The sequence below is a fragment of the Mixophyes fleayi genome, chromosome 4 (assembly GCF_038048845.1).
Source record: "Mixophyes fleayi isolate aMixFle1 chromosome 4, aMixFle1.hap1, whole genome shotgun sequence".
Taxonomy (NCBI): Eukaryota; Metazoa; Chordata; class Amphibia; order Anura; family Limnodynastidae; genus Mixophyes; species Mixophyes fleayi.
The window spans coordinates 35,316,815-35,460,993 of record NC_134405.1 but is presented as its reverse complement, the minus strand read 5'-3'; the positions used below and the strand labels follow the sequence as shown (position 1 = coordinate 35,460,993).

The 144,179-nt window shown below is 39.8% G+C and overlaps 1 protein-coding gene across 1 annotated transcript; it reads left to right on the top strand.

Moving 5' to 3' along the window:
* The first annotated feature begins 60,639 nt into the window (after positions 1-60,639).
* On the top strand, positions 60,640-138,819 carry C3 (complement C3). Its single transcript, XM_075206551.1, has 41 exons — positions 60,640-60,747; positions 68,384-68,570; positions 68,689-68,851; positions 69,923-69,993; positions 76,719-76,813; positions 83,270-83,352; positions 84,781-84,868; positions 86,509-86,611; positions 86,873-86,993; positions 87,654-87,769; positions 89,526-89,672; positions 90,556-90,759; positions 91,293-91,484; positions 92,984-93,145; positions 93,899-94,028; positions 94,306-94,380; positions 95,267-95,467; positions 98,335-98,446; positions 102,193-102,278; positions 104,743-104,882; positions 104,994-105,206; positions 107,176-107,242; positions 109,464-109,550; positions 110,366-110,569; positions 113,180-113,255; positions 113,390-113,549; positions 116,291-116,389; positions 116,556-116,706; positions 117,209-117,372; positions 118,627-118,785; positions 124,912-124,971; positions 125,417-125,507; positions 129,975-130,026; positions 131,013-131,100; positions 131,191-131,280; positions 132,634-132,739; positions 132,831-132,920; positions 136,885-136,971; positions 137,069-137,152; positions 137,559-137,694; positions 138,527-138,819. Exons 1-41 carry the CDS (start codon positions 60,686-60,688, stop codon positions 138,666-138,668), a joined length of 4,944 nt encoding a protein of 1,647 aa, XP_075062652.1. The 5' UTR covers positions 60,640-60,685; the 3' UTR covers positions 138,669-138,819.
* Positions 138,820-144,179: the final 5,360 nt, after the last annotated feature.

The window sequence follows — 144,179 nt, the reverse complement described above, 5'->3', positions numbered from 1 at the left end:
TTAAAACGTAAAACATTGATAACACTGTTGTAGATAATTGCTGATTGTACATTTATAAAGTTTCAATGAAATGATTCTCTTTTTAACAATAATAAGCTCTGGACCATTTATAATGTTCTTCGTCTGGTTAAAAGAGACAGAATGGAGCAGGAGATTAAACATAACCTTTCACCATATTTAACATTTCCTTTTTATTTGCTTATTACACAGTGACTTGTGAACTTTGTAGCAAGCAAAAATGATGAGTTCTTTTATGTTCATATTCAACCTGGAGAGGGCATTTTAATACATCATGCAGAATTGACCCTAGTTTGTGTGTGTAGTAGGGAATTTAAAATATAAACTCCAATAGGTTAGGGACTGATTACAAATTTTCCATACAACGCTGCATAATATAATTAGCTCTATAGAAATAAACAATAATAGTAATAATAATATTAATGCATATGTAACAACAGGTCCAACCACACTTGACGTGCCGACCTGTGAAGAACCACCAACCTGTTCACCGCAGGTTCCGTTCATAGATTATTTAATCCTGCCAAAGAGAAAACAGGTGGAAATCTGGAATAGCATGGACTTGGTGTTTTGTCCCGGTTGTGCTAGCCTGGGCACACGGACTACACGCGTCCACCAGAGAGATGTTTCCCACATGGGCACCTTGCTTGTAGAAGTGCAAGAGCAATCCACAAGCATATGCTGCATGGGACTATCTTACGAACAGCATTGAGAAGTACCAGAAGTACAGTGAGAAGTGCAATCAAGAATTACCTGAACCTACTTTTAACGGGGGCCTGTATGAGGATCCTATGGAAAGAGGGCACACCAAAAGCCTACATTAAATTGTGGCCTGACTAATGGGTGCTATGCACACGGCACTAGATTTCAGTGGGAAATTGGGGAAAAATGGTGGGAACATGACTAGAAACGGTATCGAAGCCCAGTGCCTGATAAATGTCACCAACTACCTAAGGCCTGAATTACTTGGTGTTCAGGCTCTTGGCCTGTTCTGAAAATGGCCATAGGCTCTAGGTCAGAAAATTCTGGTGCACTTCAGACTTTTGGCCTTTTCTAAATGAGGATGCAGGCTCTGAATTATTATGGCCACAGGGATAGGACTAATTTTGGGCATAGTGCCAAAAAACAAGGTAGAGCAAGATGCTAGGCCTTAATAACTTTCTCCAAAGGCCTTACCTAGATCTGGTAGCTTTCAACATCAGCTGGGGTGGAACTGTGATTGTTAGTTTCTTTACCTTCCACCCAGGCCCGGCGCTCCCATTAGGCAAGGTTAGGCACTTGCCTAGGGCGCCGGGCTCTGGAGGGCGCCTGGAGGGCGCCACAGAAGTGGAAATTAATTTTAAAACTGTGCGGCGACCGCTGACCATACCTGTCACGGCCGCCGCACAGCATTCAGATGCATGGGGAGGGGGGGAAGAGGCTATTGCTCACCACCGCCGCCTCTCTGCTCCGTCTCCTCCCCTCCACTCACTAGTGTCAGTGAGTGGAGGGGAGGAGACGGAGCAGAGAGGTGGTGGTGGTGAGACAAGCTAAGAAAAGACGGGGGGAGGAGGGAGGAGGGCGCCGATTTTTGCGGGGGGGGGGGAGAGGGCGCCGATTTTGCCTAGGGCGCCATGGACCCTAGCACCGGCCCTGCTTCCACCTGCTGTCAACTGAAACGTCTTCTTTCTTGACATGGCATCTTCCTTGTTGACTCCCCAGACTTCTTTGCTGTGCCCTCAGCCTTCTCTCTTTACTGCGCTCTCTGCTGGTCCTGGCTGTCCTTCTGTTTGGAGCTCTTTGACAGTCTCTCTCTGCTGTCAAACTGAGCCACACCACTCGCAATGGCTAAGTACAAGCTATTATGGGTGGGGGGGGGGGGGGGGGCTGAGCAATGATTCAGTGAGCCTGGATTTTCTTGTCACAGTTGGCTCTGATTAGACCATAGCAAATATTCAGAGCTTCACTTGGTCTGCAGCCAGATGTACCTGCTTCCCGATGTTGGCAAACCAGTGAATGAAGATCATCTGCTGGGCAGATCTTCACACATACACAATGCTCTGTATTAAATACTTTCTTCCAGGTAAGTTCATGGGCAAAGTCCTGATTATTAATTTATTTATTTTGTTATAAGATTGTGAACAAAGCTCTATGTAGTAAGTAAATAAAAAGTAAATGTACAACCTGGTTCTCTCTACCTTGTTTAAGTTGGAGGAGTGTAGTGAATGCAGCATCTAAACAAGAGCTGTAGCTTAATAAATCAGATGCCAAGTTTAATCTCTGGCAGATAAGGTAAGGTTGATGTAATTTGTTCTCCAGAACCTGTACATGAGTTTGACGCATGCTAATACCATACCTCACAACATATTATCAAGCAAAATAGTGACAAAATAAGCTCCACCCAATTCACCAAATCATGTTGTGCATGATTTAGGGTGTCAGTGAATTAAGATCATGATAGGGTTTCCTTATTTAGGATGTGTATGATTTTCTCATGTAGAATGTGTATGGTATAGTGTGAGAGGTTCAGAATGTTTTTTTCTCATGTAAAATAATTATTATTACATCATTGATTTGTAAGGTACCACAGTGTTCCACAGCGCTGTATAGTGGGGGAAAACAGGGCATACATAAAATAAGGACATACAAGATAAACAAAATAAATGTAGACAACAAAGGGGTAGAGACAGCCCTGCTTGTGAGAGAGCTTACATACCGATTGTAAGAGGGCACAGCTTAAACAAGAGGAGCAAGTGTGGCTCAGAGTGGAGAATGGGACAGCTGGGAGGGTTAGTGTGCTTAGTATAGGTGGAAGTAGATAGACTCTAATAAAGCGATGGATTTTCATAGAGTGTTTGAAGGCTTGAATGCTGTGGGAAAGTCACATAGGCCATAGTAGAGAATTACATAAGGGGATAGCAGCACAGGAAAAGTCTTGTAGGCAGGTGTCAAAGCCGACGAGGACTATAGCATGTCTCTATGTGCACTGGATGGTCTTGTAAGTAAGACACATTACTGAGTTTCAATGCAGCGCATTGCTTATTTTCTTTTCCACACCACTGTCGAGTCCTCTTACGCCTGATGGCATCTGCTTTCAATCTCGTATTCTAACATGCATACGTGGGTACGCATACACGCTGATGTCTTAAGGACTCCCGATCTATCATGCCCCTAACATTCCCCCTTATCCCTTTCTTCTTTATTAGGGTGCCAGAGCATTTATCTAAGAAACCTGTCTAGTGTAAGTTCCTGGCTCCCTCTATTACTATCCCCAGCAGTCTTTACTGAATCCAGTGCTGCTTCTCCATTTGCAGCTACATTCCTGGTCCTCATCCTGGTGCTGTATCCTGCTGGTATATTCCTGGTGCTGTATCCTGCTGACCATGTACCTGGTGCTGTATCCTGCTGACCATGTACCTGGTGCTGTACCAAGCTGGCTATATTGCTGGTGCCAGTGGCGGATTGGCCATAGGCCTTACAGGGAATTTTCCCGGGAGGCCGATGGCCTAATGAGGCCGTCTGGATACTGCCTCACATCTTTTTTTTTTCTTTTAGTACATTTTTTTTAATTTGTCTCTCGGCAGCGAGGGGGATGGTGGTGGGTGGTAGAGGGATCGGGAGGGGGAATCCGCTTCTCATTTGTTTTGTCCTGAAGAGGCTGACGGCAGTGATGCTGTCCTGGCAGCGAATATGGAGGCTGCCTATCACAGAGAGGGGGCTGCAGAGGCTCTCGCGATACTTCAGCTCCACACAGGTTATGTCCACTACATCACGGAGCTGAGCGGCGCCGGCACAGGTAAGTTTGTAAACTGGCATCACAAAAAACTTGTTTGACACCGCATAATTAACATTAAAACACATTCAAGTAACGCTAATATCGTACATTCATCACGCACTATTTCCAGTTCTAATGTTTATTCTATTCATATTTGCAGACATATTTAAAATGTAGAAGATTCTTTGCTGTTGGGTCAGTGCAGCCTAGTATGTCCTGTACGATGTCTATCGCTGCAATGGTCGTTTCATTTATACTGAATTTGACGAGTAAATGGTAAGAATTGCAGCTAACATGCTGGAAAGGGCATTTTATTGTGTAGTTGGTTGATATAAAAAGTAGGGACATTTCCAAGAGCAAACCTTTGAAAGTTGGTACATTCAAATTAAGGATAGTGTGTCTTCTCTGTCCACCTAAATTTTCAAACATTATCCTTTTTATGGGATAATGACTACTTTTATTATTATTATTATTATTATTATTATTATTATTATAGAGTCTATTAGTATTAGTCACATATGCTAAATGTGCCTAACTTCCAAGGACAGTCCTAGGTACTCACTGTATTTTTTTTTCTGGGTTAAATGAATATTTATTAAAGAGGATTATAACATCACAAAAAAAAATCTCAGACTGGGACTTCCATCATTTTTGTGCTTTGTTAGTACATAACCCCCACTGTCAAAGACAAATACTTCCATAACCATAAGCAGGAAGCTTTACGCAGAGTTAATGTTGGCCATTGAATTTTTTATATATATATATATATATATATATATATATATATATATATATATATATATATATATATACATATACATATGTTTTTGCCTATCAAACATTAACTGCACAATTGGTGTTTTTCCTCTCTATACAACTATATAACCAGGGTGGAGCTACAAAGCAAGACAGTTTGATCATTTAAGGCCCAAACTGAGAGACAGAAGACACTGCCAGGCAGGGGCGGATTGGTCATAGACTTTACCAGGAAAAGTCCCGCCTACTTTTGTGTTGGCCCCACCTAGAGCTGATTTGGTGCCACCCACATGTGGCCACTTCAAGAATTTTTTCCAGGGCCACTTTAGGTTCCCAATCCGCCCCTGGCTGGTGCTTTATCCTGATGGCCATATATCTGGTGCTGTAACTTTCTGGCTATACTCAGGGTGCTGCATTTCACTGGCCACATACCTAGCACTGTACCTGCCTGGCTACATTCATAGTGCTGTCTTCTGCCGACTATATACCTGGTGCTGTTTCCTGCTTATCCAAATATTTTGCAAGTGCAGCATTCTACTGCCTTATCTTGAGTGCAGCTTCCACCTGCTATTATATTTCTTGTATTACTCATCCCCACACACAAACTATGCTCTAGATGCACCCTAGGGGCCACAACCTGCATGGTGCATGCAGCTAAACCCAGTTCTCATTACAGGGGTCCCTGGTGAAGATCGGCGTTATGCTAGACTCCGTGCCCTGGGACTTGTTAGCTCAAACTAGTGCCGGCTCTGAATCAATCCTCTGTGTCTCTTGATAGATAGATACCGACCCCACATTCCTTGGTTAAGTTGCAGAACATAATAATGACCAATGTATTGTATATGTTGGCAGAAAGGCCAACGTGGCAGCTACTTCTGGATTTCATTTAGGTTTGGTACACACTACTGTGTTTTCAGATGATAATCCGGCCAATCTGACGATAAATGACTGATTGGTCCAATATCACAGTAGTGTCTACCCTGGAACGATGAACTATTATCGTTCCAAAGCACATGAAATCGTTGATCGAGATTTTCAAACTGAAATGAAAAATCTTGTTTAACAATGGAACAATGCCGTTCCAATTCTGCAGTGTATACACTCTACAGAATTGGAACGACAATTTAGTTATTTACCTCAGGCACTGCAAGGGTTCCTGCAGTTCTGGATGATGGAGGCAGATGAAGTTGTTTTGCTGAGCATCGCCATAACAGAACGTCACATTCAAAACAAAAAATTGCTACTGCATATGCACCCTGTATTTACGACTTGGGAAATGTAGCACCCGGCAAACGAAGAATTGATGGGTGTCCCCCTCACACAGTGTCCTCCAAACAATCACTGACAAAGGTGGGAAAGTACCCTACAGCCAATATATTAACCCTGCATCTGCCGGAGAGCACTGATCTTCTAGGGTGACTGGGCAGTGGTGGGATGAATTTTGGGTTTCACTGCAGACCATGTTTCTATGACCTGTACAATATAGAGGAGAATACCCTGGACCGAGGACAGCTGTCACTTGCAGTTATGATGTGTATAGTGTATACACATGAATCGGCATGCTGATTTTTTTTCCTGTTGTTGTAAATCGCTAATCATTAGAATTTCCTGTTGTGTGTACCTCATTTTATCCAGGGATTGTTGATTTAGCCTATATTTGCTTATTTCATTGAAATAATAGAAAATATATAGTGGTAGTTAAATACAGTTAATTGATATTATACTACCAATGGATAAAGTGAGATTAAAATGTAATCAGATGGTGCAAAGGTGTTTTATGTTTTTAATATAATGGATAGCACATAGTTTAAATATGTGATTATGGGTCACATGGGGTGAATAAGTTGTAACTCTTTCAAAAGGAACATTCTAAAAATAATACAATTCTGTACAGACATCCAATGTCTTGTCTGTCTTCAAAATAATGCAAAATAAAGCAAAAGGAAAATGAAGCTTTACCTTCAGTATGTTCTAGTTGCTGATTGTCCTTGGCAGTTGACACAAACTGATTTATATATGACTTTGTCAATAGCAAAATAAGGGTTCAGTCATGTTTTGATACTGTTTTATGTTTTGTTGTCTACAAATTTAACCACCTATCAGTTGTTGTGGAAAGACCAAGATTTCTTATGCTGCATTACACTTAATCTGCTGGTATGCTAGAGTGCCTGGTGGAGGTGGGTATATGAAACATCAACCATATGTCTATAGAAATGTCAAGAGTCAGTTAAATGTGCTGTAACAGAACTCCCTATGTTATTTAGTAATACACAATCTTACACATTAGCCTCCACAGAGACTCCCGTGTTGCTGGTTAATTTCTCTTTTTTAAGTTTGAGATATAGAGATATGTATAAAAAAATAACATATGCAAACCAAGTTACAATTCCCAAGTTATTTAATAGGAAAAGTACATAAATTAAATAAAAATTACAGCTATCTTTTTACCCAAAAAAGGAACACATTACGGCAGAGCCGGATTTAGACCTCATAGGGCCCTAGGCAGGATACTGGTTTTGGGCCCCCTCCCTGAAACAATCCATCGCACTATATTTTTGCAGCCTACCATATACCTCTATAGTTAAGCAGAAGTGAAAGCATGTGCCGCCACTGCCACCAAAGGAGGTGGGGGCGTGGCTTGCATCTTTGGGGGCGTACCTAACATGTGAAAAGAGCAAGGCCACCCTGCTGCAGAAAAAGGCACCCCTAAATAATTACCGAGCAGTCCCGTTTTTTAAGTAGTTGGGTCAAAACAACCTAATAAGTATTCAGTCAGGACAAAAATACTTATTAAGTTGTTTGCAAAAATAATACCATAAATCCAAGGATGTGCCCTTGTTACTTTTGTCCCTCAATCATCACACTATGCCCATTTATTGCTACTTTTGCCCCATCACAATATCAAAGAGAAGAATGCGCAAATTCACTTCTTATTAAACATATAATTAAAGTTTAATAGTAATAAAATATTAGACCATAATGATCTCACATATACACAAGTAAAAAATACACAAATATCCTAGTATATCCTCTTGAGAAATTTGAAATACATAAGTAGCAACCAATGAGTGCTCCTTGAAAAACTGCAATTAGCAGACTTTAAGATCTTGACTTCATATCATGATATGTAGGAAAGCTTTCTCATTTCATATGACCAAGCATGATGAAATTCTGTTGGTATGAATATATATAACATCAGTAGATCTTCTTAGAAAATGAGAGGTTTAAATAACTCAACAGTCATTATATACTTTGTAACCGGCAATGTGACACTCAGTGTGAGTCAATTAATACAAACAGCATTCCTCCGTATAAGAGGTATATGGAGAACCACTTGTTCAGCAGTCCTAGCGGTAATAGCCCACTATATATTTAAGCATAAAAGGCTTACCCGACTCTTGGACAAGAGAAGAATAGTTTGCGCCTCATTACCGCACCAGCGGCTCTTGAAATCAGTTGTTCCTTTGGGTGCGCACCAAACTAATCTGTCCAGACAGAAAATCACTCCCAATGAAGATGGTTCCTCTTGTAAGCAAAGTTAAGCGATAGCTTAGTGCACAGGAGCTATAATTGTCCTCGCGATCCTCTCGTTGAATAGAGATTACAAGCACTTAACAATAAGGAAGTCTCAGGTCCCGGCAGTCTCTCTTCCTCATTTTTTTTTTTAAGTCTGTTTCCGGCCGCAGTATATTTTAGTATGTCGGCGGACAGAGAGGGATGGCAGGCGGAGGGGAGCGCTCCTCCGCCTTGCCTACCCCGCTCACCGCCAGTCCTGACTGGGCCCTCTGGGGACCGCTAGGCCCTAGGCAGTTGCCTAGGTTGCCTAGCGGTAAATCCGGCCCTGCATTACGCCTACATTTGCCATATCACCAACATGAGGCTCTGCCAACATTTTACAGGTAGTAATTTATTAATCTGCTGGCAGTATCGGATGACCCACCTATAAGTTAATTTACAAGGGCCCTAGGGAATATTGTGTATTTTATGTAGCACACACATTCTGTTTTCATTATACATAGTAATCTATAATACAGACACTTGAATGATTTACGCAGATGCAGATGTGCGGTCACATGGCACAAATACTGTTTAGCGACATACCTGGCCTAATCTGGTGCTACTGCACAGTATTGAGTGGGAAAGCACATGGCTTGTTGTGTGAGAGAAGTGTTGACTATTTTAGTACAGAATGTTGCTTCCAGTGATGGGACAAGTTGGGTAGATGTGTGTAGGACCAGGAAAGTTGCTCTGCACCCATTTGCAAAAATAAGATTTAATAAGATATTTGAATGAGATTTAGTAGTGGATGTGGTGCATTTTGGAAGGTGTTCCTACAGTTTCAAGTGATCATGCAGCCTTTTCACCAGCTGAATAGCTGGATATGATAGACCTGAGTGTTTAAATTGTACAGCCGTTTAAAGAGTGTCTCAGCAGCCAAATTGCATATTGTGTTTATCTACCTGACAGATGTGTTCCAATCCCATAGGATTGGATTAGCAAAACTGACTGGGAAAATCTGCATTCTGAGCGCAACTCGTGCTCCATATTCTACGCACGTAACCCTGAGTCCCGGACTCTCGAATTCATCAAGGAACGGATCTCAAGATACGTGTGTCATCATTACTGATCGGGACTTAGACATTTAGCTGGAGCAAGAGATACAGCAAAAACACGATAACTTTGATGTGCGTAGGGCTTGATTAAAACGGGTCTGCATGCGGTCCAGTTTGGCAACCCCCATATTGTACATCGACTATGGGAGAACGCCACTTCCCTGCCCACTTCACTCCCCCAAGTCAGAAGCTGTAGTAAGTGCTCCATGCGCTCACTATTGCACAAACATTGCTTGCGTACACGTTCGTGTCTCTTTGTTTCTCTGCCATATCTCTTTTCTGGGCTTGCGCAGAGTGATTTTTGCATACTATACGCTCAAAATCAGCAGATACGTGCCCTAATGACTCGGGCTCCTTCTGTCACATTCAAGATCTTCGTTTGAGCAATTTATTCCATGACTTATTCAGGCTATTCATAAGGAAAATACAGCTCACTACTACAGTAGGTAAATGGATCTAAAAGGAAGTTCACCTATTGTGTATAATATTAAGTTTTGCTTATTGATACATGACTATGCAGGTCATGATTTTACTTTTCAGGCAGTAGCTGCACAGTATCAGGTGTGATGCTGTTTTGTGCTTACTGTATAAAGTGCTGAGTTTGGTTACTTAAGTGGGTAAATGAAGTTAGACTAGTTTGGAATTGGAATTACTCCCCGTAACTCAGATTACATCTGTTCTTTGATCTTATCATTAGTATGTGCAGGAAGGTGATGAAAAAACATCATGCTTTCTACAAGATCAGTACTTGCTTTAGAAAGTGCCACATTCCATTGCGATTACTTCATATACACGTTCACTGACTGGAGAACAGAAGGATAAAATACAGCTGCTGCCTGTAACACCAGGTACAGACTTTTCAGAGCCTCATACACTAAGCAGACACCTTACTGTTTTGTAGAAAGTAGTAGTTGGAAGGAGGGTTAGCATTTCACCTGTCCTCATGATATTCCTGACCTAGACAGGTTATGAGACATGGGAGAACTCACAGTTCACATTATTTTTACAAGTTTGTTACAGAAAAAAAGTTGCTTAAAAACAGATTGCAGATGAAACAAAATTCTCCTGAAAAGAATACAGGCTACTAATTTTTCTGTGCATTTACCTGGGAAGGCAAGCTGTTATAATAACACAATCACCCTGTTAAAGGAAAGTGGTATTTACCATCAGGCCATAGCTTTTTATGGCAACTCATTTCTCCATTCCCAGAGCCAAAGTGAAACTAAAAAGCAACCCAGGTATAAAAAATACACAGGGGCTGGCTGGCAACTTCTGGCCTGTGGAAAACACAAGCAAGAGACCCAGGTTTTTCTACCAGTGCAACGCAACAGAAAAATGGGTGTGGCAAAAACCATAAGGGCATGTTTTTTTATAATGTGTGTGTGAAATTATATGAAAATATGTCAAGGTGTTATTATGAAGGAGTACATTAAGATGACTGTGTAGATAGTTTATTTTGTTTAAGCACTTATAGTATTGATAGATTATATAGTTTGTTAGTATAAACATTGGTTAGTATTGTTATAATGTTGGTTAAGTTAGTTAGTAAATAGCATAGGACATTAGAATTAATGTCTAATGTTAATTTTAAATTAATAGAGTCTTATATAGATATAGGTTTGTTAAGTTAGATAAGAGTATAGTTTTTAGAAGGGTTAGGGGCACGAACTAGACTGGCAATCAGCTGGTTAATGTTCCCCATGGCCAGTGTTCCAAACTATTGGGGAGTTATATTTAAGTTATGTTTGTCAGTAATTTTAGTCAGTTAAGATCTGGGGTCTAATGCTGTAAAGCTCTCATCTGTTGACCTCAAAATAAAATCAAGTTGTACCATAATCTTGGTGTCAGTTGAAATATCAAAGTACCCATATACACACAATTGGCGGCAATGGTGATATCTCTCACTGACAGGTGAGATGGCATACAAGTCAATGAAGAAAATTATCTGCGTGATGTGTGCCAATTATCCAGACGATGGCAGCTGAGACCCAACCTGCATTGATCAGGAATTTGGTTCGCTGGGACTTAGACAATCCCTGGATCTAGGACGACAATTTGGAGTATGAGTGCCCAGTCAAGGAACAGATTTTAGAATTATTTCGACTGCTGGGGCTGTTTTGGGAAGTCCAGTGAGTTTATTGATGAACTCAGGAGAGGGCACACCTACTTGAGAGAGCAGCACAGTTGCAGGCAGTACTGAGGGTCTGTGTATTTTCCTCAGCTCCCAGATTAGGGTACAAAGATGTGCCCACATTTAATGAGACTACCACTGACAATGACACTTATCTGGTGATTGACTCTGCCTATTGTTTGTGATACCAATTCCCAGGCTCAGATTTGTGGTGCCCGCTGTTTGCTCCATTGGACTCACCTGTGTTCCACCATCCAGATTGACAGCTCGATCTGGCTTCTGCGCCATCCCTTGCACTGTGTTGCTCTCCAGTGCCATCTCCACACACAGACCACAACTGGCATTACATCCATCCTTAAACTCTACACTGCCAAGCTTCCCAGCTTACCTTGACCTCTGTGCTATCTTTGCCCGTAGATCACCTCACCTGCCTGGTAAGCAGAGTCCTCAGCTCCACTATTCTATCTGGCATTCCTGCCATCCTATACTAGCATGTAACCTGTACTACAGTTAACCCTTGTTATCCTGGAACCTTTTGTTGCTATGGACTAAACCTTGCCATTAATCATTGCGTACTTTATTATGTCATTCGTATTACCTGCCATTTCTGATAACTGAAACATTGCATTTCTATGAACTGAGTTGATGCTTACAGCTTGTCTGCACCTATTGACTTTCCATGTTGCTCTGCCTTAATAAACACACTTTGTTTTTTAAGACACTATAGCATCTCCCTGGAGTTCATACTAGGAATCATAACAGGGACCACTAGACTAGTCCGGGAGAGCTGAGAAGGGACCTTTTAGGAACCTCTCAGCATGTGGAGAAGTTACAGGAAGGACTGCAATGATTGGTTGACTGAAGGCCTATCTAACTAGGAAGATATGTATGGTAGCCATCTGCTGCCCACCTATGGATTACCCAGAGACTGACCCTATCCCAAACGTACTGGCCACAACCAAAAAGAGAGTAGTTGTACATTCAGTGTTCATTGGACCTCAGTTGTCTGTCACTCAGCCCCAGCAAATGCAGAGATTGTTGGAGATCCAAAGACTCCACTTTACCACCAGACCTGAATGTACTGATGTGGTCACTCATCATGTTAACACTGGAGAGACCTGGCTATTTAAGCTGCCCTCCTATAGGGTGGATCTCAAAGCGTTAGCCATGACCAACAATGCTTCAATAGCCCATGAACAGCCGGGGTCGAGTTATGTGCTACTGTCCTCATTGAGCATTGCTTCTGTGTGGACTATAGGAAGTTGAATGAAGTTATGTGAAAGATGCTTATTCTATGCCTGGAGTTACTGGACCGGCTGGTAGTGGCTCGTTATGTGTTCACCTTGGACCTTAGTAAGGGATACTACCAGACACCCCCTTACCAAGGATGCACAGGAGTGATCTGCATTAACCACTTCATTTGGGCTGTATTAATTAACTTTTATGTCCTTCAGGATTGAAGAATGCCCTAGTCACATTCCAAAGAGCAGTGGATAATTTGCTGCATGGATTTCAAAACTTCGTCCAGACCTACCTGGATGGCATGGTAATTTTCAGTGAGACACGGGAGGAACATCTGGTACATGTAACTGAGATTCTTCACAGGATTGCAAGGCCTGGGTTGACATTAGACCAGACAAGGGTCAGATGGGTATGGCAGAATTGCTGTGTTTAAGATACAGAGACGAAGGAGAGAAGATTCAGTCAGAACCAACAAAAATTGAGGCTATAGTAATATGGCCTAGACCCACCATCCAAAAGCAGGTGCAGGCTTTTCTGAGCACTGCCCAATATTTCTTAAAGTTCATACCTCACTACAGCATCATTGCCAAACCCTTCACTGATTTACCATTCAAACAGTACAGTAGACAACAAGAATGGACTGTTGACTATGAAAGTAACAGACTAACCTTTTCCACGTTCCAGCGCTGTCACCGTTGGTGCCGAACCTGCACTTCCAGGTAGCATTTGCTATTCAAACTCTGTACTGATACTTATCCTGTGTCAGTGCAACCTTGTTGATGAGCGTCAGACTCTCTATGTTGCTGCTTCTAGTGTTTGTTCCCCTGCTTGCTCCCTGTGAGTATATTCTGCTGAATTTCCTGTCTACTGTTCTCTGCCTGTCTGACCTAGAACTGCTGATCCTCCTGTGTACCCACCATTCTGTGCCTGATCACTCGTGTACCGGATCCTAGCACGTCTGACCATTCTGTGCCTGATCACTCGTGTACTGGATCCTAGCCTGTCTGGCCATTCTGTGCCTGATCACTCGTGTACCGGATCCTAGACTGTCTGACCATTCTGTGCCTGATTACTGTGTACCAGATCCTAGCCTGTCTGACCATTCTGTGCTGTACTCAGTGTTCCTGATCCCAGAGCTATCGCAGTCTGCTACACCTTCTGGTTACTTCCATCCACTCATCTTTGGGCCCAGTGTTATATCCTGAGACAGTCCAGGGGGCTGCGACCTGTGAGTTCTCTTCAACTAAGTCCATCCCACCTTGCGGCGGTTCTTGGTGAGTACCACGGAACTTGTTAAACTTCACACCCCTGGTCTGCAGCGCTAATTGGGATTAGCACAGGTTCCTTTTTTCTGCAGATCGTAACAGAAAGGGCATTTAGGCGACTGAAGGACAAACTTTACTGTCCCTTAGAGTTAGCAGCCCCAGAGACGATTCATCGTGCATACTGATGCCTTGGGTCATGGACTGGGAGCTGTTGTGAGCCAGGTGGGGATGATGGTCAGGATCACTCTGTGGCATATCTCTCCTGCAAACTACATGACTGGAAGATGGCTTATGCCACAATTGAGAAGGAGTACCTGCCTATAGTGTGGATTGTAAAGAAATTGCAGCCCAATCTTTATGGCCAGGAGTTCTCCATTGTGAACGACCATGATCCTCTACGCTGATTACAGCAGACTGCAAGGGAAAATGGGAGGTAGCTGAGGTGGAGCTTAGCATTGCAACTATATAATTGTTATTTCTCATTGAAAAGCAGCACGGTGGCTAAGTGGTTAGCACTTCTGCCTCACAGCACTGGGGTCATGAGTTCAATTCCCGACCAATTCCCTGTGTGGAGTTTGTATGTTCTCCCCGTGTTTGTGTAGGTTTCCTCCTAGTGTTCCGGATTCCTCCCACACTCCAAAAACATACAAGTAGGTTAATTGGCTGCTATCAAGATTGACCCTAGTCTCTCTCTCTGTCTGTGTGTATGTGTATGTTATGGAATTTCTACTGTAAGCTCCAATGGTGCAGGGACTGATGTGAATTAGTTCTCTGTACATTGTTGTGGAATCAGTGACTTATTTATAAATAAATGGTGATGATGATGATAATTGAAATGGGTCTGAGAATGAAAATGCATGCGGTTTGTCAAGAATGGAAGATCAAAGTCCAACAAGTAGAGTCATCAAGAAAACTAACCCTACATTACACAGGGGGAGTAATGTGAAGGAATACCTTGAGACAACTGTGTAGATTTAATTTATTTTAGTTATGCTTGTATAGTATTGATAGATTGGTTAGTTTGTTAGTATAAACATATTGTTATAATGTTGGTTAAGTTAGTTAGCAGTTGGCTGGTTAATGTTAATGAAGGCCAGTGTTGCAAACTACTGGGGAGTTATAATTAAGTTGACATTTGTCTGTTACTTTAGTCTGCTAAGAACCGGGATCTCGTTGTAAAGCTCTGATCTGTTTACCTCAAAATAAAATCATGTTGTGCCATAATCCTGGTGTCAGTCAAGAGATCAAAGTACCCATATACTTACATTTATAGCCAAATACATTTACCAGTCCCATCTGATTGCTATCCAATGCAGAGATTATAGAGAGAGCTCTCAACAATATAATACAGAGAGTATTCTAGTGACCAATATAACAGGAAACATTCTAGTGACATTTATGCAATACAGAGAACATTCTAGTGACTTCTATACAATACAAAGTCCATTCTAGTGAACCATATGTAATACAGACATCATTCTTGTGAACTCTATACAATAGAGTGCATCCTAGTGACCTCTATACAATATAAAGAGCATTCTAGTCTTATTTATACAATACAGAGAGCATTCTAATGACATCTTTACAAAACACAGAACATTCCGGTGACCTATACAATACAGAAACCATTTCTGGTGACGATTACACAAAGCAGAGAACATTCTAGTGACCTTTATAGAATACATAGAGCATTCTAGTGACATACAATTCAGAGTACATGCTAGTGGCCTCTATACATTACTGAGAGAATTCTAGTGATTAAAATGTGTTTGTAAAGGAAAAAGACATACAAAGTCTAAGGGAGTTACAAACGCAGAAACAGGTATGATTTCCCCTTTGTTTTTTATTGTTTTCTTTTTTTCTTTTTTTGTACTTACTTTGGTTTTAAAACATAAAATTTGGCATGTGAGGAGATATCTACATGTCGAATTCTTTCACCTTTCTGGTAGGAGTTTAAACATTGCCAGCTTGGAAGAGTCTGTTAAAATTAGGGATGTGCACCGGCGACTTTTAAGGTCTCGTGTTTTGGATCCGGATTTTCATTATTTTTGGGGTTCGGATTTGTCTCGCAAAACACTTGACAAAAGGTCTCGGTTCGGATTTAAGGTTTTGGATTCGGATTTTTTTTGAAAAAAACATAAAAAGTTTAAAAATCAAGTTTTTGGGCTTATTTTCACTCCTACGCTATTATTAACCTCAATAACATTCAATAACAAGCATTTCCACTAATTTACAGTGTATTCTGAACACCTCAAAATATAGTTATTAGTCCAAAACGTTGCAACGAGGTATCTTTCTGGACTGCGTAGTGGAGTGGTCCCCACAATATAATAAGAAAACCATCAACTGGTATAAATCGCACCGAATAAAATACCTGGACTGCGTAGAGGAGTGGGTCACCACAATATATATTAAAAACCCTGAACTTGTATGATTCGCACCAATAAATGTACCTGGACTGCTTAGAGGAGTGGGTCACCACAATATATATAATAAGAAAACCATCAACTTGTATGATTCGCACCAATAAATGTACCTGGACTGCGTAGAGGAGTGGGTCACCACAATATATATTAAAAACCCTGAACTTGTATGATTCGCAGCAATAAATGTATCTGGACTGCGTAGAGGAGTGGGTCACCACAATATATATAATAAGAAAACCATCAACTTGTATGATTCGCAGCAATAAATGTACCTGGACTGCGTAGAGGAGTGGGTCACCACAATATATATTAAAAACCCTGAACTTTTATGATTCGCACCAATAAATGTATCTGGACTGCGTAGAGGAGTGGGTCACCACAATATATATTAAAAACCCTGAACTTTTATGATTCGCAGCAATAAATGTACCTGGACTGCGTAGAGGAGTGGGTCACCACAATATATATTAAAAACCCTGAACTTTTATGATTCGCACCAATAAATGTACCTGGACTGCGTAGAAGAGTGGGTCTCCACAATATAAATTAAAAACCCTGAACTTGTAGGATTCGCACCAATAATGTACCTGGACTGCGTAGAGGAGTGGGTCACCACAATATAAATTAAAAACCATGAACTTGTATGATTCGCACTAATAATGTACCTGGACTGCGTAGAGGAGTGGGTCACCACAATATTATTAAAAAACCCTACACAGGTCTGAATTCCACCCAAAAAGTTTATGGACTGCGTAGTGTAGTGTTCCCCACAATATTATTTAAAATTTTTGCAGCAACAGTCAACGTTGTTTAATATCTGATACACCTCTATCTGGACTGCATAGTGGAGTGGCCCCGGTACCCAATTTGGTACCGGGGCCACAATACCTCCTCCAAACATGGTACAGACCATTCGTCATTGAGATCCCATCAAGTATGTTAAAGACAGACAGGGTCGAAGTGTTATTGGTTGACTTTGTAAACCAAAAAACTGTCCCTGTTGCACATAGTCGTGCAATGAAGACTGACTTTTTCATTTAAAGGCACCATCTTTCAAGTGTAGTGTTTGTAAGTCTAAGTCATATTATACTTTTGGTAAAATTGGTTTATTTTGTTCCTCTTTATGGTAACTACTAATAGAATTAAAGTATTAAATAGAAGCGGCAGTTCCTCTTTATGGGAATTAGTAATAGAATTAAAGTATTAAATAGAATTAAAGTATTAAATAGAGTGGTATAGAGTTGTAGTGTGGTATAGATAGAGTGGTCCCCTCAATATAATAATAAAACCCTCAACTGGTCTGAATTCCACCAAACAAGTATCTGGACTGCGTAGTGGGGTGGCCCCGGTACCCAATTTGATACCGGGGCCACAATACCTCCTCCAATTTCCAAGTGTAGTGTTTATAACATCTTAACACTACACTAATTCTAGCACGTCAAAACCTCTTGTTTTAAATAATGACAGGGCATTTTACTTTTGATTTAATTTATTGAATTTGTTGGCATTTTCTTTTACTTTTTGAACATGGCAAACGACTGTTGAATGGTCACATAATGCCAAAAAAAAAGTTGCAAGATGGAATTGTCCTTGGGCCCTCCCACCCACCCTTATGTTGTTGAAATAGGACATGCACACTTTAACAAACCAATCATTTCAGCGACAGGGCCTACCAAACAACTGTGGCTGAAATGATTGGTTTGTTTGGGCCCCCACACCAATAAAACAATTCATCTCTCCCTGTACAAACTAAACAGGCTCTACTGAGGAAAGATGTCGTCCTCATCCTCAACCTCTGATTCCTCTCCCCCTACAGTGTGTACTTCCTCCTCCTCACACATTATCAAATCGTCCCCGCTGGACTCCACAACCACAGTCCCTCTGTACTGTCTGGAGGGCAGTGCTGTACTTCATTAAGGAATTGATTATTCATTTTTATAAACATCATTTTTTCAACGTTGTGAGGAAGCAACCTCCTTCGCCGCTCACTGACCAGATTCCCCGCTGCACTAAAAACTCTTTCCGAGTACACACTGGAGGGGGGACAACTCAGTTAAAAAATAGAGCCAGTTTGTACAGGGGCTTCCAAACTGCCTTTTGGAGTTCTACCACGTCACTACCTCTAGTTAATTTAGATTGCAAGGCTTGTAAATATAAATACTTTGAAGATAAAAAAGCAGGCTGCACAGACTGTGGAGCTAGAAAGTGAAATTAAATGGACCACGTTACTTTGGTGGCTATCTATGCCCCCCCCGCCCTACACTTGTAGTTGAATATAAATAAAGCAGCCTGCATAGACTGTAGAACTAGAAATTCAAATATACAAAGAAATGGACAAAGGCAGTTTGGTATCTGTCTGCATCAGATCCCCTCTCCACTAGGAGTAAAACAGAAAACTTTTCAGCCGTTATATAATCTAGAATATAAATAGAAATTGAGAAAGGCAATTTGGTATCTGTCTGCATCATAATCATCAACATCCTCCTCAGCGCCAGCTACATCAATATCCTCCTCCCAGTGTACAACATTCACACCTTCCTTAGCCAAATCTGTAACTGGACTGTGGGTGATCCTTCCAGCATATGCAGAGGGCGTGCTGCAAATGCTGGATGGAGTCACCTCTTCCCGTACAGTGATGGGAAGGTCAGGGTTCACAACCAACAACACCCTTGGACTCGCCTTGGGGATTTGTGATGTCATCTGTTTAGAAGGCAGAGTTCTTTGCTGTTTTGTTGTTGTTGCTGACAGCATAACTCTCTTAAATTTTTTGTAGGGGGGGGAGGAGGGCTTAGATCCTTGGGTGAAGCTGGACCACTAGTCATGAACACGGGCCAGGGCCTAAGCCGTTCCTTGCCACTACGTGTCGTAAATGGCATATTGCCAACTTTACGTTTCTCCTCAGATGATTTTAAGTTTCTCTTTTTGCTATTTTTTGAGAACTTGGGCTTTTTGGATTTTACATGGCCTGTACTAGGAGATTGGGCATCGGGCTTGCCAGACGACGTTGATGGCATTTCATCGTCTATGTCATGTCTAGTGGCAGCAGCTTCAGCATTAGGAGGAAGTGGGTCTTGATCTTTCCCTACTTTATCCTCCAAATTTTGGTTTTCCATTATATGTAGCACAAGAGAGCGTACCCCTAAGCCACACACACTCGGCAAAGCCTTTAAAAATTATATGCGGCACAGGAGAGTAGCACTGGACTTATACTGCTGAATCAGTGAACTTTGTAATAGCAGTACCACTGGACTTATACACTGCTGAATCAGTGAACTTTGTAATAGCAGTACCACTGGACTTTTACTGCTGAATGTGTGAACTTGGTAATATTGCAGTACCAATGGGCTTATATACTGCTGGATTGGCTTTGCAAATTTGGTTATAATTATTATTTTTATTTTTTTTTTATTTATTTTTTTTTTATAACTTTTTTTTTATTTTTTAAAAACTTGGGAATAATGGGGAAATAACTATGCCCTTAGAAGCACAGAGCACAGGACACAGCACCACTGGACTGAACAGGACACAGCGCAGGACCCAGCAGCACTACTGAACTCAGCAGGACAGAGCACAGGACACAGCACCACTGGACTGATACTGCAGAATGTGTGAACTTTGTAATATTGCAGAACCACTGGACTTTTACTGCTGAATGTGTGAACTTGGTAATATTGCAGTACCAATGGGCTTATACTGCAGGATTGGTTGTGCAAATTTTGTTGTAATTAAAAAAAAATGTAATTAGTTTTTTGGATTTTTTTTAAATAACTTTTTTTTTATTTTTTTAAACACTTTGGAATATTGGGGAAATAACTATGCCCTTAGAAGCACAGAGCACAGGACACAGCACCACTGGACTGAGCACAGCACAGCACAGCACAGCACAGCACAGCACAGAACTTAACTGTACAGCACAGAACTTAACTGAACAGCACGAGATATAGCAGGACAGAGGACCACCTAACACACCCTCCCTCTACCCTGATCAATGCCCGAGTGAAGATGGCGGAGACTAACGGGGACTTTATAGGATCCGAGTATCGCGAGATCCGACAACGGGATTTTGAGTCAGAGCCTCAGTTTCAGATTTGAATTTGGCGCCAATACCCGGATCTGTCTCGGATCAGACTCGGATCGGCAACGTTCGGGTGGGCTCGGATTTCATAAATCCGAGTGCGCTCATCTCTAGTTAAAATTGTTATATTTATTAATGTAACATTAAAGATGTTTATGTTTTAAACCAAATATATCAGAGGATTTGTCCATACCTTTTGGGTGTATGCTGCTGAAAACTAAAAGAATGTTCCTAGGATTAATTGGATTTCTATGCAAAAGTTGATTGCTTGATATGCAGATGTATCCCTTTTCATATGTGCGTGCAAATTTGTTATCCAATACACTGTATGAGCTTTAAACCAAACAGAATCACTATTTCAAATGTTTCTCTTACTTTGAGTATATTGTGAAAGATTTATTTAGCAGAACAATATAAAGTGACCTTGCCAAAAACCCATTCAAAACAGCAGTACAAGTGTAAGTAATATTCTGTCTGGCATGCTTACCAAGCGCTAATTGCATAATTCCTAGCCGCGATGGTGTTATCACTGGTTGTTCAGTTGTCACATTATACACTGGTTGTGTTAAATTTGGATTTAAATGTGGTTTAAAACAAACTTTTTACTCATACAATTTTTATTTCCTATTGTTTGGAGATGTATAGGGCCTGATTCATTAAGGATAGCTAAGTAAAAAAATTGAGTAAATAATCTCCTGGACAAGACAATGTTACAATGCAAGGGGTGCAAATTAGTTTTCTATTTTGCACTTAAGTTAAATACTGTCTGTTTTTTCATGTAGCACACAAATATCAACTATAAATTTTAATAAGCTATCAAGTATTTGTGTGGTACATGAAAAACCTAGATGAACCTATGCAAGTGTCAATCTTTGGAAATTATCCAGAGATAGATAAGCATCTCTGAGGAGTTTTTTGGTATGCAGAGGATGTGGACCTGACCAGCCAAGCCGAACGAAAAGAGGTGAGAATTCAGGTCCTGTGAGCATTCCAGATCTCAGGACATCCCTAGCTCACTTCGAAAGCCCTGTGACATTTGAGAGACCAGTCTGTCCTTATTGACAGCTAAACTCCAAAGGTGGGGGGTGAGAGCTATGTGGAAAAGGGTTTAAAATCTTCTGCCTTAGACAATAATGTGTGCATTTTTTATGAGGGGGTCTATTAAGACTGAAATGTCTCATTTTTCTCAATTGTGTTGCCTCACACACACACCAACTCTTAACTAAGTTTTATTTCCTATTTTTTCCCCTGAAACTTATTTGTGCAACATGTTGTATGTCTTGTTATTTTTTTAGTAACTAATCCTTGGAAACATTTTGCAGAATAAATAAATTTAATCTAGTGTGTTCTCCGTCATTCTTTGTGAAGTTATGAAGCCCATGGAGGATCATGCTACATGTGTATGTGATTTAAGTGTGAAACATTAATAAGTGGTTTTGGTGAACGTAAGGACACTATAATAAATTCTTCATGGTAGAAAAAAAGGTGTATTCATTACTTAGTGACTAAGGTGACGCCAGTCACGGTCTGCTGTTCAGATTGCTGTATCTGGGACAGGCTGGGCGTTCGTGACATCCCTGTATAAGGACAAATAGATATGGTGAGCCATTTAGGTGATGTACGCATACAGTGGTTTACGCCACCAATACTGCTTTTTGGTAGGGCCACAGTGGAGACGCTTGGTGCAATCATTTGCTGAATTGTGGACTGTGATTTGACTGTACATGCCAGCAAAAGTAAAAATGTCACAACAAAAATATTACTACTATCACTTTAAGAGCCCCCCTCCCCTTAAGTTATTACAACTTTTCCAATTTTCTCTTTAAATATTCATGGTTGAAGCATTATTTGTGTTTTAATTAATTTGTGAAAGTCACCCATTCTAGCTTAATGTAGAAAAATGATTGCATCGCTACAGAGGGCGCGATCTTGACTCACTAGCCTATGCATGTACCTTTGCTAACAGGTGGAAATGTGTGGAAAGTGCATAATGTCATACTAGAAGAAAAAAACAGCATTTGTGCTGATCTTTCATATATTCCCTGTTTATAATTGGCATGTACAATTCTGCAGGAAGATTATTATTATGCACATATCTGCTTGTACTTACATTAATCAGATGCAAAGGGGACATGAGCAAAGTGCGTCAGTGTGCCTGTGATGAAACATGTCTAGTAAAATATTGCTGCTTATACCGACTAGAGATGTTTACAACTTGCATAAAAATAATTTTGTGGCAGAATAGGGAATTTTGCAGAAGTTCCCGCGATACAATATTTGAGTTCTGCTTTTATTTTCCCGTTCTACAGAATGACTTTTGCGCTGTATTTGTATGTTTGCATCTTGCAGAATTTATAGTGAGTTGGATGCCATTTTAAAGGAAAAGAATATTGAATACCTTTAAAAGCACAGAGAGAGATAAAAGTAATTTATTTTGATTTTGACAGAGAAGAGACAGGATTGATGAGAACCCCTAACCATTATCTTCCAATAAGGCCAATTTGTAATCACTCCAGAGATATCTGTATTCTTCCTGATCAACCTTGTCAGTGCCACCATACAGATAATGAAAATAAGAAGTTAATGAGGCCAGTCCTGCCTGGTGCCATTCCTAAAGTAGAAATGTTCTGATAGAGAGCCATAGATTTTTATTCTTGCTGTAGGCTTTTGGCAGAAAGTTAGGATTCTATGCTAGCAGGAAGGAACCAGTCCAATGTGCTTCAAAAAGTAAACTATCAGTCTACTCTTAGAAAGACCTTCCTGGCATCTGTAGATAACAATAATGCAGGGTTCAATGAGCCAGAGGCCATCTGGAGCAAATCAATTATTTAGTGGTGTTGCCTCGAACTTCCTATCCAAAACCCCCCTGATTCCTGTGTAGTAAACCTGATAGTTATAAAGTTTAAGTGGGTAGCCAGTAAATGAGCAAATAACTTCACATAGGTGTTTAACAGAGAGGTAGGTCTGTAACTGGAGCACTGGAAGTGGTCCTTACCCCCCTTAAGGATGATTGTTATATATGCGTCAAGAAAGGGGCCTTATGTGAAACCTCATGGAAGGCTTGGAGAAGGGGGCAACTCAGCATCTTCCCAAATCCTTTATAATTCATACTAGTGAATATTTTTCTTGGAATGACCCAGAGAGGTCAGTCAGCAGCCAATAGCATTAAAGACCTTATATACTCTTCATCATCATCATCATCATCACCATTTATTTATATAGCGCCACTAATTCCGCAGCGCTGTACAGAGAACTCACTCACATCAGTCCCTGCCCCATTGGGGCTTACAATCTAAATTCCCTAACACACACACACACACACACACACACACAGACACACACAGACACACAGACTAGGGTCAATTTTGAGAGTAGCCAATTAACCTATCAGTATGTCTTTGGTGTGTGGGAGGAAACCGCAGCACCCGGAGGAAACCCACGCAAACACGGGGAGAACATATAAACTCCACACAGATAAGGCCATGGTTGGGAATTAAACTCATGACCCCAGTGCTGTAAGGCAGAAGTGCTATCCACTACGCCACCGTGCTGCCCTTCCAGGACTCTTACTCTTACTCTTCCAGGACTACATTTTGTTTTGATGAAGTAAACAAGATGTTTATGAAACGCATGCAATGAATTTATACAAGGACCAGCTGCTGGGAAAATAATGCTCTTGCTTGGTTATCTATGGACTTTGGATTTATTACAAGGCTTTTGAATGCTAATGGTTACGTAAATGCAACTGATCTTTAAACTGTACATCTCTTATTTGTTTAACACTATTGTGAGTACTTCCAAGTTTTAGAAATAAAATTGGTTTTGAATGAATATTTTAAAAAAGATTTATGAACGTATTGGCTAAATTTTGAATGATGTGGTTAAGTTGAGCATGACATCAACCATTCATGCTTCACCAAGATTTCACACTATACTACACTATATATATATTGCGGCAAAGAGGCATATTTTCCACAGTTCCCCTATAAAGGATCTGATAAAAAGACAGCTAGTCTGTAGCAGCAGGCTTAAAGGTTCCCTGGGATCCTCTTTTAGCACACACACACACACACACACACACACACACACACACACACACACACACACACAGGTGTTCCACATGGGTGTGATTAGTTTTGCTTTACTGTGATTTGTTGTAGTGCTTGTGGTGGAGGATAAAGACACTTTCTGTATGTGTGGGTGGGAGCACGGATGCCAGTAAGTGGCCAGCTTGCAGACAAGGAAGAAATGTCTAGCCAGATGTAGGTGGTGGGGATTTTTGTGTACTGTTTATGGACATGACTGCTGAACCAGTGTTGGAGCTGTTTACCATCCTGACAACTGCTAAATAAACAGTTAAATGGTTCAGCATACCTGTGTCGGATTCCTGTGAATGCTGTACTTTCTCACTATATATATATATATATATATATATATATATATATATATATATATATATATATTCTGTTTGTTTGAGCTGAAGCACATTGACACCAAGAGGATAGAGTCTGGCAATTGAGATCTTTGTTTCACAGTTTGATATCAGGTTAATTGAGGTGAGCAGTTTGAATGATAATTTGGATACTTGTTTTTTTTTTTCTCTCTCTACACTATGTTTGGTTTAAATATTTCCACATGTTCACATCAACTATGAGCAGATAAATTGAGGCCAGTTTTCAAGCAAGCAATAGTAATCACGGAGCGGGATGGAAATATTTTCCATATATTTTGAAGCATTGATTAAACAGATTGAGGGTGAGCATATTCATTGCTCCACTATGCATAATTACACAAAACTAATATAATAGCGAACCTGCAAGGGATCAAGCTTTTGCCTATGTCAGATGAAGAAATTGCATCCTCCAATTCCACCATTGAAAAAGACAGATGTAAAAATTATTTCATTTCCTCTGAAATCTTGGAAAATTAAAATTTTCAAAATAAGGTTCATTTGATTATACTATATTATTTAAGTTGGTGTAATAAAGGTTAAAGGCCTTAGCTATATCTTGGGCAGTTCATGTTCTTTCAGAATTCTTAATCATCTGATTAAAGGAGATGGCACTCACCTAGAGGAGAGCTGGTTTGTTTCCACACTGCTAATATCTATTCCAGCATCTCCGAAACACTAGTTTTGTTTTGTCTAAGGAACTTATTTAGGGCAGTCATAGCTTATTTCACACAGAAATCCTTAAATGGGTTTGGACAAAATTATTGCCATCTTTTAGATAGGTAGGTTGAAATAATTAGTTTTCAAGGAGGTAAGTCTCCTTCACTTTGCAACTGAACTCACTTGCGGTGGGTGGCATGTGCCTGCAATATAAATATCACGCGTTAATCAAGCTTGAATACAGCAAAAGACTCATTGTCCTGCTTTGTGTCACTGTGTGTACCGCAATGAGCATGGAAAAGAAGAAAGAAAGTCCACACCGATAAGGCCATGGTCATGACTCCAGTGCTGTGAGGCAGAAGTGCTAAACACTAAGCCACCGTGCTGCCCCAATATTCATTCATATCATTTCTTGAATATGTACATGGTATCATGAAACCTGGAGACTACCATTCCATTTTGGAGTGCAATGCTGAATCCAGTGTCAGAAAGCTGGGACTTCATCGAAAGTCAGCAGGAAAATGACCCCAATTACACTTCAAAAAACACCCAAGAATGGTTGAAGACAAGATGTGTGATGTTATTGCATCACAAGATGTGGACTTTTTTTTGAAGTGGTCAGCAATGGCCACTTCAAACAATAATAATACACGATAATCTAAAGTTGTCCCAAAGTGCCTATCATCGTTTCATTTGGTTGGTCGTACTGTTTAATATTTTCCGACCAATCACCTTCCGATTCTGCAATATGTATGCACTTACACGACTGTCGGCCAATATTGGATCTCAGTGTGACAGGTCTCATTTCAATATGTGTCCGCTGTCATCTCCCTGCAGCTGTTACATCCCTGTCTGTACTGTTCCTACTCAGAGAGACTCACGTTACAAACTGATTTCCTGAGGGACCGGAGTTAGGATTTAATCCCTTTTTACATCTTCCCACTGTAGCACTTCATAGTCCTTACTGTACAGAAATACTGCTGACAGCACAGTACATCAACCACCTAACAGTGTAATTCTTCTGTTTGCAGCCTCTTGTATCATTTAATACACTGACAACACAGACCCCCTGATAGTTAAAGGAGCAGCAGGCTGAATTACCTCCTTATTTGTGGGGATTGAGATACAACAATCATTTTTCTCTCTGAATTACAATCAGACCTTTAATGAATGAATACTGACATTGCTTAATTTCATTACATTTACATATACTCGGAGGGAGATTTACACACTACAGACTTATTCTTTTGAATGGAAACCACAAACGTGATTGGAATTATTTAATCACACGCTGGGCATGAGTTCAAATAATGAGCTTTAGATTCTTTTTACATTTAATAGTATCTGATAGACCAATATATGGTTACACCCTTACTGATACAGAACAGAGTGCACACGTAATAATATTCCTTATCTCAATTTGGGGATGGCATATGGTACTATTTCCATGCTACTCAGCGCTTACCAATGAGAGCTTTCTGAGGGCTTTTTTAGATAGATTGCTGACTCCATAATAATTTTAGTTTAATAATTTTTGTAATCTAATCTGGCAAGTAAGCTCCGATTGCCATCTTCCCAACCTTTTCAGGTTCTGACCATTTGTTAATTACTCACTCTAGTTTGAGTGACAAGAGACTACCATCAGCCAATAGTGATATTTTCTGCCTTAGCCTTGGGGATACAATTATAAAGGGATAATTTTCCTGATTTACTATAATTTCCCAAGCTGGAATTTTAGAGCAGACACTATATAATTATGACCCTTTGCTCTCCTCCTTAGACATTTTTAATCTAATTTTGGATTAGTGTGCAAAATTTTGTGGCACACATCCACAATTATTATTTTTAATCACTCATATTTCTCTCTTTTTTTAGACCAGGAACCATTATTAATCGTTAATTAATAAAAGTTATGTTTTATATACATAATAATTAATAAAAAATAAATTTATCTATTTCAGACCGGGGTGCATCATATTCTTTTTCTTGTCAGGAGATTTTCTCCTTTCAAGTTTTTCTTCTAATCAATTACTTCATTGGTGCACCCCCAATTTCAAATGTGATATATATAATAATCACACATTTATTTATTGTATGGTCTGTTCATATCTGGTGCAGAGCCAACCTCCTTCTCTTTTCTCTTAAATTACCTCCTGCCAGGATCAGTGTCCAAAACTGTATAAATAGAGCCCTGTTTGACCATACTTTGTATTATGCAATCTGAGCTTCTGGAGTTCGCTGGTACCTCAAACTAGTATGTAACTGTCCTTATTAGGACTTCTTGAGCTAATAAAACATCACTGCTTCAAAATCCTGCTTTGATGCCTACTTACCTTCTGTTATTCCTGTGATTTACAGATTAGACCACTCTAATCCGTTATGCAGCTGTTCAGAGGTTGGGACCTAGCATCTAATACCAACGCTATGCCCACTATCCTGTAGCTCTGGCCAGTGTGATAGGCCAGGGGTAACCATCCACAGCAACCCTGATCTGAAGGAAGAGGTCAGGGATACCAGCCCAGGTCCCCAGCAAGGGGGTACACTAGCAGTGAGAGTTACCCAGAAGGAAGCAGTTCTAGGTGCCGGTGAAGAAGTTGTGGCAGCAGAGCCCCTCCTACTGGGTTTAGAGTGGCACAATTGGAACAAAGAAAGTGGAAGGTGGCAAGACAAGCCCCGCCGGTCCCTAGCAACATGACAGGGTGGCATCCTGTCACAAATAACAAATACTAATCATTTAATGTTATGACATTTGGGGAAGAAAGTATGTATGTTTATTAAATGTGCATACTATTAATTTAGCATCAGGACATCTTGTGGGGAACTAGGACTATTTATTAATTCTGAATGCTATTAATTTAATTATGGGGCTGGTTGCAGGTAGGGAGATCTAATTATTAAACATGGGTGCTATTGATTTAACGTCAGGTTGGTATAATACAGATAAACTGCTGTCGCAACAGCCAGAAGGTGGCTATTAGTTTAATATGGGATCTCTTTTTATTAACTGTGAGGCTATTCATGTTATTCAGGATTGATGAGGGCTATTCATATATGATAGGACTAATAATGCAATGTGGGTTTTCTTCTATTAAACATGGGGACTAATAATTTAAGGATGGGGTTAGTTGCTGGGAAGAAGGCCTACTTATTAAATGTGGGTGCTGTTTATTTAATGTTGGGACAAAGAAGGGCTAGAGTGTTTCCGTGTTATTCAGCTTTCCAGGAGGTGAATAATACCTATACCTTTCCCAAACAGAGTCCCAATATTCCAATATCAGGCCAAGCAGCAACAGATCTACACATCAGCAACAGCAGCAGGCTGTCAAAGCAGCAAGAACCGATATGAGAGAACAGCGTAGTCTGCCATCTGTCCTGATTGTGGGGGACTGTCCTGATTTGAGAGGACTGTGCTGCCATTTTCCGTAAAAAGGACCTTTGTCCCCATTCAGTTGGGAGATATGTTTCGGTAAATGTCTCAAGAAATGATGGTCCTTCAATGCTGTGGGTACCTGTGGTAGGGGTGCATGGCATTGAAGAGGTGTTTTTAGGAGAGGAGAAGTGGACTGAGGCCAGTCCAGCACTTTGAGGGCATTGGGCACTCCCTGAGGGAGCACATCCTCAATGTGACATAGCCCACTCTTGTGTGGCATGGCTATGTTCCCTTCTCTTGCGCTCACTACTTTCTGTCCTGATTCTTCTTTAAAAAATGTTGAGAGGTATGTATATGGGAGTGTGGGAATGGGGTGGGATAAGCACTAATCTTGCACACAGCCCCATTAATTTCTTAAAATGCCCCTAGACCAGGATCGGCTGGCCCACCGGGGTACCTGAGAAATCCCTGGTGGGTCACACTGCCTGAGGTTCCCACCCTCTACCCTACAGGAGAGGGGCCCTGACTGCAATGCTACCTGCCTGTGTGCCTTTAAGACTGACTGCGACAGCGTTGTGATGTCATTAAGTCATGCCAATGGAGAGAATCCTTGAGGATGCGAGAGGAGACTACCAAAGCCTTGTGGAAGAAGAAGCAGAGAGGAGCCTCATGGTAAGGTAAGTTAAGAGGAGGGGAGTTTGTGGAGAATGGCAGAGTGAGTGTATGTATTACCAGAGATGTGAACTAGCATTAAAATGTTTTTATAAACAGAAGAGTGTGACAATAGTATTTGTCTCCTGCTGTTATGATCCATCTAGAGACATTACAATTTTCTAGGCCGTATTTCAGACAGAATAAACAATATGGCATCCATTCTCATAATATTTTGGTTCTCTGTACATATTAGCCTTTCCTTCGCTACGGAATTTGTTGAATTTTCAACTTACACTGGCCATTGTTTTTAAATAGGTTTAAAGGTTCCTGTTAGAAAATTTATGCGCCTATTTTTCACAAAGGTGCTTGAATGTGCCCGTGTCATGCGTCAATACGGCGCAGGTGCAGTTATTCTCATCTCTTGATGGGATGTTCCTTGCTGAATGTGGGCACATTTGTGTGTCTTGTATAGCGCTCACAGGCAGAACTGATGAAGGCAACAGTGAGGTCAATCCACATAATACTATCTAACTTAGTTACAAATGGAGACATGATCTGTGGTAAATAACATCCGAGAGACTTCTGTAACTGCACCTAAATATATTTGTATTATGCCATCTGTTTGATATGTTTTACCAGGGATACAACTCTGTTTAAAATTCTAAGCAAATATTTAACTACTGGTTTATTATATATTGAACCGCACATTTATCAGACAATATGGGGCATATTCAATTGTTCCGTTTCCGCGACGCGTAAAAACTACTATCGTTATTACGGTAGTAGTTAGCTGGATTTCAGCTCGCGGCTCAGGGACCTGCAAGCTGAAATCCAGCGAGAAAATTACCGTAGTAATGGTTTTTCCGCGCATTATTACCGTAATAACGGTAATAATGCGTGGACCGTGAGATATTCGGCGTTTCCGCCGACAATTGAATATGCCCCTATGAGTCTGTAAGAAACTGTCAGTATAATTTTTCCAGCTAATATTTTATGTATGTTATAATAAGCAAGATTTAAGTTACAGCAATATTGTGTGCATTTGTGTAAATATATATATATATATATATATATATATATATAATGATACCACATATAATACTTTCCCACATGCTTATACATGTCCCTTATGAGAGACATTACTTAAAGTATAGTCTTGCCATTTTTTTTCCTTCCAAGTTAAATAATAAAGTCTGCACTCTATCCCTGGTGTACCAAGGCATGCAAGATGTTATAAAATTCTTTATTATGCAGAGGGACATTTTGCTGTATAGAGAAGGTTTTTTGCTAAATTGATAGTATTAAGGCACCAAAGCACTTAACCCTGGCCCTGTACCATTTAAGGATCAAATATTCAAATTCTGGATTTATTCCATGATTTTCTGTAAATGCAGTTAATAAAATGAAACATGTACATGGTTCATTCAATATTATTTTTTTAATATTACCATTTTTCCTTTCATTTTTAAGTAATGTTTTTTAAAAATAATTTTTTTATCTCTTACGTTAAATTGGCTAAGCCCACTTTATATTCTGGTTCTCCAAATAGTTATGGTGCAAAACTGGTGTAATGTATTTTCGGTGGAGAGAACTGGGATCGGGGGCTTGGTGGAGAGAACGGATGGAGGGGTTTATGTAATGTGCGGAGATTAAGGTAAGTGTGGGGGGAAGAAGGCCTCTTTACGTAATGTGGGTGGGGATGAGTGGGCTATTAATTTAATTGTGAGGGTAAGGGCTAGTAATTTAAGAGTGAGTGAGAAATATTTATTTATTGATTGGCATTTTTTTTCTACAAAGTTTAATAGGGGGCTTATGGTAGTTTCTATTAATTAAAAATGGGCTAGTTTTGGGGCTAATAATTGAATATGGTGCCAAGTTTGGGAAGAAAGAGGGCTACTTATTAAATGTCAAGGCTGTTTGGGGTGAAATGGGTTTATTTATTAAATCTGAATGCTATTAATTTAATGGCAGGTCAGGTTGGGGGTAAATAGATCTTGGATTTAACATCGAGCTGGTTTAGGACAAGGAAATCTAGAGGTTCACAATCTGCTGGACTTTCCATACTTTATGTACCTATTACTTTTCTAAACAGGACTCGCAAAGAGTGAAATCTGAAAGGACAGGTAAGGGCTTGCAGACTTTCAACTGTCCTAGTTCTCAAGGGACAGTCACAATTTTGGGTGACTGCCAGCTCAGTCAGGACTTTGTCCCCACTGCAGGGACAGTTGGGAGGTATGTTTAGATTCAAGAAAGCAGAAGGAGAAATGTGTTTATGGGGAACTCTTTGTCTAAACATTAAAATTCCATAGTAAGATAACAAATGAATAGCGAAATATTAAAAATGCAAGTGGTAATGATGTATAAATGGAAAACACTGTTAAATCTGGTAGCTTCACACTACCTTAGTGCATGTGCATGGGATGAGTTCTTAATGCTGATAGTTTGCATTCTATCTATGGGGGCAAATCTTATATACGGCTCCCTTCCTAGTATAAAGTCTCTGCCCTAATATTATACGGAATCACTTCCTAAATGTCAGTACCTCAATTAGATATTTATATAGCCGACTTCCTAATGTGCCAATAAGCTCAGTAATTATTAAGGAGGCTCTGTTATCATAAATGATAATATGTATAATCAAATAGTAGAGGAGTGGCGCGCTACATTGCTGACGCGCGTTTCGCTATTAATCTTTTTCAAGACTTTTTAAAAGTGTTTTCCACTTATACATCATTACCACTTACATTTTATTATTCATTTGTTATCTTAATATGGAATTTACTTTGAATATTACATTTTAATGCATATCCTTCCTGGTGTCCTCCCCTGTTGCGTGCTGCTCAGCTCCCTCCCCCGTTATGCTGTTGCAAGCAATCTGCGATTTTCGTGCGCAAGGGGGGGGGTGTTGCGGAGGTGGCGCGATTTCCGCGGGGGTGCCGAGATTTTCGCATGGGGGGGGGTCACGGGGGTGTGTGTGAGAATGCCAGGGTGGTAGGGGCTGCTGGGAGTGGGGGTGAGAGACCCAGGGTGGTAGGGGCTGCTGGGAGAGGGGGTGAGAGACCCAGGGGGGCAGGGGCTGCCGGGAGAGGGGGTGAGAGAGCCAAAGGGGAAGGGGTTGCTGAGAGAGCTTGTGAGAGAGCCAGGGGGAAGGGGCTGCTGGGAGAGGGGGTGAGAGAGCCAAGGTGGTAGGGGCTGCTGAGAGAGGTGGTGAGAGACCCAGGGGGGTAGGGGCTGCTGGGAGAGGGGGTGAGAGAGCCAAAGAGTAAGGGGGTGCTGGGAGAGGGGGTGAGAGAGCCAAAGGGGAAGGGGGTGCTGGGAGGGGGGGGTGAGAGAGTCAGGGGGTAGGGGCTGCTGGGAGAGGGGGTGTGAGATCCAGGGGAAAGGGGGTGCTGGGAGAGGGGTGAGAGAGCCAAAGGGGAAGGGAGTGCTGGGAGAGGGGGTGAGATTGCCAAAGGGGAAGGGGGTGCTGGGAGAGTGGGTAAGAGAGCCAAAGGGGAAGGGGGTGCTGGGAGAGGGGGTGAGAGAGCCAAAGGGGAAGAGGGTGCTGGGAGAGGGGGTGAGAGAGCCTAAGGGGAAGGGGGTGCTGGGAGAGGGGGTGAGAGAGCCAAAGGGGAAGGGGGTGCTGGGAGAGGGGGTGAGAGAGCCAAAGGGGACGAGGGTGCTGGAAGAGGACGTGAGAGAGCCAGAGGGGAAGGGGGTGCTGGGAGAGGGGGTGAGAGAGCCAAAGGGGAAGGGGGTGCTGGGAGGGGAGGGGGGTGAGAGAGCCAGGGGGTAGGGGGTGCTGGGAGAGGGGTGAGAGAGCCAGGGGAGAAGGTGGTGCAAGGGGTTAAGTGAGAGGGACAAAGGAGAAGATGGTGCAGGGGCATAGGTAAAAGAAAGTGTGGGAGGGAAATCTTAAGAATGGGAATGTCAGGGATGCAGCCATCATAAAACACAAGTAGTAATGAAGAATGGGAATGCACAGAGGGGACAAGTGTTAAAAAAAATCAAAACATCAAGCCTTCATACTCCATTCACTTATATTTTCCATACCCCTCTTCTAAATTTTCGCTTCGACCACTGCCCTCTGTTCCTGCTCCCGACTGCCTGTGTGAGCTGACAGCTGCGGATCCCTCATCGCCCAGCGCGCCCAGTAGGAGAAAAGAACTCAGAATGCCATAATCAGGTAAATTCATATATTTTCTCGTGGCAATGTGTTTTTAACCATCCTTTCATGAACTGGGGGCACTACTGTGTATCCAATGACGTTTAAAACACTATGTATTGTTCATTATTGCGCTGTAATATTTCTTGCATATCTATCTGTACAGAGATTTTAAAGTAGGAAAAAACATTGCTTGTCATAAATTTTATCTGTGATTGTGTCAATATATCTATTTTTGTTTGCATTGTAAATGGTGTATTAAGCTGTTGCTGGGACTCACACTCTCAGTATCTGAAATGTTGTACCAATTTTTATTTGTGAATGAGTTTTTGTCTGGGCACTACTAATGATTTGGGGGCACTACTATGGCATAATGTTAATTGGGGACACTATTGTGGCATAATATGGCCTTGGGGCACTACGATGTGGCATAATATGAACTGGGCGCACTATGGTGTGGCATAATATGAACTTCTGCCAAAGGCAAGTCTTTCATTGTTGAATATGATGGGAGCCCAAAGAAGTTGCTGTATAGTGGCCCAAAATTCCTCCTGTCGGCCCTTCCTGTGAGTCAAGGGGGTAGACGTCTCCAGGTAAATAATCTAAATGTTTCCTATCTGTTTTCCATCAAACTGATGGATCACAACCAATTTTCTCTCACCTGCCTCCAATATCCTCCTTAATTTATATACTGTGTTATTTAAAATGAATAGAAAAGACGCCTATCCAGTTACTAAAAAAAGTTAGTAAAAAAATATTTTATTTTCTCTGACATTTTGCTGCAGATGGAAATACTTTTAATGCGGCCGTGTGGGTTCAAATGATCATTCAATAGTTATGTTTTTTTTAGATATATGTTAGAGTTTTATTTCATGTGGAATGATTCATGAAAATTCTGCCATTACTATTTAATTAAGGGAAAAGGGTACCTGTTACCTATATGTGTGTAAGTACTCTGTTCGTTGTTATTTTGTGGGAGATTTGAAAAAAGCAAAACATTGGTTTCCTACAGTGGTGCCTGTATAATTGGTGGTATTGCTGTAGTATGGGGTGGCGTGGTGGCGGCAATGTTGTAGTGTGTTTGGGGCTTAGGATTGTTAATAAGTAGGAGAGGGTATTGCTATAATGTGGGGGGGGGTGATGCTGGACACTGTAATGTGGGGGGTGATGCCGGTTGCTGTAATGTGGGGGTGATGCTGGATGCTGTAATGTTGGGGGTCATCTCGGATGCTGTAATGTGAGGGGTGATGCCGGACGCTGTAATGTGGGGGTGATGCCGGATGCTGTAATATGGGGGGTGATGCCGGTTGCTGTAATGTGGGGGGTGATGCTGGTTGCTGTAATGTGGGGGGTCATGCCGGATGCTGTAATGTGGGGGTGATGCTGGATGCTGTAATGTTGGGGGTCATCTCGGATGCTGTAATGTGAGGGGTGATGCCGGACGCTGTAATGTGGGGGTGATGCCGGATGCTGTAATATGGGGGGTGATGCCGGTTGCTGTAATGTGGGGGGTGATGCTGGTTGCTGTAATGTGGGGGGTGATGCTGATTGTTGTAATGTGGGGGTGATGCCGGTTGCTGTAATGTGGGGGTGATGCCGGTTGCTGTAATGTGGGTGGATATCGATGTAGTATGAGTGTGTGTGGGGGGTTATTTATTGCTGTAATTTGGGCACTAATAATGTATTGTCATGGTATTTATTGATGCAATTGGGGTGCTAACAATGTAATGTTGAGGGTCATTAGGAGAAATAATTCTCCCTCACACACACACACACTCATACTACATCATATTGTTTAGCACCAGCAACGCGCACTGCGCCAGCATCAGTGTGCAACAATATAGTGCATAGAGCCCACAACACGTGGGCCTGTGTGCTTTAAATGCCAGGGCTGATTTTTAGTCCCAGTCCGGCCCTGGTTGAGAGGTATGTCTCACTTCACACTTATTTGCTCCTGAATGGCGAACAAGCTTTGTGTACCTAACAGTAGTGCACGTAGCAGTGCCAGTGTATTTCAAGTGGGTAGGAAGGGGTTGGAGAGCGGCCTTGCACTGGCTAAAAAAAATAGCCGCACCCAACAGCCACTAGGCCAAAATGAAAGACGAATGACTGCGAAGTTACCGGGGAAATTATTCTTTTTTTCCTTTCACACCCTGGCCACACAACTGCATCGGCACACTATTTTGTGGGCCCTTATTATTGCATTCCCCTGGTGGGCCATTCATACCCAAGTCCGCACTAAAAATAATGTTCCCAACCTCAAATTTAAAAGGTAGTGGGTGGGGTGACATTGGAAACAGTGGTCCCAATGCCACCCCCATTTACAGTTTTAGTTCTGGCTTTATAAAAAGCTGATAAATGCATGAATTTTGATTGGAGTGGAAATGAGGCCTTAATATCAGGAGTGATTCCAAGGGAAACCTTATTTTTTATAAATCCTCAGCCATACTTCCTGACCTTTTAACCAGGAGATCTTAAAAGGGAGGTCCAAGTAACAAGTGCTTGGGGCATGGCAACCCGATGCACGTTATAGCAGCCCCACCACCCACCGCACATTGGTCTGGTTCGCAGTGAATTGCATGATCAAGGCTCTCACCTAGTTCACTAGGGAAGGGTGGCCCTCTCACCTGGGAGTCCGGGAGAGCTTCCCGTAATTTGGAAGTGTTCCGCACATTCTGGGAGACTAGACAAGTATATCCTATTTTCATCCGTGACACTTTCTGTCTACATAATCATCATGATCAACATTTATTTATATAGCGCCAACATATTCCGTAGCGCTTTACAATTGGGCACACACACAGTAATAAACAAACTGGGTAAAACAGACAAAGAGGTGAGAGGGCCCTGTTTGCAAGCTTACAATCAACATAATCAGTGTTGAAAGAATAGCTTTATGGAATTGTCATCGGTAGGGGGATAAATAGCTCAGTGTTTACAGTGATATTCCTGGGATTTAATTAGATAACAACTTTTACAAGGACTATGCCACACAAGTCTATTTAGAATTGTCCACATTTGCAGTCAGATATTTGCATTGAGCAATCCAGTGCAAGTCGTAAAAATCCTACATCCACACAGACTCTTTCCTGCAGTGTGTTTGCCAGTTTTAAGCATAAAAGAGTGTGAACAATGCTTAATTTTCCATGGTCTGAGCACTCTGTGCATAGACAACATCCCAAGGTAAAACATTGCGTAGCCAAAGACCTCAAATACACATTTCTAAGCCAAATTTATATTAAGTAATGCACAAAACTTTAAAGTGTTGTTCTACTGACTTACAGCCATACTCGCAAAAACATGCCGGCCAATGGCTATAAATAATGATGAAATTGATGAAAGAGGATTTTTATTTCATGTACCTTTAATGTGTGTTATATGTAAACAAATATATACTTAATGCAGCACATCAAAACAGTGAATTAGTAAAATAGCACAACATCATAACAGTAATATATATGCGCATTTGGCAATTTGGACCCGATTATCCTAAATATCATACAGACCCATGTCCAGCAAATGTAAACTGATTAAGTGACCAATCAAGGGGCGCCCTTTCCTGCTAAGTGCGCCCCTCTGCTAAAGATTTCTAATGAATAACGCAAATCGGCCAGAGATCTCCATCCCATTTAAGCCTAACGGGCAGTTTTTTTTAATATTTAATTAGGATTTATTTCATCTTTGAAAGGGTAGTGGTAGTGCTATAAACTGCTGTGAGACAATCTCTCCCTAATCTCTTTCATTAAAACACAAACATGGGAGATGGATAGCTTTGTTTTGCAACAACGCCTGTGAATTCTGCAGAAAGCTTATCTCAGGTCCACTGACCTGTAAGTAAACATTGAGAAATTTGGGAAATTATATTGAAGCACTAATCATCCTGGCAAAAATCCAAAATACTTTTCAGCTCAAAGCGATTCCTGTAAACAGCACCTTTAACTTTGAATGGCCGTAGCAAAACTGAAAGATCCTGGACATCTAGTTTTGTGTTCAATAGGTGCTTTTACTGATTGTATAGGATGGGAAGTGACTTCCTTACTGTCATATATGAGGACAGATCTCTAAACTCTGACATGCGAGGACAGATCTCTAAACTCTGACAAGAGAGGACAGATCTCTAAACTCTGACATGCGAGGACAGATCTCTAAACTCTGACATGCGAGGACAGATCTCTAAACTCTGACATGCGAGGACAGATCTCTAAACTCTGACAAGAGAGGACAGATCTCTAAACTCTGACAAGAGAGGACAGATCTCTAAACTCTGACATGAGAGGACAGATCTCTAAACTCTGAAATGAGAGGACAGGGGCCTGATTCATTAAGGTTCTTAAATGAAGAGGATACTCATTTCAGTCTCCTGGACAAAACCATGTTACAATGGAAGGGGTGCAAATAAGTGTTCTGTTTTACACATACGTTAAATACTGACTGTTTTTTCATGTAACACACAAATATCAACTTTAAATTTCAGTGTACAAATAAGCTATCAAGTATTTGTGTGTTACATGAAAAAACAGTCAGTATTTAACTTATGTGTAAAACAGAACACTTATTTGCACCCCTTCCATTGTAACATGGTTTTGTCCAGGAGACTGAAATGAGTATCCTCTTCATTTAAGATCCTTAATGAATCAGGCCCCAGATCTCTAAACTCTGATATGCGAGGACAGAGCTCTAAACTCTGATATGCGAGGACAGATCTCTAAACTCTGTAATGCAAGGACAGATCTCTAAACTCTGACATGAGAGGACAGATCTCTAAACTCTGACATGAAAGGAGAGATCTCTAAACTCTGCCATGCGAGGACAGATCTCTAAACTCTGACATGCGAGGACAGATCTCTAAACTCTGACATGAGAGGACAGATCTCTAAACTCTGACATGAGAGGACAGATCTCTAAACTCTGACATGCGAGGACAGATCTCTAAACTCTGACATGCGAGGACAGATCTCTAAACTCTGACATGAGAGGACAGATCTCTAAACTCTGACATGAGAGGACAGATCTCTAAACTCTGACATGCGAGGACAGATCTCTAAACTCTGACATGAGAGGACAGATCTCTAAACTCTGACATGCGAGGACAGATCTCTAAACTCTGACATGCGAGGACAGATCTCTAAACTCTGACATGAGAGGACAGATCTCTAAACTCTGACATGAGAGGACAGATCTCTAAACTCTGATATGCGAGGACAGATCTCTAAACTCTGATATGCTCGGACAGATCTCTAAACTCTGATATGCGAGGACAGATCTCTAAACTCTGTAATGCGAGGACAGATCTCTAAACTCTGACATGAGAGGACAGATCTCTAAACTCTGACATGAAAGGAGAGATCTCTAAACTCTGACATGCGAGGACAGATCTCTAAACTCTGACATGAGAGGACAGATCTCTAAACTCTGACATGAGAGGACAGATCTCTAAACTCTGACATGAGAGGACAGATCTCTAAACTCTGACATGCGAGGACAGATCTCTCAACTCTGACATGAGAGGACAGATCTTTAAACTCTGACATGCGAGGATAGATCTCTAAACTCTGTCATGCGAGGACAGATCTTTAAACTCTGACATGCAAGGACAAATCTCTAAACTCCAGGGCCAGTTTAAGGATTCAGTCTGTCCTAGGCTCATAAACTTATAACACCCCCTTGGGTTCAACGTCAGGCTAATATGCTGTAGATAAAAACTAACACATTTTTAATTTAAAATCTGGTCTACTTCACCACCCACACAAGTTTATGATCTTGTGTTTGCAAAACTCCGCTCCACTTAGCTTTTTAAAAGTGTAACAGCTATCTTTATCACTCATTTTGTTTTCATTAAATTCAGAAAATTATAGCAGAACGGAGGCGTGAAAGAGCGTTACTGGGTGAAAATGGGAAGGGGAAGTGGGCTGTTACACCTGCATCTGTCGCCATCTTGTCTTCCCTACTCGCTTATCCTCAAGCGGCCGCCCAAGAATGTTTCATTGTCTTCAGCCTTTACCGTGGGGTTATGTCAAGACTAAAACCCTACTATATTTTTATTTTATGTATCCTTTTTACTTTGGAGAACAACTAATCTCTCATATTTAGAAATTAATTTCAGTTTATAACTCACCCTGTCACAATTTTGCACCCTCAAATATTTTGGGCCCCCCCCACCTCTAAAGCAGTGGCCTCCAGCTGTTTCCTTGTCAACCTATTGGATAATCAGGCCCTGCTAAACTCTGGCATGTAAGGACTGATCTCTGATGGGGCTATTTTTAAAAGCGACAATAACAATGATTTCCTAGGACTGCTTATTGCAATAGACTTGAGTCACATAGGTACAGTTTATGGATAGCGAAAACTTTGCATGTCAAGCTTATTAAGAGGTAAAACATGTATGGACCATTGGAAGAAATGCACCATTTGTAATCGTCTTATGCTCATATACATGCTCATATACATTTGTAATTTAGCTCACTGCAATTTGCTACATTTCAATCCATATTTTAAATAAAACATCAGGGGCCTGATTCATTAAGGATCTTAACTTGAGAAACTTCTTATTTCAGTCTCCTGGACAAAACCATGTTACAATGCAAGGGGTACAAATTAGTATTCTGTTTTGCACATAAGTTAAATACTGACTGTTTTTTCATATAGCACACAAATATCAACTTTAAATGTCAGTGTACAAATAAGCTATCAAGTATTTGTGTGCTACATGAAAAAACAGTCAGTATTTAACTTATGTGCAAAGTATTTAACTTATGTGCAAATAGAATACTAATTTGCACCCCTTGCTTTGTAACATGGTTTTGTCCAGGAGACTGAAATAAGAAGTTTCTCAAGTTAAGATCCTTAATGAATCAGGCCCCAGAACTATTAGTCCAACTGCAAAATTATTTTAAGAATGTCATCCGTTATATGACATATAACAATATAAAATGTGGTTGTGATATTTTATGCTTAATAGTAGACTGTGGCTACAAGTCAGGGGACATGGGACAGTGTGGCAAATAAGACCCAACTATCCTGCATATTATACCAAACTTGTCTACTATGCCCGAAAGTTCGGAAACAACCACAGTTTTGGGGAATTCTCTAAATTCCCAGGAGAGTAGACCACCTTCTCTATCCTGCCTCTCCTCTTATAAACCGGGTGGACATCATCACGTTCCCCGCACTAGCTCTTTTGGACCTAAAGTTTGCAAGTATTTATTATATAGATTCATGTTCATTCCATACAGTCCCTTGTCCAGCATGCATAGCCAATCACATGCAGAACGGAGATAAAGCCTCATCAACACAGCAGAATCGTATACAATCTCCAATTGTGACATCCCAGGCTTTTATCATCAGATCAGGTATTAAACCTCTTCACCAGTGCTCAAATCACAAAACAAAAGCAATTTATTTTTGCAATGATCATACTGGCTTATGCCAATAATGAATAGGCACACATAGGCATACATAAGCTCACATTTATGCTGCAAACAGGTTAAACTCAACAGTGTTAACATTGCAATATCTAGTAATGCACTTTGGACAGAACAGAGAACGCCTATAATAATGTTCTGTACCGCATACAAACCATTGCAAAGCTTTAATTTTTTTAAAAACTGTGCTGGAAAAGTAAAATTCTGGTTTCTAGGATCATCGTTTTTTTACACTGCTACCTGAGGAACAGTTTTTATAAATGAACCCATTATTTCTATTCCCGAGAAAAACACTCACTATCTGACGTGTATTAAATGTCTTTTGCCCAGACATGCCATGCATAATCCACCTGCAAACAGCTCCCGTGATTATCATTTCACTCACTCAGAATTACATATGAATGCTTAAACCCTCAGTATATTAAACTATAACAGCATTGTATCTATCATGTATTGTTTATAAAAAGCCTCCTTTCATTTTTATCAGACCTTGATTACTCTTCAATTATCTCTATGAACTCTTGTTGGCAGTTTCCTGGATGAGTAGGATTAGGTACATTGATATGCGGATTGTGGCTACAGCTAAGCACATAGTGACACTGAATATCAGGTTGTATTGAGATGTACAATGTGTTTATAGCCAAGTGCTTGTTATTTCATTTGCGTGCAGGTTATATGAAGCTACAGGTACAGCAAATGTACAATATAGGCCAATGCAATTAAAGAGATCACACACATACGTGGTGTTCAATGATTACCAGGAGTGGTAACAATGGTTGGGGAAGCTTTGAAGGTGAGAATGTTCTGTGAAGGGTTACATTTCACTGGTTGTCACCCTTTGTGGCATTGAATGATTCCTCATCTTAAAAGCTCTCCCTGCCAAACACTGTCAAAAACCGTACTTTGCATATAACACCACGTATGCGTCCAATCACCTTAAAGGTGAACTATGAGCTATGATCAATATACAATTCTAAAATGATCCTTCTTCAGGCACGGTTGATAGCCCATGTGATTGGCCATTCGCCAATCAGAGTAACAGGAGGTTTTCACACTCCCATGGCTGGAACTATCCACCAATCAGAGTGCAGGAGAGGGTGGGGCTCTGCTATATTGATACACTATCTCAAGCTTCAAAGTTACATTAGACATAAAGATAGTGACTCTTTTTGAATTTTTTCAAAAAACCAAAGGTATCCCTGTAAATAACAAAAAGGTAACATGCCTGATAGGCAGCTTTAAAATTGGACTGGCATGTTGGGCATGGGTCCCACTGTCTCACTATTATTTTTACATATGAGGACCAGCTCTGGGAGGTAGACATTGCTTTGGGAAGTGGATTTGACGTTGGCAGCAGGACATAGCTTCTACTTCGTTGTTGCTGCTTAAAGCATAGGGGACAGTAAAGTCATCCAAACAGCACTGAATAAAGAAACAAATGCATCGGCGTACATGGAAAAATCAAAGGTACCTAGAAATGTAAAACAGATACCAGGTAGCTGGGGTGCAGTGTGGTGCAGTGTGTGAGAAAAGCAAGGGAAAGACAGGAAGGAGCTTTAGTAAGGAGAGGAAGGATGTCCAGGTCGGTTCTGCTAACACACTTGGCAAGAAGTGTACCACGCAAAATATAGAAGTAGCAAATTAGATATACATGTGGGGAAAAAGGTAAACAGTGGCCTTGTAAACGGATAGCCACGGGTTCCAGATTGGTCATTGAGTATATATGTGATAATTTTGCGTAAATGGAGGTAATTTCTAAAGTTCAATAACAGCCAAGTTTTGTGTAGTCATCAGGGATGCTCCTGAAAGTGGCGTGGTCACAGGGTAACAGGGCGTGTGGTGGTAGATTATGGCATTGGGCTCCGTATGCATCTCAAGCTGGGCCAAATTAAAGGCTTGGCAAAGTGCTGCGTGGACCAATATCCTGCACGTAGCGATGATGTCACAAGCAAGCACCACATTTCCAGTCCTGGGAGGAGAGGATCCCGTTCCCAACGTGCACCTGCAGTAGCAAGCAGTTAGAGGTGGTCTTCATGCCCCTTTTTTCTCATAGTAAATATATATATATGAAGGAAGTGTTTATGGTGGATATGGACTTTTGATAAGTGACTTACAATCATTATCTGAGTGCCATTGTTTATTTTAGTTTTTTGTTTATTCATACTTTGGTACAATTTATAAACCGGCAGCACAGTCTTATTGTTGAGGTAGTTTCCCACATACTACTATAAGATGTGGAGAAATACAGATAGGATCAAGCAAAGAACAGACCGTTGTCAAGGTATTCAATGAAAATGTGACTAATATTGAATCTTGTACTGATTTAGATAATCTCTTTTGGGATGTAGAGAAACTGTAATCAAGGAAACTAGAATATGGTGGGATATCAAAGGTCTAGAGCAATATATCCTGGTTGATAGAATCCCAAGATGTTTGTGCATTAATAAATGTCCTACATTTGGTATGGATAATTTAGACTGTACCAAGGAATGGGACCATAATCTACATGAATGTTCCATAAAATTGATAAAGTGAATTATACATGAAAAGAAAAAACCATTCAATATAATAGAAGAAGATCTAAGTAATAAGGATAAAGTACAAGAATAAAGAAGACTTTGCCATTAATGAACAAGTCTTAAATAAAAAACTTGACAGAATAGAAACTGAGATTATCAAAGTTAAAGAAAGGAAATTTCTCAGAGATAAACGGGATCATGAGAATAATAATATTAAACAATGGAATAAGACCTCCACTCACCACACTACTAGGAAATAATTAGATCCAAATAAAATATTCACAGCTAGGTGGAAAATGGTACAGTATGGAAAGAATCCAGAGAGGCCACGACATAGCCCACAAGTTAGGAATCCTCGCACTGAAACAATACCTATCAGGAACAGATGTAGGACATTAGAACAAACTGACACTGGTGATAGCGATGTTTTTTTTAGCCCCAGCTCACACACCGTACGAAAGAGGGGCACATCGAAAACATGTAAGGGAAAATATTCGGATTGTCTCACCAATAAAACACAGGCATGGAGAAGGAGAGGCAAACGAGGGGGCAATAAAAGAACAGAGAAGAAATGTCATATAATGAATGATGATATATTAAGAGACAATGGCATATTAAACTTATCTAAGTATACAATGGATAAATCAGAATTTAATCTATTAAGTAAAGGGTTAACTTTTGCTCCAACTCAAAAACCCAATAGATTTCAAATGTACATTGATATCAATACATGCACTAGGAAACTTACCTTAAAAAGACACGTTGCAAGGAAAGAGACTGCTCTTATCTCTAATTATGTTGATTCTTCCAAATCAGGCCTGAAACCCATATCTAAATTTTACTGTCTCGAAAAAAGAAGTAGTCACATAGTTTTATTCCAAGAATTGGTGGTTAAACACTTATGCCAACCTAAGTATGAAAATTCCTATAACAGTAACCTTTCTAAACAGGAATTGGCAGCCATTAAAAAATTTAAGGATATTAAAGAATTAGTCATTAAACAAGCCAAAAAAGATGGTGGAGTGGTGATATTGGATAGGACTGATTATATAGTAGAAGCCTTAAGACTTCTTAATGATGCAAACTTCTATATGAGACTATATAAAGACACCACGGTGGAATATATTTCCACTTTAAGAACAACCCTTATTAGGTTTGCATAACCATATAATTACCAAGTATGAATATCAATATTTTCTAGTTTCATATCCAATTATTCCAATCTTTTATTATCTTTCAAAGATACATAAGAATTTAGAAAAGCCGCCGGGTAGACCCATAGTGGCATGCATCGATACCCTTACTTTGCACATTTCTGAATATGTGGATGTATTCTTAAATAAATATGTAATAGAATTAGAGTCTTATTTGAAGGACACAACTAGTGTTTCGAGAATTTTGTATGGTGTCCAAATTTTTTATGGTTAACTATAGATGTTCAATCCCTGTATACGGCTATAGAACATCAAACAGGAATTAATGCATGTAGATGCTTCTTAGATACAGATTTTTTTGTTACCTTAGAACATAAAAACTTTATATGTGATTTGATTTGATTTTTTTTAACCCATAATTATTTAAAATTTCTGGATACATTTTAGCTTCAGGTGTGTGGGACAGCCATGGGAACTATTTTCGCACCAAGTTTTGCGAATTTGGTTATGGGAGTTTGGAAGAAAGAGTTTTTCCAAAACCACAACCCTAACTCTAAACACAATAAGTTATATAAAAGATAAATTGATGATATACTAATAGTATGGGAAGGTGATGAAGAGTCTATAAAAGATTTCTTAGTGTATATTGGTTCTAATAATTACAATTTAAAATTTACAGCGAACTACAATGCTACTAGTATAGAATACCTTGATTTGGTTCTTTCAGGCACAAACACTAGAGTAGAATCTAAGAACTACATAAAACGGTGGATACAAACAGTTACCTCCAATATAATAGTGACCATGTTAAAAAAATGGAAGAACGACATTCCCTATTCACAGTTCTACAGGATAAAAAGAAACTGCAGCAATGCACCACAATGTAACGAACAACTATCTATTTATGTCGATCAGTTCAAAAATAGAGGCTATCCCGATACACCGATCAGCGATGCCATGACTAAAATGAATTAGGTGGATAGATCCAGTCTGTTACACTATACGACTAAATAAAAAAAGATTGACAGAGTTCCTTTCATTACTAACTATAATTGTGTTGAACATAAAATCAGAGCATCAATCGGGAAACATTGGGAGATTTTAAAGATGGACCCAATATTGATTAATATTCTAACCGAGAAACCTGAAATCTTTTTCAGAAAAAGTAAAAATCTCAAGGATACCCTAGCTGCCAGCATGTTTAAAGATACCAAAGAGACTATTAGGACAACAATTCTGGATCTGAATGGATTTAATAGATGTAACCCTTGCAATGTTTGTAAATATGTCAATGGTGAAAAGAAGGTTTTCTATAACTACGATAATAGTACGAAATTTAACATCAAACAGTTTATGAATTGCCAGACAACATCTGTGATATATTTATTAGAATGCCCTTGCAGTCTGAAATATGTGGGTAAGACTAAACACCCACTTAAATTAAGGATTCAAGAACACATTTGCAATATAAAAAACAAAATTGAAAGTAATTTGGCTCTTAAACATTTTATCAACAAACATAACTCAGACCCTAGCCTCATTACGTTCAAAGCGATTTAACACATACAGTTAGGACCTAGAGGTGGGGACATTCAAATAAAACTGTCCCAAAGAGAAATGCTTTGGACTTTTCAACTTAATATCTTGATTTGGTTTCAATGAGGGTTATTGACTACTACAGCACTTAATTGTAGTACTAGGTAGCCTGTTATGTTGCATTATCAGCCTATGTTATTTTATGATGCGTTGTATACCTCCTGGACTGTATAGATTTTTGTTATGATTGCTATTCATATTTATGATTTCAGTTTTATGTCATATATAAATATGATTATTATATATGTGTGTGTGTGTGTGTGTGATATATATATAAGTGTGTGTGTATATATGTGTGTGTATTTTTATATATATATATATATATAGGAGGATATATATGGTAAAGGGCGGCGCCTTCAGGTGTATAGAGTGTATATAAACATATAAGCACAGATGTACACAAAATAGTCCAGAGGAGTTAAACAGAATGGTGTCTGAATAGATGCACCGCAGGTAACTCATAAACACTGTAAAACAGGATAAAGATGATCTATAATTGATTGTGCAGATTAGTAGAAATGGTGTGCGTACCAGATATATAAAATCAAACCGCTTATCTGTATAGTAGCTCCTTAGGAATCCCGGAGTATGATCTGCAGCCAATTCTCCTTAACGATGGATAAAATGTATGTTCTAAAACAACCGTGACACCAAACTTATCCGCTCATCATATAAGGAAGTATATAAAAAGCCATATGGTGTAGTATTTTATATAAACATTTTATTCAAGTATAGCATTTAGAGTGCAAACTCACAATATATATGCTTAAAATAGGCTTATCTGTAAGTGACTGGTCTGCAGTCTCATCCCTTTAGGTGATAGAAGTCTCTCAGCAGGCTCCACACAGAAGCTCAGTGCAGGATATTCTAATGGTATGTGTCTCAGGGTGCAGCAGTATAACCAGTAGTCTTCCAGATATGGTGTAGGGGCTCAACGCGTTTCGTTCATTCAAAGAACTTCATCAGGAGTAGTAGAATAGCTTGTATGAAAGTTTTGGTCTGTTATATGCGATGCGCGGCGCCATTTTGGGACCGCGTCATCGATGACGTCATCGCGCATGCGCGAAACGTCATTCTAACCCGCGATGCAGCGGCTATACATATGTATTCATTTTTTGATGAGGTAGTAAGAATCTTTATGGTGGCATCAATCCTGTACCCTTTAGGGGTTTACAAGGTGAAAGATAGTTATGCGACAGGAGGTTATAGAATGTGGGCAGTATCCCTATAAGGGGATACAGCGGTGGCCATATTGGATAAGGGCAAACTGTGTGGAGCCCACGTTAATGTCAGAGTGACATTTAAATAATGTCATAAACGCAAGTCCCTTTACATCTATATGAAAACATATAATGCCAAAGGGGACATAGATATAAAAGTATAAAATATACAGTACATAAAATAATAATAACATATATAACCAATAAAAACATATAAATGAAACATATAAACAAATAAACAAATAAAACTGCTCATTAATGCACTCCTAAAAAATTTAGGTACCAATAAAAGAGTACTACATATCTGTTAAAATAATAAAATTGGATTTAGACCAGCAGGAAACATCCAATATTAAAGTGCTTAATGAGGGTTACAGAAAAGGAGCTATTTCATAGTATTCATTAAGGCCTTGTGGGGCTAGGGTCCCTAATTCAAAGATCCAGAACATTTCCCTTTGTGAGAGTTTGGTATCTAGGGCCCCACCTCTTGGACCTAGTGTAACATTTTCAATTGCTCTAAAGTTTAGTTTGCAAGGATTTGAATTATGTTTCTGTAAGAAATGGCGTGATACTGCGTGGCTTTCCACTTTATTTTTAATGTTCCTCACATGCTCTTGTATCCTCAGTTTTAAGGGGCGTTTGGTCTTCCCTATGTACTTGAGACCGCATGAACATTCCAGTAGGTATATTACCGAGGTGGTCAGACAGTTCATAAAGTGCTTAGTTTGGTATTCTTTGCTATTATTAAAGTTGTAAAAAGTCTTTTTGTGGTTGGTATATCTGCAGATGTTGCAGTGATTGCATTTAAAAAAACCTTTAATGGCCAGAAAAGTGTTCGTGATTGGTTTTTCATTTGCAAGCATGCTTGGAGCCAGGAGATCTTTTAAATTCTTGTTTTTCTTAAAGATAACTACTGGTTTATCTGGAAGGATACTGCTAAGTACGGGATCTTTCTTCAGGATGTTCCAATGTTTATTGATAGTAGATTTGGTTTTTGCTTCACCACTATTATATTGGGTGATAAATGAAATTGTGTCCTTCCTATTTTCCTTTTTGTGGTATTCAAGGAGATCAAGTCTATCAATTGCTTGTGTTTTTTCTATTGCTCCTTTTATGAGTTGCTCAGGATAGCCTCTTTTCTTAAATCTGTCGGCATAGACAGACAGTTGTTCTTTACAGGAGGCTTCATTGCTACAATTTCTTTTAATCCTTTGAAATTGTGAAAAAGGTATATTAGTTTTCCATTTCTTTAGATGAGCACTTTTATAGTGTAAGTAGCTGTTAGTGTCTACTTCCTTAATAAAGTTCTTAGTAATCACTGTATCATCAGTGTGTGTAAGGATTAGGTCCAGGTATTCTACTTGTAAGGTGTCAATTTTTGCTGTAAACGAGAGATTGTACTCATTCAGATTTAGAAAAGAAAGGAATTGGTTGAGGTGTTCCTTATTACCATTCCAGACTAATATAATATCGTCGATGTATCTTTTATATAAAATTATATTTTCTGAATATGGGTTAGGATTGTAGATATATTGTTGTTCCCAACTCCCCATAACAAGATTCGCAAAACTCGGTGCAAAAATTGTGCCCATAGCGGTGCCGACTGTCTGTAAATAAAATTCGTCTAAAAATTTAAAATAATTGTGTGTGAGAATAAAAGTCATAAGTTCGCAGATGTTCCATATATTGGGTAAGCGCCACCTGTAGATATCTGGTTTGTTTTTTCTTCCATATATATATATATATATATATATATATATATATATATACCATTTACATATATATATATGTATATAATTTTAAAGTTTAAGTTTTTTATATTCTATGTAGTCATTAGCTGTTATATTTATATTCCTTTGTTTATAGCGAACAGATATGTATATAGTGTTATTTTATTGCTTGGTATTGTTTATTGTCCTATATGCAAAATGTATGTCCTTTCTAAAGATGGCCACCACTGTTTAATCTGTTATAGGTTTTCGTCCTTAAGAAAAATGGCCGAAGCCATTGAGCTGAATAATCTAAATATAATGAGTTAGAAGTGAGCTATGTCCTTTATATATAGTGCTAATATCTAGCTGAAACATGTCCCTTATAGCTTTACTCAGAATACTGATATTGCCATCAGCTGGCAATTACCTGCGCATGCGCAAAATGACATCCGCCACTGCTATATAAAGATCTCACTTTGAAACATAACACTTACCCTCCTGATGAAGTCTAGATGATGAAACACGTTGAGGATTTGTACCTAAGTGTTTTATCTCCTCTGGGCCCTCCATATCAACATTTGGTGTACCTGTGATTTCCGCCACAGACTACCATTGGAGTTCAGCATTTTGAGATACAGAGAAGGCTATTTTTATTTATATGATATATGAGTGTGCATTTTATTTGTTTAATAAATTGCTTCTTTTAAAAAATTACTACACTATATGGGATTGTTTCCCCTTTTTCATTGGTTCCGGAATGAATATTGGAGTCACCAGGATGAATAGATGCTGAGTACACTAAGGAACTGATTCAGATAAGCTGCTTTTTGTACTCTCTTTGGTACGCTGCTACACATTGTTTTATATAGCATATTCACTGGTGTCATTACCATACTACACTATTCTTTGTTATTTTCCTTCTACCTCCATGTTCACATATGGTTGGAGATGATGGAAGACATATGGCTATGATACATTCAGCATTGTGTGATGAGCCCTCATACACCTTATTCATCTTATATCTGGTGCACATATAATACACCATTGATTTTTTGGAGACATTGTCCAGAAAATACTACACTATCAGGCACCCTCTTGTTCCTTCTGCTTGCTATTTTCCATAAATATATATATATATATATATATATATATATAATTATGTATATAACAATACATGAAGAAGTTTGCTTTTTTGCTGGTGAATATCTTCAACACCCCTGCACCGATTGGGGAACCAATGCGAGGTGGTAAAGTTGGATATTGGCCAGGTTTTAGGGGGGTTAGGGTCCCAGTCGTACCTCCTGTTGGTGTACGCTGGGAAAATCTTTGACCTGGTGAGCCTGCTCGGAGCCTTCCACTGGATGAATTTGTTTTTATTTGTCTGGTTATGCATTCGGATAATCCTTCACCGATTGGGATGAAACCAATGCAAGGTAGCCCAGTTGGATTCTGGACAGGTTTTAGGGGGTTAAGGGTCCCAGTCAGACCTCCCATTGGTGTACACTGGACAGAACTTTGACCCAGGGAGCCTGTTCTGAGAATTCCACTTATAGCTTTGGACGAAAACTTCACAGACTGGTAACACTGAATCTCAGAATACATACTAGGGGGTTGAGTTCCCGGTCGGACCTCCGGTTTGTGTATGCTGGCCAGAACTGTGACCCAGACGGATTGGTCTGTTTGTTTATTTATCTGTCCAGTTATGCAATCGGACACCCCTGCACCGATTGGAATGAGATCAGCACGAGGTGGTCCAGTTGGATCCTGGCCAGGTTTTTTGGGGTCTTAGGGTCCAGATTGGACCTCACATATGTGTATGCTGTCCAGAACTTTGACCCGGGGAGCATGTTCTGGACCTTCCACTGGATGGATCTGAATGACATTTAATATAAAAACAAAAATGACATTGGGCAGCTATCTCATGGGTGTGTTGGAAGAGCTGCTAAGCTGCTAATTATTTTTAAAATGTTGACAGTTACATCGAACTCATTGATAATTTAAAAACTTGAAGATTTAAAACCTTGTAATGCCGGGGATTTCAGTTAGTTTAATATTTAAATGAAGCTAAATTGCCAATTTGCGAGGAAACTCTGCCCGGTTGTGTAAGCAAATACACTTTTACAACCCTTGAATGGGGACATTTGAGAGGTATACTAAAGTGTTAGTAGGCTATAGACTTTGAAGTAATGTTTTTAATGCTTTCCACCATGAGTATTTTCAGGTGCATTCACAAACCGACAAAGCTGGACAGAGATTGTCCTTGGGTGGTTCCACAGATCGTAATGATGGCATGCACCTAAAATGCGCTAGTCAGACAAATAGGCTCAGTTATGTTAATGTTGTTGTAATGTTATGTATGCATGGGAAGGGCAGGTACACCTGTGATTGGTCACTCAGTGACATTTATTTACAGATATGATTCCGTCCAGGGCACATGCTGTGCCTGCCTTTGTTTGCGTATTCTTGCACACGATTAAGTGCATGGTTTGGCGGGTCATGATTTTTTTAACTGCAAGGATGTAAATGTGTGTTCTTTTTAATGGGAGAAAACAGTAGATATAGGCACAGATAAACTCCCCACTCTCCTCCCACATACAAAAACAAAACTCTGTGTTGTAGGTCTTACACGCTAATTGGAACACTTTTTATACCAACCAATTATACACGGAAGCAACTTGTTTTTTGCTCATAAAGTCCATTATTATTTATAATTACCCTTTATTTATAAAGTGACAACATGTAGCACTGTACATTAAGTTTATCAAAATACAAACAAATGACATACAATTCCACCAAAGAGAAGGTAAAGTTGGCAGTGATGACCCAAACAGCCAACAATATAATACCACTTTTATACTGCCGCCCCTGCAATATCACAGGTTTTTGAAGCCGGGTTTTTGCAGGGGCTCAGAGCGTTCCAGCTCAGAAACACCACTCATACTGCACCTCCAAACCCGGGAATTTCCCGGGTTGACCCCATTCATACTGCACAAGTCTGTGCCCTGGCAATTTGTGGGAGTCATCACCAGAGCAGTTTTCATTGGCTGAAAAATGAAGACTGGATGCTACTCCAGTGTTTAATCTCTCTCTCTCTCTCTCTCTCTCTCCCTCTCCCTCTCTCTCTCTCTCCATACTGCACCAAGACCCGGGTCGTTTGAGCTCGACCCAGGAAAAACCCGGGATTTCGGTGCAGTATGAATGGGGTATAAGAGGTTTGGGAAGCACTTGATACATAACATGGAGAAGTAACAACTATAGCTAGTGGTGTGTTATTGTGTGTTTGGCTGCTGTAAGGCTGAAGTATGATCATCCACCAGTAATAAAGCATCCAATGGGAACTGGTATCTATGTGGTGCTGTCGCTGGTGTAGAACGGTTGGAATGAGTAAACACAGTGAAAGGTAGAGACATGAAAAATGAACCAGTCACTGTAGGAAAGACAATATTTGTGGCTTTGCAAGATGCAGAGGGCAGCTTTAAAGGCTAGAGTAGGAAGGTTGGGGCAACGTGAACCACGTCATTGCAAGTTACGTAGAGGTGGGTGGATTGGGATGATGCAATATATGTCATCATGTTCTCATCTCTGTTCATGAGAGAACTTCCAAAAATCTGAGAGCCCCCCAGACATTTCTGGAGACTTGGCATGTATGATAATACCCTATGTAAGAAAATCAAATTAAAATGAACAATATTGAAATATGAAATTAAGACAGCAGTCGAATATATTATGTGTATATATATATATATATATATATATATATATATATATATATATATATATGTATTGTTACTTGGTATGCTATATCGGTATATATATGTACTGTACCTACTTTAAATAACGTTAAAGGTAATTTACGAACGGCAAATTACAGTATGTGTGCTTGTAATACATTTCTATATGTGCAACTAAAGTGCACATTTGCACTTTCTAAATGACCTTCATTGTTTGTCCTGGAACTGAGCTAAGTTTTCAGAACTGTTATACAAAAATATTTACATAACAGATTGTTTTTGGCCATGAAATGCTACAGTTTTTGTCTGGTTTGGCCTTTAGTGTTCCCAACCCTTCCCTAGCCACACGCTGTAGCAGAATGAATTGACCATCATCTTCTCAGCTCTTTTGATAGACTATAAATTTAGCGGAATGAGAATTTACAAATACAGTGTTGAACACCATTGTTCCGGATTGTGAAGCAGAACTTAAAGATTGTATTTCTGTAACTCGGCACCTCTGCAAAATAGCCTGGTCCACCACAATACTCATTTTACGTGCAATTGCACTTACATGGGGATGGCAGGCGTACCAAAAATAAGATAATTTACTAGCATACATGATCTACACAGTACTACATGTGATGTGCTGTCCCTGCACAGTACCAAAGTATCCCTGGAAATGAATTTAAACTTTTGTCAGCTATATAATACACATTCAGATTTAGTGCTTATTCTCCTATCAAACAAATATACAGTGTTGTACAGTGGTATGAAGCACCCACTAGGTAAAGCAGCAGCCCACGTAGCTTCCCCATTCCATGTAGGAGTCATGTCCAATCACTGTCATCCCACTGTCTATGCCACATGCACCAATGTTTGGTTAGGCAATACTGTTTAGATTTAAAGCGGTAGAAGGAGGTTGTCAGGGATTAATAGATACTGAGGTCTACTTAATTGTATTTGCGCTGCTAAACTAGGAGGTGCAGAGTCTAAACACGCCTCTGGTCTTTGCTAAGGACCCTTGTAAGGGAGTTTGGAGATTGCTGCAGAAGATGCGCAGGTCGCGCGCCTCCTGGTTAGCCACCAGGGAAGTAGTAGGTGAACAAACGTGGTCGTGCAATCCAAGGTCAGGCTGTGAGAGCAGATAGGTGCAGAAGGGTCAAAAAGTAACGAGGTCCGAAAGCGGAGGATCTATCCAGGAAATCTGAATATGCCAAAGGGAGATCCAAGAGGGAGGTCAGGAAAAGCCAAGTCTGGAGCCAAAGGGTCAGTCAGTATGCAAGAAATCAAGCAGGAATGTTGGAGCATAGGGGGCCTGATTCTCTGACACCAGAATGGCGCCAAAGCCTCTTTTAAATAGCAGAAGATGGAATCTCATTGGTGGCATTGAATAGGATGGCAGATCAGCTGATGCCAAACAACCAGCATCCCGTTGCCTACGGGGACTCGCGCTTACTGCGCAAGCAACCGCCGTCTGTTAGGCAACGGGACGTGACAGAGCAGAGAGAAAGGAAAGCGTCTGTCCTTGGCACTGAGCAAACGTGCAGGAATGGCGCCTAACAGTAATCCCCCCCCCCGGGACAAACATCTCTTCGACGATCTTTCCTTAAGAAAGTTGGCTAGTAGCCAAGCAGCATGGATATCTTCCTCATAAGCCCATGATCTCTTCTCAGGGCCATAACCCTTCCAATGAACAAGATATTGGGGGCGACTATGATATTGATGAATATCCAGGATGTGACTAATCTCAAACTCATTGTCCGAGGCTGAAACAGCAGCCGGTGGATGAATGGTGGCATGCGAAAATTTGTTATGTACCAGAGGTTTGAGTAGCTAAATATGAAAGGTCACAGAGTTGATAACTTGAGTAATTGGAAAAGGGCCAATAAATCTTCTAGCCAGTTTCATGGAGGGTACTCGGAGCCTGAGATTCCTGGTAGAAAGTCATACCTTGTCTCCAGGTTGAAGAATAGGACCAGCTCTGCAGAATGTTTATATTGTTGAGCATAATTTAACAATTTGTCTTTGGTAGAAGCCCAGATATGAGTCAAATCACGAACCAGCATATTGGCAGCTGGAACTGTGAAGGCAGGGGAGAAATCGAAATCAGGCCCAATGGGATGGGTACCAAACACTGTAAAGAAGGGGGAGGAACCAGAGGAGTCATGGGCGTGATAATTATGTGCCAACTCAGCCCAAGGTAGTAAATTGCACCAGTCCGACTGATTACCAGAAGAGAAGCAACAAAGAAATAACTCCAGAGGGTAAATGTATGAAGCTGAGAGTTTTCCGGTGGGTTTGAAAAGTGGAGATGTTGCCGATAGCAACCAATCAGATTCTAGCTATCATTTTGTAGAATGTACTAAATAAATGATAGCTAGACTGTGATTGTTTTTTCAAACCTGCCGGAAAACTCTCAGCTTGATACATTTACCCCCAGGTCTTTTATTAACACGTTCCGTATGGCCATTGATCTGGGGATGGTATCCAGAGAAGAATTTTAGGCAGATTTACAAGGCTTTCCAAAAGCATGAGAAAAATTGGACAACGCAATCCTAATTAAGCTCTTGAGGGTAACCATGGAAACAAAAAATTTCCTTAATAAAGACTTCAGCTAGGTTCGGTGCCAAGGGAAGCCCTTTCAATGGAACAAAGTGGGTCATCTTCGAGAATCTGTCCACGACCATCAAGATAGTATTAAATCCATTGCTGGGAGGTATGTCAGCGATAAAGTCCATTGAGACACTGAACCAAGGACATTCTGGGACAGGAAGAGGGATCAGTAGCCCAGCAAGAGAATGCCTGGCCGTGTTATTCTGGGCATAGACCTCACAGGAGGCTACAAAATCTTAGATATCGGCACAAAGTGTGGGCCACCAAAAACATAAAGAAGAAAGAGCAAGGGTTTCTTTAACACTGGCATGTCCTGCAAATTTGGTAGCATGGGCCCAACGGAGTGCCCTGAGGTGCAAAGGAGGATCAAGGTAAAAACAGCCAACTGGAGGAGTCCTGGAAGAGGTTCTGGTTAAAGTGACAATACTGGATGGCTCAAACATAGATCAAGGCACCAGAGTGGCACATAAATTGGAGTCATCAAAGGACCGGGATAGCACATCAGCCTGGAAATTCTTGGAGCCGGACTGATAGGTGAGTCTAAGATCAAACCGGGAAAAGAAAGAGGACCACCTGGCCTGGCGAGGATTGTGACACCAGTCGTCCCTGAGATAAATGAGGTTCTTGTGATCAGTGAAAATGGTAACAGAGTGGACAGCACCTTCCAAAAAAAGCAACCATTCTTCCAGTGCCAGCTTGATCGCTAGTAATTCGTTGTCTCCGATCCCATAGTTGTGTTCGGAGGGAGAAAACTTCATTGGAGAAAAAAAATCAGGGACGAAGGTCACTGGAAGCCGATTCTTGGGAAAGTACAGCTCCCACACCAACTGAGGAGGCATCCAACTCTCCAAAGAAGGGTCTGTTCTTATCGGGTTGAACAAGAACTGGAGCAGACAAAAAGGTCTTCTTTAGAGCCTCAAATGCAGCAACACCATTGGGTGTCCATCATTTAGGATTGGCAGACCTTCGGGTGAGGGCAATAATGGGAGCCATGAGAGTAGAGAAGTGTATAATGAACTGCCTGTAATAGATGGAAAACCCGATGAACGTTGCACTTTCCTCAGGCCAAGGGGTTGTGGCCAGTTGGTAATAGCCGAAACCTTCTCAGGGTCCATCTGGAGACCAGAACCTGAAACCAGGTATCCTAAGAATGGGGTCTGGGAGACATAGAAAATGCATTTTTTCAATTTGCAGAAAAGTTCGCTTTGCAGTAAACGAGAGAGAACTTGCATAACATTAGAGAGATAAAAGGAAAGATCAGCGGTGAAAAATAGAATATCGTCCAAATAAGTTACCACTGATTTGTACAGAAGGTCTTGTCAATAACGAATTGGAATACCGCCAGAGCATTACAGAGCCCAAAGGGCTTCACAGGGTATTTGTAGTGACCATCGGGAGTACTGAATGTGGTCTTCCATTCATCTCCTTCCCTGAAATAGATCAGATTATAAGCCCCACGTATATCTAGTTTTGAGAAAATTTTGGAGCCACTCATCCGGTCGAACAACTCAGTAATGACAGGAAGAGGACACCTGTTCTTGATAGTGATTGCATTTATCTGGTGATAATCGATGCAGGGATGGGGAAGGCGACTTCCTTATAAACCCTCGTTCCAGGTTTTCTGTAATATATTGAGACATGGAGCGTTTCTTTGGAAGAGAAAGAGGATAAATCCTGCCTTTGGGAATAGTTTTAAGGAATTAAATTGATGGAACAATTCCTGGGCTGATGAGGAGGAAGGACCTTGAAAGCGACTTTACAAAAGACAACTTGAAAAGCTGAGTGATGTGGAGGAAGAGACAGCTGGGAGGAGAGCATATGGCAGGAAACAGCTGCCGGAACAGAAGAAAGGCATCCTTCTTGATATTGTGGGCCCCAAAAAATGACTTGAGCAACCTCCCAATCTAACTCTGGTGCATGAATCCTGAGCTAGGGGAGTCCCAAGATGACAGAATTTATGGATTAATAATCAGGAATTCGATCCATTCCATATGCAATACACCAACAGTCAGTCGAAGAGAGACGGTAACTTGGGATATGGTACCATTAGAGATATGATTGCCATCCATTGCTGAAAGGAATAGTGGCCGCGAAAGGGTCCGGATGGAAATATGGAGTTGCAATGCCAAAGTGACAGAGATAAAATTTTTGGCAGAGCTAGAATCCACGAAGGCAACAGTCACAAAAGGGCCTTTAGGAGACTCCAAAGAAATGGTCATAGAAAATTTTGGACTGGAGGAGGTGTAGGGAGTGATAAATATGACTCCTAGAACTGCCTTCCTGGCTAGGAGGAGGAATTTCATGGCCTTTTGGTACATTTAGATATTAGATGACCCGAATCCCCACAATACAAACAAAGGTTTTGTTTGATGCGTCTCTCGCATTCTTCAGGTGACAGACAAGACCGCCCGATCTGCATAGGCTCTTCAGGTGGTGAAGGTGGGTTCTGAAAGTGATGTGCCAGGCGTGGAGAAAAATGCCTAGAAGTAGCTTTTTTCTGAGTGTGTTCCCGTAAGCGTAGGTAGACATGATTGCAGAGTGAGATCAAGGCATCGAGATTAGCAGGAAGTTCATGTGAGACTAACTCATCTTTAATACGGTCTGCTAACCCCTGCTAGAATGCTGCCACAAACGCCTTGTTGTTCCACTTTAAAGTGCGAAAGAGTACTGCATATTGATCCACAGTCTGAGTACCTTAACACAAGTTCAACATGCTGGAGGCAGCGGAGGAAACCAGCCCAGGCTCATTGAATACCTTACGAAAGGCTTCAATAAAGGAAGAAGAGTTCTGCAGCAGGGCATCATCTCGTTCCCAGAGAGGGGAAGCCCAGGCCAAGGCTTGTCTGGAAAATAAAGAAATTATAAATGCCACCTTGGTACGCTCTGAATGAAAGAATGCAGATTCAGAAATCCACAACACCTTTAAGGATCTCCATTGAACTTTTCAGGCACATTAATCCGTAATATGGTAGTGGAGGCTGTAGAGGAAGTAGACACAGACTGCGACACTTCTGAGGTGGTTACAGTTACCGACCAGGAGGTCGTTAGTGAAGTCTGCAGGGTATCCAGACGGGAAACCTCTACCTGACAGCATTGAAGTAATTGGGCCTTTTTGGACTCCTGCTGATCAGCACAGAGGGTGAGATGGAGTAACAGATATCGAGCCGAAGGTTCACCCATACATTCAGTGGACATGGCCAGAGTATACTGTCATGTATTAATAGATTCTGAGGCCTACTTACTGGTAAACTAGGAGGCGCAGAGTCTAAATGCACCTCTGGTCTTTGCCAGGGACCCCCGCAAGGGAGTTTGGAATTTGCTACAAAAGACGCGCAGGTTGCAGCCCTCCTGGCTAGCCATCAGTGAAGTAGTAGGTGAACAAACGTGGTCGTGCAATCCGAGGTCAGGCCGTGCAAGCAGATAGGTGCAGAAGGGTCAAAAAGTAACAAGGTCAGGAAGCCGAGGGTCAATCCAGGAAATCTGTATATGTCAAAGAGAGATCCAAGAGGGAGGTCAGGAAAAACCAAGTCTGCAGCGATGTGTATGTGATGGCACAGGGGGCTTGTGGCAATGTAGTGTGTGTGAGGTAGGTGGTGGCTAATTAATTGGTGCTATTTTGTTTGTGGGGTGATGGTGGGGCAATTTAATAGTGGGGACTATTAATTTAAGATGGGATGGTTTGGGGGCTATTGAATGCAGGGGTGAGTTTGGGGAGAAGGAGGTCTCTTTATTAAATGTGTGTATGAATTATTTAATGGGAGTGATGGCTGCGGGAAATAGGTATATTTCTGAAATGTAAATACTATTAATTTATTGCTGGGGCTGTTTGCAGGGAGGGAAATAGGTTTATTTATTAAATGGGAATACTATTATTTTAATGGGGCTGGAGGAAGGCCTAATTATTACTTGTGAGTGCTATTGATTTAACGCTGGGGCTGGTTGTAATTTTATAAATGTACCCATTTTTTTTTCCAAATAGGGTCCCCAACATTCCAGGACCCAGACAAGCCGCAACTAAAGAAAGCAGCAGCCACAGGTGGTGAAAGTGAGAACAGGTAAAACAGTCTGTGAAATGTTGTGATTCTAGTGGGACAATTCCGATTTTTGGTGACTGTTCTGCCCAATGTAAGGGGCAGGCCAAGACGGTGAACTGTTTATGTACACACTGCATTCTTTCTATATTACACTATGGTGCTAGATGTCCTGAAAGTCAGGAGTGCTGGGACATATGTCACGCTCCGGCAAACGGGCACTTCACCCTTGTGTCAATGGTGTACACAACAATGCAGGTTTTCTTTTGTATAGGAGGGTGGCCTACCACTTTTCACCTGCTAGTCACGCCCCAATGATGCATAGCCACGCCCCAAATAATATGACCACATCAAAATAAAAAATTTGTGCACATTTTTTTACACCAACAACTGTAAGGTGGGCCCCATGAAGTTGTTGTACCGGAGCCCTGAATTACTCTTGGCAACCCTGTATCTATCTGAATCTTTTCATAAATAACATCCGAAAGTCGTAAAGTGGTTTATTGGTTATAAAACAAGAAGTTGAAACTTTGTAAAATGAAGACTGTGAGGTTCTGGATGTGCCAAGTGTACAGATCACTACTTCAGAACTAGTAATAGTAAAAATCTACCATAAATATAAGACTGATACTAATGTAGAACAATGTAAAATAATATTTAAAGGTTACTGAAAGAACAGTGTAAATTGTACAGATATGGTACAAATAAGGTAAATATGCCAAATTTACAAGCATGGTTCTTCAGTATGTAACACTGTATGCTGTAACTGTACTATGGTTTACACATCCTGGCCTTTAGTAATAGATCTCTGTGTCTGATTGTCTTATACAACTGAATAGTAATCTCTGCAAATCTCCTTGGTTGAATTTGGTTGAATTGAAGGATATATTTCATATCCTACATACTTTAGTGAGTGTGCCTGTTGGTGCTGTGAAGGACACACAATCCTAGGCAGTTTATCCCTCTTGTGTACATGTGTATTGTGCCATAGATGCTGCTTTTACTGGAAATTACAGAGGTTTGGAAATCTCACCAACTCCTCCCAGTTACTGATAAGAGACACTGTTTGTTCTAGGCTATGTCCATCTCTTCTGCAAGTATAAACACCCCCCTGCACAACACAGACTGCACTGCAACCTGACCACACAATGGGGTGCAGATCTCTCTGCCTTGTCCTGCTGAGCCTTCTGGCTGGCTCCTATGCACAACCGTAAGTGTACAAAGCTGCGTGTGTGTGTGTGTGTGTGTATGCATGTGTGTGTGTGTGTGTATATATATATGTATATATATATATATATATATATATATATATATATATATGTGTGTGTGTGTGTGTACGTACGTGTATGTATGTTTATGTTTGTATATGTATATGTATATATATATATATATATATATATATATAAAAGCATATTTATATAATTCTCCTTTTACATCACTTCTGTCTGCATCTGACGTATTAGATCATCAGTTAGAGCATGTGGATCAACACTTCATTCCCATTGCATCAAACTCCACCTAAAATATTACGCAGCATTAGATTGTGAGGTCTATTGGTGAACATTTTAATGTTCCAGCAAATTAATGTTTAGCCTATAGCTGGATTGTTATCTGCTTTTATTAGATGATAAGCTCTGTGGGTCAGCATTATCATTGTTTACAATATCAATCTATATGTGGCATATTGTCTGAAGCATTACATTCTAAACTATGTGGATCAGCACTATTCTCTAAAAAAAATAAATCAGTCTATATCCTACAAATTATCTGAAGCCTTAGATAGCAAGCTCTGTGGGGTAGCTGGCATTTTAGTCTAGGGGGGTATATTTATTAAACTGCAAGTTTGAAAAAGTAGAGATGTTGCCTGTAGCAACCAATCAGATTCTAGCTGTCAGTTGTAGCATGTTCTAAACAAATAATAACTAGAATCTGATTGGTTGCTATAGGCAACATCTCCACTTTTTAAAACCTGCAGTTTAGTAAATATACTCCTAAGACTCAGTTTTAGTCTAGCATTTTATTTGTGTGGATAGTAATTTGCCTCAGTTCCTATGTGAATCACACATTGGATAATGTTTACTTACTGTCATACTGGTTGTGACTTGCATTTCTAACCCATCTACCTATCATACTTTTTGTTCCTATTTGTCATAAATCTCCTATTTTAAGTTGAAATCTACCCAAGGCGGAGATAACAATCTAGATAATGTATTATCTAAACTATAGACTTGCTGCTGCTCTTAAACCGAGTCATTATTTTTAACCCTTTCATGAGTAGACCACATTTTAAAATTGTGCCACAAATCAGTTAGTTCTACAATTATTTTTTTAATTACTATGTGTACCCAAGTGAACATTACATTATTTTTTGTCAAGACAGACAATGCTTTCTTGTGTTAACATAGTGGAAGAGAAATCTTTTTAGTTTAATCAGGCAAGTGTAGCTATTTTTCCTGTAGCTATTTTTATAGAATTAGTGCAATCCAATAAAGTTACATAAACATTAACTGACTAGTTCTTTCAGGTATATAAATGCCAGATTTGTATTCTGGGGCACGCTGAGATGCTAATTATATTAAAATTCAAAATTGTATTAATGACCTTTAAAATCTAAGCAAAAACTGGTTCCCGATTAATTACTTAGCAAAATAAAATTAAAACATATAGTGCTTCTGTGTTGTGATTGTATCAATATGTGAAGACATAAGGTGATCAAACATTGCGGAATAACTGCAATAACGTTGTTACCATTTCTATTTCATAGCTAAAAATATTATATATATATATATATATATATATATATATATATATATATATATTTATATATATATATTATACTATGATATTATCTCTGTTTGGATTTATGTTTTTCATGTTTAATACTTACATATTGCTCAGTTAATTAATATTTCTGCTACAAAGCAAATACTCAAATACACTGAATGCTGCTTTCATTGCAAAGCGCCCTCTGTAGGTCTAAGCAGTCATTGCAGCTCCCAGCTAATTGAAACAATCTTTTTGCATTCCCAGCTAAAAATATATACATCAAAGACGGCTTCTATCTTGAGCCCTCTATAGGTATCTTATAACTCCTACAGGTCCCTGTTGATTATTGTAGCTGAAATCGTTCTACCAGTATAAAGGAATAGCAGTTTCCACCTAGAGCCCTCTGTAGGTACCATATAGTTATTACAGTCCTCTGTTAACTGTGTCACTACAAGTCTCTATCTGCATTAACTGTGCCAGTGTTAGGGTAAACAGATAAATCTCCAAATGGGCATAATTATTCCTATGCTCTATATATCCCTGCGAATATATCACTGGGCACTCGTAACAATATTTTTGAAATGACAGATTTGACATGATTTAGTCAAAGACTAATTCACTTCATTCCTTCTCTTGTCTGGATTTAAGATTACTGATCCTATAGCTAGTAAATGAATAGGTGGATCTCTAGACCAGTGGTTCTCAAACTGTGCACTGTGGCTCCCTGGGGTGCCGCAGTGATCTCACAGGGGTACTACGGCCAGGGCTGTCTGTAAGTGGGGTAATCAAGATGGTAGCGCCAAGTTTGAAGGCGCTCTCCTCCTTCTGCCATCCTCCTTTTAAAATAAAATACCAGTATGGGGCAGCAGCGCCCGGCACCCACCTCCCTGCTCCTTCGCACTGACTGTTGGGTGTGAAGTCATCACGTCCAATATTTTCAAGTGACGAGCTGCGCAGACAGGAGCCTGAACGTAAAGAAAAGAAGACCGAAGAAAAGAGAAGAAAAGAGAAGACAGAAGGCCAAGTAAAAGGTAAGTAAAGGAACGGATGGGCAGTACTGAGATGAAAGAGACAGTGTGATAAAGGCACAGTGCAATAAAAGGAAAACTGATGAATGGGCATTGTGTTATGGTGAAGGGGCACAGTGTGATTGTGAAGGGGCGCAGTGTGTTGATGAGGGGACACAGTGTGATGTGAATGGGCACAGTGTGATGGTGAAGGGGCACTGTGTAATGGTGAATGGGTCTAAATACTTATTACGTTATTTTGATCCAACTAATTAAAAAATGGGACAACTCAGTAAATACTTTGTCTTAGGGATGCCTTGAAAAAATTATGTAGACCCTAAGGCTGCGAAAGTTTGGGAACCACTGCTCTAGGCTATTGTATAAGTAGCATAGTGAAGTGTTGTGGCAACAGAGCGAGAACGCCAACGCTTTTTCTCTTTTTGCGACCGCTGCCTTCTATATGTGTGAGTGCACCTCTCAGGTTATGTAATATAGGAATACCCTGAGCAACCAAAGATTTAGGTTAAATTTAGGGGATGATACATCTGATTACTTGGTGCGGTTGTATAAACTTTGTCAAAATGCCAGATTTGTATGCTTTATGCACAAAGAAATAGCTTTATTTAAGGACTTCAAGGACCACTTCAAGAGGAGTCACAGTCTCTCCCCTTGTCACCCTCACTCTGGTCGGTTTACACAAGGGGCAGGAAATTGGCATTGTCTGTTATGCAACCACAAGCTGACATGACTATACAGCCTAAGTGGGTCAGCTTATGTCTGCAGAACCTATGTTTCGCTAGCAGGAGTTAAAGTAGATAAAAGCAACTCAATTAAGTCTTCAATTCTTATGCGTTAATGGTTTATCCCCAGGATAGAGCTATTTGTATTCCAAGTAGAGATGAGCGCACTCGGATTTCTGAAATCCGAGCCCACCCGAACGTTGCCGATCCGAGCCGGATCCGAGACAGATCCGGGTATTCCCGCCAATTGCAAAACTGAAACAGAGGCTCTGAGTCATAATCCCGCTGTCGGATCTCGCGATACTCGGATCCTATAAATTCCCCGCTAGTCACCGCCATCTTCACTCGGGCATTGATCAGGGTAGAGGGAGGGAGTGTTAGGTGGTCCTCTGTACCTACTATATCTCGTGCTGTTCAGTTCTGTGCTGTGCTGTGCTCTGTGTTCTGCTCAGTCCAGTGGTGCTGTGTCCTGTGCTCTGTCCTTCTGAGTTCAGTGGTGCTGCTGGGTCCTGTGCTGTGTCCTGTTCAGTCCAGTGGGGCTGTGTCCTGTGCTCTGTCCTTCTGAGTTCAGTGGTGCTGCTGGGTCCTGTGCTGTGTCCTGTTCAGTCCAGTGGTGCTGTGTCCTGTGCTCTGTCCTTCTAAGGGCATTGTTATTTCCCCATTATTCCCAAATTATAAAAAATTTCAAAAAAAGTTATAAAAAAATTTACAAAAAAAGTAATTGTAAAGAAAAAAAAAAAAAAAAATATCCCAAAACAATCCTGCAGTATAAGTCCATTGGTACTGCAATATTACAAAGTTCACTGATTCTGCAGTATAAGTCCATTGGTACTGCTATATTACAAAGTTCACTGATTCTGCAGTATAAGTCCATTGGTACTGCTATATTACAAAGTTCACTGATTCAGCAGTATAAGTCCAGTGGTACTGCAATATTACAAAGTTCACTGATTCTGCAGTATAAGTCCATTGGTACTGCTATTTTACAAAGTTCACTGATTCAGCAGTATAAGTCCAGTGGTACTGCAATATTACAAAGTTCACTGATTCAGCAGTATAAGTCCAGTGGTACTGCTATGTTACTGGCAGGAAAAAAAGGCAGTTTGGAAGCCCCTGTACAAACTGGCTCTATTTTTACCTGAGTTGTCCCCCCTCCAGTGTGTACTTGGAAAAAGTTTTTAGTGCAGCGGGGAACCTGGTCAGTGAGCGGCGAAGGAGGTTGCTTCCTCAGAACGTTGAAAAAATGATGTTCATAAAAATGAATTATCAATTCCTCAATCAAGTACAGCACTGCCCTCCAGATAGTACAGAGGGACCTGTGGTTGTGGAGTCCAGCGGGGACGAATTGATAATGTGTGAGGAGGAGGAAGTACACACTGTAGGGGGAGAGGAATCAGAGGTTGAGGATGACATCTTGCCTCAGTAGAGCCTGTTTAGTTTGTACAGGGAGAGATGAATTGTTTTATTGGTGTGGGGGCCCAAACAAACCAATCATTTCAGCCACAGTTGTTTGGTAGGCCCTGTCGCTGAAATGATTGATTTGTTAAAGTGTGCATGTCCTATTTCAACAACATAAGGGTGGGTGGGAGGGCCCAAGGACAATTCCATCTTGCAACTCTTTTTTTGCCATTATGTGATCATTCAACAGTCGTTTGCCATGAGCACAAAGTAAAACAAAATTAAAACAAATTCAACAAATTAAACCAAAAGTAAAATGCCCTGTCATAATCAAAAACAAGAGGTATTGACGTGCTTGAACTACTGTAGTGTTTATAAGTTATAAACACTACACTTGAAAGCTTGAGCCTTTAAATGAAAAAGTCACTCTTCATTGCACGAATATTTGCAACAGGGACAGTTTTTTGGTTAACAAAGTCAACAAATAACACTTCGACGCTGTCTGTCTTTCACATACTTGATGGGATCTCAATGATGAATGCTCTGTACCATGGTCGTCTAAAACAAGAGTTATTGACGTGCTATAACTACTGTAGTTTTTAAAAATTATAAACACTGCACTTGAAAGTTGGAGGAGGTATTGTGGCCCCGGTACCAAATTGGGTACCGGGGCCACTCCACTATGCAGTCCAGATAGAGGCGTATCAGATATTAAACAACATTGACTGTTGCTGCCAAATCATAAATTAATGAAAATGACCTGTCATCGTCAAAAACAAGAGGTATTGACACGCTCGAACTACACCCTGTATATGCTGCAGAGGATGTAGGAGCAGGCAGCTGTGCAGTGGAATTCAGACCATTTGAAGGCAGAGGTATTGTGGCCCCGGTACCAAATTGTGTAACGGGACCACTGCACTATGCAGTCCAGAAAGCTACCTCGGTGAAACGTTTTGGACTAAAAACAATATTGTGAGGTGTTCAGAATAGACTGGGAATTAGTGGAAATGATTGTTATTGAATGTTATTGAGGTTAATAATAGCGTAGGAGTGAAAATAAACCAAAAAACTTGATTTTAACACTTTTTATGTTTTTTTTAAAATAAATCCGAATCCAAAACCTTAAATCCGAACCAAAACCTTTCGTCAGGTGTTTTGCGAAACAAATCCGAACCCAAAACCTCAAGCAAATCCGAATCCAAAACACAAAACACGAGACACCAAAAGTGGCCGGTGCACATCCCTAATTCCAAGCATGTCTACATTCCTTTGCTTCTGTTTTTACAACTACATTGTACATTTGATGAAAGTACTCTCTAAACATCTACTAACCATCCAGTAAAGTTATATATTCTTACCCCTGAACTTTGAGTATTAGTGTAGTAGCATAATATTAATATATAAACAATATATTAAACAATGCATTTATATTTTTTTAAACATCTCCTATAGATGGATTTATTTTACGGGAATAACGATATGCATGTTTGTGTTTTTAAGTTGTAGCAGTTTGTACAATGCTCAGAATCACCCATTCTTTATTTTTACCAAATATTTTAAAAAAGTTTTCTTTACATTGTTTAAAAATATTTTACATTTTTGAGAAAGTGAAGTTAGAGCTCAAGTCCAAGCTTCCAGTTCCACTGCACATGTGTGAACCAACAATGCCTTTCACTAACTGGCGAAGCCGTAAGAGTCCTTTTACCGCTGCCAACCAGTATTGCTGTTGATCTGAGCATTGTTCAGGTGCCCTGGTGTTCTTAATTATCTAGGTTAATATCAGATTTTCTATTGCTGCATTGGGACATGGTAAATATTATAATTAACATTTATTTATGTAGTGCCAGCATATTCCTAGGATTATGGTAGCTACAAGTCATCTTAATGAATGCAGAGAATAACATCATCTGCATATTCTGCATGCTCGGATATCTATATATTAATAGCATAAGTATGACTTTTATGAGGGACTTAAATCTATGATGCCATTGTTTGAGCAGGGCTCATCAAATACCAAATTAAATGTCTTGGTCTGTAGATTTATAGAAAAATATTGGTGCTGTAATCGGTTGCATCGTTTCAGAGTTGCATTGTAAAATGTCCGCCCACCAATGCATTACCATTATCCTCTGGAAAATGGGACAGTTGACAATAAACTTGTGTACCTGCTGGTTGCTCTGGAAAGTGTGACAGTTGGTGAACTCTCCCTGTGCTGGGTGACCTGAAACATGAGACCTGCTGGGTGGTCTGGAAACTGCGACAGTTATTTGCAGCCACATATATTAGCGCGTCTTGTGGGGACCATGCCCAGCAATGTAACTTTGATGGAAGAACTTATACATATATAGTAGTGTATAAAGAAATGATTTAGTTCCTTTAATATAGTGATTGATAATATAGTTATTTATTCATTATGCTCCGTTGTTAAAATTTCTTAATTTAATATAGTGTATAAAAAAGTTATTGAATTTTGTTAATAAAGTAATTTAGTCATTACATTTCAAATTACTTTAAGGCGATGACCGCTGGGTTTCTCTAGCTTAATATGCCACATATTTAAAAATGAATACACCTTTCTTATAATAGGATGTGTTCTCCCTTAAACAGTAGATCAGACCTCAGAGAAACTAAATCATGGCTGCAAACATCATCATTAATTATAAGGGGTGTTGTTCGTTGCTATTTCTTATTTCATGGCGACATGTACAGTAGACTGAACCAGTTCAGACCATATTAAATAACATTATTCTTTAAGAATTCCAGTTTGCTTTCTTGATAAAAAAAAGAACATGAGAACAAGGTTATTTCACTTTTTTTTGCAGGCTCATTTTATCAACCCAACTCTATGGACTGTTTGATATGACGTGTTTGGTTTAACTGTCTATGTGAATCTCGGTATAGAAGTATCTAATGTGTGTGTGTCTTCCCTTGGCAGATGTACCCTTATTACTTCCAACATACTACGTTTGGAGAGCGAGGAAACCATTGTAGTAGACGGACAAAGTAAGGCTTTTGAAGCTGATGTTGAAATTCAGGATTTCCCGCAGAAGAAGTTCAGTTTGGTAAAACAGAAAGTCTCCCTAAATGCTGCCAACAAGTTCCTTGGCGTTGCTAAAGTAACGGTCAGTAGACGTCGCACACATCATGCAAGAAAACGCAAAGATCTAACTGGGCTTAAGGCGCAATATTTTACATCTATGAACGGATAACATTTGATATTTTCTTGTTCTACCTCTTTAGATTCCCTCTAAAGACCTAATTAAAGACAAAAAAGGAAAACAATATGTCTATGTCACTGTGAAGGGCCCGGGGTGTAATTTGGAAAAAGTTGTCCTGGTGGGATATCAAAGTGGATACGTCTTCATACAGACTGACAAAACTATCTACACTCCAGGGGCTACAGGTAACATACAGACTGGATGGTATTGGTAGCCCAGACTATTTCAATTATATCTATTCTACTTTAATATGCAATAACATACAGGTTTCTATTATATATAAAATAAATAAATAAATCACTGTCTGTGCAAACTTGGCGTGTTTTAGATTTCAGACCTCCTTGCTTCTTCTATTATCACGGTATTTCACCTGCTGGTACACACGCTTACATTTAGGTTAATTATTAATATGTGTAGAAATATCTATCCTGATGTTCTCTACGATTTTTGTGCTACCCAGAACTCATGTCCTTCTGTCAGCTGACATAAAGTGATAATTGTGTTCCACAGATATTTTACACGGCTTTAAATACCCTCTTCCTTAGTAGAGGGTTTCCACTATTGAAGAAGGGGGTGCTGCTGAGAAAACAACTATCAGCTGTGAAACGCGCTTAGACTGTGAGAAAATTCTGTGGAACGCAAATACCTCGTTTGTCAGTTAACATAATGTTGTGGAATCCTGGACTACACAAGACAGGAATCAATGAGAACTTCATCACAGATAATTCTAAAAATGCTGCTTATAATTAACCTAAATGTATATGTACACTTTCTTAAAGTATAATAAAACTTTATATTTTCACTTCCATCACTCTCTTTCCTTTGCTCACAGCTTCCTTAAAACTATATCTGACATTATTTCCTATTTTCCAGCATTAGGTGCAATTAAACAAAGACAACTTTTGAGATTAGAGTTTACCAGAATTAACCAATTTCAGTTTTGCATAGCAATCATCAAGCCATTCCTTATTATACACAAGCCTTTATTTGTATTGTGTGTATATTGCAAATACACTATTTTAAATTCAATGTAAGCCATGTATGTGATGCAAGGACTCTCAATCTTGTCCTCAAGATGTTTTGTGGATTACTTCCCTGGAGAACAGTTGGACCCTAATGCTTCATCGAGGAGTTCCATAAAGCATCTATGTTGGAGAGGTTTGAAAATCAGTGTTGTATAATAATGGTGCTGTATAATTATTTGACCTGAATGGTCCACAAATCTCATCTTCTCTATATTTTCCCTCCCGTTATAGTTCTCTACCGTATCTATTCTATGAATTATCTGATGTCTCCTGTCAACAAAGCTGTAATTGTCGAATTTCTGGTAAGACCAAAGTTACTGTTCCTGTAACATTTCTGGCAAAATTCCATTAAATCAAAGCCAACTACCAAAACATAATTGATTTTTATATTTCTGCACATATTTTAATAAAGAAAGAAATGTTTATACAAGGGAAATAATTAAGCAGAAATCAGATCATAAAAAAATGTGAGCAAGCAAAAAATTGGGGAGATGCTCAAGGTGGGTCACAGTTTTCTTACAACATTGTTTGTGTCGATTTGGTACAGAGGTAGTAGGTGCCTGCTGTAGAATGTAGAAGCCTTGGTAAAAATCCTTGAACAACCGGCGCCTCCTTGTATTACCCCTTAAAAACAGGAATAATAGTATCAGGCTTTAAACTGCCGTCATTTTCTGGTGCCGGCATGTACATTCGTCTGGATTGTTGCAGTTGTGTTTTTCAAATATTCGGGCTTACCACTGTCATCAACAAGAGCTTCACACTTTTCATGTTGGGGAAACTGATGTCGTCCTTTTCGTAGTCGTGTTAATGACTACCACTTGCCTGGTTACAGGTGCCACGGTTGAGTACCCACAAACAGTTTCAGAGTGTTGCCATGTTGGATTCCAGTCTGTACTCTGGCACAAACTCTGGAACTAGACTCCAAATATGCTAGTGATACTCAAAGATTCCTGCAGGATTTGTCCACATGTATGGATACCTTGCAGCCATCCTTCAGTAACCCACCATCTCATATCCCACCAGAACCAGTAAAACATGTTTCACCGGCCTACTCTATCCAGACTTCTTCTTCCTGCACCAGAGAAATATGACGGAGATCCTAAGAACAGCCGTGGGTTTCTCAATCAATGTAGTATACACTTTAAACTACAGCTCTACATAATTTCGCTACTATCAGGGCATGCTCTAGCGTGGGCATCACCCCTCTGGAATAAATATGACCCAATTATCTCTGACAATTCTCTCTGACATTGATAGCTTCCTGTCTACCTTCCGCAGAATATTCGATGAGCCTGGAAGATCTATGTCAGCCACTTTAGATATTCTCCTAAGTCAGTGGGCCAATACGCCATTCAATTTCAATCCCTTTTCTCTGAGCTATCTTGGAATAAGGAGGCTCTTGTTGTGGTCTTCTGACAGGGCCTGTTTGACCACATTAAAGACAAATTAGCATTTTGAGAGTTACCCACAACTCTCGACAAGTTGATCACCATCTGCAATCGAGTGGATCTTCGGTTCAGAGAAAGAGCCCTAGAAAAGGGGAGGCTGGAGTGCCCCAGGTTGTGCCCTATTCTACGGGTCCATCCACCGCCTACTCCTTTGGAAGAACACATGCCACTGGATAAAGCCCATCTTACACCAGCAGAGTGGTGATGGCCAGTTAGAGAGAAACTTTGCTCTATTGTGCCAGATCCGGACATTTGATAAATTTCTTGCAAGTTGGGTAATGCGCCCTCCTAACTGATGGTGAGGAAGTCAGTCTAGGATTGGCCCTTTGTTCGCTACAAGCAAGGACTGTATTAGCCACAAGACTCACAATACCTCTCAGCCATGCTGGACTCTAGAGCTGCTGGGAATTTTACATCTGCCAAATTAGCTACTGGACATTCCATTTTTGAAATTTCCTATGAGCATATTTCTCACCACGGTCCATGGCAGGCAAGTTCCTGGGGATACCATTACTAATCCAGTGATGCTTCAACTAGGAGCTCTGTGTTCAAAAACTCTTACCTTTCTGGTTATCCCTGAATCCCAATGGTCCCTAGGTTCCTATGGCTTCAAACAATTCCCATATCAACTAGTTGACTCCGCAAATCTTGGAATGGGATCCAGGTCTTGTTTACAATGTGTTCTTCCGCATCGCTCCACCTCTGATAGGGAAGTGTTGGCAGTTCTTTCAGCCTAAAAAGAGTTTTTAGACGTTTTCAGTAAAGAAGCTGTTGAGACTCTACTACCTCATCGGGATTGGTACTGTCCCATTGGTTTCGTTCCGGGTGAAACCCCACCGTGTGGCAGAGTTTATCCTCTTTCGATCCCAGTCTTACTAAAAATGAAATAGAAAGTAGCCAAGATAATTTCAAAATTAGATCTCTGCAAGGCCTTGATTCGAATCAGGCAGAGTGATGAATGGAAAACTGCCTTTAACACCAGGGATGGGCACTGTGAGTATCTCGTCATGCCATTCAGACTAAGCAATTTTGTAAAAATTTTATAATTTAAATCTTTCGCAACTTTCTTTACCATACTGTTGTTGTATACTTGGATGATATCCTCCTCCGACATCCAGTCCCATTGCAGACACATTAAAGAGGTTCTCCAACGCCTCAGAAAGATTCACCTATACTGTAAGTTACAAAAATGTACCTTTGAAGCAGAGTGCATTCGCTTCTTGGGGCATATCATCTCGGGGACTGGACTCTTTATGGATACAAAGAAAGTGCAAGTCATTCTTAATTGGCCTGAGCCTTCTACACTAAAAGTGATACATTGATTCCTGAATTTCACTATTACCAAAAATGTATTTGTGACTATTCTACTATGGTAACACCACTCACCACCCTCACCAGAAAAGGAGCCAATCCCTCTAAATCGTCTGAAGAAGCCCAAACTGCTTTTCAGCTTCTGAAGCATGCATTTATTATTGCTCCCATCCCCAGGAAACCAGATTTATCTGTCCGTTCTACTTGGAAGTTGATGCTTCATCTGTCGGAGTAGGGGCAATTCTGTCTTCAAAGTCAACCTAAGAGCAATGGCACCCATGCGGGTCCTTCTTCTGAAAATGTTTATCAGCTGAACCTAATTATGCCAAAGGGGACAAAGAACTGCTTACAATCAAATTGGCACTCGAAAAGTGGAGCCATCTACTTGAGGGAGCTCGTCATTCTGTCACGATATACCCAGATCACAAGAATCTGCTCTACCTTAAAACCGCATAGTGCATGAATGTACATGAGGCCCGATGGGCACTGTTCTTTTCTCATTTTGATGTCCATGTTACATTCTGTCCTGATTCCAAGAATTGCAAGGCTGATGCTCTGTCACATTCTATGGTGGAAGAGAAAGATACCATCACAATGTATCCACGTGCGATCATCAGCCCACTAAGTATCACAGTCATGAAACCTGACCACACCCCCCCCCCCCAGAATGTTCAGAAGAAATTGCTCCAATGGACACTCATTCATCTTGAGAAGCTATTGGTGGCCCACGCTTCTTTGGGATGTACAGCAATTTGTTTCTGCATGTGCTAACTGTGCCCAGCATAAAAGTTCCAGACAATCTTTAGCTGGTCAGCTTTTACCTCTGCCCATTCCCGCAAAACCCTTGACCCATACTTCTATGGACCTTATGTCTGATTTGAACTCTGACAAATTCACTACCACCTGGGTCATCGTTGATTGATTTTCCAAAATGACACACTTCATCTCTCATCAGCACCTATACTGGCTCAGAAGAAATCTTTCATTTGCATGGTTGCCCTGAAGAAATCGTTTCAGATAGGGAAGTTCAGTTAGTGGCAAAATTCTGGCGATCCTTGTGCCAAGCACTACAAATCAAATTTAGCTTCTCTTCAGCCCATCATCCCCAGTCCAAAGGGCAAACGGAGAGAGTCAATCAGTACTTAGAAACATTTCTCTGTTTGTACATCTCCTCTTCTCAGGACAACTGGGTAAATCTGCTTCCCTTGGCAAAATTTGCTCATAATAACCATTATCATGAATCCTTTGCTTCCACTCCATTTCACATCGTTTATGGTCTACACCCCATTGTACCATTGTTCACTCCCCTAACAACAGGCTCAGTACCTGCTTCTGAGGTCTTCTTAAAGAGTTTTGCAAGCCACTAGTGCCAAGTACGGGAATCTCTACTTAAAGCATCCCAATACAACAAAAATCAGGCTGACAAAAAGCGACAAGCCATTGCACGTTTGAGACCTGGAGATTGGGTATCTACTAGCAATCTACACCTTACAGTTTCTTCTGTGAAATTGCTCCTTGCATTATTGGACCATTTAACATCAATCCAGGTTCCTACAAATTATATTTGCCATCATATCTCAAGGTACCCAACTCCTCCCATATTTCTCTCTTAAAGCCACTGGTGTTAAGTCAGTTTTATACAGCCAAATTGGTATCTCCCAAAAGTGCAGACTGAACATGGAGAAGAATATAAAATTAAAGATGTCCCGGACTCTCGGTTTAGACATAGGCACTTATAATATTTAGTTGACTGGAACGGCTATGGTCCAGAAGAGAGGGCTTGGATAAAAGATGCTGATGTTCACGCTTGATCTTTTATAAAAAAAAATTCTACTCAAACTTCCTACTATGCCCAAAACTAAGTATCAGTAGCCGCTCGTAGGAGATGGGGTACTTTCACACATTGGGTTCTTAGCCACTCTTGCCATGTCCGGCTGCTGTCATATCATGGCTATTCAGGTCTCTCTTGGTCATCTGCAGCAGTTTTGAGCACAATTTCTTAATTTGTAAACAAACACCTGGGGGTAAATGTATGAAGCTCCGGGTTCTTCAACACCCGCGAGTTCGGCGTCTTCAGCGCTTAAATTTAAAGCGGCGCTGCCTTGTAAAGGGAAGTTTCCCTTTACAAGGCAGCGCCACTTTAAATTTAATCGCTGAAGACGCCGAACTCGCGGGTGTTGAAGAACCTGGAGCTTCATACATTTACCCCCTACTGTTTGTTCCTGCATGGGCTTGGCCTTTTTGGATTCAGCCAGGGGACCTTCCAGTCTAACCAGATTTCAGAAGCTGTGATTACATGATCTATGCAACCAATAAGCATTCTGAACAGCCTATTTGAACCTGCTGCTGAGATCTGCACATTGCCATAAAACCACACTTTCTCTCCTTAGGATAGTTCTTAGCTCTAGGCTCCAGTTGTTTCCAGCATTTTTCCAGAATACCCTGCATTACCAAGGGATCATCTCTCAGCAAATACCCTGTGTTTCCAGAGTACATATCTTTCTGCAAGTACCCTGTATTTCCAAACTTCTCATCTTTCTTCAAGAAATTCATCAAGAATGCTTACCTCAGCAAGAACTTTAGCATTATCTATTGTTTATTTTGAAGTGCTTGGATTTTTTCAGGTATCACCAGTTCTGTAGCTGGGGCTGGTTCTGAGTCTCTAGGGCTCATTTCCAGTTCTGTGTATCTGTGTGTGGGTTCCAGGTCTGTGGCCGTCTCACAGTCCTGAGTTCTTCATTCCTACTCACAGTTCTGAGTTCTTCATTCCTACTCACAGTTCTGAGTTCTTCATTCCTACTCACAGTTCTGAGTTCTGAATTTCTGTCTCAATTACCAGCTCATTCTGTTCTGAGTTTCAGTGTGTTACACATTCTGAGTTTCTAATAGTGGGTTCCAGTTCAGTGTGCCTGATTATAGGTGCCGGGGTTGAGTTCCCATGAACAGTTCAAGAGTCTTGCTATGGTGGATTCCAGTTCCGTAGTCTAGCGCAGACTTCAGTACTAGACTCCTTCCTGCTAGTGCTACTCAGTACATTCCAGATGAGCAGAGGGTATATCAAGTCCCCCAGTTTCTGTCACACTCCTGCTTCAGCTAGATCCAAGGGTCCAGAACTGGATCAAGAACAGATGACTGTGACAACAGGATTGCATGATGACTCTTGAGAATCTAACAGATGACTGGAACAAACCACTACTAACCACCCATGTGCCACCCTCCCCATTTAGTAGCACTCCCTCTTTCAAACCTCCAGTGGCCGAATTAGTATCTTTACTAAAAATTAACACTGAAGTATGCCTGTGCAGGCGAAAAATAACACATACCACTCTGGATGGGTCCAAGCCACATTCAAATTGTGTGGAATGCAGATATTTCATCATTCTGACTTGAGATAAAGTTAAACATTTGTAGAAGAACAAAAAAAGCAAAAATTGGTGCAGCTTATCCACTTTGTGGTTGTAGTTTATCATTCTGTTAGCTAGTGTACAACAATTATCCCATGCTCTGGTGGCTAGTATATAAAGCATATATATATATGGTGCCTATTACACAAAGTAGACATATTTATTCCAGGTGGTGAGGGTAAACCAAGTGAAAAGCCAAATTATAAATGATGGGTATCACACTAAGAAGACTTCCCTCTTTATTTCCTGGTTACAAGTAAACAAAAATGAGCCATATTACTGGTGGCTAGTGCATAAATCAGACCTCATTCCAGAATCCTATTACTTTGTAACCTTCTGCAACACAATCCATCATTTGTCCTGCCAAGTGGAGTAACTTTGGTATGTTTATTGAACAACCTGCTTTATCATTACAGATAATGTGATGGTTGTCTCTCAGACAATAAATTGTGATTGCCTATATGGCTATTGGGGGTTACTTACTAATTAAGTGTTACTGTGCAGTAGTGTAAAGCATCCAGTGAACATTTCCCATTGATTGATCTAGAGCAGGCCTGTCCAACCTGTGGCTCTCCAGCTGTTGTGTAGCACCAGTGTGCTTTGCCAGTAGATAACCAGTCGATAGCTGGTAAGATATGTTGAAACTTGTAGTTTTCCAAAACCCGGAGAGCAACAGGTTGACCAAGCCTCATCTGGCTAGAAGATGACAACTAATGTCTAATAGGTTACTATGGTTTGGCATTTCAACTATGTTAGCAAACATCTCCCAGATATCTGATTGATTGTATATTTAATTATTATACAAAAGTAGTAAATTGAGTAAGTTGTTCAGGTTTTGTACCTGATCCTCTTTTTCTTTTTCAGACACCAGAAAATATCATTGTTAAGAGAGATAATGTCAAACATGAAGGAACTTCTGGTATCCTCTCACTGTCTCACAAGCTGCCTGAACTTGTAAGGTAAATATTGAACCCCATACAAAGATAACTTGTCTGAGAAACACATAAATACATTCAGTGGCAGAATATATAAAGCATACCCTAAATACTCCAATGCCTGGTGCCCTATAGGAATATTGCCCAAAAGGGGTGGGCAGGGCTCATATGAAATGGAGGCTTGTCATTGGCAGGCCGTGGGCATGGTCTACTTTGTCAATTTTTTTGGGATGTCTGAGCTTACTCAACAAGTTTGACAGGAGTACCCAGGGACTATGGCATATGTATGGGTATCAGATATTTCATCGCATAGGCAGAGTAGTTTATTTTCTAATTTCTTGTATATGACACAGAAGATAACAGATTTATATATCTACACCGCAGACCTATTGTACTTTCTAAGGCCAACAGAAATAATCAAACCTGCTGGACAATAGAATTTTCTAATGGTGAAGTCCCATTTTTTTACTGAAATCATTTTCATTGAGAATTTTTCAGAACATAAAGAAAACAAAGACACATACAAATTCAATCCCCAAAACATAAACCTCAGATAAAAAAAACTAAAAACAAAACATCAAAATGAATCAATTTTAACATTTAAATATAAAACCAGAAATGTCGATTTTTAGCCGATGACTTGAATGTATAAAGGAGTACATAATATACATTCTTAAACTCAAAGTATATATACAGACAGATTAAGCATTTTTCAGAAAACACATAAAGGTTGCAAATATACAGTATAATATCTATAGATTGCGCACAGGGCAACCTGCACTGTTAGGGGGTCATGAGGGCAGGGTTTGGGAAACCCTGTCCTAAACTGCCCTAGAATTTAGGTTGGCTAATGGCTGTAAACACATACCAAGGTCATCAGTGGGAAATCTTTTCAATTTTTGGCTTGTGGTCATTTGTGGTCACATTCAGATCAATGTCAGTCTATTTTAGTGGACAATACAAAACAGATTACCAAGGACAACTTGTTGCTAGTTTAAGGCTTGTGAAATCACACATCTCATTTACTGCTGTAGTTTACTTACCTGGTTTATCATTTAGCCCCAATAAGAGATAACAAAATAACAAAATCACCTTTTCAATAGAAACAGATGGGGTCTGATTCATCAAGGCGCAACCTGCATTTATTATTAAACACACATTTAGGGCTAGATTTACTAAACGGCGGGTTTGAAAAAGTGGAGATGTTGCCTATAGCAACCAATCAGATTCTAGCTGTAATTTTGTAGAAAGTACTAAATAAATGAAAGCTAGAACCTGATTGGTTGCTATAGGCAACACCTCCACTTTTTCAAACCCGCCGTTTAGTAAATATACCACCTAGGGGTAAATGTATCAAGCTAAGAGTTTTCCAGCGGGTTTGAAAAGTGGAGATGTTGCCTATAGCAACCAATCAGATTCTAGCTGTCATTTTGTAGAATGTACTAAATAAATGATAGCTAGAATCTGATTGGTTTTTCAAACCCGCCGAAAAACTCTCAGCTTGATACATTTACCCCCTAGTCTTTGTGCATTCCCGAATTCATCAAGATATGGATCTCAGGATACATGTGCTGTTGAAATCGTAGGCAGATCTGCTGTGCATTGGACACAGCAGGATACGTCCAACGACTATATGGATTATAAATTTGCAAAAGAACGTACACAGATATATAGAAATATTGAATTAATGTCACCTGTTAATAATTTAGGCATTAATGATAACACAGTAAAAAAAAAAAATTGAAAAAAGGAAAAGTCCATCCCCCCTGAAATACAATTATTAGGAGCATAAAACAAGCATAATATACATTTATACAGTTGTTCATGATTGCAAACATATGTTCTAGCGTGCATACAAGACTGTCATCACTACTGATTAGGACTTTAGCTGGAAAACAATTAACTTTCAGATGGCTAGAGCTGGATTTGGACAAGGCTGTGCGAACTTGAGTTTGGCATGCCCCTACTGTAAATTGACTACGACAGAACGCCCCTTCCCCTCCCCATTCACTCCATGAAATCATAGCCTGTAGTAAGTATCCTTTGCATTCGAAGATGCAGCGGACAGGGCTACGTTCATGGTAGGGATGAGCGCGCTCGGATTTCTGAAATCCGAGCCCACCCGAACGTTGCGGATCCGAGTCGGATCCGAGACAGATCCGGGTATTGGCGCCAAATTCAAAAGTGAAACTGAGGCTCTGACTCATAATCCCGTTGTCGGATCTCGCGATACTCGGATCCTATAAATTCCCCGCTAGTCGCCGCCATCTTCACTCGGGCATTGATCAGGGTAGAGGGAGGGTGTGTTAGGTGGTCCTCTGTGCTGTTTAGTTCTGTGCTGTTTAGTTCTGTGCTGTTTAGTGCTGTGCTGTTTAGTGCTGTGCTGTGCTGTGCTGTGCTGTGTTCTGCAGTATCAGTCCAGTGGTGCTGTGTGCTGTGCTCTGTCCTTCTGAGGTCAGTGGTGCTGCTGGGTCCTGTGCTGTGTCCTGTTCAGTCCAGTGGTGCTGTGTCCTGTGCTCTGTGCTTCTAAGGGCATAGTTATTTCCCCAATATTCCCCTGTGTTTAAAAAAATAAAAAAAAGTTTTTTTTATAAAATACCAAAAACTACTTTAATATTTTTTAATTACCACAAAATTTTCACAACCAATCCTGCAGTATAAGCCCATTGGTACTGCAATATTACCAAGTTCACACATTCAGCAGTAAAAGTCCAGTGGTACTGCAATATTACAAAGTTTACACATTCTGCAGTATCAGTCCAGTGGTGCTGTGTCCTGTGCTCTGTCCTGCTGAGTTCCGTAGTGCTGCTGGGTCCTGTGCCGTGTCCTGTTCAGTCCAGTGGTGCTGTGTCCTGTGCTCTGTGCTTCTAAGGGCATAGTTATTTCCCCATTATTCCCAAGTTTGTAAAAAATAAAAAAAAAGTAAAAAAAAATAAAAAAATTAAAAAAAAAAAAAAATATATAATAATTATAACCAAATTTGCAAAACCAATCCAGCATTATAAGTCCATTGGTACTGCAATATTACCAAGTTCACACATTCAGCAGTAAAAGTCCAGTGGTACTGCAATATTACAAAGTTTACACATTCTGCAGTATCAGTCCAGTGGTGCTGTGTCCTGTGCTCTGTCCTGCTGAGTTCCGTAGTGCTGCTGGGTCCTGTGCCGTGTCCTGTTCAGTCCAGTGGTGCTGTGTCCTGTGCTCTGTGCTTCTAAGGGCATAGTTATTTCCCCATTATTCCCAAGTTTGTAAAAAATAAAAAAAAAGTAAAAAAAAATAAAAAATTTAAAAAAAAAAAAATATATATAATAATTATAACCAAATTTGTAAAACCAATCCAGCATTATAAGTCCATTGGTACTGCAATATTACCAAGTTCACACATTCTGCAGTATCTTGTGCTACATATAATGGAGAGCAAAAATTTGGAGGATAAAGTAGGGAAAGATCAAGACCCACTTCCTCCTAATGCTGAAGCTGCTGCCACTAGTCATGACATAGACGATGAAATGCCATCAACGTCGTCTGGCAAGCACGATGCCCAATCTCCTAGTACAGGGCATGTAAAATCCTAAAAGCCCAAGTTCTCAAAAAACAGCAAAAAAAGAAACTTAAAATCATCTGAGGAGAAACGTAAAGTTGGCAATATGCCAATTACGACAAGTAGTGGCAAGGAACGGCTTAGGCCCTGTCCCGTGTTCATGACTAGTGGTCCAACTTCACCCAAGGATCAAAGCCCTCCTCCCCCCCCTACAAAAAATTTAAGAGAGTTATGCTGTCAGCAACAACAACAAAACAGCAAAGAACTCTGCCTTCTAAACAGATGACATCACAAATCCCCAAGGCGAGTCCAAGGGTGTTGTTGGTTGTGAACCCTGACCTTCCCATCACTGTACGGGAAGAGGTGACTCCATCCAGCATTTGCAGCACGCCCTCTGCATATGCTGGAAGGATCACCCACAGTCCAGTTACAGATTTGGCTAATGAAGGTGTGAATGTTGTGCACTGGGAGGAGGATATTGATGTAGCTGGCGCTGAGGAGGATGTTGATGATTATGATGCAGACAGATACCAAATTGCATTTCTCAATTTCTATTTATATTCTAGATTATATAACGGCTGAAAAGTTTTCATTATTTAAAACAAGAGGTTTTGACGTGCTAGAATTAGTGTAGTGTTAAGATGTTATAAACACTACACTTGGAAATTGGAGGAGGTAATGTGGCCCCGGTATCAAATTGGGTACCGGGGCCACCCCACTATGCAGTCCAGATACTTGTTTGGTGGAATTCCGACACGTGGAGGGTTTTTAAATTATATTGTGGCCTCGGTACCAAATTGTGTACCGGGGCCACCACACTACGCAGTCAAGATACTTGTTTGGTGGAATTCAGACCAGTTGAGGGTTTTATTATTATATTGTGTGGACCACTCTATCTATACCACACTACAACTCTATACCACTCTATTTCCTACTTTAATTCTATTTAATTCTATTTCCTACTTTAATTCTATTACTAATTAATTAACATAAAGAGGAACAAAAAAAACCAATTTTACCAAAAGTATAATATGACTTAGACTTACAAACACTACACTTGAAAGATCGTGCCTTTAAATGAAAAAGTAAGTCTTCATTGCACGACTATGTGCAACAGGGACAGTTTTTTTCTTTACAAAGTCAACTAATAACACTTGGACCCTGTCTGTCTTTAACATACTTAATGGGATCTCAATGACGAATTGTCTGTAGCATGTTTGGAGGAGGTATTGTGGCCCCGGTATCAAGTTGGGTACCGGGGCCACCCCACTACGCAGTCCAGATACTTGTTTGGTGGAATTCTGACACGTGGAGGGTGTATTTATTTTATTGTGGCCCCGGTATCAAGTTGGGTACCGGGGCCACCCCACTACGCAGTCCAGATACTTGTTTGGTGGAATTCTGACACGTGGAGGGTGTATTTATTTTATTGTGGCCCCGGTACCAAATTGTGTACCGGGGCCACCACACTACGCAGTCAAGATAGATAGATGCGTATCATAGATAAAGTACATTCAGTGGTGTGGGGCAAATTGAAAAATATTCAAAATGCACTGACATTATCAAAAACAAGAGGTTGTCACATGCTAAAACTCCAACATGTATATGATGGAGAGGATGGAGGAGCAGCCGTATGTGTAGTGTAATGCAGACCTGTTGAAGGTTTTTTATATATTTTATTGTGGTGCCCAGTGCCCACTCCTCTACGCAGTCCAGGTACATTTATTGGTGCGAATCAAACAAGTTGATGGTTTTCTTATTATATATATTGTGGTGACCCACTCCTCTACGCAGTCCAGGTACATTTATTGGTGCGATTCATAAAAGTTCAGGGTTTTTAATATATTGTGGTGACCCACTCCTCTACGCAGTCCAGGTACATTTATTGGTGCGAATCAAACAAGTTGATGGTTTTCTTATTATATATATTGTGGTGACCCACTCCTCTACGCAGTCCAGGTACATTTATTGGTGCGATTCATAAAAGTTCAGGGTTTTTAAGATATTGTGGTGACCCACTCCTCTACGCAGTCCAGGTACATTTATTGGTGCGAATCAAACAAGTTGATGGTTTTCTTATTATATATATTGTGGTGACCCACTCCTCTACGCAGTCCAGGTACATTTATTGGTGCGATTCATAAAAGTTCAGGGTTTTTAATATATTGTGGTGACCCACTCCTCTACGCAGTCCAGGTACAATTATTGGTGCGAATCATAAAAGTTCAGGGTTTTTAATATATATTGTGGTGACCCACTCCTCTACGCAGTCCAGAAAGATACCTTGTTGCAACGTTTTGGACTAATAACTATATTGTGAGGTGTTCAGAATACACTGTAAATTAGTGGAAATGCTTGTTATTGAATGTTATTGAGGTTAATAATAGCCTAGGAGTGAAAATAAGCCCAAAAACTTGATTTTTAAACTTTTTATGTTTTTTTCAAAAAAAATCCGAATCCAATACCTTAAATCCGAACCGAGACCTTTCGTCAAGTGTTTTGCGAGACAAATCCGAACCTCAAAAATAACGAAAATCCGGATCCAAAACACAAAACACGAGACCTCAAAAGTCGCCGGTGCACATCCCTAGTTCATGGACGTATCTCCCGATTCTGGGCATGTACAGTGTGATTTAGCGTAAAATACACTCAAAATCGGCAGATAAGTGCCTTGAAGGATCAGGCCCATAATAGGCTGCAGCTGTATGTTAGACCTCCAGGGAGAACTAATAAACTTGGACCTCTGTGAACTAATCTACTAACACTCTGCTTGGCGGATGATACAATAAAATCTACATCTTTTCTACACAGTCTTCATGTATACAGGATATGCAACATAAATGCACCTATCATTTTGTAAGAAAGTAGGCAACTATCCAAATGAAGGCACCTACTGTAAATGAACCTATATGATGAGATTGTCTGATCTTTCTTCGCAGTGTGGGCACATGGACAATATCAGCAAAATACGAGGATTCTCCTTTGCACAATTATACCACAAACTTTGAAGTGAAGGAATATGGTAAGATAATCTCATTATTGAGCATGTAGGCAGCATCTGGCTGAAGCACCTTAGACCCTACAGAGGGTCATTTTATGAAGTGCAGACATTGCCCAGGTTTAAAATTATTAGCACTTTTACTGTACCTGACCCACTCCACCCCCATTGCCACAGGGCTCCATGGTGCCAACCTTCAATACATCTCAACTGTGTAAAATATCAGTTTATTCTATTGTGGACGTTATTGGTCCTACAACATACTTGCTCCACAGCCACCAGCAGATTTATAGATTATTATTATTATTATTATCTTTAATTTATAAGGCGCCTCAAAGGGTCCACAGCGCCATACATGACATATACAGAAAACAGTGACCCATGATACAGAAAGAACAAAAAACCCAAAAACAAAAAACACACACAAGTAACAAGGTAATGCAAATCAAATTATTTCTGGGACAATGTGGGAAAGCGATGGTAGAAATCAGTAAGAAGTAGGCCGAAGCTAAGAAAACAGGGCTAGGGAAGCAGGCCAAGAGGTACAGAGGGTGATGGAATAGTAGAAGGAGCACACAAGGAAAGAGGGCCCTGCTCCTGAGAGCTTACATCCTAAAGGAAAGGGGGAGACACAAAAAGGGTGGTACTAACTGGGGGACAGGGAGTTAGGAGGAGGACTGATAGACTTGAATAAAGAAATGAGTCTTGTGGGCATGCTTGAAGCTTTTGAGAGTAGGTCCTAACCTGATGGAACGTGCAAGATCATTCCACAGTTGGGGAGCAACCCGGGCAAAGTCCTGGAGACGGGAGTGAGAAGAGGTGATCAGTGAAGTAGTGAGGCGGTGGTCACAGGCAGATTGGAGAGGGCGCTTAGGAGTGTAGGTAGAGATGAGATTGGAGATGTAGGGAGGGGAGGATTGATTAAGAGCTTTAAAGGTGAGGGGGAGGAGTTTAAATTTAATTCTGTAAGCCATGGGGAGTCAATTTAGTCACTGTTGGAGGGAGACAGCAGAGATAGAGCGGCGGGCAGCAGCATTGAGGGTAGACTTAAGAGGGTCAAGGTGAGAGTCAGGTAGGCCAGAAAGAAGGAGGTTACAGTAGTCAAGGTCTGAGATTACAAGCGAGTGAACAAGGGTTTTCGTAGCTTCCGTAGTGAGAAAGGGGCGTATCTTATATATATTCCGAAGATAGAAGTAGCAGGATTTTAAGAGGGACAGAATGTGAGGCTTGAAGGAGAGGGAGGAATCAAGGATGACCCCAAGGCATCAGACTTGAAAAAATATGGGACAGGGCAAAAGTTATTTTAAAGGAGTGTCCAAGTATTGTATGTAATAACAAATAAAAAAGAAACAATAAACCATTACCCCGTTCCTATTATTATTGTTATTTAGTCATTCCCTACTGTGTCACTTGTTTGATAATTGATGCATTTTCATTTTTTGTCACATGTAGTCCTCCCAACATTTGAGGTTAAGATGCTGCCAGAAGTGAGTTATTTTTACTCTGATGCTGAGACATTCTCAGTGGATATAACGGCAAGGTGAGTATTCTGTCAGTCTGGAAGTGATATTTGTGTGTAGACACCTTTAAGCTAGAGCATCAAAATATTCCAATGGTAAAAACGTAGGAGTATGGTAGTGATATCTGTGTGGGCCTAGTGATCAGTGATATCTGTACAGGAGGAGTCTGTCGGTCTCCTTTATAAAGGGCAAGACGGCTGATGTCTGAATCCTCTAGATTTTTGCTGAAACACATCGGTTTATGAAGGGAGATCAGGGGGCTTTTGGAAAAGCAGAAGTTATCACTGGCAGATTGGAGGAGTGGGGGCATTGATTGCTAAGTACAAGTAGTTGCACCAACGCACATTGCTTTAATCGAGGACTGTAAAAATTAGATTTATTTTTGGCAATTGACTTTTTTTAAATGAAATAAGGGCACCTGAGGTAAGGGTTGGAGAGGGCACAATATGAGGGCATATTTTTCTGTGTATAGGGGCACACAGCCATTTTTGGCCACTGGGTAAAATGATTCTTGAAGGGGAGCCCTTCACTGGCTCCCCTTCCCCTACAGAATCCTTTTCAAGCTCCTCACTCTGACTTACAAGGCCCTCACCAACTCCACTGCTCCCTACATCTCTAACCTTATCTCTATTCACACTCCCTCCCGCTCACTGCGATCGTCCAACGATCGTCGCCTCTCTTCCCCTCTGATTACCTCCTCTCACGCACGTATCCAAGACTTCTCCCGCGCCACTCCCCTCCATTGGAACAAGCTCCCCCGCTCCATCAGAACTTCCCCTAATCTGTCCTCTTTCAAACGAACATTAAAAACCCACCTTTTCCTTAAAGCCTTCCAGTCTCATGCTTTAACTCCCACCGGTCGGCTACCTCTCTTTCTCATCCCTTCTTCCCTTCTCCCCCTTCCTCCATCTCTCCGTCTCATCCATGTGTCTGTCTGTCTTCCCCTCCCTTTAGATTGTTCACTCCTTTGAGCAGGGCTCTCCTACCTTCTGTTTCCATCACTTTTAACTGCGCTCTCCAGCTACTCAGCTCACCTCCTCTCAGTCCCTCTGCCCTCTGTCTCCTCTCGCTTCTCTCCGCTCCCCTCAGTGACTCTCAACCTGTCATCCGTGCCCACCCTCTTGGGCCATAGTTACCTGCCTGTACTTACTTTTCCCCTCCCTCCCTCTCTTTCATGCTGTGCCTGAGCCCCCAGAGTTATAGTGCTTACTGTTACTTTTACTGTGCTGTTTCACCTTGTACTGTGCCATTGTTTGTCCTTGTACGGCGCTACGGATACTTTGTGGCGCCCTATAAATAAAAATTAATAATAATTATAAAATAATAATAATTCTTGGACACCGTTGACTTGGCAGAGTTTGGGTAGCGTCCTACACTATTAGTGTGAGCCATTGTGTGTATTCCAGTTGCTGTTTGGCAGCAAAGGTCATTTTTCTCTTTCCTGCCATTGGGGGACACTGAGAGACATTGGGGTATATTAGTGGGTATATCAGTTGCTTGAATCATGTAAACCATTAATGAGGCTAAAGCGACCAGAATTTTAAATGATTAAGGGGTCTTGCATCGAGCGTCCAGTGATCTTCATAAATGTGGTCCAGTGTACTCCACTGATCAAAACGTGCACAATATCACTCTTATTTGACTCTCCCTTTTATGTCAGGTTTCTCTATGGGAAAGATGTGAATGGCATGGCATTTGTGATATTTGGGGTAAAGAAGGACGGCGTAAAGACCAGTCTCCCAAATACTCTGAGAAGGATCCCGGTATGACAAATAATGGTGTCTATTACATGTTTGAATTTCAGCAATGTCTGACATCTTACAACCCAGTGAAGTGTATTATAGCGTTTACCACTAGGACGGACACAGCATCAACTTGCACTAACTATTTTATTAGTCATGGTAGTAGATTTTGCAGATTTTGTGGTCGAATAATAAGAATTTAAAAAAAAAATCTTTTTGTGTGCCTTTCCCCCACTCTATTGGGGCCGTTGTAATATCTTGCTGTCTCCATTTCTTTCTCAGATTGCAAATGGAGAGGGAGTTGCTGAATTACAAAGAAAAGATCTTCTGAAGAGCTTTACAAATGCTGCTGATATATTGCTGTATACCCTATTTATGTCTGTAACCGTTATCACCGACTCTGGTGAGCATTGGTGGGGTCGGGATAAAAATAGTTTTCCTGTATGGACCTTGGTCTCCTTGGTACATCACATCTAATTTACAACCTTTTTGGCAGTGATGGACAACATGAAACCTGCGGCTCCCAACACCTTCCTGCTTTACTGTCAGATCTGTTTGTTATAGCTTATAACGCTTGTTTTAAATACCTGCTGATATGTTCTTACCGATAGATGTATCTTTCTTTCGTGTATTGTGTGTCTCTCTCTCTCTTGATCTCTTTGGCGCTCTCCCTCTCTCGATCTCTCTTGCGCTCTCCCTCTCTCTCTCTTCCGCTCTCCCTCTCTCTCTCTTGCGCTCTCCCTCTCTCTCTCTAGCCCTCTCCCTCTCTCTCGCCCGCTCTCGCACTCTCTCTTGCGCTTGCTCTCTCTTCTTTCTTCTCTTCTCTTCTCTTCTTCTCTTCTCTTCTCTCTTCTCTTCTCTCTTCTCTTCTCTTCTCTCTTCTCTTCTCCTCTCTCTCTTCTCTCTCTTTTAAAATTACCTAAGATAATAAGGAATGTCTAGCCACTACACAAACTGGCTGCTTGGTTCATGGCTAGCATTCAGAAAAGCAAATCATTCCGCATTCCTGTTTGGGTGTAGTTGACGGCATACCTCAAATAAGGTATTTTTGTTTCTCTTCCAGGCAGTGATATGGTGGAAAGCGAGCTAGATGATATTCATATTGTGACCTCGCCACATATAATCTTCTTCCCTAGAACCTCCAAATATTTCAAGCCTGGAATGCCCTTTGACCTTACGGTATGACTGTTTATATTATTGGTTCCCTATCTGTCTTTCAAAAAAATAAATAGGTGCTGATGAAAATACACAGCAATGAGGGTCTGATTCATTAGGCATGCAAAATAAACGTGTTGCGAGTTCTTCTTTGTAAAGATATGTCTGTTGATGAATACAGATCTAGGTCAATACACTTCAGGACAATACACGGCAGGATACGTCCAATACATATATAGAATATAATGTCACAAAAGAAAGCATATAAAAAAATACTATTCAATAATGTCACCTGTTAATAATACAGTCATTAATGACCAAACATTTAAAAAAGAAAAGTATTTTATAGAGAAAAAAAGTTTAAAAAAACATTTATGAGGATGTTATGAATGTCTACTATACATAAAATGTATTTTTACAGTTGCTCCTGGTTGGAAACACATGTTCTAGCATCCATACACGACCGTCATCACTATCACTCAGCACTTACACCAGACCTGAAGCTGGTGCAAGTGATACAGCAAAAAAACACGAACCTTTGAGGTGCCCAAAGCTTAAATCGGACATTGCTGTGTGCGGTCAAGCTTGGCACGTCCTTACTGTACACAGACTACGTGCGTACACCCAATCCCCACCTTGTTTCACCCACTGAAATAGTAGGCCCTAGTAAGGGTCCGCTGCGCTTGAAGATGAATTGGATGTTGCTGCGTTCATTGGTGTATGGTCCAGTTCTGGGTACGCACAGAGCAATTTTATGCAAAATACGGCACTTATATAGGCCTTTACGTCCCTCAATGAATCAGGCCTTAAATGTTCAGAATTCATTATTTAGGTCACATATATGTTTTTTTAATCCCAGGTGTATACATTATTTAGATGTACAAAACCTTGAGCTTGCCTGACATGCTTTGTCCATTATACATCACTGTTCAGGGGCAAACGCAGGATTTTTAAGGGGGGGGTTTCCTCCCCCCCCCAAAAAAAAATATATATAGAGAGAGATGCTGCGCAAGTGGCCGCGCATGCACAGCAGCTCCATTTTGGCGATGCTGTACTGTACAGCAGCCGCGGCGCTGTCAAAGAAGCGCCCGCGGCAGTGCTGTACTGTAGTACAATACAGCACCACCACGGATGCTTCTGTGACAGCGCCGCAGCTGCTGTACAGTACAGTGCTGCTGTGTAGGGGCAATGTCTAGTGCCGTTCGTTCGTGGAGGGGAGGGGTTTCTGGAGAACCAGAAACCCCCCCCCCCCCCTGCGTGCGCCCCTGCTGTTTTTGAAAGTTACTCCCATTATGCAATGCTTTGGAAATCTCCTTTCACCAAATTATTTTGATGTTGAGGATAATACATCATGAAAATCAAATTAAAACATTTTGGTCTTTGGTTCTAAAAGAAACTGTTGTAAATATATTTTTTCACAGTAAATATTGGAAATTATAATGTAAATTTGTTCAGTTTGATGTAATTTTTAAATAGAATGTGTTCAAACTTTAAACTGCAGTGTTTAGTTGTTCCACTTTTCTTAAATTCCCTATTTGGTATACACGTTAATTTGGGACCCAACTAAATGGCCAGAATATAACAAATTTTGAATTGCTATGTTTATCTGCAGAATGCATAAGACTGAAGGAAAATGGAACCTTCATATGAGGATTAATTTGTAACCATCTTGTTACCTCATTAGTAGGCCAAATTAAGAGGTTTCCACATCACTCTGATTCTTCTCTGATGACACCTCTTTTTCAACACGTTTGTCTCTCATGTCCCTTTTATTCCTCAGGTTCTCATCACAAACCCAAATGGTTCTCCAGCAAACCGTATCGATGTGGTGGCTGAACCAGGAAAGGTGGAGGCTAGGACTGGACCAGAAGGAACTGCCCGACTGACTCTAAACACAGCATCAAACATCAACCTTCTGCAAATAAATGTGAGCGATTTTCAACTACCTCATCCTCATCATCATCATCATCATCATCATCATCATCATTTATTTATATAGCGCCACTAATTCCGCAGCGCTGTACAGAGAACTCATTCACATCAGTCCCTGCCCCATTGGAGCTTACAGTCTAAATTCCCTACTATAGACACACACTCACACATAGACAGACAGATAGGGAGAGACTAGGGTCAATTTTTGATTGCAGCCAATTAATCTACCAGTATGTTTTTGGAGTGTGGGAGGAAACCGGAGCACCCGGAGGAAACCCACTCAAACACAGGGAGAACATACAAACTCCACACAGATAAGGCCATGGTCGGGAATCGAACTCATGACCCCAGTGCTGTGAGGCAGAAGTGCTAACCACCAGGCCACTGTGCTGCTTCTCCTCCTTCTCTTGCTACTTCTATGAATCCTAATCCTACAACTACCTCCCCCTCTTCGTCATTCTGCTAGTTCTGTAAATCCAACCCTGAAAACTAGGTGTTCCTCCTGCTACTTATTTTATTATTTCTACTGCATTTTGTTCTTCTCCTGCTGCTACTACAACCATGACAGCTATATATTAGTACTCTTCCTGCCCTGTCCAATCTTGCTTTTATAGAGTAATGAGGCTGAGAGATGGAATAGGCTTCCTTCAGTGCTAAACTTAATCATCTCAAGTATTGTATATGTAGAGCCTACAATATGTGGTAGTGCAATTGTTTTTTGGTCAACACAGCCCACAAATATATAAAATAGTCCTACCCATGGTTATCCTGGAGGAAATCTTAACTCACTGCTCACTATTTCCAATGTAGAATGTTAGTAACACAGTATAAAATTCCTCAATAATGACATATTTGCTTTCTATATCCTCCATTTGTAGGTAAAAACAGCCTGTCCTGATTTGCATGCTTCCAGACAAGCACAGGCGAAAATGACAGTGACAGCATACAAGTCAAATGGGAATTATCTGCACATCGGAATCACTGCTGCAGAGGTCAAACCTGGAGAAAATCTTCCCATAAACTTCAATCTTCGTAATGCTAACCCCGCCATTCAGAACCAGATCCAACACTTCACCTATCTGGTAACCAGACAATATTCAGCAATATTTGATAGAAATACCTAACCTCATTATAAGCAGGGTGGCATTTGTTATTATGGTCAAGGTTTAGATTAGATTATGAAGGACCTCATTATTGAAATGACAACATAAGCAACTGTCTATAGCTTATCAATGCAACAAGTCATCAATCTAGTCATCAATCATTTAATTCTTTAATTCTTTTCCAGACAATATTAACCATCTGGGAGTATTTAGGTCTATATATTTTTTTCTCTAAGTCCTCAATCTTTTCAGGGTCTATAACCTGAAACTGTTATAGATCATCCACATATACATAAGAGATACTTATATGTATGATTTCATCACAGGGAAGAGTATAATCCTGACTCTAAAAGTGTACTATTTATACGGCTTAGGAAAGTCTTCATCCAGACTATCATAGGAAGCTTTACCTGTGCTGTAGTTTCGCTGATCTCTCTTTGAAATGTAAGAACCAGTTTCCAATCTATGGGATTCAAGTTGCAGTTTTCATCCCACGTTATCTCCTTCCTTAGATTATGAACAAGGGAAGGATTCTGAAGGTGGATAGACAACCTCGGCTGCCAGGTCAATCCCTGGTGACGATATCACTCCCCATCACAGAACAATTTATACCATCTTTCCGTATGATTGCATATTACATTTTGGCAAATGAGATTGTGTCTGACTCTGTCTGGGTGGACGTAACGGACTCTTGCATGGGAACGGTAAGGAACTTTCTATATGGGATAATTAGCAAGAAATGGTTTGGGGATTATTAGTTTACTGTTGTAGATGTAGTGTCCACCATCCATTTAAATTTGACATTGTCATAATATAATATAACTTACACTTCCGTATACACATAAGTGCCCCAGTTTGCAACTGAACAAACCATGCTGTGATGCAAGGGGTGCAAATGCAATTTTCTTTTCCATGTAAGGAAAGCTGCTTTGTTACACCGCGATTTAGAGTTCAGCTAGGACACACAACTCCCAACTCTAAATCTGTCCCTACAGTGCCCCATAGTTTTTCTAATGTGCAAAATTGCTTTTCCTAGCTGGCATTATGCCTACTTAAGGCCCAAGGTGTATGTGTCACACAGCATAAACATGTAAACTGTTTGATGGCTTGTAGGGTATCTTTTATTAACATTAGGTTATATCAATCACAGTGATATGATATGCAAATTACTGTAAGCAATGTGATTTCATGTTGTATGGGAGATCACCCCACCTTCTATTGTACAAAAACATGTACATCGACAAGTCATTGATATTTAATGCATTCCCTTATTTGTCCCAAGTTTGACATACAGAACAAGCATGCTGTATATACTATATTTACATCACTCGATTAGTGCTCACGGATCAGGAAAGTCACATATTCAGTTTGACACACGGCATTGGTTTCAAATGCTAATCCTATCGGATTTTCTATAGAGTGGGAATTATCGGGACCATCCCCATACTTTTGTGATATACAGATACCATCTGACGAGTAGAGGAGCAGTGGCGCACGCAGGGGGGGTTTCTGAGTCTCTAGAAACCCCCCCCTGCGCTAACTAAGTGGCCACTGTCCTATACAGCAGCCGTGGCGCTGTCAAAGAAGCGTCCGCGGCGGTGCTGTATTGTATAGGACAGCGCTGGCGAAACGGAGCTCCATGCGCAGCTCTCTCTCGTGTTTTTTTTTTTTTTCGGTCGCCGGGGAGAAACCCCCCCCCCCCCCGACAATCCTCCGTGTGCCCCTGAGGAGGGTGTCACCGCTTTAATTTCTATCATTACCATCATTATATTGAAGGAACATACTCTTGCTCCAACTCCCGGGACTCGTGTCTACTTGACAGATTCATAGTATAAACCTTTATTACTTACCATCATGGGATTTTTCTATAAAGGGACAGCATATTTGAAGAACCCCTTTTTTCAATATATATATTGACTATATACATTGGCTCACACCAGATACAATATATGTATATTTTTATGACATAATATAGTAATTATCAGTGCACTGATACTAGTTTAGGCTATTGCCATATATATTTTTTTTATATTTTTATATGTTTTGTTTAATAAATGTTATATTGTTTCAACTACGTGGATTCAGTCATTACAGGTGCTGCCTACTTTCTCAGCGCTGATTTTAGTATATGTTATGCTGTATATACTGTACAGAGAATTGCAAAGATTTGTTTGTAAAATACTGATGTTATATTATTACACAGTTGGAAGTGGTCGCTAACACAGACAGCGATAAGAAAATACACATCCCTACTTCTTCCATGAGGCTAAAAGTGAGAGCAGATCACAAGGCCACAGTAGGACTGGTGGCTGTGGATAAAGGGGTCTTTGTGCTGAATAACAGGTTCAAGATCTCCCAAAACAAGGTGAGGAGACCACTGGGAACGAGGAGACACATCACCTTAATCTATATTCATATTTATGACACTATAGCTGAGGTTCTGAAAATGAAAAGGAGTTAGAACCAGGAGACATATCTATAATATAATGCAATACAATTGCATTATATTAGTACAAATTGCCACAGGTTGTCTGCTGGGCAGCATCAACTCAAACACTGCACAATCAGTGGTAACCATTCAACTATAATGGTTTGTCAGTGACCATATTCTAAGACCAATTGTCAACAACTGTACAATGACATGTAACATTCATGGCATATGGGTTATTCTGACGTACTTATCTAAAACCACTTTCCACTTATTATGTCATAGTCCAGGCAACCTTATCCGCTTTGATTATAGGTCAGAACGTTGTAATATGGAACATCTGAGACTCAAAGCAACACCAGGGGGTAAATGTATTAATGTCCGGATTCTTCAACTCCGGCGTGTTCAGCGTCTTCGGCGATTAAATTTAAAGCGGAGCATTGTAAAGGGAAGCTTTAAATTTAATCGCCGAAGACGCTGAACACGCCGGAGTTGAAGAATCCGGACATTAATACATTTACCCCCAGATCCATGTATTTTCTACATTAGAAAGTTACTAAAAGAGTTTTTTTTTTTTTAAGTAAATGTAGTGTCAGAACAGATAATTTATTTTAATCATTGAAGGTGACAATGCCAGACACTGGTTTGCAATACTGAAATATTTCTGTTTTCCATGTCTTACCTATTTAGGTGTGGGACTTGGTGGAGAAATCTGATATTGGCTGCACACCTGGAAGTGGTGATAGTAACATGGGGGTGTTTTACGATGCTGGACTGGCCTTGCAATCAAGTATACCGATAGCAACCAAGCAAAGATCAGGTGACCAGCGGGCTCCATTAGTGGTCAATAGGAGATTGCTTAAAGGAATATTTAATAGCATTGTAGAAATAGTATACAGACGCCATGATGAGTCCGGTATCTGACCGGCTTGAATTTCACCCATTGTTATAAAATAAGCAACCTTAAATGCTAGATTCAAAGAAGAGATTTTTTTTTTTTGCCTATTGGTTTGTCATCTCTCGCGGCCTCCTCTGTTTATGTTGAACATGGCTCATTTTTGTCCCATTTCTAAGATGATGATTTTCTTTTCCCTTAGAGCCACAATGCGAGTTTCGTGCTGCCCGGAAACGCCGATCCTCAGCGCAACTGATTGAACAGAAAGCAACATATGGTGAGAAGATGGGCAGCAGGCAATGATTTGTTCGCAAATGTGTTTGTTTGTTTTGCATAACTGGAATTCACGGAATACAGTATGAAGCTCGACACCATTCCTTTATCTTCAATAATAGCTATCATTGGCCTGTAGGCTGCAGCTGTTGGATATTTTTTGGAATGATTTTGTTGTGTTCTGATTACTCACAATATATCAAAATGCTATTGTACAATTCAAGTGTAAAACAGAACCACGAGTCGGCACAACTTGCCGACTCGTGCCAACTTGTTTTTAGGCAATGATAGGGCAGGATTCATAAATACAATAATTTATTTCTGCAATAGTTTGCAGTCTACTACACATTTTACAACAGAACTGTTGGATTATAGGAAGAACAGTTGTGGTGATGGCCAGAGGTTGCGAGTTGTAGGTGGACCATAACTGATCCATTCCTGGTAGCAAGTATTTAATCACCAACATTGGTATGCTTACACGATAGGCAGTCAGACTCCTGATACTGTATGATCCAGTCCATTGATGACTTGCTACTAAATGAAAATTCATGAGCATCAATGAATTAATCTTAATTTTCATGAATGGATGGTCAAAACTAGTAAAGGTTGCAGGATGGTCACTTAGAGACACTGTGCCATCTATATGCCCATCGACCTAACACTGACTTTATTGCCCACATGGTGGAACGCTATTATTTTAATAAATGATAACATCTGTCAGACATGAAAAGAGTTTTATTTTATTTAGCAAAAGGAATTTTTCTAAATCATATGTCTTTTTTTTTTTGCAAATAAGCAGAGTTTCTGTATAATACCCTTTGAAGTAAGTATGTAAGGTGCTAGGTATTGAGCATGGTAAGCACTGAAACATCTATTACAATATTTTTCAGCTTCCAAGTACAAAGAGGCGGTAAGGAAATGCTGCACTGATGGTATGGAGAGGAACCTGATGGGACACAGCTGTGAGCGTCGAGCAAAGAACATCTTAGACGTGAAGGAATGTATCGATGCTTTCTTGGACTGCTGCAACTATTTTGAGAATAAGACGGCAACAGAGAAAGAGCAAAAAGAACATGATATAATTGGAAGAAGTAAGAAGCAATGATGTATTGGAAGCTGGGAAATTCATGGTGGAACATAGAGCCATAGTGGAACATGGCAAGAGATGTCCCATTGTTATTATGAGCACTATTAAAGGGAATGTGTAACAGTTTATGTAACCTGGCAGACAGGGGCGTTGCTGGACATTTGTGGTAACCATAGCAGTAAGGACCCCCATGTGTCCCCTCCACAGTGAAACTGTCATTTCATGGGATGAGCCATTATTTATAAAGGTGCAGCCAATCGATTCACTTGCAGACTTTGGGTGTCATGTTTCAGCAACGTCACCAATTCCTGGTAAATTAACAGAATGAATCTTAGTTTAGCCCACAAAATCATCATCATCACCATTTATTTATATAGCGCCACTGATTCCGCAGGGCTGTACAGAGAACTCATTCACATCAGTCCCTGCCCCATTGGGGCTTACAGTCTAAATTCCCTAACACACACACACACAGACAGACACACAGACTAGGGTCAATTTGTTAGCAGCCAATTAACCTACTAGTATGTTTTTGGAGTGTGGGAGAAAACCGGAGCTCCTGGAGGAAACCCACTCAAACACGGGGAGAACATACAAACTCATCACAGATAAGGCCATGGTCGGGAATTGTACTCATGACCCCAGTGCTGTAAGGCAGAAGTGCTAACCACTTAGCCACCGTGCTGCCCAAAATCCATTGTTTACAGGCAACAGGTACCCATTCATGTCCTTTATAAAATGTTTGATGTTGTATGTGGCTTTGTATGTTTTGTTTTCAGTTATCAGACATTGTAGGCTCAAAGAGAGCCCCCGCAGTGTCTAACAATAGGGTTGTGTCTAACAATAAGGTGATCAAATGCTATTTCCAGTCTCTTCAGTTCTCACAAGTTCCTAGATACATATACGTTATTAGGGCAGCATGGAGGCTCAGTGGTTAACATTAACAAGAAAAAATGAAGAACACTAAAAAGCACTCTCACAGTTTAATACTAAACAAAAGTGTATCTAAATATGAACATAATAATGTAAATAACAATAATATTATTGAAAAGGCTTTTATTATTGTCCTTCAAAATAACAAAAAGTGGTTTTAAACATCACCCGTGTCTTGTGTAAATATCTAAATAATATAGTGGAATTCTCTTCTACAGCATCACTTGCCCCTGTTGTTATTGTACTTACTATTAGAAGGTAGGTATTCAGAATGTAGTTAAACTCCTGAAGCTGTGGGGAATATTTTTTTTTCTACACATACTTTATCCAGAAAGACAAACCTTCTACTCCAGAGGTTAATGATCGGATGAGATACTTCATGCACCTATTTGTGGCCGACAGCTGTCACCACTCCAAGTGATCTCCCATGGAGAGTAAGAAAAACAGAAAGGGAGAGGATCTAGTGCCTGGTTCCTTAAGGATCTTAACTTGAGAAATTTCTTATTTCAATCTCCTGGACAAAACCATGTTACAATGCAAGGGGTGCAAATTAGTATTTTGTTTTGCAAATAAGTTAAATACTGACTGTTTTTTCATGTAGCACACAAATATCAACTTTAAATTTCAGTGTACAAATAAGCTATCAAGTATTTGTGTGCTACATGAAAAAACAGTCAGTATTTAACTTATTTGCAAAACAAAATACTAATTTGCACCCCTTGCATATTAACATGGTTTTGTCCAGGAGACTGAAATAACAAGTTTCTCAAGTAAAGATCCTTAATGAATCAGGCCCCTAGTGCATAACGTTTTGATGTTTATTTAAAAATAAAACTATAAAACTTGTTCCAAATCGCATAGTAAATATCATAGAACAGTTTGTTATGTGATTATATCAATTAGCCTCCTACTGGATTAAAAGAGACTGAAAATCTCAAAACACACAGAAATGAAAATGTTAGCCCCAGATCATTTACTGTGGAATTAAATGAATATCAGCTCCATTAACAAAACCCTCACACGCTGCCTCTTTCTCTTTTTTTTCTTGTTACTATTTACTAATTGTGTGGTGACACTTTTACATCACTATAGCTGCACTCCTTTGAGCACTAAATCTTAGTAATTATTCATTAAAGCAGTGGTTAGCATAGCTGCCTCAATGCGCTCTAGTCAAGAGTTAGATTCTCGGCCATGGCCCTATCTGTGTGGAGTTTGCATGTTCTCCCTGTGTTTGCGTGGGCTTCCTCTCTGTGCTCTTGTTTCCTCCCACACTCCAAAAACATACTATTAGGTTATTTGGCTGCTGACAAACAATGACCCATGTGTGTTTTAGGCAGGCCCGGCGCTCCCATTAGGCAAGGTTAGGCAATTGCCTAGGGCGCCTCGAAAAAAAAAAAAAAAGTGAAATCCACGGGGAGGAGAGGAGGGAAGGGGCTATGAATCTTACCTGCATGAAGCTGCTCCTCTCTGCTCTGTCTTCTCCCCTCCGCTCACTGACAGTGACAGGCTGTGATGATGTCATCATCACGGCCCGACAGTGTCTGTGAGTGGAGGGGAGAAGACAGAGCAGAGAGGAGCAGCTTCATGCAGGTAAGTTAAAGAAAGACATGGGGAGGGGTGGGGAGGGAAGCGCAGCGGCGATTTTTAAAGGGGGGGGCGGCGATTTTTAAAGGGGGGGGCGGCGATTTTTAAAGGGGGGGGGGCGGCGATTTTCAAACTGTGCCTAGGGCGCCAAGGACCCTAGCACCGGCGCTGGTTTTAGGGAATTTAAACTGTAAGCTCCAATGGGGCAGAGACTGATGGGAATGACAAATATTCCCTGTACCACAATAAATAATATTAGCTCTTTAAGTAAAGCAACTTATTTTAGGTTAATTGGTCTTTTATACAGAAATACTCTTAAGTTCAGCTTAACACATGTCACGTTTTCTTCCTTAGGTCATGATGACGATGACTACATGCCCAGTGCTGATATTGTGTCTAGAACAGAGTTTCCGGAGTCTTGGTTCTGGAAAGTAGAACAAATGACAGAGAAACCTGATAATAATGGGTAATTCACAAATTTAATTTATCCTTTTCTAGGTGGAAGTTTAAAAGGTTCATAGTATCAAGGAGTTGAATGGAAGATTTAAACTGATAAGTAAATATGTTGCTCCACTGATTAGGCTTGTTAAACACAAACATTTTACAATGTTTTACATTTCCAGCCAGAGGACATTTCAATGGGAAATATTGTTATCCTCTTGTCACCCAAGAAGCATTTGAGAGCACTTAAGCTGTTAAAACACAAGAATTGTTGAACGCTAAATATTAAATCAACTCTAGAGCCAGCAAATACTTTATATACATGTTCATGTTTAGCAGTGAACACCCAAACTAAAGAAAGTCCAGGCAAAATTTGACTTTCCATGTTTTGAAAGATGTGAAACGTTTTGCAATGATTGCATCCAATGCTTTTCTTAAGCTGAAAGCCAGGAGAAGCTTATATGTAAACTGCACACAGTGGGAGCTGGGCACTGCATCTGATTGGACACTGCCACAGTTTGTTCAATCACATGGAGCTACTATTTTCCACTGTGCCATGTTTACATTCACATTTCTAGATGTAAGTGTGACAGTCCTAGTAGTAGTTGTCTGAGTGTCATGCGGATCAGACCTGGGGCTAGATTTACTAAGCTGCGGGTTTGAAAAAGTGGGGATGTTGCCTATAGCAACCAATCAGATTCTAGCTTTCATTTATTTAGTACTTTCTACAAAATGACAGCTAGAATCTGATTGGTTGCTATAGGCAACATCCCCAGCTTAGTAAATCTAGCCCCTGGTCTCCAAATGCTCTTCTTTAAATCATGACACGGCAGTGGGACAGACCAGTAGGACACCAAGAATTAAGTAACGTCAGATTTATTATGCGGGAACAATATGTCACTAAAATGTTTCTGGAAGAATAATTAGCAACATATACCATATGAATTAAATGTTCTAATTAGAAAACAATGCTATTCACAAGCATTTTAATCTTAATATAACTCAATACCAGTTGGATATATGATGTGCTCTTATTAAAAAGAAAATATATTCATACAAGAAAACAGAGCAGACCTGTGCAATATAACAGCAAACACACCACTACTATAATATTTACAGTCACTTTTGCTGTAATATTCCAAATATTTGTGAAAAAAATCTTTTGAAGTTGCTATGTATTATTAACTTCATACTTACCTACTTTCTTCAGCTCTCTTCCGGGAGCCAGCCAGTGGAGGGGGGCGTGAGGGGGCGGGGCGGCCAAAATCGCGTCATTTCGGCCCCGCCCCCTGTGACGTCATGACGCAAATTGCGTCATTTGACAGCGGGGGGCGGGGCTAAACGCCGCGATTCATCGGGAATCGCGGCGTTTGGGATCTAATTCTGCCCACTTCACTAGGAAGTGGGCACTTCCTAGTGAAGTGGGCAGAATTCGGGAGATTGCCACACTCGCCCGGGAGTCCGGGAGACTCTCGCAAAATGCGGGAGTCTCCCGGACATTCCGGGAGAGTTGGCAAGTATGATTAACTTTATTTATTACTATCAATGCTAGAATGGCTTGTGTTGCAAGGTCTCTTTAATAATTCTGTAGTAGTAAGTTTACAGGTGTTTCTTAGATGTTTCTTTAGTCATTTAATCCTCTCTTTCAATTAGTTAAGCACATTTAATGGAAGTGCCAAAACACCGTCTATCAGTTTTATGGCAACAGTTTGTGGAAATTGCCCTGCAGATTTAAACACATTTTTACAGTTCTGCATACAGGCTATCTGATAAAACAATTACTCTTTTCCTTTCTATATGAACAATCAGTTGTGTTTGTGGGAATGAAAGTTGCTAGGCAATATGGATGCCAGCCACAAGATGGAGAATGTCTCTGAGGTGACAGTTGTTTACAGTTAAAATGGAAGTTCTGTGTGACTGTGACTGTTAGAGAGTCTCTGTCACTGGACACACATTACACTTATCTGGTGATTAAACCTAACTTACAGCAAAATTTTCAGCACATTTCTTTATATAAACTGTGAGGAATAAATAGTACAGATATTCTGCTAACTAAATGAATCCATCTGCTGCGTTTTCCTGTCGGAGTAACTGTCATTTGCAAACAGGTAAATTTATCTCATTGACTCATCCTCTTCTGTTATCTCTTTCTATCTCATTATCAATTTCTCTTTATAATGCCATCTTTCTCACACTTTTTAATGTCTGTCACAGATTTCTTTCCCACTGTGTAATCACCACCTTTGTTCACTGCTGCTCTTCTGTCACTACAGTTTGTTAGCTGTCTTTTTTCTATCTGTTTATTTCTATTTTCTCGTTTCACAAGGCTTCTCAGCCCTCTCTCTGTTACTCTGCTTCCCTGCTGAATCACTGTGTCTCTCACTCTCCACAGTATTAATTTTTCCTGTCACACAAAACTCAGAACTTTCCAGCAGCCTAAATGACTGGACTTTCCCTGGGTGCTAGAGTCTCTCCTGTATCAAGCTGTTAGACAGTCCTGTCCCACAGGGTCCTAGAGCCTGCAGTTTCGGGGTATCAATTTACATTGGTGGAGTATTGGATACAAATGCAAAAAAACAAGAAACTACTAAACCAAGAGGGTCCTGAGACTGGAATCCATGTACAAAAAAATGTTCAATTGGAGTTGGATATTGGCAAAATACACAAAATTGTCAAAATAGCAACAAAGACATCATAAACTTGGTGATATAGGTGTTCTACACAGTATTAAGGCCTTTATTGATTAAAATGAACATCTTCATTTTGTTCTGTGTATTTACTGCATCTTTCTTTTTAGAGATGCTAGTCTAGAGATGCTGGTCTTGAATTATTAAGGCAAGCAAAATGAATGTAATGTGCTTTTCTTTTAAAACGCACATAGATTGGGCATACGCACATCTGTGTTCAACAAGGAGCGATGTAAAGATAGGTTTGTTGTTGAATACGGGTCTAGGTGCGCTCTGCTCTAACAGGCAATGCACTGCATTATATATCCAATACATAATTGGAATATAAATTCTCAAAAGAATGCACAGAAATAAATAAATAAAACTATTAATGTCACCTGTTAATAATATAGTCATTAATAACAAAACATTAAAAAAAGAAAGCCCCCATTAAATACATGTATTAGAATGTCTATTGTACATAAAATGCATTTTTTACAATTGCCCCTGATTGCAAACACATGTTGTAACATGCATACACTAACATCATCACTAGTAATCAGCATTTACTCCCGACATGTAGTTGGTGCAAGTGATACGATAGAAAAACACATATCTGCGAGATGCCCAAATCTTCAATCGGAAGCTGCTGTGTGCCTTCGGCTTGACACACGCTTACTGTACAGTAACTACATTTATACGCCCAGTCCTCTCACTGTTCCTCCCCTGAAAACGTAGGCAGTAGTAAGGCTACTTTAAGCTTAATAATGAATTGGACGTTGCTGCGTTCTCTGGTGTGAAGTTAGTTTCTGGGCATATGCAGAGCAATTTAACACAAAATGAGGCACACATCGGCACTTGCATTCCTTGATGAATTAGACCCGCTATATATAACCATGTGCAGTAATGCTAATCTATTTATCATTCTTGTCTCGTATGAAGCCCTCCTGAACTGGATTTGTTAGAGACCTTGGTTGTCACAGGTACCTTAGGAACGGTGGAGTTGAGATGCACAATGGATAGACAACACATTTTTTATTTGAAGGTCACTTCTGTGTCTTCCCTTATAATAGTACAACTTTAAAAAAAAATTTCTTTCATTTAGCATTTCAAGCAAGACTCTTAATGTATTCTTGAAAGATTCAATCACCACCTGGGAGGTCCTGGCTGTGAGTCTTTCAGAAAATAAAGGTAAAAACCAGATTAACTATTTTGCATTCCATTTTTCTGGTAAAATGTAGTTCTGTAGTTAGGTCCTTCTTGATCATACAAAGGCATAGCAGGAAGATATGGCCAAAAAAAAAAAATCTTCATTAAAAAATGTTCAAACAGTTATTCCAAAGTAATATCAGGCTGTTACAAATATTTATGCCTGGTCACTTGCTAAACTGTTAGGTTAGAATGGTATTTCCTCATGTTGGATATGTGTATTTTATGTTTAGGTTGTTTTTGTCTCATGTAGAGTGTGCATGATCAAGGATTAAAAGTGTTTATTTTAATTTTAGTATATGTGTGATTAAGATGTTTCCTCATATATGATGTCTATGATTTAGGATCAGGATGATGATTCCTAATGTAGGATGTAGATGATTTTGGTGCAGGATGGTGTTTCCTAATGTAGGATGTATATGATTTAGGATCAAGATGATATTTCATCAAGTAGAATGTCTAGTGTTTAGGATCAGGATGATGTTTCCTAATGTAGGATGTATATGATTTAGGATCAGGATGATGTTTTCTAATGTAGGATGTCACTGATTTAGGATCAGGATGATGTTTCCTAATGTAGGATGTGTATGATTTAGGATCAGGATAATATTTCATCAAGTAGAATGTCTATGGTTTAGGATCAAGATGATGCTTCCTCATGTAGAATGACCATAATTTTGGATCAGGATGGAGTTTCTCCATGTAGGATGTCACTGATTTAGGATCAGTATGATATTTCCTAATGTAGGATGTATATGATTTAGGATCAAGATGATATTTCATCAAGTAGGATGTCTATGGTTTAGGATCAGGATGATGCTTCCTCATGTAGAATGACCATGATTTAGGATCAGGATGATGTTTCTCCATGTAGGATGTCACTGATTTAGGATCAGGATGATGTTTCCGAATGTAGGATGTATATGATTTAGGATCAGGATGATATTTCATTAAGTAGGTTGTCTACGGTTTAGAATCAGGTAGATGTTTCCTAATGTAGGATGTAGATGATTTTGGATCAGGATGGCGTTTCTCCATGTAGGATGTCACTGATTTAGGATCAGGATGATGTTTCCTAATGTAGGATGTGTATGATTAGAATTCAGGATGATATTTCATTAAGTAGGATGTCTATGGTTTAGGATCAGGATGATGCTTCCTCATGTAGAATGACCATGATTTTGGATCAGGATGGAGTTTCTCCATGTAGGATATCACTGATTTAGGATCAGTATGATATTTCCTAATGTAGGATGTATATGATTTAGGATCAAGATGATATTTCATCAAGTAGGATGCCTATGGTTTAGGATCAGGGTGATGCTTCCTCATGTAGAATGACCATGATTTAGGATCAGGATGATGTTTCTCCATGTAGGATGTCACTGATTTAAGATCAGGATGATGTTTCCTAATGTAGGATGTATATGATTTAGGATCAGGATGATATTTCATCAGGTAGGATGTCTATGGTTTAGGATCAGGATGATGCTTCCTCATGTAGAATGTTTATGATTCAGGATCAGGTTGGTGTTTTCTCATGTACGGAGTGTTTGGTTAAGAATAGGATGTTGTTCTCTCAAGTAGGATGTGGGTGACTTTTTGGTTTAATGAGGAAATTGTTGTTGGTAGTTGGGATCATGTGATCATCAATGGTTGTGGATATTTGAAAGCTTTCAATACTTCTCTTACACATGTATCATCCCACCCTTTACATCATATCATATAGCCCAAAATAGCAGCATGTTATACATCCTATTACATAGTAGTGCCCATTCAAGCACAAACCACAGGATAGTCCACCCTGCAGTTCCCATCGTTTTGCATCATATCACAACCGGGTTCCACTATATTACAACCCAATACATATTATTCTCAGCATTGTCCATCACATTACACTTAATATTGCGTATTATATTACACCCAGCATTGATCAAAACATTATGTACAGCAATGCCCATTTCATATTGTTTTTGATATTACCTCTAGCACTGACCATCATATCACACCCAGATATCATCATACTCACAAGTGACTATGACATCCTTATATCAGTCAGGATGATCACATGGCACTGTTAACATGGTCCATGCCTATTGCCACAACACATCAATACATCTGTTGTCTTACCACTCATTGTCCATTGGTTAAGTAATGTAACCACCACGTTATGTGGCATGCAGAACAGTTACCCACAAGTTACTAATGCTTCCACCAGATTAATTTACTTTTCTCATATCTCTCAGTCCATTGCACACTGATGCACATATAAATTCAAATTGCAATGCAGAGTCCCTTACAGGGCTCCATTATTCCACTTGAAATTGTAACAGATAATCTGGTGCTATTGTAAACCCCTAATGTAGGGTGTGTCGAAATGTAGGTTCAGTTTGGTTTATTATATGTGCTATTCAGCATAAACAGAATCTCTGTCTTATATATTCAGGTATTTGTGTTGCTAAGCCTTACGAGATCCAGGTGATGAAGGACGTTTTTATTGACCTGAAGCTGCCGTATTCTGTGGTGAGGAATGAACAAGTGGCCATCCGAGCTGTTATCTACAATTACGGCAACGACAAAATCAAGGTTCGGGCTGAATAGTGAAGGTTATGAATAAATTGTAACAATTTAGAACTTGTACAATATACGATTTTATAAGTAAATGGATTAACTACATTTTTCATGTCATTGCCTCAGGCACGAGTGGAGCTGATTTACAATCCGAAATTCTGCAGCCTGTCCACATCCAAGTCTCATTTCCGGCAGACAATAGAGATTAAACCTCATTCCTCTTTTGCTATTTCTTTCATCGTTGTCCCAATGGAGCTGGGTCAGCATGACGTGGAGGTGAAGGCAGCTGTTTCTGGACAGCACCCGTCAGATGGTGTCAGGAAGAAACTAAAAGTTGTGGTGAGTTTGTCTAAAGGTTATTTCACTACTGTATAATACAAGGAAAATAAACATTTACTTCATGTGATTCAAATTCTGATGATTGCTGCAATTACAATTGGAGAGCTATATTTATATATTACATTTGGTAAAGCCAGTACCCTGGGTCTTGATTTACATAAACGCATACTTGCCTACTTTTGCAGGCAGCTGTCCGGGAGGGGGGTCTGTCGAGGGGGGCGTGGCCACACGCGGTGCACCGTTAGGCTCCGCCCCCGTCAGGCTCAGACAATTTTAGCCAATCACAGCAGGGGGCGGGGCCACGGTGCCGCATTTAGCCCTGCCCCTCACCATCTTCTAAAACGGCGACAACTGGATCCGGGATTTTTACCTGCTCTCGGGAGGCCGGGAGAACTCCTAAAAATTTGTGAGTCTCCCGGAATGGCAACTATACATAAACGCATATCTGCCAACATTCCTGGTTTTTCTGGTAGGGCACTCCCTTCCATTCACAGAACTACTATCACCTGCCTTCCCACAGGATGGAATATAGCAAAATTTACCCATGCAATTCATCAACATTTCTTCCAATCATCTCAGATAAATTTAATTTATAAAGCTAAGGCAGAGGTTCTCAAACTGGGTGCCGTGGCTCCCTGGGGTGCCGCAGCGACCTCCCTGGGGTGCCGTGGCCAGAGCTGGTGGTAAGCAAGGTGGCTGACTACTTAGTAATTATTTTGACTTAGGGGTGCCTTGAAAAAATTATGGAAACCCTAAGGGTGCCTCGAACTAAGAACGTTTGGGATCCACTGAGCTTATTTGTTAAAGACACTTCGTTATGGAATTTTTTCTATTTCTGGCAATTACGGCTTCCAGTTCCAGATTTAAAAAAAAAAAAAAGAAAGATAGAAAAAAATGTAAATAATAACTTTATTTTAAAAAGGTAAAAATGCTTTATTTTACTATTAAAGCATTTTTTCCTGCAGTGGCCACTGGTTATCACCATCCAGAGATGGCGGGGACAATCAGACGACAGTAACAATTTATGCTACGCAAACGGGCATACATTCAACTCTGCATCAGGCCCTGAGTGAGGAAGAGTCCTTCATATTGGCTTTAGTACATAGCCCCTTTAGAATTCCTATCTGAAGATAAGCTTTACCAATTTTCACGCATTAAATATGGCAGAAAAATAATATATCTGTTTAGCTGGTGACACATTTAATTTTTTTTAATGTGCTGAGGTTTTTAATGATTGTTAATTATAACTGATTTTTATTTATCCTCAAAGTTAAAGGTTTTACAGTACTGAGTGGTTTGGATCTGTGCTGTGAAGGAGTGCATTAGATTTCTCTGAGTGTAGTAAACTAATAGGCTACAAATTATTGCTGAAAATGTCCAGAGAAACTATGATGTTCTGGGTTATATAAATGTAGAAAAGGTCTCTTAAATGACAATTCCAATTTGGATAACATAAAATTAAAAGATTAAAATTGAATTACCTCAATAGTAAAGGCTTATCCCCCTAGGACTTTCTCTAAGTTAGATGGGGACACTGATGAAAACAGGTCTTTACAAAAGATCAAGTTAAGTACACAGCTTGGGACAGCCAAGCATGGCATCAGGTCCACGTCCCACCTTGTCACAGAGTCGTTTCAAGACCCCAACGTAATGAAACTAAAATCATTATTGGAAATAGTTACTGCAGTTGGATTTTAAATGTTTAGCATACTGGAACGCATGACACATAACGTGGACCAATTGGTGGACCAATTTTATCAGTTGTCTTCAGACGGCAGAGAAAGGAAGTTCTAGAGTTGAGACCCTGGAATTCAGACTTCAGAGAATGCGTAATTGATTTTTAAAGCAACATTGTTAAAGTAAAATATTTTTTTCAGAATCAAATATACCTGCAAAATAGGTTTGCGTCTATTTTCATCTGGCATGGGTCATCTAGGAAGGGAACTGACTTCTGTATATTCTCTTTCAGCCTGAAGGTGTTCGTCTTACAAAAAATCTAAAATTAGTGACTCTGGAACCACAGGTCAAAGGCATTGGTAAGACTTCTTTTTAATTTCTTAACTGATATAAGCTTCAGGAGCATGGCCCTCTTTAATGTGTTTTCCTTCCTGTTGTAACCCTAGGCTTGTCTTTCCAGCACTATTTATCAAGCCCTTTCTTCTAGTATATGTGAAACTGTAATTTCTAAATAATTCTACGTGGCCTGTGGAAATATAGTGCACATAGTAGTTTCACTTGGTGTTGTTCGAGATATGTATTACAGGGATCTTTCTGGTTTAAGTTAGAGTTACTAATAAAATTCACAAATATATAACCTATATGTCAAAGTTTCTGGAGATAATCAGAATGAAAGATATTTGAGATAAAATGTTCTTTAGTTGGAGAAGATGATACATAAAAACTGCAGTGTGTGTGGCATAGTTGCCTATCTTACCGGAATGTCGTAGAGACTCATGAATTTCAGGGAGTCTTCCCAGACTACTGGCAGAGAAGGCCAGTAGTCTTGTTCTTGTAAAAGGATTGTTCATTGTTGGTGCAAATTGCAGCATCACAGCCACACACTCCATTGTGTTATCAGCCCTTATAACGGCAATCACATCATCACGTCTTTAGGTTCTTCTCTCTACAGGAGAATAACATGTAATGCATAGATTTTTTTCATTATGGAGAATATATTCAACTAAATTGAGTGCTTGCAAAGTCTGTGTATGTATAGTGAATACACTTCACAACAGGACCAGACTATATTAGCAGCACCACCCACTGAATCTCTTACTCTCTTCAGTGCCACATAGGTGAACTTCATGCATAAATCATCCAGGAGTGTGTATAAAACTTCAAATATATTCGTTTTTCAGTTTATTGGAAAAATATATCAAATGTAAGATACTTGCAAATTTGTGGCACACTTACAGCTGACCCCCACAACTGTTAAAGATGTGCCAGGTTAACCAGGAAAGGAAGCATCCCTTTATAATATGACATATATGCATACAAGCTTCCTCCGCTAGTCATATAAACAAAGTGTCCTTTTGCCTGTAGAAAGGAGGCCATTTATTTTCGATACGTGTAGCAGGGATAGACTTCCATTCTTGGTCAAGCCGGTGCGTCTTAAGTGGAGGGAGATAGCTGCAAGTGTTTCAATGCATGTCTGTAGAACGCATTTGTAAGTGCAATATATTTTAGATGTAAAGGGTGATTTAGAGTTGGTCACAAGTGCACTTGTGCATCGCAAATTTGCATATCATGTATAATTTATTGCACTGCTAATTTGCGCAACTTGTACTGTTCATATCGAACACTTTTGGCCCCTTTTGTTTGGAGAGGCAGATCAGTGGTGTTCATTGTAGTACAAAAGGGTGTGGAGACACAAGATAAGAAAGCAACACAAAAATTTATAGTTGTATTGCCTTCTGGCGTGTGTGTTTTGTTAAGCTAGGTACACACTACAGAATTTTCCACCAACTTTTTATGCCGATCGATTTTACATGCGATCGATGTTCCGATCGCTTGGTCCATGTACTGCATACACACTAGCCTTGTTTAGGACGATAAAGGGAAGAGCGGACATACCTTTAGCGACTTTTTACAGCCATGTTGTCGTGAGCAATGACTGTAATTTCGTACTCACTGTTGTGGATCGGTCGGAAGTTTATACACACTACACAACGGAAACGAGATTGGAACGAAAATATTAAACGGTACGACCAACCAAATGAGGCGAAAATCGTCAATTTGGGCAGACTTTCGACCATCGTGTCACTACACACACTGACCCGACTTTTGAACGAGTGGTCGTATGTCGGCTGATTGAGCCGATTATTGGACGAAAACTGTGTAGTGTGTACCCAGCTTAAGCAAACAAAGCAGAGGCAAGTTCTATGCTCACTATGCAAGTACAATTATGTCTCCATTTAGAGCAGAGATATGCCAAAGAGTAATGCAACTGTAAATCTGGACAGACCTATTTAACTTTCTTCTGTGCATAATTCTGCAGCGTTTACAAACCTATGCGTAACTCTATATCAACTCCTAAACTTCCATAAAGTGTGACCGCTTGAGATTTTGCAAACATTTTCATATGGAAATAGTTAAATTAACATTCTTCATCATCATCAAAGTGGGAACTTTATGCTTTATTAATTGTGTTCATTTATTTTTAATCAAACTAATTGCCTGACCTGTGTCACTGTTCTGCTAGTGTAAATGCATACTGGGACCAATTTGTTATTTTTTTGTGTTCTTTGCCTTCCACAGATGGAGTACAGGAAGAGCAAGTCAATCCACTGGAAGAAAAAAACATTGTACCTGGGTCTCGTGTTGATACAGTTGTAACCCTTCAAGGTAAATTAAAAGCAAGGTATACATACACAATACATGTGTGACACCATTTAATTCCTTGGCATATCTGAGAACTACATTGGTGTCTGATTTAAATGTTCCCTTTAATTCCTATGGTTTTGTGAATATTGGTGGAAATATTATAGACTGTAAACTGCATTTATAGGGTTCTAGAAACCTTTCTAAAATGTATTTGTTATTTATGAGTTTGTGAAAAAATCCATTGTAGCAACAGAGGGAATCTTTCCTGAAATTACAATTCAGCAGCACACTTCAGGTGTCCGATTATTCCTATACTGAACTAAAGCTGGTCAAATCTGTGACCAGTGTGATCACACACATGCAAATTGTGCAGATCCCAATGTTTTGGACATCAAGTATGCTGGGATGTAGCATTGCTGTGGGCCTATTAATGCTCAATGTCGGACAGTTTGGTGGAGTCCTTCAAATCGGCTAATGAATGTGTGAAGCTCTCTTGATGGCCATCTGGGGAATTCGATCCAAGTAACAATATCTCATTCGATTTTGACTGCTCTCCAAGTGGTAGACCAGAGTAGCCTATCTATTTGTACTGCCATTCTACTGTTAGCATTGCAGACCAAACCCACAGACATCTTCTGCTGCTACACAAAAAATGTTATTTCTCAGAAGGGTAAAATGGCTCATTCAGACAGATTTAGGGGATTAGTGTATCCTCAAAGTATACCTCTCCTACTTTTGCATCACCAATAAAGATAGATAATTAATAGCTGCTTTTTGGGCTAGATCTACAAATGTATGTCTCTTGATAACTAAATTAAGATTTTTCTTCAACTCAGGAAACCCAGTCACTCAACTAGTGGAAGAGTCAATTGAAGGCTCGAATCTCAATCCCTTAATAGTTGTACCACGGGGCTGTGGAGAGCAGAACATGATCACCTTGACGCCCAGTGTAATTGCTACAATTTACTTAGATGCTACTGGCCAGTGGGAGAAAATCGGTGTGAATAAGAGAAACCAAGCAACCAATAACATCAAGCAGGGTAAGCAGATATCATCACCATCATCAGTTATTTATTTAGCGTTACTGATTCAGCAGTGCTGTACGGAGAACTTTTTCACATCAGTTCTTGCCCCATTGGAGCTTACAGTCTAAATTCCCTAACATACACACACAGACAGACAGAAAGAAACTAGGGTCAATTTGATAGCAGCCAATTAACCTACCAGTATGTTTTTGGAGTGTGGGGGGAAACCGGAGCACCCGGAGGAAACTCACGCAAACACAGGGAGAACATACAAACTCTACACAGATAAGGGCATGGTTGGGAATTGAACTCATAACCCCAGCGCTGTGAGGCAGAACTGCTAACCACTTAGCCACCGTGCTGCCCAAATTGGTGTTTAGCAAGATTATTAAATATTTTCCACAAGTTTGATGAATTCCCTTTATTGCTCCAGAAGACAAGATGTTGGAGAATTAAAGCTCCTACCAAATCAATAGTGTAAAGTGTCAATATGAAGCTTTAAAGTCCATGGATTTTATTGTGCTGAAATTAGGCATTAACACAAGAGGCAAACTAAAAAAATCACCTGGCGCTAGATAGAATAGTAAGTACACTCAATGGAATCAGATAACGCAGCTGTGTGAGGATGGTGTCACATCCCAGAATAGATAATCTCAAAAGAAGAAAAATACACAGTGCTGAAAAATGGTTCCAGAAAAGTGAATATCATACGATACTCCAGTATCTGAGTGAAAAAAGTTAAAAATATCCAAGGCAATGTGAGATACAATATAACATTTTAATTAATTTAAAAATCACAATGCTCAATATCAAAAATATATTACTGCAGTAATAAACAATACAATTAATTGGTATAATTCAAATATAGATCATCAACCATAATAACAAGTATAGACACCAGTGGATCAATTATATAAAAATGTAGATAATAGATTGACATCCACTGTGTACAGCTTGAGATGATATGTGTAACAAATCATAATCTGGTTAAAAATATCCTGAAAATAGTAGTATTCTCACGAACATAGATACTGATACATTCGCTTCTCCGTGAGGCAAATACCATTCCGGTAAAACGACACTATGGGCTATATTTACTAAGCGGCGGGTTTGAAAAAGTGGGGATGTTGCCTATAGCAACCAATCAGATTCTAGCTGTCATTTTGTAGAAGGTACTAAATAAATGAAAGCTAGAATCTGATTAGTTGCTATAGGCAACATCCCCACTTTTTCAAACCCACAGCTTAGTAAATCTAGCCCAATGTGTCTGATAGAAAAGCACACTAAACCGTAAAGATAAATGATGATATCGAAACTGTGGAATTTTGCCAGGGACCTAAATGGATATAGGAGATATTTAGCAGAAATATGCATTTACAGTCTCTCCGGTGTTACTCCACATGAATCACGGTCTCACGCTGGATCTTCAGTACTCGTCCGACTGTGGTAAACTCCAGTAATGATGTAGGTGCGCAGCTGTGTAAGTTCCGTGTAACAAATGATCAGCTGAAAAGTTCCTGTTTCACAGTATCCGCTCCAATAAGAGAAATCGTAGAATAATACCGAACAGGTTGGTCTGTATACAGTCAGAATAGATATAGGCAACGCGTTTCGCCCACCAGACTGTGGACTTTCTCAAGCCTCTTCTTTTGAGATTAACACAAGAGGATCATTTTTGCTTAAAATTATTGTTGATATTTCACATGGAAGATAAGATAAGATAATATTGGACATTAGTTCATGAAAACAACATTAGGTGGGTATAAACATGCAATACATTAATGTGTAAGCAGTATTTAAATTATAATTTTTAGTTACCATTAACCAACAGTAGCACAGAATTGCATTTTTCATCTGTGAAGAGAACATTGATTCTTGGCAGTGCTGCATTTAAAAATAGGACAGATAATAAAATATATTGCTTGATAATAGATCTATCACGGCTTTTACTTATCTATTTTGAACAAGCCATTTGCACATATTGATTGTTTTAGTTTTCTTAAGTCATCATAAATTTGTGATAGAGGTATGTGTGACTTACCAATGCATCTGCATGAGGAGAAAATCAGGCCAATCTTGTAGGGGATCAGTGTACAATTTTACCACACATGAAGGTGGCCAAATTGGTCAAGTGGCGACATCACTTCTTAGTTGTGTCCGGTAGTGCAGTCAAAAGATGACTGAACAAAGAAACCAATTATGGTCACCTTCTGACCACATTTACCTAGATGTCTAAAATAAGTTCTATAGCTTTTTAGATTATTATCAGGTATCACCAGAGGTCAAAGTGCACCATGAGAAGTGGTCTGTATGGACATTTAGACGTGATGGTATGAAAAATGTAATTGGAATGAAGAAAATGGAATTTGATAGTTTTACATTGAAGGCAGTAGAAGTGGTGGTATGGCGTACCAGCGTATTCCCCTCCAGATTGACCACTGGGTTTCGCTATAGTTTTTGAGCCATAGTTGATAAAATTTTTGGCCAATTGACCTGAGCAAAGATGCAATATTTCACCACATATGGCCAATATAAGACAAGAGTGAGGGAAGACAATAACTGCAAAATATTTTCTATTTGTACATTAGGTCTAGGCTAAGTCTTCATCCTTTTCTGCTCTTGCAGGTTACACACAGCAACTTGTCTATCGTAAAGCAGACAATTCCTATGCAGCTTTCAAAGACAGGCCAGCCAGCACTTGGTAACTACTGCCTACTTTCAGATTTTCTCTTCCATGTATACAGTGTCTCGTACACACTCCTACTATTCCTGTTGTCTTATTATTTACCCACTCTGTCTGTTTTCTCGTGGCTCACACTGACTCTGTCTACCTAGGCTCACCGCTTATGTGGCCAAGGTGTTTGCAATGGCTCAGTCCCTAGTGGACATTGAAAGTAATGTTCTGTGTGGTGCAGTTAAGTGGCTGATACTGGAGAAGCAAAAACCAGATGGGTTATTCAAAGAAGATGCCCCAGTCATTCATCAGGAGATGGTGGTATGTACTTAAGAACTCCTCCTACAGTAAGCTTGGTGACTTGCATACATGATACATTTTATTGGATTGTAGAGACAGTCCAGTCCTCCATTTATACCAAATAAACCCCTTTTCTTCTTTCCTTCCAATTTGTGGGTCTGATTCATTAGTGATCTTATCTGCCGTTTTTTGCTTATCTTAAGCAAATCCACTCTGTGCAGGGAGATTAGAAGCAAAATCCACTGCGTAAGTGAAGAATTTCTTAAGTTAAGATGAAAATTATCTCACACATTTCTTCTTAAAATAAACATCTTAACTTTTCCACAAGATAAGATCGCTAATGAATCAGGCCCTGTATCTTTTTTGGTCTACTTGTTCTTTTGTGACTTTGTGACTTTTTAATGTATTTATGTGATTTTCAGTGCTGGGTGTCATTTGTAGATGAGTATAATATCTTGTATTTTATACTCAGCACTTCCTGACCCAAGACTGTTTTCAACTATTTATTGCACAACTCAAAATATATTTTAGGATGTTTTCAGCTGTCTTCCTCTCTCTATGTACAAAAGTAAGAGTAATAATAATTGGCTTATTTTCAATATATAGATAAAACAGAGATTCTACCTCAACAATGAGATAACGTGAAGTGTTCTGTTCACTGAAAAGCCCAGAACACACAGAAACAAACATACAGTCAGTAACACGTTTTTCATAGAGAGGACTTCTGGAAAGTCCCAACACCTGGGGAGCACAATACAAGCCAGTGGTAAAACATGCAATATAGGTGGCATAGGGAAGCCATAGTAGGCCCACAGGCCTATTGCAAACTGATGCACTTGCACTTGTACTGAAGATGAACCTGTGCAGATGAAATGTCACTGCACAGAGTTGAAGTCCTTCATTGATATCAAGGTGCACTAGCACCTGAGTACTAATTGTGTCTTACTGTAACAAACTAATAAACATCCATCTGATGTGTATGGCAGTACATTTGCTGGAATTAAGCCTGTCTTTATGGGGTGGCTACTTAATATGTTGATGGTTTGTTTATTGAAGAACCACAATTTTTCCCAGGATTTCGATCTCTGTTTGCATATAGACCTGTGAGTGTGGCTCAGAGTCAGGATCAAGACAGCTGTGAGAGTGTACCAGTCTGAATAATATAGGTGGGAGCAGGTTAATCTCTGATAAAGAAGAAGTAGGTGGGAGCGAGAGGTGGTTACCAGAGACAAGAAGCAAGTCAGAGGTAGATCTATGAGGAGGTAATGGAGAGTATTTCGAAATGAGATTGGAGATTTACCAAGGGATGATGTTGCTCATGGATTGATGCAACGTTAACTTCTGCATATGGGTATCCTATAACTGTGCGTCTATACCTTTCTCCATTTGGCACAATTTGGTTAGAATATTGGTCAAAATATTGGTCAAAAACTCACTTCTTATCTGTGTGCCCTGTCTTCAATTATCATCATCATCATCACCTAATTCCGCAGAGCTGTACAGAGAACTCACTCACATCAGTCCCTGCCCCATTGGAGTTTGCAGTCTAAATTCCCTAACACACACACACACACACACACACACACACACACACACACACACTGAGAGAGACTAAGGCCAATTGAATAGCAGCAAATTACTTCAATTCAATTCATTTACATCACTCAATTATTTTGCATAGATTGGCCTCAATTTTAGTTGTAGGCTCAAGCACTCACTGTATCTCAAAGCTCTTCTCAGTTGTAATTTCTCACACACCCAACTTTCCCATGCCTCCTAAAATATGCTAGAGGGGAGGGGGTACTTTTTGAAAGCATTTGTTAATATTTTTAACTGCCTGCTGACAGTCTAGTTATTATTTAGTGATTAGACATCTTAAACAGTGATGTCTGGCACCAAAGTGAATACATATTTTTGTTGTATAGTGCAGAGTTTCCTAAATCCAGTCCTCAGGGACCACTAACAGTGCAGGTTTTCCAGGTCACAAGTAGAATAATTAGCACCACTTGTGGATTTTTTTAAATGTGTCAGTCAGTGATGAATTCATCTGTGCTTCAGCAAGAAGATATGGAACACATGCAATGTTAGTGCTACCTGTGGACTAAATTTGGGAAACTGGAATAGTGTGTTCCGGATTCTCATTGGATGGGGTTTGGTATACTAAGCTTCATCTCAGGACCAATTAGTCATATAGTTCCTCAAAAAAGAAGGGAGTTCTCTTGCTATATTGTCCTTAACCTCTCTGCTGTAGATAGAGAAGTTATTTGTCCAGATAATAGCAAGTACAATAGAAGGCTTACTGGCTTTATCCTGTGATTTGATGCTGGTAGAACCCATTAACGGTAATATCGGAGATAGAGAGACTATTTACATCAGCACTAGCTGCCTGGATCTCATTGTTGATCTGCTTGGTCTGCAAGTAATCTGGACTGTTATCGTTCCTTCACCCTTACCACTTAGGGCTAGATTTACTAAGCTGCGGGTTTGAAAAAGTGTGGATGTTGCCTATAGCAACCAATCAGATTCTAGCTTTCATTTATTTAGTACCTTCTACAAAATGACAGCTAGAATCTGATTGGTTGCTATAGGCAACATCCCCACTTTTTCAAACCCGCAGCTTAGTAAATCTAGCCCTTAATCTTTTCAATAAGGCATTGGAGAATTACATAAAGAGACCGGTCTATTTATTCATGTCACCACACCAACACTCACAGCAAGATATAACCACAACCTCGTATATTTCTCTTCTATCTTTCTCCCAGGGTGGATTCACAGGATCTAATGAACCAGATGCTGCACTCACAGCTTTTGTTCTCATTGCTATGTTGGAAAGTGAGAAGACCTGTACTGCACATGTCAATGTGAGTGTTTTATCCAGAGTTGACCATGTATCGATGGAATGACAACTCAACACATTTATTTAAAAAAACAAACAAACCTTAAACTGTGTTACAATTTGTATAACATGGCTAATGGTGCTCTCATCCATTCGGCACAATGCTTCAACAGCTATTTTTTCCCCAATAGAACCTGAAGCTCAGCATTGAGAAGGCAGCCAGCTTCCTGTTGGGTCAATACCCGACTCTAAAAAAGCCATATTCCATCGCAATCGTCTCCTATGCTCTCGCTATGGCTGGAACTATAGATGATGCAAATAAACTGCTCTCAGCAACCACAGGTACTGAACCATGTAGAATTTTACATATCACTATTTTGTATAATCACATTCTCAAGAAACCCCTTAATACTGAATATAGATTCAGGAATTACAGTTTTCGCAACTTAAATACAAACTTGAAACTATTGAACCTTTATTATGACGTACTGAAGACAACTACATCTTAAATCAAATACAATGAGATGGACATGAAAAGAAGGGTTCACGTCTTGCCTGTGCATGTTAGTATTTGTAAACATAGAATGTTTATATGCTGTATGTGATTTTTGATTGAAACTTAGAAGTACATATTACGCTTAGAAAGGAATAGGCTGCAAATGTTCCCTTAGAACCCATCTATTAGTCGAAAGCCTTTATGTTTCTTGACCTGGTGATTCCAAATGCAGCTACTTTAAGACAAAATATTATCCTTCTGGGATTTCACCACCTTTGACCCTACAGTACCAGTACCCATAGATTATTATTTCTCTTCATTATTGACTCTGTGTATCTCTCTCCCAAGACAAGCTTCACTGGGAAGAGCCAGGGTCCAGATTTATCACGTTGGAGGCCACAAGCTATGCTCTGCTTGCTCTTCTCCGCTTGAAGCAGCACGATCTAACTGGACCCATTGTGCGCTGGATAGCTGAGCAAAGATATTATGGAGCAGTGTATGGGTCCACACAAGTAAGTGTCATGACTGGTTCTACACTGTTTTTTAGGTGCATGTGTCTTCTTTTTTTCACCACACACACTTGTTAATTGGTATTGTTAAATATATATATATATATTTGTGTGTATAAATCTATATATATATATATATATATATATGTGTGTATATATATATGTGTATATATATATATATATATATATATATATATATATATATATATATATATATATATATATGTGTGTATATATATATATTTATATATATGTGTGTGTATATATCTATATATGTGTATATACACAAGTTAACCCGTGCATGATACTCATGCATTCTAGTCAAATCAAGCTACTTAAGGTGTTAAAAAGGTTCTTGTCATCTTCATCGCCAAACACACACGCCGCTAGGCTTTTATATATTAGATAATGCTAAGAATTTAGTAGCTCAGTGTAGTATATAACTCCGCCCAGCAGGTGGCGCTGCAGCTTGAGCACTCTGTCACCCGGTAGTTTTTTACACACACACACACACACACACACACACTAAAACAACATGTGTTTTCATGAGGTAAAATGACCTCACGAAAATGAGTTTGAGTCCTCAACTCGTAAAGTTAGCCTTTACTACCCCTCCCACTGGGGGGAAGGGGGGATGATGGAAGTTAACTGACTTCACTATTATAATTTTTTTTTGCAAATAATGTCAGTATACCAAATTTCAGGTCAATTGGATGAGCCCTTTCTGAGAAAATAGTTTTTTCCACACACACACACACACACACACACACACTAACACACGCCGCTAGGCTTTTATATATTAGATTAGAAGATAATGCTAAGAATTTAGTAGGTCAGTGTAGTATATAACTCCGCCCAGCAGGTGGCGCTGCAGCTTGAGCACTCTCTCACCCGATAGTTTTTTCCATACACACACACACACACACACACACACACACACACTAACACACGCCGCTAGGCTTTTATATATTAGATATACATATGTGCATGTATATATATATATTTATATATATATATATATATATATATATATATATATATACATGTGTGTGTGTGTGTATATATATATATATATATATATATATATATAGATATATATTTTATATATACATATATATGTATAGACATATATTTTATATATATATTTTATATATGTATGTATGTATGTATGTGTTGATTCTTGTCCTTCTGCTCCATTGTTCTTACAGTCAGTGTCCATTACATTGTCTCACACAAGGTATTTCCCCCTTACTTTAGGCTACCATTGTGATGTTCCAAGCTCTGGCTCAGTATCAGATAGACGTCCCATTTCTCAATGAGTTGGATCTGGATGTTTCTCTCCATCTTCCTGAGAGACAAAGTGCATTGAAATTCCGAATCAATCTGGAAAATTCTATGCTTTTACGCTCTGCTGAGGTGAGAGCTGTGGTCTATATGAGGTTACATGGGGTCAGTTCTACCTGTATGTCTGGAGAGACAGTTGTTTTTCTGTGTGGGCAAAGCCTAATTTTGTATATGATGGATAGGCAGGCACCATGTAGTCGTTTTATGTTTTTGCCATATAATTGGAAATATGTTTCCTGTGCTACAGACACTGTTGTGCAGTATGTGCACCAACCAGGATGGCAGTGCACTTTGTATGTTAGAGTGGTGTCTCTACTCCAGGCGTGCTGGAGATGATGGCCATAATTAAGCGTGTTCTGACACCACTGCAGATGGTGGCTTATCTGTTATGACAAAACTTTCCAACATCCTCTAATATGAACTACAGATTTCAGAGACGATACCTCCTTCCTTCTAAGTCTCAAGGGCTGAGCAGAGGAGTCATATACCATATTTCCCCATGTATAAGGCGCTCCCTTGTATAAGACGCATCTTAATTTTGGCCCCGAAACTCTGTCTGATACCCGCCTCCTGGATCCCCGCTGTCACACTGCCTGTCCCCCGCCTCCTGGATCCCCTCTGCCACTCTGCCTGTCCCTCGCCTCCTGGATCCCCCCCTGCTGCTCCTGTAACGCTGCCCCACTCCCCATCGATCCCCCCCGCTTCCCCTGTAACACTGCCCCGCTCCCCCTCGATCCCCCCCACTGCCCCTGTAATGCTGCCCCACTCCCCATCGATCCCCCCCCGCTTCCCCTGTAACACTGCCCCGCTCCCCCTCGATCCCCCCCGCTGCCCCTGTAATGCTGCCCCGCTCCCCCTCGATCCTCCCCGTTGCCCCTGTAACGCTCCCCCCCCTTGCATCCCTGCTACCCCTATATAAGACGCACCCAGGTTTTAGACCCAAAATTTTGGGGAAAAAGGTGCGTCTTATACATGGGGAAATACGGTACTTCATGATTTGTTCTTGCCCACATAATACAACCAACATCCTTAGACTTGTTACCACTGTTCTAAATATTTCTTATTTCCTTTTTTTTCTTGGGAAGCTCTTCACAATCCACCTGAATTTACTGTACTTATACAAATGTATGGCATTAAGATAGGATGGCACATATATGAGTATATGTAGAAACATGCAGGATCATCGTGGTAAAAATAAAATATAACTAATATAATAAATCAATGATTTCCAATGAAAGTCCTTAGATAATGAGCAAATAGTCATCTGGACAAGTGACTCTTATCAAAATTCTACGAGTAGTAATTGTTTCAACCAGGTCCTGGTGCAAAGTTGCTTAATCCAGAGCACATTATGGGAATTTGGATGTGAATACCTTTCAAAGTGCCAATCAAGTCAGGCCAAACAGTATTCCCCTGGGCACTTAGCTGTTGTATAAAATGTGTGCACTACAAACATGATGGCCTCCACCTGGTTATATTAGAAAAAAAGGAACTCTTAGCCTTGATGTGCTACACTGAGTAGAGTCACTTGGCTTTGGATGACCTAGATGTAGATGTCTAGAGTGTTGTGGCACAGGACTTCATGGACCAGTGGTTGTGGAAGAAAACAGGAGCAGGTTGGTAAAAAGTAATGGGGTTTAATTCTGGTATAATAAAATAATTGAAGTTTTAATTAAAAACTCTTTTAAATCATAATTATTAAAATTGTATCTGAACCAGGTATTTATGTGGCAAAATATTAAAGACAATGAAAAAAATTATAAAGTGGGAAATGACAAATATTAAGTGATATTAAAACAAAAAAAAACCTTAAGTAAGAGACATCATTAGATTGTTTATATGTCATGTGCTATGATTTAAACTAGAGGTGATTTGTCACATTCCCTTTGTGAGTCACCAATTACTAGGAGCTTGGTGTCAACGAAACTGGCATTCATCATCATCATTTATTTATATAGCGCCACTGATTCCGCAGCGCTGTACAGAGAACTCATTCACATCAGTCCCTGCCCCATTGGAGCTTACAGTCTAAATTCCCCAACACACAGACAGAGAAAGACACACAGACTAGGGTCAATTTGTTAACAGCCAATTAACCTTCTAGTATGTTTTTTGGAGTGTGGGAGGAAACTGGAGCACCCGGAGGAAACCCACACAAACATGGGGAGAACATACACACACAGATAAGGCTATGGTTGGGAATTGAACTCATGAACCCAGTGCTGTGAGGCAGAAATGCTAACCACTGGGCCCTCGTGCTGCCCATGGCATTTCCCCATTTATAAGCTATTCCTGGTTAACCTCTATAAAATCTCCCTTATTATCTCGCTCCTATGATTGTCCAAATATTTATTAAATGAATATCTCCTTCATGAGTCCACCCCCATAATTAGCGTCTTAGTAAAAATCTTAAGGAACACAACTAACTGATTGCCAATAATCACAGCTATGCAGCTGCCACTGGCTGCTACTTCCGAGTCAGTGACATCATACAATTGACATGTACTTTCAGTAATGTGAAGTATAATATAGACATCACAGAGGCTCCGGCTACTACATAAGGGGTTTTTTGTTTTTTAATATCACTTAATATTTGTCATTTCTCACTTTATACATTTTTTTCATTATTTTTAATATTTTGCCACATAAATACCTGGTGCAGATATAATGTTAATAATTATGAATTAAAAGTGTTTTTAATGTATACTTTAATGTATATCTGTGGACTGGAGTGCCTTTTTTGCTTTTCACCCTTGGGGCTAGATTTACTAAGTTGGTGGGTTTGAAAAAGTGGGGATGTTGCCTATAGCAACCAATCAGATTCTAGCTTTCATTTATTTAGTACCTTCTACAAAATGATAGCTAGACTCTGATTGGTTGCTATAGGCAACATCCCCACTTTTTCAAACCCGCAGCTTAGTAAATCTAGCCCTTGGTCTTTGTGATAATGTAGCTTTATCTGTTACAAGAACTCCCCCACTGTTAAATATATGGGAAGTCACCTGTGAATAGTATTAAGGAGGATGGTCCCCCCTTTTTTGTTGTGCGATTTCAACTCTACCTTAATATGTATAATAAAATAATTGTCATAAAATGATTTAAATAAATAGATACAGAGGAGATGGTAGGTGAGAAAAGAGTACAGTATTATGTGGATATTGGGAAGCAGTTGATAGTACAATAAAAAATAGGGTGCTACGGGTTATATTATATATTACTATTGAAAAAGTGTTTAATGTAAAGTAGGAGGAAGGAGGAGATAGGTGGATTAACAAAGAGTGCAAAGGTGCAAAGAGTATTAGTGTAAGAGATGGCATAGGTGAGATATAGTGAATTAATGTGAGCATAGTTATGTTGAATGTAATAATAGTTCTACACTTTAGAAATTATATAGATGAGTGTATGAGTTAGATAATAATAAGAAAAAATAAAGATTAAACATAATATCAAAAGAGAGGAAGGGATGTGTTGGAAGATTGAAGGGAAGATCATTTGTGTGGGTAAATTCAAATAAACTGGAATGATGTACAGATGGAAGACTGGGTGTTATATGGCACTAGGAACTAAAGTACAATGGACGTAGATGACCAACAAAAAAATAATCATAGAGTAATGGATTTGTGTGAAAAAAAGAAGGGGATAATAGGGAACTAAAGAATAAAATAAAAACGAGAGCGATAATAAACACAATAAGTGAACAAGCAAATTCAGCAATGGCAATTAGCAATGGAGCAATGGAGCTCTCCTGAATGTCACTGTAGACTTTGAAGAACACTGCTACCCCTCCTCTTTCTTTTCTACCAATGACACTGCCCAGCTGCTCTAGAGACTGCCAAGAACTGTGCTCTCCCTTCTGTGTCCCTCTGTGAAATGACGCTGGCTCGCCGTGGAGGGCGGTACTTATATAATCCAAAACTTGCGAGATCCGACAACGTAACAATGACGTTTTGCCTCGTTTTCAATTCCGAGGGCAGGTGAAAGTCGGTACTCGGATATGGTAGGTTCGGGTGTGTTTGGTTCTTGGGGAACTGAGCCTGAGCATCTCTAGTTTCGACCTACACTCCTACATTCCTAACTGGGTGCAAATGGTAATTTATTATGTAAATCTTAAGGCCCCTAAAGTTATTGGAAAATTAGAACTTGTAAATTTATGATTATACAGAGAGATATCTAGGACTCTTATATATTTATGGTATATTTATGTATTATTTGTATATTCCTTATATGTCCTTATATATGACTACTTTGTTTTATTTTTTAATCAGCTTCTATATATTACTGCTTTGTATTTCTTTATGTATGTTATTATCACTCCTGTTGTAGAATATATTTACATTTCACAAATTTGACTTAGCCACTTTTATTCATAAGATTTGCTGGTGGTAATATATGTTTCCTTTAAGCACCTAGGAGTAAAATGCCATCTGGTGGTGGTTCCCCAATGACACTTCCGTTATTGATATTTGATTGGCCAGTGACATAATTGACTTCTGTTTATAATCTTATAAGCTTCTTTCTACCACTCTTGGGCCTTTCACTTTTTTGACTACCATGCATTTCTCTCTTTATATATTAATATAGTCGCTTTTCTCCTTTATATTTTATATTTATCTCTCTCTATTTATCTATTATGCATGTTTAGATTTGATGTATTATATTGGTTGGTATCTTCAGTTGGTAGTAACACTGATGATGTTTCTTTCCTGGGGTATATCTAGACATTTGTGGACTCCATAGCAAGGTTTTGTTAGGGTCCCAAAATATCATGCAAGGGTGAAAAACAGATATACACATGGGGCTTTGACAGAAGATGTGTCCCCACCAGCTGTGTGCCCCATAGCAGCTTAACACCCTGCTACTATGGTAGTTATGCCTTTGGCCGTGCCTGCACCTGATTGGCCAGATTCCCACAACACACTTCTGTTTTGTATCACAAAACCAGTTGAAACTATACTTGCTCACAGATGCTAGTAAGAATCACTGTTCAGAGAATTTCTATATACTGTTTAGCTAGGACTCACTGCCTTTATTGAAGCTCAGGTGTGATATTACATTTTTAGATATAAAGTAATATTTTATTTTAACCATGCCGCTTCTGCATGTTTTTACTGATGCTTCAAGAAACATTTCATCACAGTGGGAGTAACAACAATCATTTTCATCATGCAATCCCAGTGCGCTGATGTAGAGGGTGATAGCAGTCTGTGTTTGCTGGAGAAAGGGACACTAGTCTATGTATGGTGAACAGGGTGGCACCAGTCTATGTGTGCTAGAGAGAGTAGCATCCATCGCTGTGTGCTGTAGAGATGGTATCAGTCTGCTGGAGGTGGTGGCACCATTCTGTGTGTGCTGGAGGTGGTGACACCATTCTGTGTGTGCTGGAAGTGATGGCATCATTCTGTGTGTGCTAGAGGTGATGGCACCATGCGTGTGTGCTGGAAGTGATGGCACCATTCTGTGTGTGCTAGAGGTGGTGGCACCACCTGTGTGTGCTGGAGGTGGTGGCACCACCTGTGTGTGCTGGAGGCTGTGGCACTATCTGTGTGTGCTGGAGGTGATGGCACCATCTGTGTGTGCTGGAGTTGATGGCACCATCTGTGTGTGCTAGAGGTGATGGCATCATCTGTGTGTGCTGAAGGCGGTGGCATCATCTGTGTGTGCTTGAGGTGATGGCACCATCTGTGTGTGCTAGAGGTGATGGCATCATCTGTGTGTGCTGAAGGCGGTGGCATCATCTGTGTATGCTGGAGGTGGTGGCACCACCTGTGTGTGCTGGAGGCGGTGGCACCACCTGTGTGTGCTGGAGGCTGTGGCACTATCTGTGTGTGCTGGAGATGATGGCACCATCTGTGTGTGCTAGAGGTGATGGCATCATCTGTGTGTGCTGAAGGCGGTGGCATCATCTGTGTGTGCTTGAGGTGGTGGCACCACCTGTGTACTGGAGGTGGTGGCATCATCTGTGTGTGCTGAAGGTGATGGCACCATTCTGTGTGTGCTGGAGGTGATGGCACCATTCTGTGTGTGCTGAAGGTGATGGCACCATTCTGTGTGTGCTGGAGGTGGTGGCACCATTCTGTGTGTGCTGGAGGTGGTGGCCCCATTCTGTATGTATTCAAGAGGTTTTCATCAGTTTATGATAAGTTTGCAATGTTTTGTACAGGATATTATTATTCTTTCATAAACCTAATCTTGTTACAGACCAATATGAACAAGAAGTTTTCGGTGACAGCCAAAGGAAAGGGACAGGGTATACTAACGGTAAGGGCAGCTTTAACACATAGCTGTAAGAAAAATGTGCTCATTACTATATCTCTAACTTACTATGAAACAGAGAAGTAAAAAATCATAATCCAGAAATATATAACATAAACTAATTGGCACAGCAGAGAAACTGAGGATAATGTGGTCTGGACAGTCATACTACCCAAATAATCACAGGATTGCTAACTAGTATGGTCAGGAAATACAGATGACTCTCCTCCACTACTGTCTATGGAGCCTCCATCTGATTCAGGTTGTCTTTACGGTAGGCGGTGAGAGAAAGAATGGAAAATGTGAATATACAACTAATAATACAGAACATATTAAACTTATAGAGGAAGTTTTACATCTAAAAGCCATGTAGTGTTTTTGAAGTGCTAGCAAAAAGCCTAAACCAAAAAACTTTGACAAAATTTATACTGTTTTGCCCTACATTACATAGGTGCTGTCAGTATATCACGCTATTGAGACAGAGAAAGAAAAAAAATGCTCAAACTTCGATCTTTCCGTGACTGTTAAAGAAGAACACAATAGTAAGTGAGCAGATCAGTGACCTTTATGTTGTTTTGTCACAAAATAAGCTCAAATATAAAAACAAGTCTATTTAATTATAGATGTGTGCTGACTCTCGTGTTTTGGTTTTAAATGTACGTTTGGTTATAAAACATCTTGGTGTTTTGGCTTTGTTACAGGTTTTACCCCAAAATCAGGAAAAAGTTTTGGTTTTGGATCTGGATTTAATTAAAAATTATGAAAAATAGGTAAAATTATGTGATTCTGAGTTTTGCACCTATATTATTAGTTATAGCAATAATAGTCATTTACAGTCTATTTTCTAATAATCTCTTCACAATTGTCCAAATGTTCACCATTGTTAGCCAAAGTATTGCTGCTGACCCTCTCCAATGTGTCACACATGCTGCCTAACAGTCAGGGCCGCCATCAGGGGAGTACAGGGGGTACCCTTGTACCGGGCCCGGGCTCACCAGCGGGCCCGGCGGCACACTCTTACCAGAGGGCCCGCTATCTTCAGCCTGACTGTCACTGTGACAGCCATACTGAAGACAGCAGCGAAGATGCCAGCCTTAACTTCCGTAGTGGAACGCATCCACCAACAGGAAGTTCCAAATGCCGAACTTCCTGTTGGTGGAATGAATATGCGTTCCACTGCGGGACTTAAGGTCGGAAGTGTTTCTTTCCCTCCCCCTCCCCTAATACTAATATATATATATATATATATATATATATATATATATATAAACACATATATAATCACTGTTTACACACACACACTATATATATATATATATATGTGTGTGTGTGCGTGTGTGTGTAAAAAGTGAATTTATATATATATATATATATATATTATATCAGACCAAGGAGACCCGCCTATTCAGGGCATCCTGAACCAACTGCACTATCATCATAAGCAGCAGCTACAGCTATTTATAGAGCCACTAATTCCACAGCGCTGTACAGATAGCTCACCCACATCAGTCCCTGCCCATTTGGAGCTTACAGTTTAAATTCCCTAACATACATGCACACAAACAAAGAGACTAGGACCACTTTGATGGCAGCCAATTAGCCTACTAGTATGTTTTTGAAGTGAGGGAGAAAACCAGAGGAAACCCACGCAAACACAGTAAGATCATACAAACTCAACATAGATATGACCATGGTCGGGAATCGAACTCATGACCCCAGTGCTTTGAGGCAGAAGTGCTAACTTCTGATGAATGCTCTGTCCATCAAAAAAATATTGTATGTGTAGTCTTTGAGGTTTTTTAGTATGGGTGTAGACCACCTTCGTTTCTCAGCATTATCATGATTTTATATAGCGGCTACAGAACAATGTTTTGGCATGTATTGTGTGCTTAGTCTTTGAATTTATTTGATATGGGTGCAGGCCACCTTTGTTTCTAATCCACTAATCTGTGTAAAGTCTATGAAAGTTTGAAATTAAAAGCAATCGATCAGCATACTATTCTAGTTAACGAATCTCTACAGAACTGCTTTACATAATGACATAATACTATTGCTTTCTATGTCCCCCTCTGTTACCCTGAACAAAATTTTCTGAGCAGTGCACCACTAACCTTCTACCTACATGCTGTCTGTTCTAAAATGGCTCTTGAGAAAATGAAGGCGGACTGTATATACAGAAGAAATTGATCTAAAACTCTCTAGAGTTTTGCAAAAAAAAAATCCCGAAAATGACGTTTTGCCTCATTTTGAGATCCAAATTTAATGCACTCAACTGGGCCACGACTCATTTTCACACAGATCCCCAACATCAAATTTTGCCGGATTTCAACTAATCCAAACCGTTCATCTCTAGTACCTGGCATATATACTAGAGTTCCCTTGTTTGATTCGCAAGGGAAGCAATACAGCCCACATCACCTTACTTGTAGCATATAAGTAAAACAAGGTATTTGACAGCTCCACTATGGTGAATGCTCTGCCCATCGAGAAGTCCATAGTACTAGTCTTTTCAGTATGGGTGCAGACCTCCTTCGTCTATTTACTTTAATAAATGTTTAAGTCTATTCATTCATATCACTGTCCATCCAATGACCTCTGCCTGTTACTGTAGCTTCACTGTCTATGATGGATGCCATGTAATGTTCAAAATGTATTGTGTACGAGGTCTTTGAAGTTTTGTAGTATGAGTGCAGGCCACATTTGTCTATCATCATCAACATTCATTTATATAGCAACAGCAAATTATGTAACACTTTACAATTGGGTATCTACTTGTCTAAATATCTACTGATGGCTCTGTCCATCTAATTATACCTGATTGTTAATGCCTCTTCACTCTCCAAGATGGATGCTGACTAACTTTCCAAATTTAGTATGTGCGAAGTGTTTCACAATTTTTAGCTCTTTCATCTTACACTAACTTTTTCTTGTTTACTTTATCTATTGAAATTAATTTCTTATCCTTATACACCTCATACACAGCACTTAACCCTACAAGTCTCCTTGTTTGATTCAGAAGGGCAACATTAGGGCATAGATCTACCTTCCTCGTAGCATATAAGTAAAACAAGGTATTTGAAAGCTCTGCTCTTGGCTAGTGATGAATGCTCTGTCTATCAAAAAAGTCTATAGTACTAGTCTTTGAACTTTTCAGCTTGAGTGCAGGCCACCTTCATCTATCATCAACAACATTTATTTATGTAGCGACAGCATATTGCGTAGCGCTTTGCAATTAGGTGTCTACTTGTGTAAATATCTACTGATGCTTCTATCTAATGACATTTGTTTATTACTGCTTCTTCACTCTCCATGATGCATGCTGTCTAATGTTACAAACTTAGTGTGTGCGTAGTGTTTCAACATTTTTAGCTCTTTCACCTTACACTAATTTTTTTTTGTTTCTTTGGTTAATTTATCTAATGGACTTGACTCAGTTTGTGGCATAGCAGATGACATGCGGTTGCTGAATTTTGAAAATGTCCCAACAAAATCCTCACATGGAAACACCCTTTTATCCCACTTAATACAGATGACACTGCCCCACACAAGATTACTTTCATTAGTAAAACTTAATATATTAAAATAAATAAATCTAATTGTTTTTTGGGTTCTGCTGCTAAAAGGCATGCACAAAAGCTCACTGTTTTCTCTTCTAAATATATTAGTTAGTTCAGAATGATATCTAACTCAGTCTATATACTAGTACTATATATACTATATATGACAGATTGAAATTAAAACCAATTGATCCGAAAACTATTCTAGCTGACTGATCCATACAGAACTTTACAATAATCCCAACTATTCTATTGTTTTCTATTCCCCTCTTTCACCATTAACACTATAACACTATTTTCAGAGCAGATCACTGCAGCTAGCATTCTTCCTACATGCTATCTGTTCTAAAATGGCACATAAGAAAACAAGGGAGGGTTATATATAAATAGAAGATATAAACTCTCACAAATTTTGCATGAATACTTTCCCAGAAAATACATTTTGCCTCATTTGAGATCCGAAATTGGCCCACAAAACCGATTCTTGTTTCAGTTAGAACCCCAATCTTGGATCTGTTGGATTTCTCCGAATCCAAACGGCTCATCTCTAATTTTAATGCTAAATCCATCCGCCACTCCTTTTTCCAAATTGTCTTTCAAATTGTCTCATTTTGGTGTTATGTTCATATGTTTAGCTATACCAGAAAAAAACACCTTTCTTCCAAGAAATGCCTGTGTGGTTCATAAATTGAATAACAGTGGCATTCACACTAGGCCGCTGTTATCCAACTTGTGTCTACTTAAAAAGGTGCCTGGGACTCAAGGCTGTCTGGAGTGCCCACAGATGGCTATAAGAATATCATTTGGTTCTGCAATACTTTGTATACCTCCCGACCTTTATCCAGGTAAAATTAGAGAAAAATAATACCCCCTCCCCACACCCAACCCACAGAAACCATGTCCCTAATTCCCATAAACCCCAAAATTCCGACAAGCCACACCCAATTTCTGGCGAGATAAACTTCCCATAAGCCCCACCGCTTTCATTGTTTGCAAATTGAGAGAATCTAGCTGGAATCTGGAAAGTTAGGAAGTATGCATTGTATGTTTTAAACTGCACTTTATGGAGTTTGTGAAATAAAATATACTTTATGCATTTTTCATTTAGGAATCTGTCATCCATTATCTAAAAATGCATTTTGTATTCTGAAAGCCTGTGTTGCATAGGGATCAATGATAAAAAAATTTAGGTCAGGTATTTGTTCACAAGAAAACATTTTCAGAATGGAACAAAGGGGCTTGTGTACCTAAGACCTTAGTCGAATAATGTTGACGTCAGAAAATGACCAGGTCATCATCATTAATAAAAAAAGAATACAGTTAAAATAACACCCACAGGTATTTCCATAATCCAAATGACAAATGTATTCTGCAATTTAGTGTATGTATCTTGTTGTGTATCATATTATTCACAGTCAGTATATTAATTTTACCCTTTTTCTTATTGCACAGTTAAGAAGCCCGAAGATGCCAAGTCAACAGTATCAATTGAGATTTGTACAAGGTATTGGGTCATCTTCTATAATAGTACTGCTAATAAAAACATAGGGCCTGATTCATTAAGGATCTTAACTTGAGAAACTTCTTATTTTAGTCTCCTGGACAAAACCATGTTACAATGCAAGGGGTGCAAATTAACATTCTGTTTTACACATAAGTTAAATACTGACTGTTTTTTCATGTAGCACACAAATACTTGATAGCTTATTTGAGCACTGAAATTGAAAGCTGATATTTTTGTGCTACATGAAAAAACAGTCAGTATTTAACTTGCAAGTGCAAAACAGAATGTTAATATGCACCCCTTGCATTGTAACATGGTTTTGTCCAGGAGACTGAAATAAGAAGTTTCTCAAGTAAAGATCCTTAATGAATCAGGCCCATATAATATAAGTGGTATAACTCTTCCTGCTCATTAAAAGAAAGCTTCCCTATCACCATGGTCGATTGATGACTCCACTAACGCTCATGGGTCTAGAGAGCAAGATGACATAATTTATGGAGTAAAGCAAATTTACCCAATGTTTTGGCTCCTCCTCTTTGTATGTATTCACCCATCCACGGAGCGCATTTGTTCATAGTAAGCCTTCAAGCTTGTGAAATGTCATCTGTCTATTTAGCTAGAAAAGCTCCTTCCCTTTAATATTGCAACATGCTTCAGATGAGTGAAAGGCAATATAATGGCCATATTTAGTTAAGCATAAACACTAGTTATTTCATGTATGTTGTTTAGCTCAGTAATACACACCCTTTGACATAATTTAAACTCAAATGGTTGTTTTATATGCTCTTTAAAATATGACTCACAATTAGTTCACTATGCATCCTTTTGGGATGACTGCTGCATTACATGTACCTTCATAACAGTTAAATTAACAAATTATTATTAAAAAAAAAAAGATGAAAAACAACACATACATCCTTCGGTCATGGTCATAAGAAAATGTCTCCTTCCCTGGGATAAAATATAGGTTCTTTGTCTTTTTGTAGATATTTAAAAGATACTGATGCCACCATGTCTATTCTGGCTATTTCCATGATGACCGGCTTTGTTTCAGATATTGAGAGCCTAAACAAGGTGAGTTTCTGGTATAAAACCTTTTTGAAAAATTGTATGGCAATGACAGTGGGCTACTAAATTTAACTCTCGTGTTATTCTTACTCACAGTTAATGAAGGGAGTGGACAAATATATCTCCAAGTTTGAGATTAATAAGGAAGCAACTGATAAGGGCATGCTTATCATCTACCTAGACAAGGTGAGAACATGTTGACTTGTCAGTATGTCTGTCTACTTTGTTGTCCGACGGCAATGTCCATTTCTTTTGTTCTTCATCGACTTACCTAATGTCTGTGTCTCCAGCTTTTATGAAATGTTGGGTAGAGAACCAGAGTACAAAATCAAATTCACAGTGAAGTTAAAAATGGCATTTGAACAATAGGAAGTTGGCAGAATGTATAGTGATGGGCCAGTTTTAACCAGACTTTAATAATGAGCTTTCCAGTAGACTTTTGTAACTGAGTTTTTTTGGGAGATATCTGTAAGGAAGTAAAGAGTCCTATGGTGCATGCATGTGAATTTCAATGGTGGTGTGGATGGCTTTAGAAGAAATGCGAGAAGTTGGTGAATGAATAAAGCATTAGTGAGAGGAAAGCATGATTTAAAGGATAAATTCAAATCATCCTCTTACAGAGTGGGTAGCTACACTAGATAATTATCAATGTACTCCAAATACTTCACCAATATGCAAACATAAAACAGACTATAGAGTAGTATTGCAGATAAACAAGGAATTAACCAACATACTCATATGGGGTGTTGGTCATAGTGGATACTTCTTATTTTAAGCCTTATATGCCTATAAGTTCCACTACTGGCCTGTTATTCAAAGAATTACCTCTCCTGCCATGCCTTGCTCCGGTGTCCTTTTGGAGATTCTCTGATCACTCAGACACTTAATGCAGGCCTCAATGAAGCTAAGGAGGTCAGGCAAAGGTAACTTGTCCATAAGGTGGTGAGAAGTTCCGTAAGCTAAAGTGCAGCAAACTATTGACTCTATATCCACATCGGGGAATTACAAGTTTAGAATTTTTCAGCCTGGAATAAAAAGAGATATGACATAAAAATATTTGTAACACTTACATGACAGGCGTTTCAAAATAAATAATATTTGCATAGAGTTTTTTAATTGTCATAGGGGGACATTCAATTTAGCGCAATAGGTCTCTGGAACAATCCACGAAGACACATTGCACTGATGTTGGGGCTGAAATCTCTGCTCATTTTTCCTCGCACCCCATGGAGGTTAGATGAAAAAATGAGCACAGATTCCTTTCAGTTATGGCCGGCAATGTCCGCAGACAGACATCGAGGCAATTTCCGACGGCACCTTGTGGTCGACTGAATCTCTCCCATAGTTTTCTGTTATGTTCTGTTGTATGTACATTTTAGTCTGCATCTGCTCTTCAACATTCTTGATTTACCATACTTCTATAACTTGTATCAGTAGCACTTAGGCTCTACACCCCTCAAATTACAATTTGCATTGTTGTCTTTGTGCCTATTGACCTGTTTCTCATTGTCCTATTAACTTCCCTTTCTACTTCCCCAGGTCTCTCACTCAGAGGAGGAATGTGTAAAGTTTTACGCTCACCAGATCTTTGAAGTGGGTCTCATCCAGCCAGCAGATGTCACTGTGTATGACTATTACACCCCAGGTAAATAACATTGTTTAAATTAAATTGTTTTACCAAGTATATATCTTCTGGCCATCTATGGATTCATACATTGCTCTTCTTCCCTGTGTAGAAAACCGCTGCACTAAATTCTACCATATGGAGGAGGGCAGTAAGTTGTTGGGCAGGATCTGCAACGGAGAAGTATGTCGCTGTGCTGAAAGTAAGTCACCGGACACCAACACTGACCATATAAAAGTATAAAACCAGCACGTGAAACCATTAAGCAACTGAGGACACATTCAGATCTGACTGCACAGTCCATTGAAGAACACTATCACCTACACACAGTAGAGACAATCATTTTGTGGGCTGAACTCTATTTTGAACATTATTCATGACAATGGTGCCTATGAATTACTAGGAACAATTGATATTAGTAAAACACTTAATGATTGATATTGATGAAGCATTGACCTGATAACCTGTATTATTATGAACATGTATTCAGCCCTATAGTCTCCAGTGTATGTAATCAATAGTTGCTTTTCAATGGAGTTCCTGAAACGCTAATTTTATTTGTGGTTTTAAAATGGGGCAACTATGGCTCTTCCCACTCATAGCATCCAATTCACTATTGTCTGTGAGTCAAGTTCTTGACTATTAAAAGTCCATTGGGTACCAACATGCATGAAACTGTAATCTAGGTAATGTAGGAATACTGTCCTCATGATTATACAGTAGCAATCAGTGGTCAAATTGGGGGTGTATACAGTGTTAGGCCACACCGCCACTTTTCCTACTGCCTTTATTGTAAAACTATTACATTTTTCATGCCCCCACTTCTACATTTCCATACCGTTACTTCTAGATTTCCACTTTGACTACTTGTAGCAATCCCAAAACATGTTACTTTAGCAGTAGTAAAGTGAACTTATCTTGGGTTATTTCAATCAAGAACAAACAGAAGATGTATTTTTTTTTCTTGCAATAGCAAGTTGAGTACCTTTTAGGCTTGCATCTTTTTTTTTTATCAAACCTCCCTCAAATCATTATCTCCTTTTCAAAATCTCTCTGCCAAACACAGACACCATTAGTTTGCTACACAGCCATAGGGACACTGGTTCTTAGCATCTCATGTGATTTTAGTTTTTTTTATTATCAATTATTTATATACCTTTTGAACATATTATGCAATACTGTACAGAGAATATGATATCATGGACATAAGTCATTGCCCCATTGTAGCTTACAGCTAAATTCCTTAAATGCACAGAATTAAATTATCAAGTGGTATGTCCCATGATTAAGGTTGGTCTCCAAAGCACTCCAGTCCAAACACAATTATAAAATCACTTTTTAATTATTGACATATTAAAATGTTGATCAGTTGATTATACTGGTCTTTAAGGCAAAATTATTAAAATAAAAGGTGAAAAAGTATAGAAAAAGTGTAAAGTAAAATAGTCTGTAAATTTTGGTTGTTATCTCTCCAAGCTGTACTTGATAATTTGTACTTTATATTCATTTCTACAACTATCCATGTTAAGAATATAGTTTGTGCAGTACAGTCATTCCTCAAAATAGCTAGAATTAGCACACATATATCATCCTAAGTGGGAGGAATAACTACCTGATAGCTAGATAAATGCAATGGGGAAAAGGAGATAATGGCGGGTGGGGAACATCATGTTATTATGCAATGATTCCTTAGTATAACATAGTAGTAATAAATGTCACTAATTTAAACCAAATGACTCCCTTTTATATTTTATAAATAATTGATAGCAGCCGAAAAAAAAACAAGGTACAATAGTAAATACCAAAATGCTTCTTATATCCTGACACAGGGATTTATGTTAAAAACAAACACACCTGGGGGTAAATGTATCAAGGTCCGATTTTGTCAGCGTGTTAAAATCGCGGCAAATCGCGGGTGTTAACCCGCGATTTTAATCCCAAACTCATCAAATGTATCAAGCTGCGATTTTTACCCTGATCTTCAAAATCGCTGGTCACCTCTGGCGCTTTGCTGCGATGTAATTACTCCTGTGTTTAGCTAACTCTCCTGTGTTGTAGCAGCGAGTTCTATAAACCCATCACTGTTACACTGCCTGCTCCGGCAGCTGTAAAAACTGTAAAGAATAGATAAAAGTGAAAAAAAAAAAAAGCCTGAGGTCCCCCCTCTATTCAGTCTTAACCCTAGTGCAGCCTGACTACTGCTGGTTCCGTGAAAATCAGGGGAAAAATTTTGAGTGGGGTCCCTCTGCCATAATGACTAACCAACTTAGTCATTATGGCAGGGGATCCGCTGCCACGTGTCCCACTGCTATAGTGCCTCCAACCCGGCTGGTTTGCCTAGTGCTGGTTCCCTGAAAATCGGGGGGACCCCACGCAAAATTTTCCCCCCTGATTTTCACGGAACCAGCAGTAGTCAGGCAGCACTAGGGTTAAGACTCAATAGAGGGGGGACCTTTTTTTTTTTTCACTTTTATCTATTCTTTATAGTTTTTACAGCTGCCGGAACTCCGGCAGCAGGCAGTGTAACAGTGATGGGTTTATACAACACGCTGCTAGCAAGCAGCGTGTTGTATCTGGCATGTTTGAAAGCAAACTCTCCTGAGTTTGCTTAATCGCAGCTTCATACATTTAAGACTTGTATAGCTGTAGTGCCAAACAGTCGGCAGTTTGATCTCTAGCGATTTTGCAAATAGCGATTTTGACAGAAGCACAACTCTGGCGATTTTGCACCTTGATACATTTACCCCCTGATTTTTCTCTTTGGATTGCTGCTTCTTGTTATCAAACAATGTGGTGTGGCACAACTAATTTATGTGGAATTCATTTAAGCTTCTTAGTCAATAGATCTCACGTACAACATACTAGGGGGTAAATGTATTAATGTCCGGATTCTTCAACTCCGGCGTGTTCAGCGTCTTCGGCGATTAAATTTAAAGCGGCGCTGCATTGTAAAGGGAAGTTTCCCTTTACAATGCAGCGCCACTTTAAATGTAATTGCCGAAGACGCTGAACACGCCGGAGTTGAAGAATCCGGACATTAATACATTTACCCCAAATGTTTCTAGGCACTCTTGATGAATCATTCCAGAATGTTTCACTTCATCTTGTTAGATGGAGTACCACATAAATTCATTAATAAATAATCATTTATTAAAATAAGCCTTAACATTCAAAATACAATTTCTATTTGAATATTCTGCATATTTACTTTCATGCACATCCATTCTATCAAATTCCATTAATTTAGATTTTTCATACCGCCACTTCTAAATTTCCACTTTGACCTTTGATTAACATTGAATACAGAGATTTATAAACAACTTTGGGCGCTAGATATCAGTATATGGTATATCTTCTTATACGTTAATAACACAGCGGAAGCAAAATAACCACAAAAAAACTTAAAGAAGATAAAGAATAATTACGTGCTGCTCCAAAAAGGAATAATTACTAATTCCAAGAGTTACCGATTCAAACAAAATAGAAATATATAGAAATATATAAATATCTTATTAAAAAAATTCAATACTGATGTACATATTGATTAACATAGTTTTTATTAACATATAAAAGAAATATAAAAATACATTATAAAAATACCGTTTGAAAAGCGAATTGTAAATTTATAAATACCAAATGTGCTCTCTTTTTGTGTATGTATATACATATACATGTGTGAGTGTGTGTGTGTGTATATGTATATGTGTATACGTGTATATATATATATATATATATATATATATATATATATGTGTGTGTATACAGTGTGTATATATATATATATATATATATATATATATATATATATATATATATATATATATATATATATATCTATATGGACCAAACAACCGATTAATGTTTGGCGACTTTTAAGCAACATTAAACAGATGTATATCTGGGACCATCAAAAGTCACGTTGTTCACAAAGTTCGTCTCAAAGAAAGGAGAAAATATTCCTTATCGCAGAGTCTTGATAAACAGACCATTTAATCCCCTATGTAATTAACATTATTTAAATGAATTCCCTTCATTTTACTGTCCCCCCCAAAATAAATAAATACATTGCTGCCTCTTTATAGATGCACGCTTAGTTATGATGCATGACTATTTTAGTCATTTTAAGGTAGAAGATCTTCAAATTTATTATTATTTTTTTGTTGCAGATAATTGTTTCCTGCAGCAGCAAATTGAAGGGGTAATTGATGCTAAAGGACGTTTGGACAGAGCATGTCAACCAGGAGTGGACTATGGTGAGAAACTTCTTCTGCTTTTATCACAAAGATCTGACTCGTACCATACACCACTTAGTTATTACTGTTGATCATTTTCTTATACTTGTCTTTATAGTCTTCAAGACACGACTGGATGAAATCCAACACAACGACAACTTTGACAACTACTTGATGACTGTAGTCAGTGTCATCAAGGAAGGTATGTGGAGAAGACAAAGATGTATAAGTAAGATGAGGATGACTTGCAGAAGACCATTTTTGGGCAGACCACGACCAACTGGATGGTTACCTAAAGAAATAACAGATAGATTACTGGTGGCAAAAAAACATGTTAATTCCCCAGTTAGTCTTGCTATTACTTGTCATGGCAATTGCTTAAAATTATGGGTATCAGGACCATAGATAGTCCTAAATATGGTCACAAAAATATCTAATAAAGTTTGGTCATAATGCATGTATGCTGGACCTAATGTATGGCAGGATGTCTACTCTGAAGTTTGGAATAAATAGCATTTTAATTTTATTATTTTAATAGTACATTTTCCTTTTTGTGTTGCTGTTTATGTTTATTTTTTTTTCTTTCTCACTTTCTTTCCCGATTCCAGGTACAGACGAGAATGTTGTGAACCAGCAAAGGAATTTCATCAGCCACACTAAGTGCCGCAAAGCTTTGGATCTGAAAAAGGGACGGGATTACCTGATTTGGGGAGTGAGTTCTGACCTTTGGCTCCAGCCATCTGGGTGAGTGATACAATCCAAGAGATCTCCCATTGAAAGAGTCATTATGTCCAGATAAATAATTATAATAATATGGCAGAGGTTTTTTCTAACTGATATTTGGTGATAAACCCTGCACACCTGTTCAGATTCGGTTGTTCAGCTTGCTCTGTAAATTATCGAATGTGTGGACAATGTGGTCATGCGGTGGGCCAAATTGCACTGATGGCTTGGTAAATACTTTGAGAGCACAGGAGGCCCCATGAAGTGGGGTCACCTGATGATCATGCATACATGGCAATGTGGTAATCATCAGATCAAATGTTCCAACCAGTGCAATTGGATAAAATGATCATCTTCAACCTAACAAGCAATGTTAGTCAGTTTGGTCAAAAATAACTATGCCGGCTGTTCAAATCTCTTTAAAGCAAGAAAAGGCATTTGGTCATTATGGGATAAATTATCTCACTATTACAAATATATCCCTTAAGCTGCCAGTGTAAACACAAATTGTTTATAATAAAGTAAGTGTATGTTCATACCAAGACTTATGTTACTGACATTAGGAAATTGGAATGAAAAAAAAACAAAAAAACTAGGTCTGCCATAATTACTTGTGGCACTGAATCCCTCACCTTGTGGAAAGTGAATTATCCTCGGTTATCATGGCTATAAAGACATCCCTCAATCTAAAATACTTCCACTTGCAGAACCTCTAACCTCTTCATGCATAGGCAATATTTTGTTTTGCTGAGAAGCACCTGCCATTATTTTACGCTTTAAAACCAAATATGAATGAACAGATTTAAACAGATTGAAGAACAGATGCTATAAATTCCATATCACCTTTCTTTAGTTATTCCTATATCATCGGAAGAGAAACCTGGATTGAATGGTGGCCGAATGACAGGGAGTGCCAGAATCCTGAGAATGAGCAGCTGTGTGATGAATTCTTTGCCGTTTCTGGTGATCTGGAGCTTAACGGCTGCACTTCATAAAAACTTCTATAACTGTAATAAAATAAAATTGTAATAAAATTGTAATAAAATTGTAACTGGCTTCACAAGTTACAATTTTTCAATGTCTCACAGTGAAAATGTCATATTTTATATATTTTACATCAATAAAGCATTTATTTGCTAGTTCTCACATTTGTCTTGTTCATTGTTCAGTTTATTACATGGGCTATAGTACTGTTATAGTAGGCACTGCTAGAGAGGGATTGGGAATAATTGGGACTACTTTAGGGGGTGTCCAGGACAGGCACACACATTGCATATAAAAGTATGGACTGTGCACAATTGCTGTCATTTCATAAACACAATTTCTACGGCTATCATGGATAGAAGCAATATTTGAAGGTTGAGATGACTGGACAGAGAGGTTGGATGGGAGTACTAAAGCGTTAGAGCAGAGTTAAAGGTGACACCAAGGCTTGCGTGATGGAAATTAGGGTGATATCGATGATGAGGGAGATTTGAGGGGAGGTGGTGACTATCGAAGAATAAGAAAAGCTCTGTTTTGGACATGTGAGCTTTATATAGATGTGAGACCCCAATAGTGAAGGTGGAAGGGAAAATGTGCCAGAGGTATAGATGCGGCAAGAGCAGTTGAAAAGGTAGAAATGGATATCAGATAAGAACTGTGTCACCAAAGGCCAACAGAGTGAAGGATGGACAGGAGAAGACCTGGTCAATTGTCAAAAGCAGCAAAGAGTTCCAAGAGGATGAGTATGGAGAAGTAATTCTTAGTAGATTATTGTGAAATGTTGGGAATAGAAACCTGATTGCAGAGATTGGAATAGGCAGTGAGAGAAGAGAAAGTGAGATAGGCGGTTGTACACAATTTTCTCAAGTAGTTTGGTAGCAACGGCAAGGAAAGATATAGGGCCGTAGTTTGAAACAGATTGTGTCTTTACTATTGGTGAGGGGAATGCTTCTCTAAGGGAGGATAAGAATGTGGCAGTGGAGGAAGACAGTTTGAAAAGGGGAGAAGCAGACATTCAGTGGATCTAAAATGTTGGTAGAGGTAGGGTTGGGGGGGGACGGACAGATTGTAGGGTGAGATAAAGAAATAGGTCCTCAGTTATTAGGGTAATGAATTGCTGGTGGATTGGGGAGGGTAGGTGGTGTGTGCAGGGTCTGAGATGGTGTTTTGTTGAATAGTGTACATTTTTCTTTAATTTAGGTGTCCAAGTCATAGGATGCGAGGTAGGGAGGGAGATGTGGTGCAAGTGGGCAGAGAAGTGAGTTGAATGTAGCAAAGAAAAGCAAAACAGTAGCATTTGCGTGATGCGTAGGTCAGGTATGACAAGAGTATATTCTTACACCCAAGTTAGCATAGACATGCTCTTTGACAATGTTAGTAGTAAATGCTAAAGTCGTGTTATACTGTTCGAACACAATATAATAATGTAATGAAGAGTCATATATAATAAGATTGACTTTTGTCTTGGCAATTATTAATAAATGTGAAAGTCAAGTTTTTTATATAAAATATAATAAAATATTAAGCAGAAAAAGTAAATTAAACACAAACATGTCTTGTTTCCCCTTTATAAATCAAATGGGACTCTTATTTGCTGCATTAGTCAAAATGGAAATGTAAACTAAGTAATGAAAATAGACACTAATCATGTAAGAACTTCAGCTGGAGAGGTCAATATGTAGTCAGTCAACCAGAAGAGGCTAGATAGTGCTTCTGAAAGTCATCATCATTTGCATCATTGCAACAACCCTCCAGCACCCATAAGAGATGAGTCTCCCAATAGGAGTCTACATATAATTGTGTTGCAATTACATGAACAAGACCTTACAGTAGTCAGTTTACCCTTTGCTGCATCTGTCCATTCCGCTGATCAAGCTGTAAGGATAAGGAAGTAAGCAATAAACAAAAGTTATATATGGACGTGCATATCCTAAATGCGTATCTTATGCAGAAAAATTGATCTATGTCAACAACACAATATGGCCACCATGTCTAAAATTAAATGGATTCCACAACCAGCATGGGGCCTATTCATACTTCAAATAGATTTTATTCATAAAACATAGTAACATAGTTGATGAGGTTGAAAAAAGTTCAACCTATTATGGATCTCCTGCGATCCCTCACTTAGATTTGAAATTGATCCAGATGAAGCAACCACTAATCTGTTTCAATCGGGAAAAAATCCCTCCTGGCCCAATATTGCAGTCCTATTTCTCCCTAGACCCACTACTATCCTTCATTTTAATTCGGTTGTAACTCTGGATACCCTTTTCCGCCAAAAATTTGTTGAACCCTTTCTTGAACATATCAAGTGAATCTGTCATCCCTACCTTCCCTGGCAGTGAATTCCATAACTTGGCTGCCCTTACTGTAAAGAACCCCTTCCTTTGTTTGTTGTGAAACTTCCTCTCCTCTAACCTTAAGGGGTGACTGCGTGTCCTGTGTACAGTCCTTGGGGTAAAAAGTTATCTGTATTGACCGTTAATGTATTTGTACATAGTAATCATATCTCCTCTTTTCTACAGTAAACATGCCTAAACTGGTTACCCTTTTCCCGTACATTAATGACTTCATACCCTTTATCAATTTTGCCGCCCTTCTCTAAACCCTTTCTAGTTCCAAAATTTCTTTTTCATAGAGTGGTACCCAAAACTGTTCTCTGTATTCAAAATGAGGTCTTACCAGCGATTTATAGTAGCAAACTTATACTTTTTTCCCGTGCATCTATGCCCCTTTTATGTATGTCAATACTTTGTTGGCCGTTGCAGCTGCTGTTTGGCATTGATCACTATTGCTAAGTCTGCTGTCTACGAGCACTCACAAATCCTTTTTCAATTAGAGATTCACCTAAATGTATCCAATTTAATTTATATATTGCATGCTTGTTTTTATCCCTAAATGCATAACCTTACTTAAACTTCATATTCCATTTGGCTGCCCAATTCTCTAGTTTATTCAAGTCCCTCTGTAGAGAAACTACATCTTGCTCTGATATTATTACCTTACAGAGTTTAGTGTCATCTGAAAAAATGGAAACTTTTCTCTCTAAACCATCACCAAGGTCATTAATTAATATATTAAAAAGGAGTGGCCCCAGCACGGAACCTTGAGGATTATGACTTAAAACTTTTGACCAATTAGAAAATGCTCCAATTATCACAAGTCTCTGTTCCCTATTCTCCAACCAGTTTTTGACCCAAGTACAAATGTCGTTTCCAAGACCCAGTTCCCTTATTTTGTAAACCAACCTCTTGTGTGGCATTGTATCAAAGGCCTTAGCAAACTCTAAATAACCCATATGTACTGCACTACCATGGTCTAACTTCCCACTAACTTTCTCGTAGAAACTAATTAGATTAGTTTGACATGACCTTTCCCTCACAAATCCATGCTAATTCCCACTAATAATCTTATTGTGCACCAAGTAATCATGAATACTATCCCTTAATATACCTTACAGTAGTTTCTCCACTATTGATGTCAGCCTTAACTGTCTATAATTCTCTGGTTGTGATCGCATCTGCTATTCGTCAATCCTTTGGTACTGAGTGTAAATGGTCTAATTAGGGCTTTTAAATGAATGCTATCAGGTTTGTTTTTGCTGAGATCTAAACGGTTCCTATAAACTATTGGGCTAATTTTGAAGTTGAAATCTGTCATTTCGTTTTCTCTGTAGACAGCCAAATCTTATCTCCCACAGAAAGACTTTCAGCCACACTTTGATAACAAACTTGAGCTTCTTTAAGTGTTGCATGATGCAGATGTTGGATCTTGGCTGAAAGTATGTTAGTCAGTGAGTGCTGGATTAAAAGTGGCACTTTCAGAGGGTCAAGAAAGAAGTGAGTGGAGTGAAAGTGGGTGAGATGGTTGTACACAAGTTACTCAAGCAAAAAGGGGAAGAGAGACTTTTTGCAGTAGCTGGAGAGAGAGGAATGGTCGAGAAGTGGTTTCTTGAGCATAGGAGAAATGAGCACATGTTTGAAGATGTAAGTGAAAGTGTCAGTTAAAAGGAACAAGTTGAGGGGATGAGGTGAGCTAGGTGCAGTCAAGCATTAGGGGAGAGGCAGTAGAGATGTGCCTGCTGGAGCCAGACTCCTACCATGTTAGTAGAGAGCTTGTAGCCGAGCAAGCCAGGACTAACAAATGCAAGGGCAGAATCTATAGCTGGCAGGGAAACTTTGTAACTATAGCTTGATCCAGTGAAGTAATTACTATTGCCTTATATAACTTTTATTGTCATATTGACTCTGGGATACTATTGGGGTTCTTTTGAGTGTGGAAAGGTGGTAGTGATTATTTAAAGTTCTTTAGTCGTAGTATTAGCTTTTGTCTACTGTTGTGTTTATCTTCTGTAATAAAGATACAGTTAAAATTATCCTTCTATTCTTGACTGTGTGACCCAAAGGACCCTAAGGTACCAGGGGATATTTTGTGAAGAAGCATAGGTTCAAGGTCCAGGAACAAGCGAGGGTCATACACGGGAAGTCTATCATAGGTTTAACACCAAGCACAGAGAGAATAAGCAGGCAGCAGAACTGTAAACAGGACGCTATAACTGGCAGTGAGGCTCAGTCCTCACTGCCTTAAATAGTCCAAGTAGCCAATCAGGTAAGAGCCCTAGAAGTGTCCAGAGGAGTGGCCAAATAGATAGTGTACCTGATGGCCAATAGTAAATGCAGTGTCAGCTGCATAATAAACAGACCACCCAAACACACTGGCTCCTGAACATCTAGATAGCCATGATTGGCTATCTCCTAAGTAGCCCTGCGCGTGCACGCCCGCCTATTGGCCAGCTGGCAGGGCACCGTGTCAGGGAGCTTGGAGCGTCCCGGTTGTTGCCCAGGCAACCGGGACACGGAAACCGGAAGTGATGTCCCGGTCGTCATAGCGACGGCCGGGGTGCCAGCAGGGGGCCTCAGAGACTAACAGTATTCAAGTACAAGCGGATCTGAAGAAATGTTTCTAGTTGAATATGGGTGAATCGGGCGAATGTGCATGCACTCGACCTTGACACGCCATTGCCTATTTGCATATGCCCTTTCCCTCCCATGTTCCACCCAAGAAATTGTAGCTAGTCTGAAGTGTTCTTTGTGATTGAAGATGAATTGCATGCACTGGCATATAGTGTGTTTCTGAGCATGCACAGAGTAATTTATGCAAAATACAGCACATATCAGCATTTACTTTCCTTAATGAATCAGGACCATAATGTGCATTAAAATGATACCAAGCAGTCAAGCATTTGATTTCATTGTCTAACTGGTACTAGACAGCTAAAGTTAATTATGATTTTAATGCAGATTTGCACCTTTGAGCAATGTTAGGAAAAACAAAATCAAAACCGGGTATCATGCCCCCTGCCAAAATCCACAACTAGTCTCAGTGTCCAACAGATGGGACAGTTTTCCACTATAACAGAAAAATCCTCTGCTGTAGCAAAAATCAGCTTCATGCTGATCTGTGCAAGGCTGGTGCTTCTATGGGGGTAAACGCATACTTACCTACTTTCTGTATTCTGT

Excerpts from the sequence above, each read along its gene's own strand:
- C3 (XM_075206551.1), top strand. The coding sequence starts at position 60,686 with ATGGGGTGCAGATCTCTCTGCCTTGTCCTGCTGAGCCTTCTGGCTGGC. Across the intron at positions 93,146-93,898 it reads TCAAGATCTCCCAAAACAAG|GTGTGGGACTTGGTGGAGAA; the intron begins GTGAGGAGACCA and ends TTACCTATTTAG. Across the intron at positions 95,468-98,334 it reads ACATGATATAATTGGAAGAA|GTCATGATGACGATGACTAC; the intron begins GTAAGAAGCAAT and ends TTTCTTCCTTAG.